A 123,017-nucleotide genomic window follows, 5' to 3' on the forward strand; every position below is an offset into this window, starting at 1 on the left:
ACGTGATTGGTATATTTTAAAGCAACCCCCCTGGTGAGGAGGAAATAGACCAGTTGCTGGGGCAACTGAACTGACGTGAGCCATGTGTCATGTGAATGGAAAATTTTGAAGCAATCCAAATAATGGGGGGAAATGGTATAACTGGGTTCTTTTGGCAAGTGTGATTGAGCCCTCAGTTGAGGATGTAGAAGTGCAACATAGTTTATTAACACCAGATAAGTCTCTGATAAGAGCCCCATTCTTCTTAACTGATGTCCTTCTGATGGAATGCACTACAATTTCCATCACACACATGGTTACAAGCCCAAATGTGTTTCAAGCACAGATCTCGTTATCTTCACCCCGGACTGGCCCCTGGCTCACATGTGTTGAACTATCACTCCCATCATTTCTTACCAATGTAAATCTGGGTCATGTTGGCTGAGACAGTGAGAGCTGGGATCCCATATATCTGAAAAACATTACTTTGCAAACAGCCAACCTATAGCAAGTCCATAGGTGACTCCTGAGACTTTATGACATCACCTCATTCCTTTTTTGGGGGGGGGGTCTTAGTCCACAGAAGAGCAGGCAAAATCCCATTGCACTTTGGATTCTTTTGATTCCTTAGGCTTTGATCATCCTGTTGGGTCCCATGAATAAACTGCACAATTTATACAGGGGAAACGGTAAGCCTTCCTTCAATACACATTGATATCATAAGCAAAGAAGGAAATGCAGGGCTGCTGGTATGAAGCTGGAGTTTGAGCAACAGTATCCTTTTAACAGTAGGTAGAAGAGGCACAGGATGGTGTCTATAAAGGCAGGTTAGTGTGAAGAGTCAGGTTACTGTGTACATCTTCACAGGTCAGAAAGAAGTCCCAGCACAGTGTAACAAGACTTCAGTTACATTAATTAAATTTGTCACTTTCACAGCAACACGACTCAAGGGAAAATGCTATTATAATATATTCCTTTGTCGGCAACCCTTGCACTCAATCCGTTTGTGCATATTCTCTGGCCTTCTAAACCTCTGCACACCTTTGTCATAAAATAATCCATGGCAATCAAGTCCAAATTGGGCAGCAAAAAATTACAGAAGATCTTGTGAACTGAGATGACTATGAATATTTGATCAATGCAAATCCAAGTGCATTTAGGGCAAAAATATAAAAAAATGGCTATTCATTAATAATAAACCCCATTTGTAAATGTGGTCTTTCTGTCATGTCATACTTTTTTTCTGATGGAGGACTTTAAGCATTGGAAAACAAAGTTGCTATTTTCACTTGGGCAAAGAACTGCAATAGCAGTCCAAAAGGAATGCCATGTTAAAATGCAATGTTGCCTAACAGCTAAAATATCCTTTCTCTGTACAGTAGTAGCTTTTTTCAACCTAGTACTCTTTAAATGTGAACAATAACCACAGAATCATTCAACTAGACATTTACTCCCAAGGTCAACCCTAAACCTCACTTTTAATGTGACTAAAGAAGAGGGAAGTGCCAGGTTATTTCAGGGCAGAGGCCACTAAGGCAAAACAGATCTTCATGAGAAAAATATGTGTCTAAGAATAATCTGCAATAGCAACGTTGCTGATTCCTAGAGGTCTGATGCAGCAGTTAACTGGAGCTGCAATAAAAAGATAACATTTCAGCTACAAGTGTCAGACAAATAGATTTACAACAATCACATGTAATTTCAGCCAAACTAGATGTGTCTTACATAACTCTTTGTAATGTAAATAGCAGTATAAGAAGAGTCTGAGTGGTCTTGGGATGAGGCATGGCTTGCAGTACAAGTGAATATTGGGTGAAACACATTAGAAACCACACAACACCAGTCTTGAGCAAATCAGACTGGCCTCCAGTTGATTTCTGTGCTCCATTTCTGTACTGATTTTGAGTTAGGAATTCCCAATGGCTTGAAGGTGGGACATCTGAAAGGCAACCCAGGGTCGGAGCAACTCAACAGAGGCTCTGTTGGGTATCCTACCCTCTCAAGAGGCAGGTTTGGTGGTTGCAGGAAACATGGCTTTCTCTGTAGCAGAACTCCAGTTGTGGATCCTCATAATCGCCAAAGGCACATTAGATTAGTTCCATCTCTGTTTAGCTTCTGACCAAGGATGGAGCTAAAACTATATTGATCCAAACAGCCTCTAAATGGTGTTTCTTGTTTTTTTGGTTGTTTTTTTTTTTAATGAACAGAACAGAAAAAGCCTGGCGTTTAAGAAAATGTTTGGAATTGGTTTGGGACAATGTTTTTAATCTGTTTTTTAAATGTTCTAACCTTGTTTTTTAACCATTTTAATCCTTTGTAAATTGCTATGAGGAATCATGATGGAGGTAAAAAGGTCACAAACAAATGTTATAAACAAACATTGTACCATGTGGGGCATGGAAAAAAGCTTCCTCAAAGAATGTGAAAATATTTGGGCATCTTCTGAGCAACAACAATACCTGTTGCTGATCCTTCCATTCCTGAATCATCACTGTGAGTTGGTATGAACCCCATTATACTGCTGAAAATTACCATCTATCCATAATCTCTGGATAATGAGAATTTTGCAAGATCTTGGAAATCAGGAGGATTGTTTGGAAAAAAAAAATGAAGGCTGTATTTTAACAATATATCCCTTCCAGAATCTGGAGATGTTTTAAACTACAACATCCAGTTGTAGCCCCTGCCTTCTAAAAGTAACTTGTTCAAACTTTGGATCTTTCCAAATACTCCTCTGGAACACTTGACAAGCCTAAGTAGTTATTGAGGTCAACACATTGGGGCATCATTAATGAGCACAGTATGAATATGGAAAAACCATCTGATTTTGATGTTTGAAAAGAGCTTTAAATAACAGACACATCTGTTAATGTGTCATTAATTTAGCAGCAATTAATGAACAGTAAAAAAAAAAGTTAGCAATTTTGGGTTTAATTTAGATATAAGGATGAGTTTATTTCATAGTAGATTTGTGGGTTTTTTAATTTTATTTTAGCCAAGATACTGGAACATGACAAGATATGGTGAGTTGTAATATTAAAGGTACATGGGTATTGGACATAGCAGATGCTGAAAATATGAAACTGAGATTCAGAAATAATGATATGTTAAAAAATATGGGATTATTGAGCAGAGAGAATGAATAGTAACTGTGATCCTTCCAATGTTTACTGAGTGCAGCTCCCATAATCCTCCTTGCTGGTTATGTTGACTAGGACTGATCTAAGGTGTAGGCCAAAACGTGGAAAAGGCCGCAGATGCTTATCCCTGATTTCCACCACAGACTTTGTTTCAGAGACTTACGTTTCTGTGGAATGCCCAGAAATGCCCACTACAACATGGTACGAGAGAAAGGAAGAACAAGAAAGTACACAGAAACACATACATTCTTACACACCTGGACATCTCTTCCCATCATCCGAAAGTCAAGAAATATACAACATAATTTCCTCAGAAATGCAATAGCCATCTTCATGTAGATGTATTCAGCTGGGAGGGCTGAGGGGTAAGTCAAAATTGGAGAATGTAAAGTCTTAGCTTGCTGATATACTTTGGCACTTTGCAAAGGAATGAACTCTCAAGACACCGAGCAGATAAGCAGATATTGACAAAGGCTGGGTATTCAAGAATATAGTAGTTTTCTTTCAGAGAATTCTATTCATGACTCACAAAAAGCAGTTCTAGTTATTTCAAAGCTGAAGACCAACCATCTGTGAGGTTTTTGATCCAGTGAGTGTGCTGATATCTGGGTTATTCAAAGATTGTAAAGTCAATTTACTCCAAAATACCTCTTTACGCAATCATCTGCCTTTATGTACCAGTCTCTGAATACATCTCATTGTCTGATTTGTTTTGCTATTTGTTTGTTATTTATTGAATTATTTTTCTTCTGCTGTTTATTAAGAAATCCTAGTAGCATACAAAGTAAAGAATATAGACAACATCAATAAAATAGAAAATATGATAAGCTAATCACAGCTAAATCAGCAGCAAAACCTATTCCAGTATATAACAGCAAGGTAAGCTGAAGGCAACACTGATCACCACAAATCTTCCAAAAAAGAAAAATATGCAGTCCCTTCTGAAGAGACGGTGGGGAGGAAACTTTCTGCACTGCTCTCTGGCCTAAACTGAAGGATAAGGTTAACATGTCATTAGAAGATTTGCTGCCTTAAAAAACATAAGACGTGTGTTTATTTGTCCTGAGGATGCCTCAGTCTGCATGGACTCCATTTGCAAGACTGCTTCTTCTTTGAAGGCATTGTATGCCCAGAAGGTAAAGAGCACAAAATATATCTTTTTCTTAATGCGTAATCTGGCCCTAAGAAGAAAGTTCCAAAATATCAAGGCACAGTAGAAAACTGGGGAATGAGGTTTTGAACCCAGATTAAATTTGTCCAAATCCAGTCCTCTTGCACCCATTTGAAACTGATTCATCCCCATGCCATATTGCCAAGAAGTCCTGTCTTGTAGCATGGCTACCTGCCCTTGCCATAATGTTTAACAAACGTGATCCTGTGCACGTTTATGTAGAAGTACATTTTCTGTGTTCATCAGTGCTTACTCCCATGGTGTACCTAGGATTGGGGTCAGTGGCCTGTGAGTTGGCCCATACCCACACAGCTGCAGTGTTATGCAGGTATATATGTGTCCATCCACAGGTCGGCATGTCAGCATCAAAGCAACTGGACACAGAAGGCATCCATTTCCCCAAGACAGCCTGCAACAGAATGTGCCCGAAACACCCTCAAACGTCTCAAGGAACAATGTCTTTCTTGTTCTGGACTGCTTTCGCAGGCTGTGCCTCATGATGGGACAAGCAAGAAGCCTTGATCCATTGTCATGAAACGTGGATGGCAAAGATGGCAGGTGGTAGTTCTCTCTCCAGATGCAATGCATTATTTACTGAAAGAAGCAGAAGAGCTCAGACTGCTTCAAGGCTTGGAATATCCTAGACGAACACATATTGTTCATGTCCGGCAACATGGCACTGTGGGGGTCTGCCCTTGAACCTCATGCCCCCTTCACACAAGGGCCCCTGTCCATCTATGGCTGGATGTTTATATTATGGGTGTATGTTTGTTTTCCTTACATCTGGAAGCCTTCTTAGGTGTAATGTGAGAATTTTTGTTTTAAATAGTCTGTGAGTCCCCCCCCCATTTTTTAAAGGAAAACATCACCTTGGCAACCAGCCATCTCTCTCTCTCTCTTTCTCTCTCTTTTCACTTCCCTATTGGAGTCTCTAAGGAAAGGTTTCACAAATCATTTTATTTTATACATTCTTCCTCACCACCAACTCCTGTGTGAAAGTACAGAAGGTTCTAGAATGTTACCAAAGGCAAAGAATGAAATATACAGTTTCAGACTCAGGTTACTGAAAATGAGCTCCTTTATTTGCCCCAGTGGCCAAAGGGTGATGATGTGAAGCTATTCACAGGTGCCATTAATTGGAAAAAGTACAGTATTTAAATCACAACAGACCAATAGAATAAGATCCACAAAATGAAGAGACTGTATAAAAGAAATCAAAGGAAAACCAATGAATTTCTAACATAATACAATGCAATGGTGAAATGAAATGTGTAAAACAGAACAATTCCTTACCTTCACCACTAAAATTCAGTTCTGTGTTGGCAGATGACAAGTTGGGAGAAAAAGTGCATTGCACCACCTTTACTCCCTAAATGTATGTATATCACCCCTTTGTCCTGTGGCACATGACGTGATCATAGCATCTTATATGCTATGATATAAAACCAACAGCAATAACTCTTAGAAAACCTGATGGCACCAACTAATCCCAGAGAGGATGAAGGAAAAGAGGGGAGGGAACACTCTGGGACTGGCTATGTAGGCAACTATCCAGACTTGTAGCCTGATCATTCTGTTCCATTGTCTTCCAGCTTGGCCAAAGCCTTGTCGTTACAGGAGTCCTATACTTATACGTATTTTCAACCCCCTCCCCGTTATTCCATTGTGCAAAAGTCCAGGCTGGAAGGAATCGTCAGCCCTTTTCACCAACAGGAAACAGTCGACTGTGCTGTTTTTGAAACAAACCGAAGATTTGCTTGATGCCATTCCATAAGCAAACCATGCCTCAGGTTGCTAGTCCACTCCATAGGCTATGTATCTGTAGGCCGGTCCAATCACATGCCCTGGTTAACCATTACTTTCAGTCTTGGGGGGGATTCGTTTCTTTTAAAGAAGAGCGACTAGAAACAGATGTTATGAGACTTGCTAGGACTCACTTGCAAACATTCTAGGCTGGTCTCTCTTTTTTTGGCCAACATTTAAGGACACAGACAGTATGGGGAAAAAGTCCTGGTGACATCAAATAAAACAAAAGCATGACATGATGGTGTGGGGAATCCTATTTTCCCTTCTTACTTAGGTACTTCTTGCAGGGACAGTACCTACCAGGGCAAATGAACTGTGCAACACAAGGGTATTAACATCATATCTTTTGTTTCATTCAGCATTACTGGAAGGAGAGACAACAAGAGCTGTGGGCACAGCTTTGGCTTGGAAAGTTATGCCTGACGGCTTTGGAGGAAAGGGGCAAACACTGTGCTGTGTGCAGATGTGAGATTATTCTCAAGGCTAATCATAAGAGAGTAGCTGCAACCTGATAAACCTGGGTTTATACCATTTTATAAATTCTCCAGTAACTTTTATACTTCCTGATGCTGTCATCAGCCATATAGCTACTTAGCAATTTCTCACTTAAACGACTAATTGTTGTATTCTCAATGATGTGACATCATCATCATTACCACCACCTACACTGCCAGCATTCATGAGATGCTTTACAAAGAGGTCTGATGCCAGTCCTAAGGAACTTGCAATCTAAATGTTCAGGGTGAGCCCAAAACATTTGCCGTCTCTACTGAAGCATGCATGTGAGCACACACGCACTCTTACAGAGCTTGACTGTAATGTCACTTCAACATTGGCTGCCTACTTTACTTGAGGGCTGCACATAGCAGGACACCCTCTGTGCATATAGCTCTGACCCCATCCCACCCCCAGTGCCGTTACCGTCCATGCCACAGCATCTTCTACTCAGCCTAATGAGAGGACTGGCCGTATCAATGTTGTCAACAACTGAAGTCAACAGAATGGGGGGGGGGGGCAGAAAGCAAAGAAGGGAGGGGGCAAGGCAGCAGGTATATGTCATAAGGGGTGACATAAGGGCAACAAGGAAACAATGGAATTATACTCAAAGACTATTTATAATTGGGGATAAAGGGGTGGGAAACTTACAACCCTCCAGTTGTGATTGGACTGGGGCTCCCGTCAATCTTAAGCAGCATAGTCAGGGATGAAAAGTGATGGTACTTACTGTAACGGCCTCCTTCTACCTCACAAAGGAGGGTCGCTACGTCACTCCACTGTTACTCTTCTGGTAGTCTGCCACCAACCATTCCCTGCAATAAGTATCTTCAGGCCGGAATGGATTTCAAACAAAATAACTAAAGTTTATTGATTGGTACATTAAGATTGGTATAACAAATAAATCAGGTAATCACATAAAGAAAGGCTCTAGCTCACACAGACTCATATCTCCAAACAATCTGATCACTATCTCATCTCAACACTCACAGATCCTGATCTGACCCTCACACACATACACACCCCTATATATCCCAGCTCCTCCCCCTGATGTCCCGCCTTCCGACCACCATTGGATGTTAACACTCCAGCCTAAACCTTGAAGGACAGGTGACATCATAGCTGTTTGTAACACTTACAATGCTGAATGTGCTGATGACACACAACTCTATCTCTCCATTACCACCTCTGCAGCGGATGCAGTCCAGATGCTGCAGTGTTGCCTGGCTGCAGTCCTGGAACGGACCTGGGCTAACAGGCTCAAACCGAACCCAGACAAAACATATTTTGAGGCTAAGTTAGGAGGATGTTCTTCTGGACTCGGCTCTTTCTTGGGAGTTCCAGATTGCAGCTGTGTGCAGACCAACCTTTAACCAGCTTAGGCTAGTCACCCAACTTCACCCTTATCTAGACAAGGACTCCCCCGGGACTTTGGTGCAGGCCGTAGTCATCTCTTGGATTGGCTATTGCAATGCTCTCTATGTGGGGCTCCCCTTGAACCTGATCTGGAGTCTTCAGTGGGTCCAGAATGTGGCAGCCAGGCTATTGGTTGGTGCAAGTAAATTTGACCACATCACTCCGGTTCTAGCTCGCCTCCACTGGTTGCCCATGGCATCTCAGATCAGGCTCAAGGTTTTGACACTCATGTACAAAGCCCTCCACAGTTTGTGCCAGTGTTACTTGTCTCTTTAATGTCATCTGCCTGACCCACAAGATAGGGTAGAGCAAATGCTTCAATTGGCGTCACAAACAAAGACGGGTTCTCACTCCAGGTTCTATCTTGTAGAGCAAGAATAAGCCCAGTTGAGGGACAATGCAGTTTGGTTTCCTGAATGCACTGTGCTCTGATAGTATTTTTTTCCACTTCAACCTCTGCTTCTGGGCTTGATTCAGCGTTGAGATCCGGCACAGCAGAAACAAAGAGCCCCACACTTCCTGAAGTAGCCTGCCGCGTTTCTCTTCTGGGCACAGAGAACACAATCCCGCTTCCATCAGGCCACTTGCTTACCTGCATGAAATCCTTTGCTGCTCGTGGCTACAAAGCTAGTGTTTACAGCCAGACACTTATTCTGTGCTTGTTCTGTAAGCAGGCTTGATGCAGCCGAGCCTACTGATGCTGCAGTAATACTTGTCAGTAAGGTCTTTGAAGAGGGAACAGAGAAAGAAATCTCAATGAATTTAGCCATTCCTGATCCTTAAAAAGTATTAGTTCCAACACTATATTCTGAGGGATTTGCTGGTACCAGATGTGGCAAATGTGATTGCCTCTGGCTTGTAAATCTCCAACAAGATAGGACCACTGATGGCTATTTCTCATGATGAGGGTGATATGGAGCCTTCATGTTCAGAAGAGATATGTCATTGACTTCCAGATGTTGAAAGGCATCCCAGGGGTATGGGTTGTGGTGTGACCACCTTCATAGGCTGTTTGTGGGTTTCTCAAAGCATCTCTTACTGTTAGATAAAAGCACGCTGAACTAAACCGGCCCTTTGGGATTATCCAACAGTTTTTCTTACTAGGTCCCTATAGTCTAGTAAAATGAAAGCTAATATACTGGCTACATTTTCTGGTTATTCTATTTCTTTTTTCACTTTTTTTTTGGGGGGGGGGGTGTTCCATAAATGGGAAAGGTGATGAATTGAACATAAAAAGTACAAGCTGTGACAGTTATTATTTATTTAATAAACTATCCTGAGCATCAACACTATGGAGTAAAAAACATCTGCCATTAGGAAGCCATAATGCAATTTCAAGGAAATGTCAGGAAAGATTCTTTGCTTGCTTGCTTTTCTTTTCTTATTTCTTTTTCTTTTTGCAGGGGTGTGTGTGTGTTCTAGCCATTCCAGTGCCAAACTTTATGCACTCTGTCTATTTATTTTTATGCTGTCGGCATTCACATGCACTGTTGACATTTCATCTGTTTGCATATCATTAATGCATTTACAGGGATGTATTTACATTGTTAGAAAGGAATTGTTGCACCAAAAATAAATATTTAAAAGAACTGAGGCTTAAACCAATTTTATTTACAAGCACACACCCACACACCCACTACTACCACCATCATCCCACCACCATCATCAGGATATATGCATAGGAACACACATGTCTGTCTGCTGAATCTAAGGCTTTATTGAGTTTCCTTTGCTGCCTTGGGCGGACTTTGCCACCCTCCTTCTCCCCAGTCTGATCAACCCTGAAACAGATATTAAGTGATCAAAAATTGACTGGGGGAAACTATTTTATCATTTTAAATGTCTGTCATTTAACTTATTCTCATTACAGATATGCCTCAGGCACCCAGTGAATATCAGAAGGCTCACAGTCATATTCCATAGCAAGTAAGACATATTGCCCTGTTACTAAGCTGCTAAGTGGCCTCTTTGCATTTTACTACAAAGCATAAGCAATGGCCTTCTCTGTGTTTACATAATGGAGGCAGAAGAATGTCAGTGAACTTCTGGTAGCCAGGCAGTTCACTTGCCCAGTTGGTTTCTATGAATCGTCCAAACCTTGCCTCATATCACTAAATTAAAATGTTGCAGATATTTGGGACACACAACTCTATCTCTCCTTACCACCTAAATCTAAGGAAGCTGTCAGAAATGAACCGAATAAGAGTAAATAAACTGAAAATTAATCCAACCAAAACAGAGGTGCTCCTGGTCAGTTGAAAGGTAGATCAGGGGACAGGGATGCAGCCTGTGCTGGATGTGGTAACACTCCCTGTAAAAACCCAGGTGTGCAGCCTGGGGATTCTCCTGAATTCATCTCTGAGCCTGAATGCCCAAGTTTCAGCTGTGGTCAGGAGAGCATTTGCACAGTTAAAAGTATGGCAGCAGCTCTGCCCATTCCTGGGGATGTTTGATTTGGCCACTGTGACCAATGCCTTAGTTACATCCTATCTGGATTACTGTAATGCTCTCTATGGGGCTGCCTATGGAGAGTGTCCAACATGCAGCAGCCTGATTGCTGACTGGGAGTGATAACAAGGACCACAAAACTGCCCTGTTACAGCAGATACATTGGCTGCTGATCTGTTTCTGGGCAGAATTCCAAGTGATGGTTCTAACCTATAAAGCTCTAAAAGGCTTTGGTCGTTTATGAACCTGCTCAATTGTTAAGATAATCTAGAGAGGCCTTTCTCTCTATCCCACCACCTTCACAGGTGCAATTGTTTAGGGACACAGGAGAAGACCTTCTCTGTTGCTGCTCCCAGACTCTGAAACTCTCTCCCACAGGAAGCTAGGCTGGCACCATCATTGCTGTCCTTCTGCAAGCAAGCAAAGACCTTTCTCTTCAGACAAACTTTCCCTGAGTGAATGGATGCCATGTGGCATTCTAAAAATAGATTGTTGTATCTTGAATGTGTTTTGGTGTTGCTTACATTGATCCTTTTAATACTGTATACTCACTGTTATTAACTTAAATACTGCCTTTGTAAAAAGATACCGTGGGTGCTTTTTAAAGGGAAAGGCAGGTTTTAGATAGATAGATAGATAGATAGATAGATAGATAGATAGATAGATAGATAGATAGATAGATAGATAGATAGATAGATAGATAGATAGATAGATAGATAGATAGATAGATAGATAGATAGATAGATAGATAGATAGATAGATAGATAGATAGATAGATAGATAGATAGATAGATAGATAGATAGATAGATATGCATATAAATTGTAACAGAGATGACCTATAGATTCAGTTCCACAATTTACTGTTGTTGCTGAAACTTGTTGAGCACAGGGAAGGGATGAGAATTAAGCAACTTAAATACCTAATTTTTCAAGGCAATTGTGCAAGGGAAAATGGTAGAACAATGCAAACTGGACAAATCTAGTTGTCCAAATTGAATGACACAATCACACTTTATTATAGAAGGGGAAAGGCTCCAAGTTTTTAAACTGTGTAGTTGGATGTAAAATCCTATTGCACAGCTACTCCTGCAGAAGGCAAATTGTGCAACTTAAAATGGCCTCTCACCAGCTTGGATTTTTGGGTGCATGCCAATCCACCAGACTAGCATGTACCCAAGACTCCAAGCAGATACTCACTAATTAGCAAAAAGAAGACACTGCAAGTCGTGCTGCTTGCCTTCTGCAAATGTAACTAAGCAACAGAATTTTAGCCAAAATGTGCAGCTGGAAAAAAAAGTGCAATCAGAAAACTGGGGGAAATTAGGACCATATGTTTATAAGATCTGAAATGTCTGGCAGTGTCAGGACTGCATGTAATACAAAGTATACAATGGTGAAATGTGCTTAGTATCTGTATTTAAAGCAGATTGCCCAAACCATAATAAAGCAACTACTTATTTTGATTTTTTAAATTTGTTTTATATTGAGCTAGAAAATCATATTTGAAAAAAGAAAGGAAAAAGAAAAGCAGAAACATGATTCAAAAAGATATATGAACACATCGTCGTCGTTTAGTCGTTTAGTCGTGTCCGACTCTTCGTGACCCCATGGACCAGAGCACGCCAGGCCCTCCTATCTTCTACTGCCTCCCGGAGTTGTGTCAAATTCATGTTGGTTGCTTCGCAGACACTGTCCAGCCATCTCATCCTCGGTCGTCCCCTTCTCCTCTTGCCATCACACTTTCCCAACATCAGGGTCTTTTCCAGGGAGTCTTTTCTTCTCATTAGATGGCCAAAGTACTGGAGCCTCAACTTCAAGATCTGTCCTTCCAGTGAGCACTCGGGGTTGATTTCCTTTAGAATTGATAGGTTTGTTCTCCTTGCAGTCCAGGGGATTCTCAAGAGTCTCCTCCAGCACCACAATTCAAAGGCATCAATTCTTCGGCGGTCTGCTTTCTTTATGGTCCAGCTCTCACTTCCATACATCACGACAGGAAAAACCATAGCTTTGACTATTCGGACTTTTGTTGGCAAGGTGATGTCTCTGCTTTTTAAGATGCTGTCAAGATTTGTCATCGCTTTCCTCCCAAGAAGCAGGCGCCTTTTAATTTCGTGGCTGCTGTCTCCATCTGCAGTGATCATGGAGCCCAGGAAAATAAAATCTGTCACTGCCTCCATATCTTCCCCTTCTATTTCCCAGGAGGTGATGGGACCAGTGGCCATGATCTTAGTTTTTTTGATGTTGAGTTTCAGACCGTTTTTTGCACTCTCCTCTTTCACCCTCATTACAAGGTTCTTTAATTCCTCCTCACTTTCTGCCATCAGAGTGGTGTCATCTGCATATCGGAGGTTGTTGATGTTTCTTCCGGCAATCTTAATTCCGGCTTGGGATTCCTCCAGTCCAGCCTTCCGCATGATGTATTCTGCATATAAGTTGAATAAGCTGGGGGACAATATACAGCCCTGTCGTACTCCTTTCCCAATTTTGAACCAATCAGTTGTTCCATAGCCAGTTCTAACTGTTGCTTCCTGTCCCACATATACGTTTCTCAAGAGATAGATAAGGTGGTCAGGCACTCCCATTTCTTTAAGAACTTGCCATAGTCTGTTGTGGTCCACACAGTCAAAGGCTTTTGCATAGTCGATGAAGCAGAAGTAGATATTTTTCTGGAACTCTCTGGCTTTCTCCATAATCCAGCGCAAGTTAGCAATTTGGTCTCGAGTGCCTCTGCCTCTTCGGAATCCAGCTTGTACTTCTGGGAGTTCTCGGTCTACATACTGCTGAAGCCTACCCTGGAGGATTTTGAGCATAACCTTGCTAGCGTGTGAAATGAGTGCAATTGTGCGGTAGTTGGAGCATTCTTTGGCACTGCCTTTCTTTGGGATTGGGATGTAGACTGATCTTTTCCAATCCTCTGGCCACTGTTGGGTTTTCCAAACTTGCTGGCATATTGAATGTAGCACCTTAACAGCATCATCTTTCAAGATTTTAAATAGTTCAACTGGAATGCCATCACCTCCACTGGCCTTGTTGTTAGCCAGGCTTTCTAAGGCCCACTTGACTTCACTCTCCAGGATGTCTGGCTCAAGGTCAGAAGCTGCATTGTCTGGGTTGTCCAGGATAGCCACATCTTTCTGATATAATTCCTCTGTGTATTCTTGCCACCTCTTCTTGATGTCTTCTGCTTCTGTTAGGTCCCTCCCATTTTTGTCCTTTATCATGTCCATCTTTGCGCGAAATGTTCCTCTAATATCTCCAATTTTCCTGAACAGATCTCTGGTTTTTCCTTTTCTGTTATTTTCCTCTATTTCTTTGCACTGTTCATTTAAGAAGGCCCTCTTGTCTCTCCTTGCTATTCTTTGGAAGTCTGCATTCAACTTTCTGTAACTTTCCCTATCTCCCTTGCATTTTGCTTCCCTTCTCCTCTCTGCTATTTCTAAGGCCTCGTTGGACAGCCATTTTGCTTTCTTGCATTTCCTTTTCTTTGGGATGGTTTTTGTTGCTGCCTCCTGGACAATGTTACGAGCCTCTATCCAAAGTTCTTCAGGCACTCTGTCCACCAAATCTAATTCCTTAAATCTGTTCTTTACTTCCACTGTGTACTCATAGGGGATTTGGTTTAGATTATACCTAAGTGGCCCAGTGGTTTTTCCTACTCTCTTCAGTCTAAGCTTGAATTTTGCTATGAGAAGCTGATGATCAGAGCCGCAGTCAGCTCCAGGTCTTGTTTTTGCTGACTGTATAGAGCTTCTCCATCTTTGGCTGCAGAGAATATAATCAATCTGATTTCGATATATATTGGAAATGCCATGATTATAAAAGGGGAACATTTATGCATAAAGCTATATATATAATATATATGTATAATAGCGCCAGCAGTTTACCAACATAGTCAAAAGTCAACAAAAGATGGTTAAACATACCATTATAAATCCATACAAAGTCTAAATGTTTGAAGGGTAATGAGGCTCTCAATCCACTGAGCAAAGAATGGTAGGCATTTATCCTTCCAATGCTGTGATATTAGTATTTTAGACACAGAGAATCCATTTCCACAGGCCACAAGACAATTAATTCAAAAGCATGTGTGAGTGTGTACAGTTCAAAGGAGTTTCCAAAATGAAGTGAATTTGTTGAATAACCTCAACCCAAAAGAGAACTACTGTTGGCATTACCAAGTCCTATGTTTGAAAGACATTTGAAGAAAATTATAGTGACAATAATCGTCCAAAGTAGTCAGACCTTTATTAAGCAGTTGTTGTGGTCTCCAGTCCAGATGGGGTAAAAATCTGTGATGCAAAAGGCCTAATTTAACATATGTAGGCATGGGGGTTGTCCACTGATTAGGTAAAAATGAGATACCCAATTGGTTGATGGGGGTTTTTCGGGTTCTTTGGCTGTGTTCTGAAGATACCCGATTCATCATTGCATTTGTTCCTATCCCTAGTATATTATGTTTAGTGACCAACACTATTCATATATTAGTATTACTGCCTTTTTCTTTCTTTCTATATTTGGATTCATTAAGCACTTCCAGTACTGGAGGCGTCTCAGCCCTTAGGGTGGCAGGGCCTGACCTGGGTGCCAATGTATGCTGTTATTGGACATATAGCCATTCTGCAGCAGATTGTATCTAACATTTAATCCAGCGAATGGAAGAAGCTCTTAATCTGTATCAAGCAACTGATTCAAAGTAAAATTTGCCTGATCAATCCAAAGCTTCTACATGAAAGCCATCTTCCCAAATTTCAGATCGGGGCTTCCCTACCATGTTAATTTGGTATGGGGAGATGGATCAAAATGAAGTTGCCATGTCATTGCACACTAGCATTCCCTAACTGGTTCTGGAGGAGGAATGAAACCTGCCTGAGCATAAATTGTCCCCACTACCCAACATTTAGAAAAAGGCCTCAAGCAAGAAGATTCCAATACAATCCAGATGGGAAATGTGTTCCAGATGTAGAATGTCAGCTCTTAGCACAGGTCCACAGATAGGTTTTATGATAGAGACTAAGATCTGAAGAGTGAAAGCCACCTTTAAGAGATTAAAGCTGCATCCTGCTCCAGGAGATCTGAGCTGAAGAGGAAGCCTGTGTGTGGATTTCTAAAGCAAATGATATAATTTCTGCAAATATGTACAAAGTAAATAAAGAGATGGCTGGACTGTGTCTGCGAAGCAACCAACATGAATTTGACACAACTACGGGAGGCAGTGGAAGACAGGAGGGCCTGGCGTGCTCTGGTCCATGGGGTCACAAAGAGTCGGACACGACTAAACGACTAAACAACAACAACAACAAAAACCTTGAAATATATATTATCCAAGCATTAATATTCATCTTATGCATATTGACCTTATCACAAAAAGTCAAATTTAGTGATACTCATCTGTCCAAATTCAAAGACATTTTAGTAATTAATCTATTCAAGTTAAGCTCAATCATCTGTGAAAACAGTTTTCTTGGGAATTAGTTTCCTAATATAAGAATGGCATCTGGGCACAACCAGGATTGCCCATCAGCAAACATGTCGTGTGATGTATTTTCTCCCAAAAGCATTAATTCAGATATTTACCAGTAAATCAAACAGCTAGACAAATTTCTAAACGTATTGACCACCCTCATTCATGCCAAAATAGAATACTAGAGTTCAACAACAAATAGTAAGAATACCTCCCTAGAGTTTAAACTCTAGAGAATCATGTATGAAGCAATGAATCTGGGTACTTTTCCTAACAAGGAATCATACATAAACCAAAGAACATGAAGAAAGGAGATATCCCTGTCTAGTGGTTCATCTATGAGCATATGATGGAGGAGGAGTAGAATACCAAGGGTCAGTGGTACAAAAAATTGAGGAAAACTAAATTTAGCCAATGTAATGAGGAGTAATCATTATACTTATTCTTGGCTGGAACCCATTCTTCTTCACCTTCATTTTCAGAAAAGTAACACTGTTTCTCATGCCTGTCTCACACCCGGTGTTCTGTTTTTTGCAACCAATGCAAAATGGCTTCTATGGGTTCCCAGCTGGCCAGTGCTGGCAACACTGTAAGTGGCACATGCAAAGAAACAAGTTTTCAGACCCTTGTTTTTCTTCTAAGTGCAGCACTTGTACTTAGGAGTCTCTTAGTGTTTGGTGCCTCATACACCGGTGATGTTTGTAGTGCTGTTCTTTAGATGGGTGACTGTGTGAAGAATTTAACCTTTTCTCCCAAAGTCATGATGCACAATCTCTCAACGCCCAAGGTTTCTTCATATCCTATGCACAGAGATCTGTGAGATTCAAGTCACTGCCTTTATACATTAAGCACCTTCTTGAGAGCTCCATCTAGGGAGAATATTTAACAACCTTGATATATAATGGCCACTGGTGCTAAGCTTTGCTTCAAGAAAGTTGCTGAAAGACTCAATCTCTTCAACGCAAAGAGCCTTCACATCTTGGGTATTACTCACACATTCATAACACTCTTTACATTGCCTTGGCTTTTTTGCAATGAGAGTCTTTCACTCCTTTCCGTTGCTTTGTTTCATTCTGGCTCTCTTCAGTGCTCTTGTGTGGAGCCCCATTCACCCACTAAGCCAAGGTTTCTGTTCAAGAGCACTGATTTCAGCGTGTCTAGAAAGGAGATAGCCAGCAGAAACTACATCTTTCAGATAACCCATGGTAATCTGTGGGTTGTCTGCAAACGGGTGTGAAACCATCTGTTCTATGCATCCTGTTTCAATGTAGTTCCTCAAATGCACATGACTGGCCAGTATTGGGAGGCCCCTCTGCCATTACTGACAGCACCAGGGTTGGGGCAGCATCCCACCTGCCTGACACGTGATGAAAACAGAGCCACTGGAGCTGGCAAGAACCATGTCACCAGGTGATGAGTGCTGAAGTAGCCAGGAAGCTTCCCGGCAATGACAGTGTTCTTTCATGAGGGACAGCTCTTGTGGTGGTGGCTTCTGCTGTGTGTCAAATGGAAGAGGGCTCTGCTGTCCCAAGCCTGGCTGGCTGGCACAGGGAAGTCCCGGGCGCAGTTTTTAAAGATACAACGGGACAGTTTTTAAACTGCAGCAGGGCTTGGATTGCGTGCAGCAACAGCAGTCACTATGGATTCTGTTCGCATTTTCCCAAATGCGTAGTTACAACCTGTATCTTCTAGAAGTTGTTTCAGACAGCTGCTGTCCACAAAAAGGGCATCTGCCAGAAAAGCCACGGGTTTCCAGTTTTTATTTGTGAAAAGGCAAGCAAAGAATCCCTTGCTACTGACTTCCTTTGATCACTCTAAGTGCGTAATGAAACCATGCCAGGATCAGAGAGAAGCATCCATAAGAGAGGAATACTCTCTCCAGCTGACCTCAAAGATGGTTAGGAGCAACAGCAAGTAAAGCTCTTTCAGTTCTCCTGTACCTCACCTGATACATGGGGAAAGGAGGAGGTTGAACTCAGCTTCTGAAAAACATGGCTTACTTTACTTACAAGGCCACATACATCCTTCTAGGCCAAGTTGGGCCCATGAGCAGTGCACCAGATCTTGGTGAATGATATATTTCTTGAACAAGTGCCTACAACATAATTTCCTCCCTGATGTTATTTGGTACCTCATCAGTCACAATGGACAAGGCTCTTCCGAAAATGCACCAGGTTGCAGTTTCTCCAGTCATACCCTTGCAACCCTGTCTATTTACCTATCATAGTGCAATGACTGGACTAGTGCATCATCATGCAACTTTTTCCAGAGCATCACTTTCATTAGCTAGTTTTAAAAAAAAAAGGCTTCACACTCCTTCTGAAGGCAGTGAGAATGGAAACTCATCACAACCTGGCAATTCATAAAATGGTTCTGAAAACAGAACACGGCCAAGAAGCCCGAAAAACCCACAACAACCATTAGATCCCGGCCGTGAAAGCCTTCGCGAATACAAATTCATAAAATGAATTGGTGCTGCAAAATAGATAAAAACAGCTGATTCCTATAAAGAAACTACAACAGACGCAAGGCAAAATTCAGAAACTAAAGGCATTTTGCTGGGAATGAGAGCGGACATATGGGAATGGACATTCATGCAGTTTAAAAGTCTGCTTTTAAAATGACTGGTAAATACCTGCTAAATAAAAATTCCTTTTTTTCACCCATATAGTTAGAAAAAGGCACATTCTTAACTATTTTCAGTTTTCCTTCTAAATGCAAATATGAACAGGTTAAATCCAGTTGTTACTCCTTACTTGATTTAATGGGTCTGTTTTAATTGGATCTAACAATTCAATTTAGCCTCTAGCTGTAGAAGGATAAGTAACAATGCAATGCTACATGTCTATTCCAAAATAGGTCCAATTGAGTCTAGTGTGGTTTGCACACTACCAAGTAGATACAGGATTACAGCAATAATGATCAACTCCAATTTTTTGATGCTAGAACAATTTCTCTTTAGTTTTGTTATCCTTTTCAATTTTTCCACACCTTCAATGATTATCTTTATTGGCATTCTCACATTTAATATTAACTCTTGTCCCCCCCGCCCTCTTCCAGTTGATCTCCTCAGAATTAGAGGAAAGATTGGGGCTGAATCCTATGCAAAAGGAAGTCCGTCTAATTTCCCTGGCAAGCAAGGACCAGATCCTTATCCTGTGTAATTTGTGGTTTTAACAATCTGCAGCTAATTTTCTTTGGAGCCCCTCCACTACAAACCATAAATGCTGCTTTGAATTATAAAGAATCTATTTTCATGGGTGTTCCACTAATTTCATAAACCTTCCAATCTGAAGGACTGCAAATTGAAACATCTTTTTTAGATCAGTTCTCTTGTTCAGTGAAACACAGACTTACTTTCAAACATAATTTCCAACACAGAGACAAGAACAGGAATTAAAAAGCGTCAGGCTGAGGCATATTCATTGTATTTGTCAAACCCACATCTTGATGAGCCATGAATTTTTTTAAAGGGGATAATTGGATAAATCTGCCTGTTCACAACATATGGAGATACATTTCAGCAGATAACATGGGCCCCTTAACTAAGGCAAAATTCAATACAAATTCTTAGATGGAAGATGTAGATAAAGACTAGTTCTTTGTGAACACTACATATGTGTATAAGTGTGTGTAAACATACATATACATACACACATACAGCTATATATGCATGCGCACACAGGAATTCTGTATTTTCCATCACTTGGTATGTTAACAGGTCCATGCTGTGTTTGTGCTTGTGTCAGTCTCTCTCTCTCTCTCTCTGTGCACGTGTGTGCATGTGCGCATGCACACATGTGCACACATGTGTACATAAGCATGTGTGCATTCCCACCCTGGTTGCCTCCCCCCCTATAAGACTCACAGCCTCTAAAATTAGCTAGGTCATATATTTTCAGGAAAAGGAACGCTAAGCCATTTTGCGGTGAGCCTAAATCTCTGCTTGTACAAGACAATTATCTTGCATATTATTGTAGCAAACATAGCAAGATGGTATCATGTTTGATTGATGTGGATTTTCTGAAGGAGCATGTTCAGAAAGATTTGCTACAGCCATTTGTATTTCTTTCTTACTAGAAATGGTTATCTTTAGCTGGGTTAATACATTCCTATGTACCTTTAATAATGGGTGGAAGCATGCTGGATTTTCTCAAGATGCAGACTGACATTGAGGAACGTGTATCACTGGTTACTTTGAGGAATAAAATAGTAACCACACAGACCCTGATTATGGGTGAATACACTAAAAACGTCTTCCCCCACACATACTGCATCCTGAGAGAACTGTTCCTGTTCTAGAGTCAGAGAGGATATGTGGGTGAAGTCATTAGATAGCAAAACAGGGAATGGTTTTGACTGTGCAGTCTGCTGACCAGACATGACCACAAATAAAGAACAACATGAAACTAAATTAACACCTATTACAACAATTTGCCAGTCAAAAGAACTGCCAATCAATATGACTGACAGCCGGAAGCACAATTCGTCCAAGAAATTATCTTGAAATCTGTTTGTGTGGTTCAAAACCTCTTCAATATGTCGCCAGAGGCAGAAATCCTTTTGAAAATGAGTGACAGTGTCTGACAGAGAGAAGCAATGGGTACTCCGCTGCTTTCTAAAGAATAGAGCATCAAGAGGAAGAACAAGCAGAAATGAACCGTTCCTTTTGACAGCTTGTTTCCAACAGCTCCTCTTGGAGAAGCACTAAAATGGCACCTAGCGCAGTGGAAGACCCTCCGTCAATGTCAGGAAACACTGCAAGCCCCTCTTAGGACATCAAAGTTCAGTCATTTGCTCAGATTCTCTCTGGTGAGAACAATCTACACAAACTGAGAGAGGAAGGAAAAGTGGAAGGGAGGGAGGGAGGGTGATTGGGAGAGACGGAGGGTGTCTGTCTGTCTGTCTGTCTGTCTGTCTGTCTGCCTCTCTCTCTCTCTCTCTCTCTCTCTCTCTCTGTGTGTGTGTGTGTGTGTGTGTGTGTGTGTGTGTGTGTGTGTGTGTTGTCTGGCTGAAAGAGATTGCATGTCCTAGAGGGATTTCAGACAATGAGGAAGCCATAAAACCATCCTGTGTCCAATTCAAGGCCTACAGAATCTGTGACCACGGTTCAAGATGGCTCTAGCAGCTTCTATCATAGATAGAAAGATTATTCATTCATTCATTCATTCATTTATACCTTTATCCTACCCATCTAGTGGCAGAGCCACTACTCTGGCCAACAAACAAATCATAATCGGAAAAATGTTTCCAAAGAAGCAGCTGTATTAACCTGTGTCAACCTGTTGCTAAGATAAAAGGAAAAAGCACTTTAATGGACACTTTAAAGTCTCCCAAATTCGTTTCAATATGAGCTTTTGTGGATCACAATCCACTTGTCTCCTACTGGATTTTGCAAGTGATGTGGACGTTTAACATGGGCTAAGCTAGACTGAAAACGGAAGGAAACACCTACTTCCATGTTAATGATTTGACTCTAATTAGACTCCAAATGGTTCTGCCTAGCAGTTAGACTAAATTTTAACTGCAATTCCCGGATGGAGCCTTGCCAGGTTTTGAATTGCTCCATTCTCTAGCCAAATAGGAGGAATTCCACAGTTTTCAAAGAAGACAACAGGTCAAAGGAGGGGGCAGGGCAAATGCAAACCACCTGGTAATTCCTTGTTTGAGCATCTGGGGGTGGTGATATCCAGCCAACAGTTACCTGGGGTGTAGTTTGAAAACCACACCTCCAGTGCAGCCTGTTTTTTTTTTTTATCTTGTTTCTAAGAAGCAGATCTGGCACCAATATTTGCCATGAATTTTTGAGACACTCATGTATAATTTTTGCACATATTGGTGCATTGCCTGAAGAAGTGGACATGATCCACGAAAGCTTGCTGATTGTTTAGGTTTTTTTATTTCATTTTTTTAGTGGTCTAATAAAAGTATCGCCTACTCCTGCATGTGTATGATCCTACTCGTTGGTTTTATCCTCATCACTATCTTGTAGGTTTTATGGAATGAGAGAATGCCAGTGACTTTTAGTGATAGGAAACCTGTAAATATAGAAGCAGAGCCTATTGAAAGCAGGAAGACTCCTAGAGCACAGCAAGAGTCTTACACCCTCAAGAAGACTCACAACTCAAACTTATGTCTCTACAAGATGGTCATGCAGTTAATTCAAGATTTTCACCTTGGCCTTCCAAGTCCTAGGTTCAGCTCTCTGGCCATGACCTCACACTAGCTGTCTATACATACCCTTACCTGGGAGTAAGGCTCACTAAATTCAGTGAAACTTTACTTCTGTTGTGGGCTGTACTCTAAGCAATTTTTTAAAATCCCAAGGGAAAAGTGAAAAATGTACATCTCTGTCAATTACAATGAATTGACTCATTACCAAGGTTTTTCCTAACATCCCAGAATTAACTAACAAACTTAATAGGTGAGTAAGAGAAACAAGTATTTTCAGCTATAGTTACTGGGCTTAATTTGCACATTCACACCGAGTCGACATTTTCTCTAAAATCTGTGACAGAATGAAAGAAGCTGTTGCTTTGCCGAATCTAATCTACTCTTTTGTTGCTCCTTTTTAAGAAGCCTTCCTGCTTGCAGAAGGGTCTGTTTGCATATTTGTCAATAAAATATTGCAAAGGCGCCATAAATCAGCAATGTTCTGTCATCTCAAAAACAAAACAAAACAAAGCAAAAACCACAAAATCCCAAAACTCTTTCTGCTGTTCTTGAATTTATTATAGCTCTAAGATGTGTTCCCTCCAGAGTGTATTTGTATTCTTCTCTAAATAAGATTTAATATAGTGGAGATATGCAGAACTTTTCGTTTATCTGTTAATAACTTGAACAAATAGAATAAAGATGGCTACCAAAAATTAAAGGAAAAAAGAGTTGCTGCTAGAGATGGGTATGAACCGTCAAATTGGTGGCTTGTGCCAATCTCTAGTTGTGGCATTTTAAAGACAAATTGATTTATGTTAGTGTGAGCTTTCGTGGCTAACAATCTACTTCCTCAAACATCTGGAGCATAACAATTGGCCACAGATTTATATACACAGAAGGCACAAACCTGTGGCCTAACTATTGTGCCCCCATGGAAATAAATCCGAAGTAAAACTTTTGTTATACATTCTTGCATGGATTGGCCCAACTACTACACTGAAAACTGATGCTATGAGAAAATTTGCTTGCATGCCAATTTTATTTTAAAGCAATAAAGGAGAAGGTTGCCTTCAGATCTTAAAATCTCTGTCCAATGTAACTGCCGTGTATTTATTTGGGAAAAGTGCTTTTTGTAACCAGAATGATTAATGGATTTTTCATATGCTATAAAAAGTATAAGTATTGATGCATTCTAAATATAAATTTGATTAATGTATTTATAACGAGGAAGCAGAAATCTGTTTGAAAAACTGGAGGGCAAGTTTTTATTTAAAGCTCACACACACACACACACACACACACACACACACACACACACACACACAAACATTTATTGTCCATTTTATGTATTCTGCAAATATATAATTGTATTTCTAATTTTATGTGTATAATTATATGTCGTTAATTCTCTGCATGTTTTGGCTTCCAGGCAATGTAGAGATGTAATGAATAAACAATTAAATACTATGAATGTGTTAAGAAAATATACATCTTTGTGTGAGTTATCTAGATGCTAATGCTTCCGAATAAAACAGTTTCCACTCAAATATCAAGAGATAAATGTTAAAGTTATAGAAATGCTCTGCAGTTATTATCTCAATCTCTATTTCAGTCTGTAAAACAAATTGCATATTTTTCTATGTATGCAGAGTTTTTTTTTTAATTCATAACTAAAGACCACCCTGAAATCATGTAGTCAACCTAGGCTTTATATGTTGTAAGTAATGTGGAAGACAATTTGGAGATTGTTCATTCACAGGGTCACAATATGTCGATGGCAAATTGATGGCACATAATGACAACAGTTTGGATGGATGTGAGCAGTCAGAGGTCTCGCTTTTTTCTGTCCCTCTGCAGGACAAGAAACCTGTGGTGATTGCCTATAGAAGATGTCACCCATATATTTTCTCATTGTCTCTTGTTTCCTTGGCCCATTGCCCACGGCTAATAAATGTATCTGTATAACCAAAACAAGCAACACAGTCTATGGTCTCTGTTCTTCCCTAATAACACTGCCCCTTCACAGATTGCTATCTTGTTGTGGCGAGGGGACTTGAGTAATTCAGAGAAGTTATGGGCTAGGCCATGCAGGGACACTCAAGACGGACAGGACATAGTGGAGAGTTCTGACTAAACACGATCCACCTGGAGCAGGAACTGCCAAGCCACTCCAATATCTTTGCCAAGACAACTCCATGGACAGAAACAAAAGATATGACGCTGGAAGATGAGTCCAAGGTCGGAAGGCGTCCAACATGCTACTGAGGAAGAGTGGAGGACAAAGACAAGTAGCTCCAGAGTTAATGAAGTGGTTGGGCCAAAGCTGAAAGGACACTCAGCTGCGGACGTGACTGGAAGTGAAAGGAAAGTCTGATGCTGCAAAGAAAAATACTGCATAGGAACCTGGAATGTAAGATCTATGAACCTTGGTAAGCTGGATGTGGTCAAACAGGGGATGGCTAGAATAAATGGGAAAACTCAATTCAGACGATTATCATATCTACTATTGCGGGCAAGAGTCCTGTAGAAGAAATGGAGTAGCCCTCATAGTCAACAAAACCTGTACTGGGATACAATCTCAAAAATGAAAGAATGATTTCAGTATGAATCCAAGGCAGACTTTTCAACATCAGAGTAATCAAAGTTTATGCACCAACCACTGATGCTGAAGAGGCTGAAATTGACCATTTCTATGAAGGCTTACAATACGTTCTAGAACTGACAACAAAAAACGATGTTCTTGTCATTATAGGGGACTGGAATGCTAAAGTAGGGAATCAAGAGATAAAAGGAACAACACGTACGTTTGGCCTCGGAGTTCAAAACGAAGCAGGGCAAAGGTCTCCACTCTTTTGTAAAATGTTGGTTTGGTCCATGCTTGCAAATATTTCTCAGAAACTGGGCTGATTTGGAAAAGGTTTTTGAGGACAGATAATTACAGACCACTGCTATAGTCAAAGCAGGCATCTTGGTGCTAGTTTTATCTCCTCAGAAGAACAGAATAGAGCATATGTTTTCCTATAGAGTAGTGCCTTCACTATTCATAAGTCATCAAGTCAAAGCATCCCACTAACCATGAATGATAACTTACCACTTCTATTATTTGTTCAATGTCTGGAATGATCAAAATTGTGCCTTCACAGACCTCCCACCCACTCCTTCTTTGTAGGCCTAAATATATGGCTGATGAGGAGATGTTTTTGCTTTGCAGGGTCCCAAGCTGTGGAGGCCTTCTATCAGAGAAGAAAGATTTGCTGGAGAAGTACATCCCGATCATTTAGAGACAAGTGAATCATCCTAACACCATAAAGAACAGAGTTGTGGAAGGATTCAGCAGTAACATTCCTTGTGCCTCAAAGCATAGTTACCAGGACTCTTACATCATAGCATACAAACAAGGCCTTCTTCATCAAACAGAAAATATTTGAGGGCCACTCTGACTTTGTCTCCAGTTGTGGCCAACTCTGACAGCTTGTGAGCAATTTTTTAAAAAATAGAACACAGGATCTTAGTTGAGTGCTTGACACACCAAATAAAACTATGACCTCAGGCTATATTCCTCACATTTATCTAGTTATACGAACAGAAGAAACAGGTAAGGCAGGTAAAGGTGTGGGCAGAGAGAGAGAGAGGGAGAGGGACGGAGAGAGAAGGATATAAACAAGGCAATACGTATTTATAGCAGCTGTCTAAGAAACAACTGCTCCCAAATTGAAGTTTATTCTTGTGTAGGTCCATTAGTAAGAAACTGAAACACCCCATGAGACAGGCGCCATTATTCCTTCAGGCACAAGCTGAGATAGAGACTACTGTATGGTCATTTGTTATCTACAAAGAGATGGACTTAAACAAAGTAAGAAAAAAAATCACGCAGCTCTTTTATGCCATGCAGCCTGAGGTGTCGTAAGCCTTCATCTTTGTGCAGCTTCTAAAAATAGCTACGGTAGTTTGACTCTTTTTTTAAAAAAAATAATAAGAAAAGATAGAAATTACATCACCCGTTCTCACAGGAAGCAGTTTGAAATGGGAATTATTCAAAATGTATTTGCATTGCCTTCAAGCTGAGGGTCACAAATCACAAGAGCAGTTCTCCAAATTCTTACCCTTTGACCACTGCGGCTCAAGGCTTATACCAGTGGTCAAATGGTAAGGATTTCATATAAAGGAAGTGAGCCCCTAACTTACACAGCAAATCAAAACCATTTTTCAGGGGAATCCTGTTCTTTCTTCTTTCAGTCAACTTGAGACTTTAGCGGTCACATTTTCAAGAACTATTTGGCTACATTTCTGTAGGGCAGGAATGTTTTGAGTTTAAAATGAGAACCGAAAATGCTTATATAAACACATGCCTTCACTGGGAGGCGATCAAAGGAAGGTGCCTCCATGTTGATGTTAGCTTTAAAGTCCTTCCAGTCTCACCTGTTCAGAGCTGATACCAGCGGTAGCATATAAATATATATTTGAGCAGAGCCCAGAAAAGCTACTTTTGGGGACTCTACCTCCCAGAATCCCCAACCAACATGATCAATGTGAAGAGGAGTAGCCATACTGCCTGGGAAATACAGGGGGTTGTTGTGCCAAATTACAATACAAATAACATTCCCAAGCTCTGTCTCTCTGTCTACATAAAAGGCCACCAAATTATTCCTATGCACGTTTCTGTTGCAGAGTTTTCCATTTCTGGTAAAATCCCTTTTGCTGTGCAATAGAATCTCAGAGATCCAGAATAGCTAAAAGTTCCCCAGATTGTTCACCCCTTTCTCATGAACTGGCACATACAGTCTCAATACATTAAAATTGTTAAGGACAGGTAAGAAGTAAAATGGAAGTTGACAGAAAGGTAAGAAGCAAAGCAAAAGTTGGGTGAAAGGTGATCATTAAGAAGACAAAAGTAATGACTACACAATATCAACATAACTTTAAGGTGCACAATGAAGAAATGGAAATTGTAAAAGATTTTGTGCACCTTGGTTCAATCATCAATCCCAATGGAGATTGCATCCCAGAAATCGGAACACTGAGACTTGGAAGGCCAGCAATGAAGGAATTAGAAATATAAGTAGAAGACAAGACTTGCTGGAAAATAAAATAATGCTTAGAAAAGTGGGAGGCAGCAGGAGAAGAGGAAGACCGAATGTGAGATAGATGGACTCCATAAAGGAAGTCACAGGCTTAGTTTTGCAAGAGCTGAGTAGGGCTGTTAATGATAGGAATCTTGGAGGTCACTTATTCATAGAGTAGTCATAAGCTGCAGGTGTCTTGACAGCATGTAAATACAACAAGAACAGTAGTTAGGATCTGTAGTCCTTGTCTTTGAAGCAATGGGCTGCAATCCACACATGCTCACACGGAAGCACATCTGACAGTCTTTAAAGTGCTACAATTTTTAGCTCTTCCCGCACACACTAAGGCAAATTTAACATGGCTACTTTGAAATTTCCATGGGGTGAGTGGGTGGGGAATGGGGGGGGGGTAGAGGGTGTCTATTGGTATAGCCAATACAACAACACTTGTGCAATCAGAAAAGCCATAATGACAATTACAGCTGTCCATATGTAACAAATAACGTACTGTATGTTCCTTTTTAAAAAATTCCGGGTTTCAGCTCTGAATTGCCCATTCAAGACTACTGTACCATGTTTCCACGAAAATAAGACAGGGAGTTATTTTAATTTTTGCTCCAAAAAACACATTAGGGCTTATTTTCAGGGGATACTGTTGTTTTTTTATATATACAACAATCTACATTTATGCAAATACAGTCATATCATCTTCTTCTGGTTGCTGCACAATGGTGGAGGGCAGGGTTTCACTTAACTGGAGCTTATTTTTGGGGTAGGGCTTATATTATGAGCATCCTGAAAAATCATACTAGGGCTTATTTTCAGGGTAGGTCCTATTTTTGGGGAAACAGGGTATCAAACTCCCAAATGCACTGAATCACAACAACAAGTCTAATATTTGTGAAAAATTGGAAAAATGACAAGCAAGTCAACCTTGAAGATTGGTATAAAGAAATGCAGAGTTTAGCGATAAATGATAGGCTAACATGTGAAATAAAAGTAAGAAGGAGAATGACAAAATATAATTTTAAAGAGATATGGAATCCATATTTGAACTATGTTTTTGTAAAAGGGAGAGGTCATAAGCCAGCAGAAGAATTAATGTATTTTTGGAGTGGACTGGGGTGAAAAGAGATTAAAAGGAAATATTTTGTTATCTGGTCTCCAGGGTGATGGTGGCAGAGGGGGAAAATTTTTTGTATTATTGCACAGTATGTATATACACACATTTCATGTTAGTATTGTTCTTATTTTTTTCTTTAATTGATTAAAAATATTATTTTTAAAAAGGCTTGGTTTTCAGTCCCCTGATCATCCTTGTTGCCCTTCTCTGCACTTATTCCAGTTCGTTGGCATCCTTCTTAAAGTGTGGTGTCTATTGCTAGACACAGTACTCAAGATGAGGCCTAACTAGTGCCAAATAGAGGAGAATGAGTACTTCACGGGATTTAGAAGATTTCTGCTAATGCAGCCAAAAATAGTATTCGCCTTTTTTGCAGCTGCATCGCATTGTTCATACGTAGCTTATGATCTACAACAATTCTAAGATTCTTCTTGCTGGTAGTATTACTGAGCCAATTGCCCTCCATCTTGTAACTGTGCATCAGGTTTCTATTTCCTAAGTGCAGAATTTTGCACTTCTCTCTGTTGAATTTCATTCTGTTGTTGTCAGCCCAGTGCTCCACCCTATCAAGATCTTTTTGAATTTTGTTTCTGTCTTCTAGGGTATTAGCCATTGCACCCAATTGTGTGTTAGTCTCAAATTTGATATGCATTCCCCGCACTCCCTCATACAAGTTATTCATAAAAATGTTGAAGAGCACCAGGTCCAGAACTGAGCCTTGTGGTATCCCACTTGTTACCTCCTGACAGTTTGAGAAGGAGCCATTGATAAGCCCTCTCTGAGTACGATTCTGTAACCAACGGTGTATCCACCTGGTAGGTGTTCCCGTCAGCCCACACGTAGTTAGCTTGCTAATCCGAATATCACGGGGCACTTGGTCAAAGACCTTGCTGAAGTCAAGCTATGCAGTATTATATCTACAGCTTTCCCACTGCTTACCAGGGAGGTTACAAAATCAGAAACTGAGATAACATTAGTCTGGCAGGATCTGTTCTTGACAAATCCTTGTTAGCTTCTAGTTATTACCGCTTTGTTCTAAAGGTGCTTGCAGAGTAGCCACTTCATAATCTGCTCCAGAATTTTCCCGGGAAAAAGATGTAGGTGGGCCCATTCCCATCCTCTCATTTGCTTCGTATTGCCTACCAAACATCCAGTAGAGACCAGTGATCATGCTAACCATTACACTTTACTGTTCCTTGGCATCTTTTTACCCCAGGTCTTTGTTCAACAAGGGTGAGAAAATCATGTTGTTCCCTGTGCCTGAGACACTGCAGACCATGGGGAAGACCTTGGCCAAAGCCAACAATATTTAGGACAAATATGCACACAGCTGTTCCTCTCTGGGGCAGCCAACTTTCTTCATCTACTCCACTCTTATCAATGGCTCCTTCTGCAAGCACCTTTATGTTTGCCAGCTGTCAGACAGCCACACTCAGTCTGAGGTTAGAGCAACGGGAGAGCGACCCTGCTCTTGTTGTGCAGCTTCCATGTGAGCCCTGCCAGGTAACGAAGGGCATCCATCAGTCCTATTTACTTGCCTTTCTTTCAGGATCTACTATCAACAGTGACAGTCAAGAGAATACTCCTCCCCACCCACCCCCCACAATGTTGCAGCTTTGTCTCTAGGGGGTGATGAAAGATGTTCAGTCTTCCATTCAGTGTAACAATGTTCTATTCCCATACACATGACTAGGTACAGGAAACAGCATTTCTCAGCGTGAGAAAACGCTAATTTGGGTGCTAGTTTAATGTGGGCTTTCTGTCTTATTGTTAGATCGCTCAGCACAAAGGGCTAAATGGATTGCTTAAGGGGATTATCAGCAGCATCGCACCACATATTGTTAACTGATTCATTGACACGTTTTTTACATGGCCAGTCCTACCATTAGGCGGAGTGAGGCAACCACTTCAGGGGGACCAATGCAGCAGCAATGCAACAGTAGGAGCCTCTTGTCCGAAGTTTTCAAGCCATCCCGCTCTGTGGGAGGGAAGAGCAATGGGGTGGGCGGGGGGGGGGGGTTACATCCCAAGAAACACTTCTTAAACTAGTTAGTTGCTCTCAACTGTCAGAGAGGAAACTTGTCAGTTAGTGAGAAAGAGTCAACTATCAATCCATTCTGCTTCTGTGCATCAAAGAGGGCCGCACTAAGCAGCAAAATATCCTGGGCTGATGCTGAATTTTTACATCATTAAACTTTGCTTGTGCTTTAAATTCCAGTGGTCAACCTGGGTGGTCCTCTCATCCCACCATCCAAATTTGGCAGCAACTTGCAATTCCAGATTTAGGCTGAAAACGGGGGGGGGGGGGGGGGAATAATTAAAACAAGGAAGTCCGCAAGAGACTTGTTGCAAAGGGCTTCTAGCATCTTTGGCAGCACAGTTTGCCAATGAATGTTAGTGGTGCAAATGAAGGCCTGGAGGCAATAAAAGCAGCCGTGGGGCAGCAAGTGGCCCACAGGTTGCGCGTTGCTCATCATGGCTTTAAATAAACTGCTAAGTGATGAACTGGCTGCGTAATAAGATTGTTTGTAGTAATTTTATTACATCTTAGAAAGATGGTGCTATGACACCTTTAAAGGCTTGCTCTTCTGTAGAGGAGGTCAGCACTCTTTCGGTTTAGGACACTCCTTTGCTGCATGTGGCAAATTGCCTCATCATGCAAGGGACGGCGCTTGCTCCAAGCCCTTTACACTGTTCAGCCCCAGTGCATCACCTGCAATGAGCACGACCTGTTGCACACGAGACAGCACATGATGTGCAAAACAACCGAACCCTTCCTTCCTTCCTTCTTTCCTTCCTTTTGGGGGGAGGGTGTTTTTTGCTGTCATTGAGTCCCATTCCCAGTGTCCACAGCACCAAAATAAGCACTGGTTTCCTGTCCAGAAAAGTCTCCTGCAGAGACGGATTCTTTGCTGACTAGCATCACAGAACTGGCTCCCCTGTTTTATTTTGCTGCAGAGGGGGAAAAATCTGTTATTCAGACGCACATCCCTTTGACAGACATCCATTTGAGGTATACCTGCGTAAGCAAACCGCAGCCACTGTGTAAATCCCTGGGTGCTCCTGGAGCACAATTACGAACAAAATGCCTTTTCTTTTTGAGCACTGTGAACTGTGCTTATGGGCAGGCCCTGGTTTAAGAGCAAAGCAAGAGCATGATTTAGTAATTGGTTCATCAGCATTTTCCAGGTACAATCCCATCTCTGACCATCAATTGTAAAACTTAATGTGGGGCCCCAGGTGATCTCTGCCGCTGTGCATGCTTTGATTTCTCACTTTGTAATATGCGGCGAACACTGGTTCACCTTGTGGGCTTTCTGTAATCATCAGCGAAGGGTATGTTTCCAACATTTCTCTTCCTTCCTGTGAATGCTAACTTCCCATTACAAATCTACAACTAAGTCCCAAGCCTATAAGCAGGCACAGGGAAAGCAGTGAGTTTAGGTATCAGTGCATCAGTGCTGGATTGGAAGGCCCATCCGCCCTAAGCCACCATAGCCAGGGCAAGGGAACGCTGAGACTTGCAGCACACAAGGGGCGACGACCCTTTGTCCACTTCTGCCTCATAGCCACAGTTAGGGTTACAAATTACAGCAGCATACCAAAGCCTGAGGATGGTACCGTGGGCAGATGAGAGGAGAGGAGAACTCTAGACTACAGTGGACCCTCTACTTACGGAATTAATCCGTATTGGAATGGTGGCTGCAGGTCGAAAAGTCTGTAGGTCGAGTCTCCATTGACCAACAATGCATTGAAAACCGATTAATCCCGTAACTGGCCGTTTTTGTTCCATTTTTGTTCCATTTTGGTTTTTTTCTGCTCTGTAGGTCGATTCTCAGGCTGCAAGTCAAACCTAAATTTTGCAGCCAGAGAAGTCTGTAACTCAAAAAGTCTGTAAGTCAAGCCATCTGTAAGTCAAGGGTCCACTGTAACAAGGAAGCACTCCCCCCCCCTTGTGTAACACGCTGTGGTGCTGTGTATACATTTTAAACGAGTACTGCAAACACAAACTTTGCAGAAATGTTTTCTTTCTTCAACAAACAATGACGTCGATATAACAAAATTGGAGTCTACAATTCGTACACCTCGAGTTTTTTCCACCGGCACCAAAGCAGGAATTGCTTGAAGAAGCAAGGAAGGGTAAAGGTGTCTCTTTGAAGCCAAATGAGAACAAAGCCTTAAATATATTTATCCACTGAGCTTGGAGATCCCCAAGAAGATCCACAACATAAAGGAAACAGCTCCAAGTTTATAGTCTTTAATGCCCTAAAATAAAAGGTGAATGCAAAAAATATATAAGATCCCTAAATGTATTCATCCTTCTAGTGCCCTTCTTGTGTGAACATAGTGAAATTCTACTATCTAAACCAAGGTAGGCAGGGCTTTATCATCCTCCAGGGGAACAGCAGCTCCTGTTTCTCCCGCTCTTTCTCAACTCAAATCATGAATCACAGCCCCTTCCTAAGATTACCCCACCCATTGCACTGAACCAAAGAGTTGGTTACAAAAAATTATCAGATTGTTTTATTGATATGTTGTTTTTTCTAGGATAAGTGCTGTTCTGCGGTATCAATTATGTCTGTGTGTCACATTGTGAAGGTACGGCTTTAGATCAGGGTTGGACAGCTCCACCATTTCCCCATTAAGCCTCTCCACTGGCTATGCTAGCTGGGGCTGATGGGAGTTGCAATGCAACCGAATTTGGAAGGCCACAGTTGTCCAACCTTGCATTAAACCCCCACTCCAGTGTCCCTTTAGTCTCTATAGGGAAGATTGTCCACCAGCAGGACTAGATTATCTGTCCTTCCTCCCCTTCATCTTGTCACATGTCTTTTCCACCTTTTATATGTATGCGCAAGGAATATATTATGCCACCGGCAAGCGATTCCTCCGCCCCCTTTGTATCTCAGTTTCTCCTTTTTAATGATGAGGGCCTTAGTCGTGATGGAAAGGTAACTAAACTAGACAGGGCTGTTCACCAGAATGCTGTGATGGAATGGAAGGTCACAAGGCAGCTTTGCTAAAAGATAGTCTCTTACAAAAGAGTTATGCTAAATAGCATGGGAATCCTGAAATATGGCCTAAGAAGACGACGTCATGGCCTTTCCGCTCTTGAGCCAAGACAGATCGACCAGAAATATGATGTGGATCTTGCTCGCTTGCCTTATTGCTGGGAGGTCTTTTTTTTTAATCCCCTCAACCTGGAAAAGGTGGGCCGGCCAGGAGACTAGCATCGTTTTTTCCCCACAAGCAGTGGGAGGGGCTTAAAGTTTCCGGGTGACGTCAGTTGGCAGTGGCCCCGCCCTTCCTGGGCGGGCCCTTGTCCGTTTCATCCTTTGTAACTTTCCCACTTGGAACTCCAACTGAGATGCTCAACTTGCGAGGAGGAGCCGCGGAGCAGCGAGCGCTCTGGGCTCCCTCGTCAGCCGGCGGGATATCCTGCAGCGGACTCGGAGGCGACGCCCGGCCGTGACCCCGGGACCAGCCCGGAGGGGCAACTGAGGAGTCCTCCGGAATCCCCGCTCGGGAGCGCGCCAGGGCCGGACTTTCTTTGGGGGGGCGGGGTGGGGTGGAAAGGCGAGAAGCGTCGCTGGCCGGAGACCCCCGACGAGCTCGAGAGGGAAGCGGTGGCCGTCCCTCCCTCCCTCCCTCCGCCTCACTGCGATCCCCTTCCAGCGGCCGGAGCGGATTGGCAGGTCAGTCCTGGCGGGCCGCGGGAAGCAGCCCCTGGCTTGGCGCAGAGGGGACGGGAGGGGAGGGAAGGGGAAGGGAAGGGGCCTGCGGGAGCCTCTCCCCGCGGCGGCGGCGGGAGCTGGGCAGCGGGGACTGAGCTCGGCGAACTTGGGGCAGAGGCGACCCCGTGTGTGGACAAGGCTTGCCTTCGGGCAGTAGCAGCCTGGGGGGGCGGGAGCCTTTGCCGAGCGTGGCTTCGCCGCTGCGGTCCAACCTGTGGGCTCGCGGGGCTGCGCGTCTGTTCACCTGTCCTCCGGCGCAGTTCTGGGGGGGGGGCGGCCAGCGGTGCGTCGCCACACTCCCACTTCGAGAAAGTGACTCGGAACTCGGCTTCGCCTCCATCCAGACCGAACGTCCATCCATCCATCCCTCCATCGCTCTCATTCACTCCTAGTTCAGTGGTTTTGCGGAGCCACTGGTTGGGAGATCGAGTCTCCGCTGTGGCTCCTTGACAAGAGCCGGACTCGATGATCCAGGGGGTCCCTTCTAGTTCCGCAGTTCTAACCTGATGCTTATTTATTGTTGTTGTTGTTGTCTGCGCGCGGAGGACGAGGAGGGATCTTGCTTAAGGCGGGGGGGGCAGACGCTGTGCCTGGTGAGGGACGCGGAGGCAAAGAGCGCAGGGTGTAGGTTGGTGTGCAAAGAAAGGCCGCCGGATCGGACGCACGTGCCGGCGGATGTGCGCACCCGCTTCTGCTGCAGAAAGAAAAGGAGCCGGGCTCCTTCGGGGCAACGTGCGCGCGTCCCCCCCACCACCGTCGTGCGCTACGGTCGGGAGGGATGAAGAGTAGCCTCTTCTCGAGAGCGGGGGATCCAGCCGCAGCGCGGCCGCAAACGCGCGCCCAGGCTCCCGGCGCCTTCTGCTGGAGCAAGAAAAAAGGCCGGCGAACGGAAGGGGGACGGGGTCCGGGTCCCTGGTCCGCGCCTCGCCCCCTTCCCGGGGCAGCTTCGGAGGGGATGAACTTCCCATGTTTGGGCCCGGAGCGAGGAAACCTTGTGGGGGTGGGCATGGCCATTGGAGCCGCCTCGGGCTCGGGTGCTGGGCAGGCGCCTCCAACCCTCCCCCTCCACACCCCTCGGGTGGGGGGGCTGTCCTTTTCCGCGCAGCCCCTGCTCGCCTCTTCCCGGGCCACGTGAACCGTGTGCATCCCTGATCGCTGGCGCGCGGCTGCCAAGGATCGTGGCCGAGCTGCGGATGGGACGTTGCGCTCCCGCTCAACCGCAGCCGGGGGCCGCTGGGCCCGGGCCGCCCGGGGGGGGGGAGACCTGTGAGCGCTCCCAGTCTGCTGCCTCGCCGCCGCCTCCCTCCGTCCCTCCCCGCCCCACGATCCACCACCACCATCCCCATCCCCAAGATCTCACCCCCTGCCGCTTGGCATGCTTTCCTATCCTGCCCCGCCCCCCCCTCCCCGCTCAGGGCTCCAACTCGCACTCTGGCGCTCATTACCATGACAACAAGGAATGTCACAACTCCTGATGCTGTCTTAATTGCGGGTTCCGACGGGGAGGTGGGGGTTGGGGAAGAGGACTTTCACGCTTCGATTCCGAGCCAGGCGAAAGTAGGGGCGGCATTGCCACGGAACAGCGCGGCGGGGGAGCAGTGTGTGTGTGTGTGTGTGTGTGTGTGTGTGTGTGTGTGTGTGTGTGTGTGTGTGTGTGTGTGTGTGTTGGCAGGCAGAATCACAAGTTTCCTGCCACGTTTTGGCGCCTGGGGAGGAATGCGATCGCCCGCCCCCCCCCTTGTCTTATCCATGCATGTGGCCGTGGGCGTCGGAACCTCTACCTGCCCTTTTTCTCGTCTGGGCGACGGGCCTGCGCTTCTCCTGGCCCGGATCCCGAGGGTGGAAGTGCGCAGCGGCCCGGGACTCGCCGCGGTTCGGAGAGAAGCGCCCGCAAGGGGCAGCTCGAACCGCCCGAGTTCCTGTGCCAGGAGATCAACTCGGGCCCTGAGAGCGACCGCTTTGCAAAGGAGCTGAAATGTCTCCACGTCGGTCGATCCTTTTAAAGCGCCTAAAAGTTCCGCAGGGGAGGGGAGCTTTCGGTTTGAAGGCCCGGGCTTTTTGACTAGGGCGTGCGAGTGTGGATCAAGATGCCAAGCTGTTTCCAAGTGGAAACGGCCAGCAGTTTTGTACAGTCTTCGTAAATGGACGGTGGCTAAGGAAAAGAAAAATATCCCTGTTTGTTTGTTTTTTTGACATGCTCGAGATCACATCTGCATTGAGTTAAATATTATTTGCATTTGGGCATTGGTGAAAAACCCAGCATTTGCTTAATAAACATTCAAAAAAAGACTTTAATTGGCTCTGAGGCCTCCAGCCTATTTTGGCTCTTCTAGGACCCGTTGTCACACCGCAGCAGTCATTTCTTGCTTCAGTGTAAATATCTTGCTGTGAAACAGTGTTGGGCTGGAGGAAGGGAATGACCCCCAAGCCCCTTAATGGATGCATGTAGAAGAAGGGGCCAGTTCTTTCCCTGAAACAGAGAACGCCTCCACCTCAAACTGGAGAAGGGGGAGTATTTCCTGTTTCCTGTCTCTGTTTCTAATTGGGCTTTGCCATCCCCTTAACCTCTTTTGATGATGGAGAAGGAAAGAAGTCCATCTCTGTGCCCGGCCTGCATGTCATTCAAAGTGGAAATATTGTGCTCTTCCCATTATCCCTGTTTGGTTGGCCCCTGTTGTTTGGAGCTGATCGGCACTGTCCTCTGGCAATATCCAGAGGGGCCATTCCCTGTCAGCAGCCGATGTTGGGCGACACAGGGTGTGGGTTCACCTGAGCACCAGCCCTCTGAATCACAACAGCTGCACATGGCAAAGGCGGCTGTCAGTTATCAGCAGAGCTGTGATCCAATTAAAACAAATTAGTTGACTGATCATTTGCTTTTTAATTAGCAGATTAATCAGTTCAATCTGAATGCCTGTTACCAAAACATTGTAATTGGCAGGACCTTTTTGCTGTCACTTCCAGTCTAATTAGCGAAACATCTTCTTAAAAGGAAAGGCCATTTTTAATATTCCTTTTGTACTACCTGTTGGAGCTACATGCTGATTAAAATTTATCCTCCATGAGTACAACCAGCTTCTCAATTCTTCCTTTGGTCTCCTTATGCCTTGACACTTGGTAATGGCTTCTGTTCTACAGTAGTTCCAGAAAACTCAAGAATACAGTCAGATCCTCTCCCCACCCCCCCAATCAATTCTCCAAAGAGCACTTTGGCCCTGCTGGTTGTCAACTGACCAGAGAAATATTTTGGATTTATTGCTTCTAGAGCTAAATTGAACAAAGAGTTACTGCAGTTATCTGAAAACAAAAAGCCTTAAGTCCAAAATATAACCTTTATAGTAAGCACATAAGACATGTAATAGATCACCTGTTGAGGCAAGGATGAGAACATGTTGAAGTTTATTGTATCTTTTTGCACAAGGCTTTATAGCCAGTTGTTCTGGCTAGTGCTTTGTGAGAGGTAATGCTCAAAATATCTGGAGGGCTAAAGATCCCCCTTCCTCAACTGGACTGAGTTTAGAAATGCCAACACTTTTGCACGGCAATAGCAAGAGTTATTTTTGCTTTTGAAGGCATAAGATAAAATGTGTTGCCCAGCCCTTGCTCCACGCTGCAGTTCATTGCAGAGGATTCTGTCCAGGGAGACTGTGCAGTTTCACTGAGAATCAGTCCCAATTATTCCCCCCTCCCCACTACCAAGAGATGCAAGACCTTGAGAGATCTATTTAAATTTTACAGGAAAGATACACTAGCAGGAGACCATTCTTGCTCCCAAATCATTTCCAGAAAATGCTAGGGATATAGTGAAAGCGTTGATGTGGTCTACAAACGTGGTTTTTCTCTCTAGCTGTTTGCAGCAAGACGAAAGGTTACAGGGACCTACCACCCCAGCCTTTTTCTTTGAACTTGCATCTCGTGTAGCCTCCATTGTTAGCTAGTTAGTAGGTACCACCTCGGTGGGAAGGTAAACGGCATTCTATGTCTAGTCACACTGGCCACGTGACCACAGAGGATTGTCTGCGGACAAACGCTTGCTCTATGGGTTGGAAACGGAGATGAGCGCCTCCACCTAGAGTCAGACATGAGTGGGCAAATTGTCAAGGGGAACCTTTACCTTTACCTTTAACTAGTAGCACATACATCCCGTCTTTCCTTCGAGAGCTTATGGCTCTCCTTCTCCCTGGTTTATCATCATGAGGAGCCTGTAAGATAGATCAGGCTGACCAAGAGAGTAGACACTGATGAAATTTCAGAGTTCCTTGGGAACTAGAACCTCTGGTCTCCCTCAATCCAGTCTTTCGACCACTATGCCACCACTGGCTCTCTAAAAATCTCAGTCATAGAATTGGCACCACAGTTCTTTGACTTCACATTCTTGTATGCCCATTCCCCCGTGCTTCCTGGTATATTTTTGTGATACAGAATAGTTTATTCACATTTTCTCCTAATTTTTAGGACAAAGAAGGGCATCTCAGAATTCATGAGAGGGTAAAGGTAAAGGTTCCCCTTGACATTTAGTCCAGTCATGTCCGACTCTAGGGCACAGTGCTCATCCCCGTTTCCAAGCCGTAGAGCAAGCAGTTGTCTGTAGACAGTTTCCGTGGTCACGTGGCCAGCACGACTAGACACAGAATGCCGTTACCTTCCCACTGAGGTGGTACCTATTTATCTACTCGCATTTTTACATGCTTTCAAACTGCTAGATTGGCAGGAGCTGGGACAAGCGACGGGCGCTCACTCCGTCGCGTGGATTCGATCTTACGATGGCAGGTCTTCTGACCTTGCAGCACAGAGGCTTTATTCATTCATTCATTCATTCATTCATTGGATTTTTATCCCGCCCATCTTTAACCTGCAATGCCACCACATCCCTAATTCATGAGAGTGTGTACAGTGTGTTAAAAAATGCTCCTATTCAGGCTTGGAGATAGTTACTTTTTGAAATACACATTCCAGAATCCCCAGCTAGAATGACCACCGTGCTGGCCAGGGTGTGGGTGGAGGGTCTGGTAATTCTGGTACTTTCCTAAGCTCTGATTCCTGTTCATATATTAGTGCAGAAATTACAGATTAGGCTAGTTCTCTTAAAAATGTAGACCAAGACCATGGATAGTTCTAATCATGGGTGGCATTCATGTGGACAGGTTATGCTGTTGACACAGTGCAAGAAGCAGCCATGGAACCCTTTGTATGCCCAACAATCTCTCTTGCTGCAAAACAGAAGGGAAGTACAGACTTGTTGTTCTGTGTGTGTTTGGTTTGAAATCCAAATTCAACCCTTCAAATCTTGACATATTCTTTCATGGCAATGGGGTGTTCTGCACCAAAGCCCTTCAGAGTGGCCTTCAGAGTTCCTCCTGCAGTTGGGAAAGAAATCCAGGCTGGAGGCATGAAAGAGCCCTTTCCAGACCACTGGAAGTGGTCTGAAGTAGAAATGGCTACTTCTGGCACATATGCTCATCCCATATTTTTGCCTGTAGGAGACAGGTTTTTAAGGCTCTTGGTACAGTTTCAAAATACATTTGACCAAGAACTAGAGCAGATGAAAATGCATGGATGACGTATGGATGGTGCAGAAAGCAATGCCTCTCTGTGCTCCCTTCAAGCTTGTTGCTCTCCTTACAGCCTCTGTGTGATTCTGGGCATTGCAGTTAGGGGGGGGGGGAGAGAAAGAGAGAGAGCGCAGTTTGTGTCTGTTTTGGAAAGAAGCTGTATGGGGACTGCATCCTCGTTGTGTCCCTGTTGATGATGAGAGGTGTCCCAGTGGAGGGAAGCATTTGGTCTGTGTGTCTCCTTATTCACCTAAGAGAGCTGTGGTCTCATGAAAGCAGCTGCCTCCTCTACTGATGAAGATCACAGCCACACTCTCTTGTGGATAGCTAGTTGCTGAGGCCGGTTCATGCCCTTTCTTCTGGCGATAGGGGTCTTTGTGCCAGAATGAGCCAGACACATTCTCTGGCAGCTGCCGTGCTCTCAGCCTCTACTTACCAACCTGCTAATTAAAACAAATTTAGAGAAATAATTTTAAATGGTTTACAAGTGTATATAGTATATTTATATATTGGAATACACTGTTCCAATATATAAATATTGTGATGCCCTCCAGCTAATATATATAAAAAATAGCTGCCTGTGATCTTTTTTGGTATAGAAGCATAAAAGACCAGAAGAGCCAAAGTAAACTCCATGGGCTAGGAGGCAGTGAGACAATACATGCAGTGGTAGCATCTGTTCTTTTCCAGTGATACTGCAAGGATATCCAGCAGTTGCAGAAAAGGTGCTTTTGCTTCATGCTGGCTCAAAGTCTGCCCAGCTGGGATTCTCTGTTTCATTAGCTTGCATGGACATTTTCCTGTTATTTTCATGCCCTTCCATGTCTGATCTCCAGGTCAGCACTTACTTCATTAAGAAACATTTTAGCTTTGAAGCTGTTCTTCTCTCTGAAAATGTAGGGCCAGGAACTAGAGATGTGTTACAGCTGAGCAAAGTTTGTACTTAACAGCAGTCCTACCAGGAGACAAGCCGAGACAGCTGGAATTGCAGATTTATAGGTTATTGTTTATAGGTTTACTAACATAGCTTTGTTTATATTGGCTTTGTTGTCATGGAAGTCATTTGGATTTTCTGCTAGGCAGAAGAAGGCTGGGTCTTCTCTCTGCATGTCACGTTTCAAGCCATCTTGTATATGGGCATTTCATTGTCATCTCATAGACAAAGAGTAATAATCATTTGATAGCTGGGTGGCATTTTAAAGATTGTGCTGTCCAATATCCTCCAACCTGTATATATCGTATGTTTTGATTGCGGCTCCCATCAACCCCAGCTGACATGGCCAGTGACCATGGGACCTCAAGGCCAAGATAACTGAAGGGCACCAAGTTTGGGGAAGACTAATTAAATCCTACTCTATACAAGCCCCTTATAACTATAGCCATTGCAGTGGGGTGCTTGCAATCTGTGTAATCATTCTTTCTACCTCAACTTCGGTGGATGTCATGCCCTCCAGCTGGACTGACTACAACTGCTATCATGCTGCTTTGTAATTATAGGTATTATAGTCCAACACATTTGCAAGGCACCAGCCTGGGGAAGACTGGGTTACATCAAAGACTCTGGTATGCTGTAGAAGAGTGTGTATTCAACCCTCACCTTATTACAAAAAATCTACTCTATATAAGACTAAAAGGGTAGCCATATTGTTCACTACAACAGGAACAACTACGGTGTTCTAAATACTAACAGATAAAGTATGATTAAACAGCCTGGCATTATGGTGTCATTAGCTGAAACAGGAATTCACACATTGAAAGAATAATTCAAATTTGATTATCTTCCCATGGATTCCAGGACACAGGTCAGAGTGGTTTAATGATTTGAGGCAGGAAATGTATAATAGACTAGCAAAAAAAAAACCCCAACCCACTCCGAAGTCTTGTAGCATTTTTAAGATTAACAGCTTTACATTAGTATGAGCTTTCATGAATTACAATATACCTCTTCAGACACATGAAGTACAATAATTAGGCCACAGGTTTATATGTGTATTTATAGCATACATGGTTGTGGAGGTGGAGACAGTGTGAAATGAGATATAGAAGTTGGCAGTTGCATTATGAGCATTGGTGACAGAATTTCAAAGTGTTGAGTGCATAGACATCCTGGCAAAATGCTGAGTAATTAGCTAATATGTATGGCAGCTAATACATAGGGTTTTGTCTTCAAAGTGCTGAAGCACGACAACAGGAATATTCTATTTTATTGCTCAATTTTGTCTTGTAAAAAACTGCTGTTCTGTGGCATGTACCACACTTGTTTGGAACAGCTGTTCAATAGTAGGTTTGAAAGAACTGGCTGAAATTTTTGGTTCAATACAGCTAGTTAAAGAGGTTCAAGGGAAGTAATACTTGCCAGTGTAATGCTTTTTTATTTTTTAAAGAAAAAGAATCTAGCCAAAAATGGCTTCTGTTTCTCTCTCAGGAAAAGATAACTGATCAGTGGGACTGAAGATCAAACGTGTTATCCAGCATATGATCTTCAGGAAAATATTCCTCTTAAGAACCACTTCATGAGTTGCTCGCCCATTAAATTTGATCAAAGACAACATATTGGCATAATGAGTGATACAGATGTTCGCAAAATCTACATTCTTCTAAGAAATCTTTGATAAGTGAACAGGAAGGAAACAGGAGCCACCAGCATATAATAGGTCCATAACTTTTTTCTGGTCCATAACGATTTAACCCTTTTTGTCCAAGATTTTAGAGAGAGCAGATTCATCAGTTTATATTCCAAAGTGTTTCTTGACCAGCTGGTATACTCAACTGGTTCTTTGAAAATGGAAATCTGTTTTCTTTTCGGTCTTTCATGTTCAGTCTCTACTCTTTCCAAACTCATCTATTCTCTTGAGGTATAATCATGGCCAAAAATATTGGCACCCTTACAATTCTGTCAGAAAATGCAACCCTTCTTTCAGAAAATTGTTGCAGTTGCAAATGTTTTGGTACTCACATGTTCATTTCTTTGGTTTGCGTTGGAACAACACAAACAAACAGATAAGAAAAGTCAAATCTGATACAATCCCACACAGAAACCAAAAAATGCACTGGCCAAAATTATTGGCACCCTTAACCAAATATTTGGTAGCACCCCCTTTGGAAAAAAAAACTGAAATCAGTTGCTCCCTGTAACCATGAATTAGTTTCTTACACTCTCTACTGGAATTTTGGACTGCTCTTCTTTTGCACACTGCTCCAGGGCCTTGAGATATGAAGGATGCCTTCTCCCAACTGCTGTTTTGAGATCTCTCCACAGGTGTTCTATGGCAGCAGCCCCCAACTGTTTTGGGACCGTGGACTGGTTGGGGATGCAAGCTCCGTGCGTGGTGGGGCAGGCCCCCGTTCACACCCCTCCACAAGCACAGCACGGCCACCGTGTGTGCATGCGGGGGGGGCTGAGATCCATGTCCACGGCCAAGTTCCAGGAAGCCCACGGACTATGGGATTCAGATTTGGGCTCCTTGCTGGCCATTTCAGAACTCTCCAGTGCTTTGTTTGTAACCATTTCTGAGTGCTTTTTGAAGTGTGTTTCGGGTTATTGTCCTGCTGGAAGACCAGTGACCTCTGGTGGAGACACAGCTTTCTGACACTGGCCACTACGTTGTGCCCCAGAATTCTTTGGTGATCATCCGATGATTTCATGATACCATTCACACAGTCAAGGCATCCAGTGCCAGAAGCAGCAAAGCAACCCCAAAACATCTTTGAACCTCCGCCATGTTTGACTGTAGGGACTGTGTTCTTTTCTTTGAATGCCTCAGTTCTTTTTCTGTAAACAATGCCATGATGTCCTTGACTAAAAAGCTCTACTTTTGTCTCATCTGTCCACAGTACCAGAAGGATTGTGGTTTTGTCACATAAGTTTTGGCATACTTCAGTCTTGCTTTTTTATGCCTTTCTGTCAGCAATAGTGTCCTCCTGGGTCTCCTTCCATAGTGTCCCTTTTCATTCAGATGGTGGTGGACAGTGCAAGCTGACACTGTTGTATCCTGTGTCTGCAGTTCAGCTTGAATTTGTTTGGAAGTTAATCTGGGTTCTGTATCCAGCATTTGAACAACCCTTCGTTGTAATTTTCCAGTAATTTTTCAGTAATTTTGCTCTTCCGTTCACGCCCAGGGAGGTTAGCTACAATGCCATGGGCAGTAAACCTCTTGATGATATCGCACACAGTGACACATTAAGATCTCTGTAGATGGACTTGTAGCCTTGAAATTGCCAATGTTTTTCCAGAATTGTTTCTCTCTTATCCATAGACAACTCTTTATACTTCATTCTTTTCTCCATGCTCAGTGTCATACACAACACAAAGGTTGCATCAACTTTTCTCCATCTGGTTACAAGTGTGATTACTATATTGCCCACACCTCTTACTTGTGACATGTGTGTCTAAATGCAAATTAAAGGGGCATCACATGCTTGAAAAACAATTATTTCTTACAATTCAGACAGGATGCCAATCATTTTGGCCAGTGTTTTTGGGTTTCTGAGTAGGATTGTATCAGATTTGACTTTTCTTCTCGGTTTGTTTGTGTTGTTCCAGTGCAACCGAAAGAAATGAACCTGTGAGTACCAAAACATTTGCAACTGCAACAGTTTTCTGAGAGAAGGGTTGCATTTTTGACAGAATTGCAAGGGTGCCAGTATTCTTCACCATGACTGTATTTGATGCAGGAGGAAGGATTCTAGTTTGCCCACTTTGCTATTATCCGTTGTTATTGGATTTGGCAATGAGTTGCCATGTTTTTATCCAGTGTTCCTTGTCTATTCTGAAGCCTCAGTTTCAAATTACCTCAGAGCCAGTGGTGGTTGTCCTTCTTCAGTCATGATGATCATCACTAGGTGACCTAGGACTAGTCACCACCATGTCCATAGAACCATATTACATATTGATACCAATTTAACTCAGAGCTTGGAAAAATCTATTTTGGGGTCCATATCTCCCCCTAATGTTTGAGGCAGTATGGCCAGTGGGGGCTGCTGTCTTTTAAAAAGTAACCTTTCCATCTCTGAGTTAAACTGTTACAGTGTTTTCTAAATGAACTGGGAAATTGTAGGTTGAGTGAGGAGTTGCAAATTCTATATGTCATCCCAGGGTCCTTGAAGGGAAAAGGAAGACATTTGTTCTTCCCTAGACTCCCTTCCTCTGACAATAAAACTTTTTCTCAGAGGCACTTTTAGAGAACTTCTGTTTGCCATTTCCATGCTCCTTAATAGAAGTTTACAGGGTTTCAAGACACCACCAGCTCCTATTTATAACCCTCATTTTTTTCACCACTTCTTCCAATTTTTTTAATACACACAACACGGACCTAAGAAGAGAAATACAGAAGGACTGCACTATGTCTTTTGACTAGTACCATCAAGAGCCATTCATCTGGAAACATCTCAGGGCACAAACTCAAGCAGGACAGCTCATGGAAGGTTAGGATTAAATGTTGCAATCCCCTCATGAAGTTTTTGGCATTCTTACATGATGTCTTTGCTCACTGGCAATAAGTATTATGTGTAGGTGGTGTGTTATGTCTCCCACTTCCCACCACAGGAATGCTATGAGAGAGTGGTGCACAATCCTACTCTTGCAGTAGGTGCAATATTTACATTATGTTCATGTGGGATGCTGCGTAGGAGGAAATTATTTGTCTGCTAGGGCAGACAAATGATGTAAGAGATAGCAGGAGAGCAGGCCATCTCTTAATGCCCAGAGTGGCCAGTCTTGCAGGTATAGTCTAGCCATTTTTTGTCAAAGCCCTGGCATGAGAGGAGTAACTCACTAGTCTACCCAACTGAATAGTCATAATACTTGAGGGCAGACACTATGGAAACCACTGGCAAGATGTCTGTTTCAATACTGTCTGTGTCTAATAGGATATATTTCCACAGTGCAGTGAAAAATACATACATATACACATTATGTTCAGTAATAAGGGAGGGGAAATGAAAACCATTGCACAAGACTTATCTAGAGCACATGTCATGTGGGAGCATTTCATATCACTTTCCACACCAGTGCTAAATTTTGTGCGCATAACATTTAGACCCGGTTGAATACATATGAATGTATTCAGAACTGAAGAAAAATGAGCAGATGACTTTTCTTTTGAAAAACTGATTGATCGGTTGGTTGGTTGGTTGGTTTTGCTCTGTTGCCAAACTGTTAGGAATCAGCGCCACTTCCTAACCAGCTGTTCCTGGGTCCATCTTTTTCCCTGATCCTTCTATCATGGTAGTGATGATGGTGACAGTAAGGAAAGAAAGCGTAGAGAGGATTCTCCCAGAAACCATGAGAACCAAGGGGAATTATCTCCTCTTTATGCTGATGCCCTAGCATTTTAGAGTATGGGGATGATATGACACACACACACCACCACCAGCAATGGTGACTCTTAACCACTGTATAAAAGCAAGCTTAGATTTGCATGTTGCCCTCTGCTCATTCAATGGCTAGGCACAACTGAGAAAAGCTCTTGTCTATGGTGTCAGCATAAGTTGAGCTAGCACTTCCTAAAGCAGAGTTCCATGTTCCTTCTGTAGGCAATCCCCTGTACCCACATTTGCCCTGATGACTCTAGATATTTCTGCTACTTTATCTCAGCTTGTTCCTGCGGTGCAAAGCCCAGGAGAAGAGTAACTGAATGCGGAAGTTGCAGGAAGAAGAAACCTCTGATTTATACAACAGCATTTTTTCTGCTTTCTTTAATGCTTCCCAGGCTTTGACTTAATTTTTTTTTCTTGGTGTTGTTCAGACTGATGTTAGCTATGCCATTAGATTCAGTACAGGTAGTTCTTCAGGGGGTTGTGTATGTTCATCTGTCTCCATTCCCATTTTTCTCTGATCTCTCAAGCAAAACATAGTTCATGTACCACTCTCTTGGGTTCTGTGGGCCTAACATTTTAAATGAATATTGCAAACACAATTAAAGGTTTGTAAGGATTTCCATTACTCAAACAGGCACCAAACAGCAGCAGTATAAACACATCCAGGACTGGATAATACATCTTGATATTCTTGCACCAACTAGGCAGTAGTGAAAGAGTTGCCTGAAGAAATGGCCATCAAAATCTCTTTACCCCTACTCTCCAGGAATCAGTTCTGAGACCTTGTCATATATAGTCCAGTGCACAAAGGCTAGTTGTTCCGCCAAGATACATTTTTCGGGGAGTTGTAGTTCAAAGACATATGGGGACCCAAGGTTAGGAAACACTGCCATTGAGTCTCTACTGATACTGGACCTGGTTGTCCTTTTCCTCTAAACAATATGCTAAATTTATTGTTTGTGCACACAGATGCAATATACTCAATGTATGCCTTCCAGCGACCACTTTCTTTGGCTGCAAATGCCCATTTGTTTCACCAGCTGGGCTGATTAGGACCTTAATACAGTATTTGGCGGAATGCCTGCTCCCACCTAGATCTACTTGAATCACCCGCACAAGCCAGGAGGTGAGGCTGAGGAGCCTAACGCTGAGGGAGGCCCGAAAGGAAAGAACACGAAATCGGGCCTTCTCGGCGGTGGCTCCTCGCCTCTGGAATAACCTTCCTCCAGCGATTCATGCGGCCCCTACACTGGGCATATTTAAGAGTCAACTAAAAACATGGTTATATGTTCAGGCCTTCCCTCCTGTCAATACTTAATTTCCTTTTTCTTTCCATTTATTATTTGTTTTATTATATGTGGTGTTGTTTATCTGAAAAAATTTTATGTTTCACTGTATACTTTTTATGGAAGCTGCTCAGAGTGGTTGATTTGACCAGATGAGCGGGATATAAATCAAATAGATAGATAGATAGATAGATAGATAGATAGATAGATAGATAGATAGATAGATAGATAGATAGATAGATAGATAGATAGATAGATAGATAGATAGATAGATAGATAGATAGATAGATAGATAGATAGATAGATAGATAGATAGATAGATAGATAGATAAGTAAATACGGTGGAAGTTGCAATCCAGATTAAGAATTTTTCCTAGCTCTGTTTTTTGTTTTTTGTTTTGGTTTCTCATGGAAACCGGGGGGGAAACTTCATGGAAAAGAGGCAAAATTGGAAAGGAGGTGGAGGTGCTTGAGGAGACAGTCCCAGGGTAAGGGGTAGCAGGAGTCAGAGAAAGGGCAGCATGGAGAAAGGGGCAATGGAGACCTTGGACAGCTGAGACTGCTACTGCTCCAGAGACTAGGATGGAAAAAGGGATGTGTCAGAACACGTCCAAGAGCTGAGGGGAAGGAAAAATTTGTGGTGGATCCATGGAGGAGAAAACTAGGAAGTTGCATAGTTGAATCATATTCTTCACCAGATTTCCACCCCATCACTACCATTCAAGGTCTTCTCTTACAAACATGTAGACCAAATTTCTGTCACCACTGTTAACTTTTATTGCATTGTCCTTCAGTTTATCGGAGTCTTGGCAAAGCTGAGGCACAGCATCCCCAGTACAAGAGCCTTAGCTATGTCTACTGAAGGGCTGCGGCTTCTCACACTGATAGCAAAATTGCACAAGCTGTGACTTCTTTTTCAGCCATTTTTCATCTCTCAAAATGAAGGCAAAGGATTTTGGTTTTTTAAAGAAAGGTTTCTAAGTAGTGGCAGCCAATCATTAGCACATCACTACCAGCAGTGCGACCAGTGATGGGTGGGTGGGTGGGTGACTGAAGCAGCAGATCCCAAGCTTCTAAAGAAAATCAGAGAAAAATAGAGAGCAAGTGCTAACAGACCAATGTAACTTTACTGTAAGCCATCGTTTCAAGGAGAGTGGACCGATATTTGTTTTGAGTAGCCAACTTTATTTCTAATTAGAGTCCTTGTCACCCACTATTTTTAGGTTTACAAATCCATAATGTGTACTCATTGTTTATTGACACTTTCCTTAATCCCTCAATAATTCATTCTAAATAAGGTTCTTTCCTCTGCTTAAGAATATTAGAAATATCCTGCTGGGTTGAACTGATGCCCATCTAGTCCAGCATTGCTTTATAAGACCAACAACCACTGGCACTCCATCAGAAATTGCCTGTTGGCCCCTCCAATGATATTTTTGGGCCCCACTGGTTCTAGGGTATAGATGTTAAAGCCTAAATATAGCTGCGGAAGTGTTTACATAGAACTAGAATCTTCTGGCTGTGAACATTCTTAGCTCTGCGTCATTTCTCTCATAATCAGCTATTCCTCCCACTTTCCCACAATTGTCCTTCCAACTCACTTGTTAAGCCATGTTTCCAATACGATGGTAATGAGCTGAGAAGTACCACTGCTGGTGGGGCAGGGGATGTACTTATACTGTTTTCCCTGACCCTCGTATGAATGTACAGGTTTTCTGTACAGAAAGTGACAGAAATATGTTGTGGTTCTGCAGCCCTCCCATCATCCCCGGAAACCACACCCAATGGCCAGGCATGACGGAACCTAGAGTCGTACAACATCTGGGGAATCTCTGCAGTAATTCTACGGTGTTCCAGTTCGTTTCTAATCAGTTTTGACCCTTTGACTAAGCTGTCCTTCCAGCTGCTCTTCATGCTTTCATTTTCAGTCTTTGCCAAAAGGAGTAATTAGTATGCCACTCATGGAATTATAGCATAATGGAAGGGGGTCTATAAGGCAATCTTGAAAGAGAGTTGTTGGCCCCACCTGCTTTTTTATTTGTAAAGAATCCAGACTGCATGGGCTGAAATATTGATCCTCAAAGTGCATTCAAAAAGAAAAAGGAGTGCCCCTTATTACACAGGTTTACCATCAAGAGCCTTCCAAAGTAGAAACATTGTTGCAGGTTTCATCAGGGAAGGCTAGACCAATGAAAGACCATGGAAATGAAGCTAAAAAACAGGGTTTCTTTAAAGAGTAAAACAAAACAAAACAAAATCCAGGTTTGCTTTAAAGAAAGAAATGGAGTGAGTCCTCTAGAAAGGGACATTTTGCCATGTATCTAAAAGGAATTAGCATTCCATTTTGTAAGGCAAATTCAAAGTGTTGTTGTGGGTTTTTCGGGCTCTTTGGCCATGTTCTGAAGGTTCTTCCTAACGGTTCACCAGTCTCTGTGGCCGGCATCTTCAGAGGACAGGAGTCATTTCCTAGCAAATGATCTTTTCTGGTCAATTCTCTATATATGCATGGTAGGATAGCTTCAGTTTACTCATTTTTGCTCTAGTTAGAGTTCAGGCTTGACTGGATTGAGCACCCACTTTTCCTTCCTTCTTCCTTCATTCCTTGTGGTATCTGTAAAGCTCTCCTACAACACCACGTTTCAAATGAGCTGATTTTTGTCCCTGTCTTTCTTTACTATCTTTCTGACACATATTATGGATGATTTCGATCTTGGTTTCCAGTGACATACTTTGCTAAATCCCAGCTCTCCCTTTTTTAATACATCGAAAGACAAGGGAAAATCTTTTGGAAAACATGCACACAAAATGCTTGTAGATCTTTTGATCCAATATAGCTTTTCTTCGTCAGGTTGTCTACTTTATAGGAACATAGCTTTCTCGTCTGCATACTGTGGAATGGGCCTGGCAGCATGTTTACCTGAGAGGTTTATGTGTATGTTTCCCCATTATGTGTACTATCAAAATATTTTGGCATAGAGGGACTATAGCCACATCCCAGCTGTTCTGTCCTCTCCCAGTAACTATAGTGCAGATCATGTATTCATCTTCTGGATAATTTTATATGAGGGACGTTTCTTCTGAAATTTGTATGTAGTGTATGTATACTTAAGCTTCTGTTCTAAAAAGCCAGGAAATTTAGTTCTTCAAACAACCTTTGCTTTATAAATGTGGCATATTGTGTTTTTTTTAAATCCACAATTCAAAATGCCAAGAAATACCAGTTACACTTGTCAAAAAAACAGCCCTGACAATTACTTGTGTTTGAGTGAGTAGTGGTTAACTGCTTTTTAAAAAAAGCGTTGGCTTCTGGGATATTTTCCCTTGCTTTGTGTCACTTTGTGAATGGTAGTGAGCACAAGAGGGTATCATGTAAACCATCTTGACTGTTTGTGTAGTCAACATTCACACTGTCCTTTGCTATGGAGAGCTTGCCATCCTTTCTCCAGCTGGCAATGCAGGCATGATATCAGCAATATTGGACCATTTCCTGGCATTTTGAATCATGGGTACAGAAGCATAGTATCCCACATTCATAAAACAGACTTTTTTTGAAGAATTGAATTTTCTCTTGAATGGCCCCAGTGCTCGCCACCTCCTGAGGCAATTGGTTCCATTGTCATGCTGCTCTAACAGTTAGGAAGTTTTTCCTGATATTCAACCAAAATCTGGCTTCCTGTAATTTGAACCCATTCTTAGGTATGCTGGACTCTAGGATGATCCAGAACTGATCCTGGCCCTCCAATACAAAGACTGATTGTATGTCAGTCTGTCAAGTATTTGAACGGTGCTATCATATTTCCACTCGGCCTTCTTTCCTCAAGTCTAAACATGCAGGGCTTGGTTTCCAGTCCCCTGATCATCCTTGTTGCTCCAGTTGCCGCCTTCTGGACTTGTTCATGTATAGTGTCATACTTACCTTCAAGTACTTAATGAAGATATTAATAAGGCGGCAGCATAACCCACATCTGTAGTAAGATTCTTTTTCTTCAGTCTGATGTATCATTGGCAATCATGTAACCTGAAAGGCTATCCTTGCAGGCAGTTCTGTGCTCAGTAGAAGCAGGAAGCACTAACCACACAGCAGAAACTAGCATGATCAAGGAAACCTTATGCTGCTTCTAGAGGCACTATCCAAACCAGCACAATGCACTTTGGACATAGGCACAACATGGTAGTAAAATGTGGGTATATGACACTGCCTAGATCCTACTCAGCTGCTGATTTTATAATCACAGGGAGATAAAAGCTGCAAATTCCTTGCCAAGATTTATTCCCAATAATCCACTTGTGATAGTTGTGGTTTAAGGCTGCATTGTCTTGTAACAGTTCAAAGTGGGTTTCTTGTCTCTATCTGCAGTCAGTAGGGTGAATGCATTAAATTTGCAGGGCAGCAATGGTCAAGGATCAGTGTCTACCTTCAGCCCAAAAATCAATAAGGTGCTTACTCATATCTGATCATCTGATCCCTGATTAGGTCTCCATGGGAGAGCCAAAAACAGCAGGGTGTGAAAAGCAGTCCTTTACTGAATGATATCTTAGCGCTGTATTGCAGCCATTTGCTTTTGGTACTCAGGGTGCTGACATTTCATTGAGGTCCTGGGAATGAAACGTGGAACGTGTATTGTGGCTGGAGCAAAAGAAAGAGAGAAATTCCACTGGTTGTCTGTATCTGGTTACTAATTTCAATGTCTGCTCATTGTAGGTTTTACCTGCAGACCACTGTACAGTATTGTGGGAGCTAGCAGGAGAAGAATCTGCGTGGTATTCTGTATCTGCTTACTGAAAACCTAGGGTCACTTCATACATCATTTTTTGAGATTTATAAATAAGATGTTTTCTAGGTATACTCAGAGCTGTGAATACAAGCTGTCAGCCTGCCAGAATTAGCTGTTGTGTATAGTTGGCATAAATCCTGGGTTTGCAGCTGCATGCCATGTGTACCGTGGCCATCTCAGTAGCTTATTCAGGCAGTCAAGAACCAGGAAGAGTAATCTATGTATGGAGAGTGACCCTGGAGAGTGAGGGGCTATCATGTCCTCTCCTGGTATGTTAATCCAAAGTGGGTAGTTGAATTTACTAGCAATCATTGAAGGACTGCTTCAGCATGATGGCAAATCAACTTGCCTTAAACCTGTCTTCAGTCTTCAAATATTCACATACATGCATTCAGAGAAAAATTCAGTACCTGCTTCCCTTAAGGTAGAGAATGTGATGGTCTTCCCATGATGTATCACTTCCTTGTTATTCCTATGCAGAACCTTCTAACTCTGGACATTTCACTGTGATTTCTTTCAAATTTTGAAAGGCCTTGGAGGAAATATAGGATCTATCCCAAATACAGAGGAACAAAGCTTCCTATCTAAGGTGTATGCCTCATTCCCCCTCACCACAGAAAAGATGGTTTCAACATTAAAAGTGTTTAGGATCACTTATGTATGTGCCGTGTGACCTCAGTCAGTGAAAAGTTAGCCATGGCTGAATTCTGTAAAAAATATTAATGGAATTTACGAGAGTTGAGTCAGGTGTGGGCCTTTGCTTTCAGGGCTAAGTCTGTGCAACTGACTTTTTCTCTATAGTCTTAGAACTGTCATGTTGTAAAGTATTTTCGAAGATCATCTAGTCCAGCCCTTGCTTGTGCAAGAAATTCACAGCTAAAGTTTCAGTGACCAATGGAAGGAGACATCTAATAAACTCGTAGGTTTCTCATTTCTCACTGGATTTTTGCACTTCTTTAGAGTGCAGCTTGCTTTTTTTTGCTACTAAATGCCTGACCAATGTTCTGTGTCCACTCACGTCAGGTTCTCTCTGCTGAAAATGCCACAACCTTTGCTTGCTACTGATTTCCCACATCTATGTTCGGTGCCACTTTCTACCCTGGCTGTGTTCCCAGCTCCCATATAACCATACAAGCTGTCTTGCTTTTTCCCTTTGGAAGAATTCTAGCATCCTGCACCATAATGAGGCGGCTCCCTGGAACGAACAGACTGCAGCTTCGTATTTCTTCCTCCTCCTGTTCTTCAAATTCACAACGTTAGTACTCAAGGTTTTTCAAAATCCCCAGCTATCTCAAAGAATTGTTCCAGGCCAGCCTCTCCTGACTTTCCAGCTGTGTTGGGCTACAACTCCCCCCATCAATGTGGGTGGTAGAAGTTGTGATCCAAGAGATTCAGAGTATGCCAGTCTATGCAAAGCCCTCCAGCCCACCAGTGAAACCTCTGGTGAAGTCCAGATGAACTTCCTCCCCTGTTTAATTGTTGTGTTTTGTCCATGGCAGTTCAGTCTGTAGAAATGAAAAGGTCAGTTACAAATATTGCAGCAGAACAGGGAGGACTAGATATGAAAAGGATGGACAGGGCTCCTGACCTAAGAATAGTTATATGGGAAAGGGAATCTTAACATATGCAACTTAGCATGCAAGAGGGAGAAAAGCAACTGAGATGTCCTCAGTTGCACACCTAATTATAACCTAGGAGGCCTACCACCAACTTAGCGTCTGCCCAGCCTCCTGTAGAATAGGAAGCAAAAAAGAAATGGTAAAAAATTGTTCATTTCCAGCCAAAAGAGGCTAAATCAGACATATTCTACATAATGTAGAATACAGTGTTCCTTAAGAAATTTCATGATAACCTTCTCTATTTCTTGTGAACTCTGTACCAGAAAATGCACTCATTCCAGGATGTTTGTACAATGTCTTCTTGCCCTTCCATGAGATCACCTTTTTCTTCAGGCCCATTGCAGTTATCTTCCAAAGAGCAAGCCCTGCTATTGCTTCATATCACCTGGCATTAAATTTTCTTGACCTCACAGTGGCAGCTTTAGAGCTGTCTGTCCTCCTTGTACTGTATACTACTGGTGTGCATCTGCCTGAATGGTCAAGCGGACATGCGAGTGGATCAGCGATGCTCTGTCTCCCTTGTGTCGTTCAGCAACCTTGGCACAGAACCTTAGATACTTCAGGGTTTCTTTCTGACCTCCGGGCTCCCTGCAGTACACTGTCCTAAGTCAAATCCTTGAAGTTGGCAGTGGAACCACGATATGGAAATGGGATGGTTATTTTGAGAGCAATAGAAACTATAATGCAGGACACCCAAGTTCTTCTTTAAGAGAGTTATAGAACATAATGTGCTTTCTTATAAATTCTAATTTAAGAATTAGCATATGGTACTAAGTTGTGTGAACTCATCAGGCAGGAGATACATGAATACTGCAAGCAGACAGACAGTTTTCTCTATGTACTACATCGCTAGTTCCAATCTATTGTATAGAAGCATCAGCTGTAGTCCATGCCTCTTCCAAAATCCTAGCATATACAGTATACAAGATTTCCATGCATAGGCTACACCTTGCAAAAACTAGAGCTCTCTGCATTGGTTTCTAGTTCTCATGATGAATGCCTGTGGAAACACTTCTTCGGGATGCTGAGGATGTGCAGATCATGTTTGATGGAAGCAAAGTTTTCTTCAGCTACCTGGTTATACAGTATTGGAAGATCTGCACTGCTCTCTGTTTAATGACTGACACGTTTCATAGGTGCCCTGTATGCACTCTTCACCATATCCAATCTGAATCTGAGATTAGATATTAAGAACTGATACTGGTGTTGTGATGTAGAGCAACCATTCTCAGCAGAAGCCCTATGGCCCCCTGGGGGGCCCTAGCACATTTGAAGGGGGACACAAAAGGGAAACAATTTGTACACCACCTTATAAGGTTTGTACTGCGACTTATACAATCCTGATTCTGCCTATATTTCTTTCGTATCATGTTTATGGCTGTGACTTGGGGGGGGGGGATTGAGAATGCGCGATGTAGAGTATCACTGTATGATCTAAATAGAAGAGTATGCTAAATCTCTTTCGTATGTCAGGGACTAAAGCTAGAAGATTTCCATTCTAGGAAATGATTTTAACAATGGTAAAAGGACCCTTTCTGAGCTTTCAATTTAATGTTGCTATGTCTGGCATGTTACTCATTGATTTCCCCCCCCCCCAACAAACAAAGCATGTGTCTAAAATTGCCTGTGGCCAATGAAATAATACATTCTCATCTTAATTAACAGGATTGTAAGCATTTACTATAATAATATGTTCCTTTACAAATGAGGGTAAAAACTGTGTAAACCAACTAAGAAAGGAATCAGCACCAAGTTTCTGTATGTACAGCAAAATTGTGAGGCAAGGCCAACTTACCGTAGACTGCACCACCTCATACTGTACAAAAAGACCTGTGTGTATGAATACTTCCCTGCCATTCCTGGAGTCCACTTTACCTGTAGAAAACCAGGGTGTCTGGGAGCAAAAGCTTCAGACTGATGTTCTCCCCAGCATACTGTTATTCTGTCTGGAAGGAGCTTGTTCCCCACAGACTATCATTTTAACAGGGTAACTCCCCCCCCTCACCTGCAGACAGATGGGATATAGTCAGGGAAAGCTTGAAGTCTTCCAGATGTAGATAAATAATTACTGTTGTCATCCCTCAACATTAGCTAACTTGGCTGGGGTTGATGGGAATTATCATATTTGGAGGGTCACAGGGATCACAATCCTGCTTTTTTTCCTCCCTCTGCTGCATTAATCTGTGGACCCTGGATCCTATTGAATATAGTATGTTAATTAAGGGGAAATTGTTCTGACCCCCTACTACCTCATTTACTCCTGGAAGGTAACGAGCAGGCTTTTGTCCTGTATCCCTGGCAAAGAGGCGTTCTCTTTCACACAAGATAGCAGGCTACAGCTGAACTGCTAGCGGAGGATTATCTGCAGTCCCAGCAAATCATGATCGGCAAGTAAGCCACCAAGAGTATGAGCAACCAGTTTCAGCACCTTGGACAGAGCATTGTCAGGGCCCGTAACCATGCTGAGGATTAACAAGCCCTTCCTTAGCCAGAGAGAAGGGAGATGTAAGAAGCCAACTTACGCTGAGACAATAAGTCCTTGTCAGCCAGTATTGTTAACTCTGACACTTAGCAGTTCTCCACGGCTTCAGGAATTTCTTTTCCTTGCTCTGCATAGATGTCTCTGGTATTAGCTGGTGATCTGACGTCCAAGTACCAAACATGTTCAATCCTCCTTAGTTTCTGAAATCAGACAACGTTGGATGTATTAAGCATTGTGTGATTGTGTTGAATCAAGCCATTGGTCCTTTTAATACATTATTATCTACAGTGGGCTGACTCTGCTGCAGGGAGGTGTGCTTTCTTGGTCTCAATTGACAAAAGGAGATTGATGCTGTTCTCTGTTTGTGAGACATGTCCTCTAGATAAACTGGTATATTTCCTGGAGTCTCTGTTGCCACATTTGTGATTGGTGTGGCATTCCCAAAAGGGGCAACAGGGGCTCTAGGAAATATACCAGTGTATATGGAGGACACTTTCCAGTTGATCGGGAAACTGCAGAAAATGGGGGTTCCTTTCTACATGTGATCCACCTGAGAAATTGTTTCTTAAGAGGTTCTCCCTCATTTAGATGTCCCAATTATTCCTCTTATGCTATAACCTAGGAAGGATTTATACCAGGTTGCAAAGTTATTTTCTCTCTGCCTCACTGCAGCTCTTCTGTAGCAGTAGGAATGTCTCATCCAGTCCATCCAGGCCTGCAATCACAAAAGCAACTTATACAGTGAAGAAGGGAGAAGCCTACTTGCCACTTGTAACCCTCACTCTTGCAACCGCCCCTCAAACTGATCAATGGCTGTTAATCAGAATGGCTATATGGAATTATCAGGCTCAGGGGTTCAAAGGAAACACACTAGAGGATCTGTTGGCTTGGGGAAAGCTTCCCAAGTAGATTGGTGACCCTGTGGCAGGATTCTCAAAAGGATCTGCTTGGCCACTGTGGGTAACCGGATACTGAACTGGATCTGAGTAAAGGGCCATTGAGCAGGGCTCTTGTGTTCAAACTGTGGGAGCTGCTGTTATTGTCGAAGAGGGTTAATGTAGCAGACAATATGAAGTCACAACAACTCCTCTCTGTCTAGTAAAGAGAGGGCACAACCCCTAGAGCTTGGAAGGATGGTCCCATTGCTGCATCCCTAACACTCCCCAAAATAATTATCTTTATTTTATCTTTGTTTTCATTCTGGAAGACTCTATAGTATTGTTATGGCATGTCCTCTCAAGATGTTAGATTGAAGACTGGCCTTTCCCCCCCAATCAACGTACACCAAACAGACACCGCATATTTACACACATATATGTTCATACTTGGGTGCATAAAGTGACATAGCCTTCTTCCTTCCTTAAGACTTTTGATGCTTGGCACATTCTCTGCTGTCACAGCAAATTTTGCTACTTGATAAGTTGTGGCTTCATCACTACCCACAGGCAGCATACACGGCTGAGCCAAGAGGGAGGGGTCCATCACACAAAGATGTGAAAATGCTAGCAAAGAATTGGCGTCTGGCATGCTCATATAAAGGGCAACTTAATAAATAATGGAAAGCATCTTCAGCTTCCCTATATTCATAGATGCACAGCTTTTGATAGAGTGAGATGTTACCTTATCTCCTTTCCAAAATGGCTTTTTTTTTTCAAAACTGCAAATGACAAGAAGTCATTTCCAGTTTTGAAGAAAATCCCCCAGGTTTGGGGTACCACACCTTGTGGTTTTTTGGGGGGAGTTGGGATATTTTTGCGCCTGCGGGGCCACACTTTGCCCATCCTTGCTCTAACAGGAGCATGGTGCAATACAATGGAAGAAGGAAGTACATGCCGATCAGGAGACTGGCCGACTCTGTTGACTGCTGGAACATACTGAGAACATAAGCAAAATCCTCTTAGGCCATCCCAAAAGATTGTCCAACATTTGGTCATACACTGGCCAACCAGTGGAAGCCCACAAGCAGGGCACAAGTGCAATAAGACACACACACCCAACCCAGGTACTGGCATACATATGTAGTGTATGCCTCCGTATTTTGAATATCCAGGGATTGTGCTAAAATAGGACTCCATCTGCTAGTCTGGGAGGATGGGCTGTTTGGTGAAAATCCTCTGCAGGGAGTCAGTGTAAGGGCCATTTGCCATGGTTCCCAGGTCAGTCTGTCAGATGGAAGAACTGCTTCTGGCTCCCTTGTCTCCATTATTAGGCCCATAAACAAGCAGAGCATTTCATTAAGGGGATGCTAATGGCAGCACACACAGTCTGAACTTCCTGTGCAACAGGCCCTTGGGGACGCATAACCACAGGCTACAGTGCAGGAATGCTCTGGCATTTGTCAAGGCCCCAGGGCTGATTCAGTTGAACCAACACTTTTCTCACCCTCACACACAATTCCAGGGGACTTGTAACGTGAAAGAAATAAGGCTGGAAGCAGATACAGTTCTAACACAGACTGAAAATGGCCAGAGAAAGGTGTGCGCTTGTGGCATTTTCATGCCAACTTTCCTCAGATGACCTCACCTTTGCATACCTGGTTCTCTTCACGTTAATCCTCACAGCAAACTCATGAAGTAAGTTAGATGGAGAGACAGCGACTGGCCCAAGGCCACTGTGACTGATTACCCATTGTGGGTTTGAATCTCCGTCTTTGCCATAATACATTGGCTCCTGCTATGGTTCACAATACATTTGGATTTGTCTTTAGTCCAGCAGGTTTTTGAAACAATGCTAGGACCTGCAAAACCTGTTGACTAGAGGGGAAAAGGGGAAGATGATGCCTTCCATAAAGAGCAAAGGGTCTTTCCAAAGGCCTTCTGCCCTCAGGGGATGTGGAGGGATGATGATATAGGTGGATCACTGTACTCCACTTTAAAAGTCACCCCCTATTTTCCCATTTCTCAAAGACTACTAAACTCCTGATTACAGCAGGGCGAGGTATACATCGGTCAGTGCTTGAACTGTGCTACACATCCTCTTTCTACCATTTAGTGAGAATATACTCTTTGAGCTAACAGGAAATTATAGTTACACTGAAAAAGGGATCAGACTCTCCCTCACTGTGTTCACAATTATAATGCAGAGGTTATTCAGATGGACCATTACTCTGGTAAAGAAGGTACCCCTTCCAGTGCCAGGCATTTCAGTAGTTTCCCCACCATCCAGATGACACAAGGTCTGATTTGATAGATCAATGCCTTTCCCCCTGCTTCCGTACCTTTTTGTTCTTCCTCGAAGGGTAGTTTCTTTTGGTTCCAGGATTTGTTCCTCCAGTGGTTTCTACAGAAAGTTCATTTTCATGTCAGAGTCTATCCATCAGAAGCTGTTAATGAGTTTTTAAAATGTAAACAAAAATGTTCCAGAGACAAAGCTGTAAGTGGGGATATGGATTTATAAGGAGTTTTTCTCTTTTTTTAATTAAATTTTTATTCAGCAAACATCCAACCTAAACAACATAAACCTAACACCACAATAAAATACAATTAGATAGTACACCAGGGCCACCTTCACCCTGAGGGCTAGCATTAATAACATTTTAAAAATTCATTCAATCCAATTTCTCTCCAAAACTTCATTGTTTCTTCCTTAGCATATACCTCTTCCCTCTCCAAAATACATATTCCAAAAATTCACTCCATATTTTCTTAAAAACATTATTTTTTGATAGACCTCTTATTTTCCTATCACATGTCAATTTATAATTAATTGTCATATCCCATAATTCTCTATACCATTCCTCTAAATTAATTTGGTTATCATTTTTCCAATTTCTTGCAAAAATTAACCTTGTTGCCATAACCATTATTACAATTAAATCCTTATTTTCTTTCAACAATTGATCGTTCTTAACCATATTCAATAAAGCCATTGATGGGGACATTTGAATATTCAATCCAGTTATTTCCCTTATTTCTTTAAAGATTTGCGTCCTTTCTTTCTTCCTTTCTTCACGTCCCCTTCTCTTTTTTACACCAAGGATTTTTTTTCCCTTGGTGAAGCAATATTCAAAGATGTGGCTTCACAGTGCAGTGAAGATGTGAATAGTGGTGAGCCCTGGTTTGCAGCACAAACTGTGACTAGCCATGCTTATTCGGGGCAGAGTTGTTGCCCATTTGGTAGTTATTGGGAAAAGGAACTAATTACAAATGAATTGTTCTATGCAACTGGCTATTGCTGAGCTCTGAGAATAATGTATATTCTCAATATACTTGCCTGCCTTAATAAAGAAAGGCATCATTAAATATGTTAACATCACAATCACTGTGTATGCGCAGAATCTGAAATACTCATCATATTGTAGGTATGTGCCTTGTCCCTCTAGGTACAATATTGTTTGAAATAGCAACGGCAGCCATGAGACACAGAATAAATGCCAATACATTCTTGTCTATAGTCCCCTAGAGAGCATTGAATTGGCACAAGAGATTTGCTGCATTATACCTCTAGGAAATGAAGCTATGGTCCAGAAATCCCCCAGTCAGCTGAAGAATAAGGGTCTCATATAACCTTAAAGACTCCCTGGAAAAGACCCTGATGTTAGGAAAGTGTGAAGGCAAGAGGAAAAGGGGACGACAGAAGATGAGATGGTGGGACAGTGTCATCGAAACTACCAACATGAATTAGACCAAACTCCGGGAGGCAGTGGAAGGCAGGAGGGCCTGGCGTCCTCTGGTCCATGGGGTCATTAAGAGTCAGATAGGACTTAACGACTAAATAACAAACAATAACCTTAGCAATCCCCTCTGAGGTTGCTGGTTTCTCACTAAACATTGGCAGCTGTGGGATTTGCAAGGATGACCAAGAAGACTTAATCTCTCATCGGAATCAACATGACTGTTTCATTACCACTATAAGCAGTCTGAAATAACAATTAAATTAGGAGATTTAGGAATATTCTACTAAAAATTCCATCATCAGATCCATCTTAACCATTCATGTCCTTTCCAGTCCTTCTCGTATGCATTCCTTTGTTATATCCCCAAGAAAATTATTGCCAGGAATATTGTTGTGTGGGAGTCTAGCACAAAACTTAGAAAGTTCACCATCTAGCAAATCCAGGGCAAAACTGGTAAACGTAAAAGTCATTCATTGACATACATGTGATGCTCAAAATCAACATAAATTTAAACATGGTAACTGAACTCTTATTCTGATGTAGTTGGAGATTAAACAATGTTGTTTCAGGGTGTAATTTTGATTAAGTTTGTCACCCTGGTTCAGAACAGTTTGTTAAATCATAGAATTCATTTATCAATTAAAGATATATAAACTTGTGCAGGTTTATTACAGTTATTTTGAATGAAACAAGTACTGTAGTGTGCTTTTTAAAGCAATGTCTGTATAAGTCACAGCAGGTATTGTTTTAACATTTTATACTCAGTGAGAGACGGAAGGTGGAATGCCTCGAGCGTGGTGTGTGCTACCTGCTGTTTTATAAGTACTTAATTTTTATCATTTTCTTTCAGATTTGTCCAGGGAATCAGTGGAGAATATTTCTGGCAGGTTACATCCTTGAAAGCAGGTCTGTGGGCCTCCCGATGTTTTTGGATGAAAATTCCCATTACCCATCACCACAGATGATGTGAGCTAGGATTGCTGGGAGTTATAGTCTGACACTGTCAGTTCCCCAGCACTGAATTAAAGCTCAGAGCCATAGTTAAAAGAATCCTGGATTTTGCTACAGGTAGCCCTGCTCAGGCATTTGCCTCCACATGTTCTCAGAACACATGGAGGAAGGGACAGAGCCTTGCCTGAGACATCTCCAGTTCTGCAAACTGCAGCCTAAGCAGAAGGTGTGGATGGGGGGTTATATATTTGGCTTGGAATGGCCCTAGATTCCTCCAGGTGGTTGGGAGCCCTGACAATGCAGATTCCTGATCCCACTATGAAACATTCAAAGGACTATATAAAAACCAAAAGCATGCAGAGAGTCCCCATGCATAGCATCCTCTCAGTGCATGAAGGCCTAAAGATTCAGGCAGTGAGAACAGGACATGCCACAGGTGCACAAACAGCCTAGCGATTTCTCCATCTATTCCAAGGACATGTGATGGGCAGTTCTTGGGCATCTGAAGAACAGTTTTTTAAAAAATGACTATTGCTGTTCCATATGGATTCCAAACTGCCATTTCCCCATCTGGCAACTATTTATTTATTTATTTTTGTTCAATTTTGTATTGATTAATTTATACTTTGTCCTGTTATTGTACTCTCTAGTTTTATATTCTGTTTTTTATAATATGTAAACCGTATATATATAAACCGTGTTTATATATACACACAGTTTATATATATATGGTTTACATGGCATAAAAAAGTGAATATAAAACTAGACAAAAATGCAAAAATAAAACAATAAAAAATTAAACAAATAAAAATAATACCAGGGAACATTAGCATGAGAAAAGGAAAAACATGGTGGGGTTGAACAATAACTGTTAAATCAAGATAAAGTCTCTTCAGGATGCAAAGCCATTGTGGATGGGTTCTTTTCTAGTTTTGTATTTGAGTTCCCAGTTCTTCAAAAATTGCAGTCCAGAAACCCAGATCTCAGACCTATAGATTTTACCCCCCAATGGAAGAGGGATTTTGAGTGATTTACCGCTCCGTTGGTTTCTCCAGCCTTTCTGTGTCCTTTTGTTTATTTGTAACTGAATAGAAACTGGCTGTGGTGCTTCCTGCAAGTCATAGTTCTTTGGAGGACACCTGTATAGAATCTAATGGGCAAGGAGATGATGAGGCTGGCTCTATGGGAGTTCATCTCACTCTGTAGCCCCCTGCTGTAATGGCTGCTCTAAAAAAACATCAACTACATGAGTTGTAGAGGTGGTTGTATTCTGGCTGTGACTGCAGATGGCACAGTCCTCTGTCCTATTTTGAAGTGAAAAACAGGCATTTTTGCATTAATTTTATTTTTTTATTATTATTTGAAAAATACTTTCCCACTCTTGCACTGCATCACTTAAGCAGTATGCCACTTCTTAAAAATTAATTTTAAAAAAGAAGGAAAAAATAAGAAATGCAAGGCTGAGACATGGCATTCCATACCTCCTTTCTTTGTACAGTATATATAAAAACCCAGCATTAATGCCCACCCATAAGCAAATGGAAGCAGGCTGTTTCCCAACCGGCTGACAACTATAGCAAAAGAGAAGACGGGGTGGGGAGTGAGAAGAAGAGGGGCACACTCTGACCAAACCTATCAAAACAGAACAATCTAAAACTGACATGCTGTTAACTAGATGGCAGCTACAGAAGCTGCAGGAGCCAATTCCATGTGAACAGAGGGAGTGGTCTAACCAAGCCCTGTCATTCCAAACTGTTTCAAAGCAATAAATACTAGATCACCTCCTGTCACTCCCTAGATTGTACCTAACCCCTAGTTGCAGCCACCCTCAAATCTCCATAAGAACCCTTTAGTCAGCTGGGATATGCCACTCCTGCTGATGTCATCATTGCTTCACACATGGAGGTGTCAACAGGAATTCAACCAAAAAAATCCGTCAAAGTGATACAGAGTACAAACTGAATTGCTTTAAAAAGATAAGCTAATCTGTGCTGTCCTGCAAACATCAAACCTGGCAAGAAGATAATGCTCGCTAAGCAAACTAAGCAAAGCACCTGACTTGACTTCATACTGCTTTGTATACCAGATAGCCTCTAGAATATGTTCCTCTCACTAAGTTTACACAGAAGTGAATTTCCCTGAATCCTGGAAGCATGGTTTATTACTCCAAGTGTGTATGACAGGATTGATGTATTCTTAAACAACAACTTACCTTTCTCCCCTGAATGTTTAGGGATTGACAGCTGGAGATCTGTGATTTGTGGATTCCTTTTAATTAAATTTCAATAATGGATAGAAGAGAAAATAAAGGAAGGAGTAGGGAGAGACAAGGAAGAAATGCAAAATACGAAAAGGTCCTTCCACACCATCTTGGGAAAAGTACAGGGGAAGCTTGGAAATGGAAATAGCTCCCAAAGGTAGACAAGGGTTCTGCTTTACTTAGGCTGCCCACAAAGGATTCCCTCTTGAATAATACCTATTCAGGCATTATACAAGCTGGTAAAGGAGAACATACTTAAAAGGAGCACCTAGCCTGCCCAATCCGTTGTGTTCTTCCTAGCTTCAGTGCAGGTCTGAAGAGAAGGGTCCTGCCCATGTGTAGGCGGTACACTCTTCTTCATGTTTACAGACTATATGCAAGCAGGACTCTCCCTCTTCAGGCCAGAAGCTGAAACCAAGAACAATGTGATGGTGGAGGGAGCAGGGCTGGGTACTCCCTTCTAAGCATGTTGCCTGGATAGGGCTTTGGTTGCTTCCTGGTTCAATTTACATATCTTGTCATCCTGTTTGATCCTCACTTGCTGCAAAACATCTTATCCAGAAAGATGGGCAAGAGAGGCAGTCACACAAAAATTATCCACTCTTGAGATCCTGCTTCCTTCCCCTTCATAAAAAGCAGGTAAAGCAGTTTACAGGGGGAAAGAGATAATTTGATATTGTACAAGAGGATCACAAATCACTCTGAAAGATAAATATGTTCAATTCCTATTTAAAAGAGACCTTGGGTAATCTGGCATTTCTGAACCATTCTATTAACCTAAACTATCTTAGTTGTGTAAATTTTCTAATTTCTTGGTTTTGCTATGCAGTACAGTATATAGAAAAAGTCTCTCTTATGGCCACAGAATTAGAAGCTGATTCAGGAAAAAAAGCTAGCCACTTCCTGAACTTTGCGCTTTGAAGACAATCACACCTGACCTGTTAGGCAGTGAAAGATTCTTGCTATGACCAGGATGTTTATGTAATTAGCCCCCACAAAGTTCATTATTGGTGTTAATAATGCTATCAACACTTCAGATTTTCATTTTCTGTGCCTGTATCCCTCTTTGCTGGGTCGTCCACCCCCACAAGCTATACTTGTATATAAACATGTGGCTAAATATATCGCCCCATGTGTCTGAGGAAGTAGATTGTACCCATGAAAGCTCACACTGAAACAAATGTGTTAGCCTTCAAAGTGCCACAATTCTTCTCTTTTTATTTTTGTTATACATGTTGAAAACAGACTGGTCCACTGCCTCCTAGAAAACATCTCTCAGTGTGCATGTGGGTAAAAACGGTGTTCCTGAAGCAAGACATATTCTGGAGATAAAGATGTTTATCAGGCAGCACCAAGCACCATCTTAGAGGGCTGCCTTTTATGTGTCAGGGAAGGCAGAAGGCATCTAAAATGGTGCTGCTTGTTTATTTGAAATCCTGTCTGATTAACTTGACACACCTGCTAAAAGTTAGTTGGTGGAATTATTAGAATAACCTTGCAGTCCTCTCATTCCTAGGACAGGGTTGCGGGAGGACAGATCAGATGCCCCCACTCTTGAGGTTGGAGACAGAGGAAGAAACCGGTCTTGAATTTCTTATCTCTGCCTCCATTTATCTTCTTTACAGCCCTACCACCTCTGATATCAGAGCTTTTACATCAAAGACTAATAAATGGCTGGATGAGGAACCATGGCATGGGTGGAGCAGCGGGAACTTGGGAAATGCAATGTCCCCTCCAATGCCACAGAAGTTTGGTTTTGTCTTCTGGAAAAAATGGGAAGGAAAAGAATTACTTATGCCAGTGGTCCCCAACCTTGGGCCTACAGATGTTCTTAGACTACAACTCCCAGAAGCCTTCACCACCACCTCTGCTGGCCAGGATTTCTGGGAATTGAAGTCCAAGAACATCTGGAGCCCCATGGTTGGGGACCACTGACTTAAGCCACTCCTGCTGCCTTATTTCCACCTTCCTGCCATAATCCTTCACAGGGTTTAAGAAATGTTGGAGGATTCTGACCTTGGAGCACTTGGATCTGACCGGAACATTTTTCTCAACATGTTGCAGCTTTCCTGCCATGTTCATTTGCTTAGAGCTGTGGCCCCAGGGCCTAACCCTAACGAGATAAGATGACTGAGGACCGTCTGAGTTGAGACTGCACCAACTGAAGCTGTGCTGATTCCAAACCTTTCCCAGCCTAAGGATATTAGGAAACTATCCTCACCTTGGCTAACTGTGAGCTTGTACACTGGCTGTGTCCCTGGTTTGCGGAAGATTTGTATCTGGTGCTACTCAGCTCCTCCCTCCCTCTTCTCTGTATCCCTTTTCTGGCTCTTCTGCTGCCTGATCTTAGCTAGCAGAGGAACTGTGCCAGCAGATCTGTGAGAGCAGCCAGCGTGAGATGGTTCTGATGGCATAAAGGCAATTGTGTGGACACAAGACATGTCTGCCCATTCAAAGGCTGCTAAAGTTCGCATATCTTTGGGTTAGGATTACGTTGTCAATTGCATTTTTGGAATCTCAAATCTAATTTACCATGTGACTCAATCCCAATTGGAAACAAGAAAGATAAAATGGATGTAATCCACAAGTCTCTGTTCTATTTGTGCAGAAATAACAGGTTGAAAAAAGTTATCATCAAAGGGGCTATTTGTTTGTTTGTTTATTTGTTTATTTATTTATTTAATTTATATGCCCCCCACACTACCCAAAGGTCTCTGGGCGGCTTACAGCATGTGCACTTAAAATATTTATACGCCTCCTTTCAGTACCCAGCATAGGTTATACTATACAGTAAGAGAGCAATGCACCTTAACTCTTTTTTAAAAAAATAAAGAATAGTTGTGATTAGCTCTCACCCACACATATACCAGGGCAATTGTCTTATTCTGGCAGCTTAACCTTTTACTGTGATTGGCTTAATATAGTTTAAATCACTGTACTTCAGTCAACAATAATTCTAGAATCAATCTACAGGCCATCATATCTCTGCTGTCTGCTACAATTTAATTTTAGATTAAACCTGTAAAGACTATACTTGGTGTCTTGTGATTTGTGCCTAATTGGTTCATTCAGACGTACCTTAACAGTAGCCTAACAGAAAATACTGTTTTTTATAAAAAGGAAAAACTTTAGTTTTTGTTATTCCATGTGTCACCATCAATGTTCATGCACTCTTGCTTGACATAGCAAAGGGGTAAGAGACGTGGAGATCATGGGGTGGGTGGGAAGGTGTGGATATGTATGTTAGAAATCATACATTCCTTGCTTTTCTCCTCCAGCCTCTTTTGTACTGCAAAAAAATGTATGCTAGTTATGTTCCCATGCTCTCTAGCTCTTGATATTTGCTGGATGAGTCATATTGGATGACAAATACACCAGCAGCATCTCTTAACCCTGCTTTTCAATCATGCTTCCTTTGTGCAAAACACAGAGTCACAGCTGCAGTAAAATGATTTGCACTCTATAAGTCAGTCGTAGATGAAGCCCTTCCCTGAAACATCATGGGTCCGAGGCAGGACACTCACCAAAATAAAGTTACTGTATCCAACCATGTGCCCTGTCCACAATTTTCTTCTAGGGAAGCACAAAGATAAATGGCTACAATGAATGATACTGGGTTTTTCCCCTACTAAATAAAATTAACACCAAACTGTTTCATATTCATTTTCCCGGATTCCATAAGATGCTGTATTGATCTGCATTTTTTAGTAAGACACCTTTTTGTAGTTAAGCAATAGATTGAAATAAGCTTCCCCAACCTGGTGTTCCTCAGATGTTTGGAACTCCAACAGCCAGTTGGAACTGACAGAAGCTGCAGTCCAACAGTATCTGGAGGGTGCCCCATCTGGATTACAGTCGGTAATGCTGGACCCATGAAGTTGGCCAGAGAAGAAATTCTGTGATAACTCTGTGTTCCATGCTAGACTAGCAACGACATATTTATTTTAAAATGTGCCAGACTGCATAATCTCCAAGATATATATATGTGAAAGATAGACAGCGCAGAAACATCTGGATTGCACTTGTGAACCAGGACAGATCCGGAGCTAATCTCAAATGGGACTGTGTTCCATTGTACACGAATCAGGTCACACTCTTTGATTCAAGAGGGTAAATAGACAGTGACCACACTACTGGTGTAAGAGAAAAGAACAATAAGAAAATGGATGGTAGTGCACAGGAACACTAAGGCCCCTGTGTAGCTGTGAATCTCAAGCAATTCACTTCAGGGCGGATTGATTTAAATCAACATGATTTAAATTGCCAAGAAAATAAACGCATCATAAATTACTGGGTTTGAATAAAGTTTTTTTCCTGTATGTCTTCATACATTTCTTGAACAGCAAGGCAAATATGGTACGAAAATATGCATGTTCACAACCCATTTTGCAATATTTAGGAGGCGTATCTTCAGATATATTGTCATTCTCATTGTTTTCTCCCAGTAAAGAGACTTAATTAGAATATTTCATTCTTGTAGTTAATCCCTGCATCAACTTATATTGCTTACACTTGACACATTTCCTGTTTTATTTTTACTTGTGCAAGGGTGTTTTTTTTTTCCAAAATATTCCCAGACAGACTATTTCTCACCCAGCCATCAGAACCCATGACTCATTGCTGGCAGAGTGTGGCAGTCCTTCTGTTCTCCTTTCAGTGCCAGCGTTATGTTCTCCCACCAACTGAGGGAGGGGAGGTGCAGCCCCCTACTCTCTGCTGCCCCCACCCCATGCCCGCACCAAGGCTTGACAGTAATATTCACAGAGGGAGACAAGGGAAGAGAGAAAGGGCTGAACGTGGCACAAACAGTAGTAGTAGGTGATTTTGAGTCGCCATTAGCTGCTTGGTCACTTCACAGCCTGGGTGTTGCATAGCAGCTGTTTTCCAAAGGCCTGGGTATTTGAGGAAAAGGCAGTGTGGGAAGCCATCTCTTCCGTACTGCCTTTTCCTTGAAGATTCAGGCCTGAGGTAAACAGGTACTTGCTCAGCAACCACTGGTGTCTCCGAACAACCTATTGCCACAGTTGCTGCCACCCCAGCCATCCTCTTCTTCCGCACCCTCCCTCCCTTGTAAGTGTTTGTCTGATGGTGTGGGGTGATGGGTCTGCTTATCCCCTCAAAACACCGTGGCTACCTGAGGTAGCTGCCTCCCTCCAAGTAACGTCTAGGCCAGCCTGGCCTCCTTTCCTGTATTGTCTCTCTACCTCAACTACACCCCATGTCCTGCTCGGCCACAATCCCACCTCAGGCTGCTGTAAAACAAAAGCCCAGAATTTGAAGTAAAAACTGGTTCACTATCATTTACATTTTTTAAAAAAAATGATTACTTTATTCATTAATTTTTATCCACCTTGGTCCACTCTATGAACGACTGGAGACTAAGACGAAGATTATCCACACACGTATATTTCTGATCACCATGTATGGGTTTGAAAACTGGAGCATAAAAAAAGCTGACGGGGAAAAAAATTGAAGACAGGACATTCATAGGATCACCATGACTTGGTGGTGACTTGACAGCACATAGAGACCACAAAATAAGGATGTTACTTGCTTTTGTATCGTGTAAGGACCAAACAGCTCTGTTTGTTCTTCTAAGTGCAGTGCTGGCCGTATTAGTTTAGCACTGAAATGGAAAGGTCAGCAGTCATTCCCTCCCAAAACATACCATAATTGTGCATGCCTTGAAAGACTCTCTCTTCGACTGCACACCCCCTCTTCCCTTTCTCCTTCCTCTCTGCCCCCGCCACATTAATAGTTAATGATACACTAAATTCATTTCATCTTCAAAGTCCCCTGTAAACATTAGTTAATTAATCCTCACAGCTTGTCTGTGAGTCACTATTATTCTTGCATGTATTTTGAGTGTCTGCCTGGTTTGCTGTCCACTCAGAGCCTTCTTTGCAGTCCAGCTTCCCAGGGGCTCTCTGTGGGTTATCTCCTTCACAGGTAGATTTGCTGCCAGTGCTGGTTGTCATCTTCTACCAGCATTTCTTCATTTATGTCCCTTACTCCAATTTCTCTGCTGTGGCTGGAGCTTAAAGCTCCTTCTCTTAAGTCTACAGTCCCCGCTCTTTGTACTCACACCCATAGACACATCTGAAAGAGACCAAAGAAAAGGGAAATAAATATTTCCTGGAGTGTTAATGAGCTCTCTGTGGGATTTGAACTCGAGACCCATCGGTATTCCAATTTGGATCTCTATGACTTCAGCTTAAAGAGTAACTCCATTAACAGACTTCAATCACTCCACTCCTTAAGTAACAAATTGTTTGATTCCTTTTTATGCTTGTCTCATCATACATCACATCCCTGTGGCTTCATTGCCTACTCCTCCAGTATTTTAAGCAAACTGACTCCATTGATATAATGATAATTCCTACTTTATTCCCTTCTTGGCTGGGCTCATACTGATCTAGGTAGGGCTAGTTCATTTTCCAAGGGAACTTCACCTTCTGGGTTGGCCAGTACTTTTACTGGGCCACTAAATATTTACAAACCAGCTCAGCTTGTGAATAATCTAGATCTCTTTATCATGCGAAGATGGTTCCAAAATGTAGGATTTAGGCAAACAGTCCAAAAATTGTGCAAGATGTGATGCCTGTTGTCATTGAAACCAGACTGCTTGACCAGGCAAGGTGGCAGATTCAGATTCCATCCGAGGCGGAGTGTCAGTTGTAGATCAGTCTACAATGTCTCCTTTCTCCACAAACAAATAGTATCTAGCTTGGGTGAATGGTGCTTAATATAAAAATGTTAAAACTGAACTTTTAAACTGCTAATGTTTAAGTATTCGGACTTCATGATGTGTTTACTTTAAACATCTCCTCCTTGGTGCCATATTTGATATTTCATCTTCTGCCCTAGTCTGCTCATGGAGTAAGAGTCTAAAATAACACATTACGCTTAATCCTGATGCTTGAAGATGCTACATCCGAGCACACTGAATCGAGACCCTACCTAATTTTTGAAGGCTTCTCTCACCCAACTATAATGCTAATGCTGTGGAACATAAAAGACAAATTTATTTATTTATTTATTTATTTTTATTTGATTTGTATCCCACCCATCTGGTCTATGCGACCTGTCTGAGCGGCTTCCAATATAATACAAACAATTAATTTAAAAAAACACATAGTTACATAAATCTACAAATGAAAATATGGAAACCAAGAAAATAGAGTAAAAAATTAATGCAGTAGAAATGAGAAGAGAGAATCAAGTATTGACTGGAGGGAAGGCCTGAATAAACATCCATGTTTTACTTGGCTTTTAATGAACTGTATTGCTCCCCCCCATGACTAGTCTGCACACTTTTCAGATGTTAAATTAAAGGCAGATTAGAGATATTTATTATTATTATTATTATTATTATTATTATTATTATTATTATTATTATTATTATTATTATTATTATCAGCAGCAGCAGCAGCAGCAGCAGCAGCAGCATCATCATCATCATCATCATCATCATCATCATCCCACATCGTAACACACAAACAGCCACACAATCTGCAGTCTGGTATTCACTTTTGGTATCGTGTGTCTGTGTGTGTCACATTTTCCCCCCTTTCTTCTTTCATAGCACAAGTCATCATCCAATTTTATTCATACAATGTCAGTTGATCTGAAAGATGATGGATGGTTCACAGATTCCCAGTAAACATCACAAATCTGGATTCCCCCACTCAAATCCAACATTCCTTGGATAGCAGTAATAATCTCTCTGTGCTGCAAGTCCTCCATTTAACCCATGCTTTAGAAATGAAACATGGGAAGTCAAACATGTGACTTGTTCTATCAGTGGTTAGAAGGACGTTGTATAGATTAGGAGCATAATGTGTATGGTAGTTGTTTTGACAAATGAATATAAGCTGTACTCAGGTGGCACGATATTAAATCAACATGGATGGATTTTATATAATTAAAAAAAACTCAAAAACCAAAAAGAAAATGAAATGAAAGCAGTTGGCAAGGAACAGATTGTTGAGCATTATGCTCATGCACACATACACACACTTTTGTTTTTACAGATCCAGTATGTCCAGGAGTTGGACTAGTTGTGTGCATACATTTCTGGTGTGACTGGTGTAGGGATCTCCTCAGTGGTGCCATGAATCATAAACAGGTGCTGCCTTGTATAGCTAGAAGAGTTTGGAAAAAAAAACATGCTCACCCATTTGAAATATACTTGGAAAGATGCATGTGAAGCTGCATTAAGTCCATGGAAGAATAATATATGCTGCCTCTTCCTCTCCGTTGTGCTACACTATTCAAATTATTTCTTTCCTGCTTCCTCCCTACCTTTAAGAGTGAAATTGACTAAAAGCAGAAGCTCCCTATGATCTGACCTAGTTAATTTCAAAATTCCACTGAATCTCATAGGGAAGCAGCTGTAATCTGGAATTAGGATAGGCATTAACAGAGTTTTTCCTCACTCAGCGAGCCTCCCCTCAACTATGCTTGTTTAGCTACCACTGATGCGTGAGGACAAATACCACTAAGGGGAGTGTCATTCCCATTGCTGCTCTGGAATGATCATATGTAGCCTAGAAAAGTTACTTTTCCAAGCTGCACCATTCACTTTCATTGGGTTAAGCCAGATGGGCAGCGCTCTGGATGGCAAATACTGTAGTTTGCAAGAGCCCACACATACCCTCACAGAAGAAAAGGCTCCTTCTGGCCATTTCAAAAACACTTCACCTAACTGCTCTTTTCCTTTGTCATCGTTCTTTGCTGGTGCAGTTAAAATTCATCTATGCAAATAGCTTACCACAAGAATCTTCCTCCACATGTCTCTTTCAAGGGATTGCCCATGTGACTGCCTCAACATATGAATCGTGGTAGTGGCTGGGTATAAGCAATAGTCTACCTTATTGATTTGGTTTTTTTTCTAAAAGGGTGTTTAAAAACTGGGTGGGGCTTACATTCATCAGATACGGCTTCTCACAAAGACGTTTAAAAAAATAAAAATAACCTACTAATCTTTAAATGTACATTTGATCTAATGATGCTGTCTTTCCCTCATGCTTCAACTTTGACATCTTCTCCTCACTTTGCCCCTTCCCTTTGACATCTCACTTGGGGTCACAAAGATAAACAGGTAAAAAAACCTCCCAGGGAGGAAGGAAACTGGACTGGACCGGAGACAAATCTTTTAGCTTTGTATCAAACCTTTTGCCTCTGTGATGATGAAAGAGGAGCAGTGCTTTCATGCCTTCCTTGTAGGCTCCCAGAGATTTCTGGTTCTGAAATATGCAGATTGGTTGTGTGCATAAGATGCTGGGCAAAGGGACTCTAAATATTTTGAACTATAGCCCCCTCCAAATCCTGATTAGGAGTTGCTGGAGTTGAAATCTAAAATATCTGGAGGACTCTCAAGTTGGCAGCTCCTGCACTATACAGACCTTTGCTCTGAGTCTACATGGTGTTTAGCTCCCAATTCCAAGTCTTGGTTCATCAGACTAGGCTATGAATGCACACAGTGCAAACCGGTGAAATTCTTCATCTGAATACTTAAAACGTATTGTTTTTCACAGAGCCAGTTCACCAGAAAAAAAAATATTTTACCATATTGGCAGTAGATAGTAAATATTTTTCTATTATTAGACAAACATTAGCATAATGTAAGCTTCTGCCAAGACAATGAATAGTGATGAACTGCTGACAAATTGTTTTTGGCTTATACGCACTGGCCCTTCCACATTATAAGCTATCAAAATAAAAATGAGATGACTCAAGGGTTTCAGCTCAGTTTGTCTATCCATCAATTTTCTGAAAATTGCAATTAAACAACACGAATTTAGACTGTACCCCTACTTGGACTGAACCCCTCTTTCCCCCCCCCCAGAAGAGCTTAGAAATATTACTAGGGATATGTTGTACTGAAATTTTTATATATTTCTTTCATTTCGGGTTCTTTCAAGGGTGACTTTTCCCATTTTTGTATTTTTCTTACAACCGTCCTTTTGTCTGTTCACCTGGTCTCTTCTAAGCATTGCCTCTTCTTTGGGTCCTGACAAAAGAAGAAAGCCACGGATGCCTTTGAACGTTTATTGTACAGAAGGCTGACACAGATGTGACATGTTACAATACAGCAAAAGGAAACATGCAGAGTTTGTATCCTGACATGCTGGGGAGCCAACCCGAGGCCGTTTCTGCATGATCCTTTGAAACCTCCTGCCGCCATGAGGATGGGCCCTTCTTCCCATGACCCAGGCAGCCCAAATGGTTTAATACCCTTAAGCTGGCTGATTTTGTGGACCAAGATGGACGTAGGTCCAGAGCACATGCAGTAGGCACTAGTCCTCCAAGTATCCTGCCCCTTTTCTCAGGCAGCACAATATGAAATGCATTCCTAATAGGGCCAAATACTATCTTAGCCACACCCATCTCCAATTGTTAAAAATGTAGCATAAAACTGTAGCATATCAAGAGGCATAGCTAAGAATAAATGTATATTAAGAAATGATAGTGCAGACTGGTCACAGTAGACTCTTGACGCCTCAACCACATAATTCCTTAGATCTGTATTTTGTAGGCTTCTCACCATCCAAACATCTCTCCTGGACCACACTGTGCCTACGTGATGGTGCCAGAGAACTAGAGGTGGCCCAACTCTTTCACGGCCATTCTTCTATATACCTGTGCAGCATCTTCTTCCTCATGCCCCCTTCAGTCTTCTGGAAAAGGCATTGTTCCATATCACAGCTTTGGTAGAAGAGAGAACAGTAAAGGAACAACGGCCTTCTCGGCAATTGTGCTCATGTTCTGGGAAGTGCTCCCCGTTAATGGCTGAAGTCCAATTGAAGAAAACCACACATGTGACACCACAATCTCCCTGTTTCTCAGACTCCTCATTGTGTAGTCCCAAGAAGACTGATCACATGATGGACAGCCCAGGAAACAGGTAGCTTTTCTTGCACAATTGACCTTACACAATGGCATGGTGCAATAGGATTCTGGCCGATGCGGTTATTCTGCTGCAAATATCCCCATAATTTCCCATGGTAAATTAAAGAGCTCTGCTTTTCAGTGAGTTCTAGAAAATACAGTTCTATGATGAGCGCTCAAGATCTCTGGCAGAGTGCTTGGCATCCTCACTGAAGTCTAATCCCCGAAATTCTTAGGAGAAACTCATGAGAGTTAAACTGGTATAAAGCTGATGCAGGTTTGTGGTGTTAAAATCCCCAAGAATACCCTTGCTTGGTCAAAGAAGTAGGTCATCCAGCCCAGTCGAATGTCTTTCGCAGTAGCCAATTGCATGTGATTTTAATGGGGGAAGGAGAGAATGTAGGAATAGGGCACACTACAGATTCTGTCCTCTCTTGATCCCTGCATTTCACAAACTTTGCTGGCTTTCTTTTGAATCAGCCGGTACTGTTGGCCATTCCCTTGCATCTTCCTTCCCAGGAAGTGAATATCACGGACTTGCTTTTTATGGCGTTTTGGAGACAAGGGGATGGCTTGAAACCATTTTAAATGTGCATTTCCATCATGTGAAAAATAGTAATTGACTTTTTTAATATTCTCTTTCAGCAAAGCAGTCCTGTTCTATATAAACCTCTAAACAACACCTTTGTCTTATTTATTTATTTATTTATTTATTTATTTATTTATTTATTTATTTATTTATTTATTTATTTATTTATTTATTTATTTATTTTCTGGGACATCATATTTATTAACTGTTTTCAAACACTTTCAGAATCACTTCTTACACCAGGGGCTTCCAGTAAAGCTTTGTATTGTGCATTTGTCCTGCTTCATTTACTGGCTATTGGTCCAAAGTGGTGGAACCAGACTTTGTATGCATTCTGTGTTTTGCCACTGTTTCTTTTGTTGGTGCTTTCTTAGCACAGAACACCTTTCAAGGGGATAGAAACAGAATAGTTCTTTTTTTGTCTTTAAGTTGATAATGAGGGTCCCAGCCATTTGCTGGAATGGCCCATTCTTTACTTTTATGATGGCCCCAGTTTAACGGACCCTCTCCTGTCATTTCTGTATTTCTTTCTCAATTAGTTCCTTGCTAATTTTAGAACTTGGTCAAGTGAAAAGCCGTTGGGGTTAGTTTTTTCTTTTCTTTTCTTGTGCCTCACTTTGCATTTACCAACATTTAATTTTATCTGCCATTTCATTGCCCTTCTGCCTGACACTGTGAGATCCCTCTGTAAATCCTCACAGTGCTTTAGGCTTAACTGTGTTGAATAATTTAGTGTCATTTGAAAATTCAGTCCCTTCACTGTTCATTCTTTTTTCCAGGTCATTAATGACAAGACTGTAAAGAACAAGTAGCAGACTAATTTGGGGGCAACCTCTTAATCTTCTTTTCTGACATGAAGAATTGACTCTGACACCCTCTTTGCTGCCTTTTAAAGAACTGTTCTTATCCAGAAAACAATGTCATTGCGTATGATGCCGTAACTTCTTCATTACCTGATATGATTTGATTCGGTGTAGTCACAACCATTTTTGCATAAATGACTTAGGGCCACCCAAATACAACATGGGAAATCCATTCATAGCTACTGAAGCTTCGGGGTCCTTCTGGGGGAGGTTTTTATCATGCCCTTGCCTTTTCCCAGCTTTTAATATCAGCACACCGCCAAAGACAGCTGATGTCTGTTGATTTCAGAACCTAAGAAGGGACAGGCCCAGTTATTACTTGGATGGAAGAGCCGCCACGTAGTGTCAGGGATCCCAGCACAGGATGCCTCGTGCCTCGAACTTGGAAGAGCCCTTGCTTGACAATACCGGGCAAAATGGACTAACAGTGTGGCCCAGTATATCGCTGTGTACCTTTATACAGAGGTTTCCATTGAGATTGCCTCCTGTTTTCAACCATGAAATACTTTATCAGAATTTCTTTAATCCTTTTTCTTCTCTGTTATGGAAAAGAAGATGACATGACTGCATAATTTTTAAAAATGGGATGTGCTAGAACAGATCTGTTGGGAATGTTCTTTTTCCTTGTCCAAAAATTATCCCTATCAAAGGAGATTGGGATTGGATCTGAAGCTGTGGTAGCCAATGAGGAAAGAGCGGACAGGCATGACACAGGTGTGCAGGAAGGTCTTTCCATCGCCTATAAATAGTAGTTTGAAGGTTTGAGACACATTGGAGAAATAGCACAGGGGTGGTTATTGTTACACACCATAAAGTCACCTCCAATGTATGGCGACGCTATGAATGAAAGATCTCCAAAAGGTCCTTTCTTCAACAGCCCTGATCAGCTCTTGTAAACCCAAGACTGTGGTTTCCTTTAGGACGCCAATCCATGTCATATTTGGTCTTCCTCTTCTCCTGATGCCTTCAACCCTTTCTAGCATTATTGTCTTTTCCAGAGAGTCTTGCCTTCTCATGATGAGTCCAAAGTATGAAAGCTTTAATTTTTTTTTTCATTTTTTGCTTGAGTTCATCTAGAAACCATTTGTTTGTTTTTTTGGTGGCCCAACATACCCGCAAAGCTCTACTCCAGCACAATAGTTCAAACAAATCAGGGTTTTTTCCTGTCAGCTTCCTTCACTGTCCATCTTTCACACCTATACATAGTGATTGGGAATACAATCCTGTGGATGGTCTTGCTCTTGTTTCCAGTGGCACAGCCTTACACTAGATTATATTTTCTAATTCCTAGATCGCTGCCCTTCTGAATCTCCGTCTTCTGATTTCTTGCCTCCAGTCTCCATTTAGATTTGAGTTTCTTGTTTCTTTCTTTCTTTCCTTTTTATTATTATTATTAACAGACACACATTACACTACACAATCCCAACTTGAAGAGATTGAAAAACAGTAATTAAAAAAATGGAGGGAAACCAAATAAGACACAATTTTATACTCAAGACTTCAAAATTATAATACTGTGCCCTACCACCATTGGAGATAAAAAAACAATTCTCTCTCCTTCAAGGATTCCAGTTCCCCCACCAAAGTTGTAACTTTTTTTTGCAATGGTGTACTTCTCTTTCCCTTTAGTAATACATGATCAATAAAATCTACCCAAATATCTGCAAAAGTATATCTTTTTAACAATCCTTTCTTTGCTTTCTCTATTTGAATTTGGAATTGAACTAAGGCATATGAAATACTTAGAAATTTCAGTTTCTTCACTATCAACACTATAGTTGTCTAGTTCTTCTGTAGTCATGATTTTTGTCTTCTTCACCTTCAACTGCAATTCTGCTTTGACCCTTTCTTCTTTCACTTTTATCAGAAGTTGTTTCAAGTCATTTCTGCTTTCTGCCAGTAAGATGGTCTCAGAGAGGTAATGGATGAAAAACAAAGAGACCCTCTCTCCAAGCTGCAGCCATGAACAAATTCCCATCTCCCGGACACCTGCTTTGGACACCAAAGGGATATCAAGAGCTCCAGTCAAAGAATTCCTGCTGTCCTCAATATTCTATATCCAGAATTTGGAAACTTGCTTATAAAAACAAGTTACCTTTTCAGTTCTAAGTCTCCCCACCAAGTACTATATACTTATCATTACAGTTGTATTCTTTAAAAAATAATTGTTTGTGTTTCTTAAATTATAAGGATCTAAAATGGTTGCTTTTAAAAATCCCATCACCATATTAGAACTGTGGGTTTGGTGCTCCAAACTGTCCTATGCAGTCAGAGGGCACAAACCCCATAACTAGAATAGTAATTAAAAGCGGTCATAATTACTCTACAAAAGGAATGAACTTTTTTCTTGTTTCATTAAAATCGTGATATAACTTAGTTCTATCTTTGCAATATAACAAAAGAGGATCAACTGCTAATTTGTAATTAGTTTCTTCCAAACTCTAGCGATAATTAGTTAAATTCGTTGAACTGCTGTTAAGTGCAATTATATAAATTATAGTGGCACATTGCTGCTAGTTAATGAATTCCCACTTATATCCCTGGTCTCACGCCAACTCACACAATTTATGATGAGGTATACAAACGATGAATTGTTAAATAGAAAAAAACTGGTAGTTTCAGATTATGTCATTGCCCTTAAAACTAGTGTAGGAGCCTGGCCTCTGATTCTATTTAACTTGTTATATAATTTTATGTACAGAATATTGTTTTTGGAGTTCTTAATTAAGTCATAGTCCATTTTATGATGGTTTTTCTTCCTTCCACTGCAGACTGAAAACAATCATCATCACCATCATTGTTTGGTCCTTGTAAATTGTGATGAGATAAAAATTAAGTATCACCCTGAAGCCCAGGATACACAGACAGTCTTTCTCCCTCGCAGTCTAATTAGCCCAACAAATTAAGCACATTGGTGAAGCACTGTCCCACTTGGCACACCAGCGCTGTTCTCTTTGCCAGTCCCAGAACACGCAGCTGGCCCCAAAGATCTGGTGTGTGGCAAGTTGATCCCTTCTGACTTATGAGCTGTGATCCCTATGAACTGCTAGCATGCTTTCTTTACCTCAGATTTATTCTGCTGGCGGCACAACACTGGGGTGGGGTTGTATCAAGTGGCAACGGATTGTGTATTTTAATCATTTTGTCCTCATTTCTACAGAGATATGATGTGTCTTTGTTTTTATTTCCTACAATTATTATCTGCTTGTTCATCTTCTCTTGATGAGGCAGATATCAAAAGATCAGAAGCCGTACACAAAACGTTTCTGTGTTGAATTCAAAGGGGACAGACCTCTGTAATTACCTCTGATACCATTGAGCTACTTCATCAGCGGAGAGGTACGTACTGTAGATCCTTTGGGATGGGGACAGGATGCAAAAGCCAAGCACAATAAAGCACAGACGGGGAACTCTTTTTGGCCTGATGGAGAGGCAGGATTAACACCTGGGGTGCTTCCTGGGGATTGTATGCCACCAGTGGCTGAGTCCAGAGTCCAAACTGGGCCCGGCCACCTTTCTTACTTGCGGTCTTAAGCGCCCTCGTTTACTCTTGCCAGCTCACTGTTTAACAGCTGATCCACAAAAGATGTGTGAACAGAACAAAACTAAACCACACTCAAATAACAAAAGTTTAAATTCAAGGTCCCTTTGAAGGAATGGACAACCATACAAAAAAGTCCGCATTCCGACTCCGTGCATATGTATGCTTGTTAGTAGGGAAGGTAGGATACAGATAAATATTTCAGAAGCTGGAGCTTCACATCTTTTGCAGAATGCTGGCTTTTTATTGCATTGCTTATTTTTTTGCGGACGGATGATGCCAGCGTGGGGCCCAGAATTGTCAGTACTGAATATGCATTCTTTATCTGTTGCTTCAAGGGTGATAAATGTTTTATTATTTGGGGTGTTCATCCTCCATCACCACCTCTGCAACTTTTTTTTAAAGCTTGTTATTCTCTGCGTTCCAGATTAAACATTTGAAAAGCTTCTGCCAACTTCACAGATACTGGCCTGGTGTGTGTAGATTACTATACAGTATTTTTACACCCACAAATATACATTTATCCCTGGAACAATATGCCTCTCTGTGCACACCTTCTGCTACTACAGAGGTAGCAGCATCATGTTCTAGAAACACTGTTTCTGACTGCTGTCTCCAGTCCAGTCAGTGAAGCTAGATGTCTCTTGTGTTCCTCTGGAAAATGATTCTGCCCAACCTTTGTGTCTCTCCCCTCACAGCCCCCAGTCCTCAAAGCGTGGTCCCAGATGGCAATTATTTGCCTTTATACCCTAGCCAGGCAGCACAAATGACACACACATACACAAACACACACACCCCAGCAGCCAAGGCTGTTGCTGTTGCTACACAGCTTTCCAACAAGGCCAATGATTTGCATTGCAACGCCCTCTAGTGGCCAAGAACTTCCTTCATTCCTGAAGCTGCCCTTCTGAAGACTAAACTAGACACTGTGGGTGGTTCTGCCTTACTTTCCCTAGACATTTAAAAAAAAAAAAAGCAAACACAAAATGCAGTTGTGTGATGCTGCCACATTTTGCACTGTGGAGGTGGAACTGTTTGGTTCTTTCCCCTTTGGCTATGGAATTTGCTTGTTCAAAATCTTAATTCACCCATCTGTTTTCCTTTTACATACATACTTACATAAATACATATGTTGCTTTATAACTGATCAGGCCGTATGCAGCAGCATAAATTAAACCAGTCTTTTCCTTTTATCTTTTTTTCCCCCTCACTAGATAAAGAAAGGTGACAGGGGTTGGGAAATAGCAATTTTAGGCAATTTTAGACAAGCAGGAAAAACCTTAAAGTGTTCCTTCCCCACAGATTGATGCTGTGCTTCAGATGGCAGCCTCCGATGGCTAACATTTGATGTTATTCAGGGGGCGGAGGGAGTCGCCAGGAAATCCTACCACACAAGTGCATGTAACATGGCCTGTCATCCTAGGAGATCATTATCTGGTTGGCAAGAGCGGTGAGTCTTTCAACGTGACTTGTGTGAGTCACTGTGAACTGTACAGATCACCTCTGCTTCCATTTGTTGTTCCTTCTGTTTCCATGTTACTGGCAACAGAATCATAAAACAGCAGAGCTAGAAGGGACCCTGAGAGTTACTGAAGCCAACCTCCTAACCAAGAAGGAAATTCACAGCTAAAATGCCTCTGACTGATGGCCCTCCAACCTCTGTTTAAAAAAAGCTGGTATGAAGGAGAATCTGCTGCTTTCTGAGATTCTCCCTTCCCGAACAGTTCTTATAGTCAGGAAGTTCTTCCTCACATTTAGTCAAAATCTCCTTTCTTGTAATCTGAACCTATTACATTGGAACCTACCCTCTGGAACGGCAAAAATCCAAGTTGTTGTTGTTGTTTGGGCTTGTATATCGCTGCATGATGCTAAATGCGGTTTACAACACCATTATGCAAGCAACTTTCCCCCGTGCCTCCAAGCTGGGAACTCATTTTACCTACATTCCCTATGGCAACCCTTCAAATATTAAAATTGCTAACATATCATTTCTCAGTCTTCTCTTCTTGCTAAACATGCCCAGCTCCTTGAGCTGTTCTTATGAGGGTTTGGTTTCCAGACCTTTTACTGTTTGGTTTGCCCCCATCTGGACATGTTCCAGCTTCTTAATATTCTTCCAAGAGCTGGGCACAATTTACTATAGCTGCTAGTATAGCAGGATAGAATTGTATGATTACTCCCCTTGTTATGGACATTATGTATCTGTTGATGCAGCTTAAAATTGCTTCAGTTTCTTTGCCTCCACAATACACTGACTCTTGTTTAGCTTGTGATCTACCAAGACCCATAGATACTTTTCACCTATACTCCTGCCAAGCCAGCTGTCATTCATCCTATATTTGTGCTTCTGATTTTTCCTGCTGAGAAACTATCATTAGATCCTCACTTAAGTATAGTAAGGTTGTTGTCGTTACATACTGTAATGTTGCCCCTGACGTATGGTTACTCCATGAATAAGTAATGTGCCAAATGTCCTATCTTCAACAGTCCTTCTCAACTATTGCAAACTCAAGCTTGTGGCTTCTTTTAAGGAGTCAAACCATCTAGTATTTGGTCTTCCTCTTTTTCTGTTGCCTTCCATCTTTCCCAGCTTTGTTGACTTTTCCAGAAAATTCTGTATTCTCATGATGTGCCCAAAGTAGGACACCCTCAATTTCAACATGTTTGCCTCCAGATATAGTTCAGGCTTGGTTTAACTTAGGACTCAATTGTTTGTTTTTCTGACAATCCAGGGTATCCACAAAGCTCTCCTCCAGCACCACATTTCAAATGAATTAATCATTTTCCCATCAGCTTCCTTTATTCACATATGTTGACCAGAAATACAAGAGTGTGAATGATCTTGGTCTTTGTCTGCAGTGACACATTCTTACATTTGATGATAGTAAGGTAGTTTAACAAAAAAAAAATTAAACACAACAAATAATAAAATGTGGAAGCGGCAACTGTTCTCATCAAAGAACCACAAAAACCAGTGGCTATACAGGAAAAACAAAACAAAATAAAAAAGAAACAGAAAGAAAATGCAGGCTGAAATCTGTAGTAACAAACTCAATAATCTTCAAAATCCTAGTCTTCACCATTTCTTAAAATGAGGTGAGTAAAAGAACCACCCACAGCTTTTAAAGGAAGAGATTGTTCCAAAGCCTTTGTGCCACAAACAGAAAAGTCACCATTCCCACCCCCATAATGACTGGACAGACATTAGTCATTGGTGGGGTGTATAAAAACATGTGAAAATGTTTACTATCCTTGCAACAACCCTGTAAGACAAGTCACTATCAGTTCTTCAAGGTTGGAGGTGGGGAGGGGAATTTGACTGACCCGACAAATCCAGCCAGTCTTTAGGCAAGAAGGAAATCTGCATCCTCATTCTTTCTACTTAAGTTCAATACTATTTTACTGTTATGTATCATCTCTATTTCATCCCCCCAAGTGGTGCTTCATAAGGTCATGAGGATAAACAAAGCACAGCAGCAAAGGGTTCCCTCACTGATGTAGAAGTATGTGAAACCACACTTCTGGAAATGATGATCCTCTGCCATGTGTTTTCCCTGCTTCCTATATAATGTAGGTGAACAAAGGAGATTTAAAATTTCTTCCATTTTGCAGTAGGGCACAGTTTGTATGGGTGTATGTCTCGCTCCAATATGAGAAACAAGGGTCAAGAATCCACATTTTCCAACTGCTTATGTTTTTGCTTGTGGTCATGGCACAGCAGGAAAGGAAGGTCAGTACCTGCTTGGAAACTTGACCCTCTTTTCCCATCGAAAGCATTCTTTAGTAATCCCAGACACGTGGGATTCTCTGCTTTGGTAAAGAAGCCATCACTACTCTGTTATACCCAACAGGAATACCTAATGGTCTTAAGTAGGAAGAACAGAACCTCCATCCCCTATTTATAGCATGTGCGGGGGGGGGATAATGTTTGTCCCTCCAAATGTTTTGGACTTCTGCAGAAGCCCTGGCCAGCATGACCAATGGTAATGGATTATGCGAGGTGTAGTCCAAAACATCTGGAGGGCCACAGGTTCCTCATCCATGCTTTAGCATTTTTACATTTGCTGTTGCCTGCCCCCTCCATCACGGAGTGACATTTGCTCTGCCATCACTTCTTGCAGTGCGACAGTTCTCCAGATAATCTACATTGTTTCTAGAATTGTATGTTCCGATCTCCAGTTAGGCACTATTTCCAAAGGACACTTTGTCAACAGTGTAGGAAATGGCTGTTACATATGTAGGTCATCCTTTTTAGGGTGCAAAAGGCAACATAATCTGAAAGACAGTGTGACATGTCAGAGGAGACGAGAGTGAGGGTGGAGCTTTTGAAGTGCTTGAGAGGACATCAGTCACCAGTACAGGTGATTGAGAGTCTTCAACTGGAGATCCTGTGGACTGTCATATAACTGTTAATCTACGACATGCCCACCATATCCCTCTCTTCTTTTCTGGACCAGTTCTGGCAAACATCAGAAGTTTGAATGCTGTATTCTTAGATTTTTCAGCCCAGAAGAGCGTTAGATTTGTTTTGCTTGGCTGAAGGTTTAAAATTGAATTTTTCAGTACTCCTTAAGCCACTGGGAAGGCTGGAAAAGGTTTGCTTTTATTTTATTCCTTTGAAGGATCATGAGATTCTGGCATACTTTCAGAACAGAGCCTTTTGAAAAAAAAGGAGAAAAAAAGAAACACAACTAAATGTGGAAATCTTTGATTTCCAACAGATAGCAGCATGAGTGTGCCATTTCTGTTCTGAGTTTATTGCACAGCAGTTCAGTGTACTTGTTGCTAATTATACTTGCTGGAAATGTGTTAATGATACACCTGTCACTATCACTGGGTGACAACTGAGAGGCAATGAGTTGCTGGATGAGTCATCCCAGCTTTGACCCAGGAATGCCATCCTATAGTGTCTTGTCTTGTCTTGTCTTGTCTTGTCTTGTCTTGTCTTGTCTTGTCTTGTCTTGTCTTGTCTTTCTTTCTTTCTTTCTTTCTTTCTTTCTTTCTTTCTTTCTTTCTTTTTCTTTTCCTTCCTTCCTTCCTTCCTTCCTTCCTTCCTTCCTTCCTTCCTTCCTTCCTTCCTTCCTTCCTTCCTTCCTTCCTTCCTTCCTTCCTTCCTTCCTTCCTTCCTTCCTTCCTTCCTTCCTTCCTTTTTCTAGATCTCCTACACTTGCATCCAAGAAATGGTCTCCCATACCACAGAGCAGGAGGCAGCAGCATAGCAACTGTCTGCTTCCTGCTATCCCAATGCAAAACTACTGCTTGGTGCAGAGCAGGCATTTCTGCTAAAACAGGAAGACTGAAGATTAGTTTTGAGACTTATTGGCAGTCAAAGAACTGGAGTCCCCAAAGAGTGAGTCAAAGGAGGAAGGGTGTGCCCAGAAAATGGCAAATTAATATATTTTTAAAATGTTTAGAAAAATTTGGAGGAAGAGGGGGAGGGAGGGGGAAGCTGCTGGAGCTCTGGCAGGTAAGCCAATTTCAGCTGGTGCTGAGGCAAGTAAGCCAGCAACTCTGACCATTGCCCAGGGAGAGGTACCTAGAGATGAATCAGCTCCTCTGATAAAGTCCCAGTAGCAGTTGGTCTCCTTCAGATCGAAGGCAATTCCCATCAACTCCAATCAGTATAGCAATTGTGTCCCAACATGAAAGCATGCCATGCCTAAACAACAAGGCACCAAGGGTGACATCTCTTGCCTGTCCATGGGCAGGCAAGAGATGTCACTGCTATTCAGGAGCTCAGAGAGAACCCAGGAGAGCTGGAAGTGGCAGAAACTGGGAGAATAGGACCGAGATCACATTGCAATGCTCCTGATTGAAAGTGTGTGGGGGGGAAGCTTTTGCAGGGCTTTCCATTTTTGTTCTATTTTCTCTTTCCTGGCCTAGACGTGCAACTGACGCCTCCACATTCTTCTCCCACATCTCTCAGCAAAAGGGATCTCAGCTGCTGGAGGGTCCCCAGATGATGGCAAGCCAAGAATTTGTTAGGATGGTGATAAGCTCAAAAGGTGCAGAAGGCAGAAAGAGAACCAGGTGGCCTTATCAGAGAGACTGGGAAGCCCCGGGAGCTCAGGTTTAAACTTGCAAAAGATCAGAGTGCTACTTTTAGCCTGGGAGATCATGATGTGCTTTCCCCACTATTGGACATAATATTGTCTAACTTTGCCAAACTAGGAGGATCTGTAACTCAGAATGAACGTCCATTGTGTCTTGTGAGGGTTCCAAACAGAATACCCTCAGTCTCTTGACTACAGCTGACATTGTTTATGTGCAGTACATATTTATATCATAATGATGTGCTTACTTGTGTGGTGGTCACATTCAGAGATCGGGGCTCAGCTGTGTTTGTATTCCATAGTGGGGATGTTTTAGCTAGAAATGGTATATCAGTCTGCAGGTTCTTTTAACAACCTGGCTCCTCTTCTAGATATTTGTTGGCACCTCTGTATGTATGTTCCAATGAAAATCCTGCCACAGAGGCTGGCAGCCTTAAAAATTTAATTGATTTAGATGAGCCCAAAGAAGCGTGTCCCTTTTATACAAATCCCACCAGCCATTAGCAGAATTTTTTTAAAAACAACCTGAAAAGGCTCAAAAGTCAAAATTGGCAAAGGAAAGAAACCTTCAATAATGAGGACAAAGTGCTTTTAGCTTTTCCTTTTGTGCCTTGCCCTCAAAAGCACAGGAAAAATTGGGACAACAAGGTTTTAGATACTAAGTGTTCCTTCAATAAATATTCTGTTGGGTCAGAGTGAAGCTACAGGCAGCCAACAAGCTGATTCGGAAGAGGGCAAACTGGGTCTTCAAGACCAGTGGGGTTACCGGGAGTGTCACTGAAAAAAATGCTGCAGGCCGAGTGATGTCAGCAGGGGCAGAGCCCACAAAACAATGACATTTAATGCTTTGAGGAAGTCTCCGTGCCGTTCAGGGTGCAGAGGACCATACTGGGATTTATAAATTGGCAACCGAACCGGCAGTAAGCTAATTTGTTGGGCCCCTTATTAAGTATAACAGCACAAAGAACTCCAAAAAGAGTTCTCCTAAGGGCAAAAACATGGTAGTTGGAAACATATCCATAAGATTAGTGCTATCTTGTCCCAGGATCTATCAGGAGAGGAGCTTTAGAACGTACAGTGATAATTGGACTGCATATCTATCTCAATGTGTAGTGATACTGATCCTGAACCTGGCTATGTCAAAGGACAAGCCATATCAACCAGGATTTACAATGTGGGCTAAAACAGCATAGAGGATAGAGGATAAAGTTAGACATGTAAGAAGTCTAGCCGTTTTAGCTAAGGGGAAGCTGGAATGGAGGCGAGAACTCATTGCCAACATGCTCTGTTTTTAATTTCCTAATAGTAAAGTTTACTGCGTGTGACATGGTGATCACTGATAAGTATGGAAATTTATAAATCTCCAGCATCTGCCCAAGAAAATCATTTCATCAGCATCAGCATCACTGTGTATCATCAAGTCAATTCTGACTTATAGCAACTCTTTTCAGGGTTTTCTAAGTAAAGAATACTCAGAAATGGTTCACTATTCCCTTTTTTTAGGGTGCCCTGAGATTGTGCACCTTGCCCAACAGGCGGTCTGTTCTGAGATGCACAATGGAAAATTGAACTCCTAGCCATACCTAAACCACTGAATTATCCAGCCAGCTTCCCAGGAATATATCCCAGACATATACTGTACCTCTGTTGTTGGAGGAATTGAGTATGAGGTTTCCAAGAACTTGCTTATGTTACTGAACAATTTTAATGCCAGAATGGGTTCATCACTGTAAAAAAATCAATAGCAGTGTGGTATCCTCCAGAGACAATAAAGTGAATAATGTTGATATAAATCTATTTAGGATTATATGTATGTTTGGACTGCCAATAATAGCTTGTTGTGATCCTAATAGAATATGCCTTTTTACTTATTTTTCAGCATAATCTGGTAATGCTCTTGATTATATTGATTCTTTCAAAAGAGAAGCTTATGTCTTTCTTTGGTATAAATTAACTTGATGAAAGATATTGATCTCCATCCCAAAAGTTAACAGTGGAATCTAATCTAACACAGTCTAGAGAGAATATGGAATTTCATCAGGAAAAACAGACTTTGTTTTGAAAGTGTATCAGGACATATGTGATCCTCTTGAGACCCCTTTTAATAGCTGGGTCATATCCAAATCAAATAAAGCCTCTGGGGTATGATAAAAACTGTAGGGTAATGAGAAGGAAGTGGAGAAGACAGGTATGACAAGGACATGTTTCATCTGCTCATGGGGAATAGTGTTAATAAGCAGCTAAAGTCTTGTCTGTTAAAACTTAGACACGTCTATATAAAATTGATTACAGCTAAGAAATCACAGTTCCGGATGAAATTTTGGACTGATCTTTAGTTGGCAGTAACAAGAACAAATTCAGCCCAGTCCTAGCATTTGGATTCTGGCAGCCTTTTCTGCTGGATGGATAGCTCAGTGTTTTAGGTCTCTAGTTGTAGAGCCAGAGGCTGGGAGTTCAATCCCTCCTGTGAGTGTGGCTTTGGACAAGCCAAGCAGTCCCAGGAATGCCCCTAGAAGAAGGGAATGGGGAACCACTTCTGAGTATTCTCTACCTAGAAAACCCTGGAAAGGATCGCCATGAACTAGAACTAACTTGACAGTGTGTGGTTATTATTAGGCTTAGATAAGTGAAATATAGTATCCCTATACCAGTCTCTACACAGGAAATTTTTAGAAAAAGTAAATTCAGCATAGACTGGGCTATATTTTTGCTCCCTTACTTTTAATTTTGTGTACAAATGATAATATTGTCCTCATGCATAACCAGAATTTTCATATGCCCCACGTTCTCTTTAGATCTCTAAACATATTCTTCCGTCTGGACAATATGATCTTTCTTTCGACAACTCAAGTGGGTCTGAGAAGAATCTATGGGCAAATGATACTAGAAACATATATATATATATATATATATAGAGAGAGAGAGAGAGAGAGAGAGAGAGAGAGAGAGAGAGGAGGGAGGGAGGGAGGGAGGGAGGGAGGAGCACGTACAGAAAGAGCTGCACTTTTATCCCCAAGATCTGCTGAATGGTTAGCAGGTGCAAAATATTAGTCTTAAAAATATCTGTCATATAATGGAACATCAGAGAGCTTCTACTAAATTACATTTTGGGCAAATGGAATCCACGATTCACTGAATGAGACTTTACAGCGTACCACTTCAAAATAGAGTTGTGTGTTTGTTGATACTCAGCTGTGGAGGATTTGGTACATTATATTCTCGAATGTCAGTTATATACTGACATCTGATATCATTATCCAGAGCCCTTCTTAAAGACAGTGAAATATTGGAAAGTGAAAGAGAAATTGGTTTTCCTACTCCAAGGGAGACTATGAGGGTTGTGCTGTTTGCAGTAAAGAGTGCCAGATAAAGGAAGACGTGTGTGGATTTTTTCCTGGTAAACCAATCATGGAGACTTGAAGATACAGGGATCAATAAAATCCATTTAAGTCATTTATCAACTTTTATCTTGTTTTAATTTAGTAACGTTAAGATGACATGTTAAGAAATTTTCATTTCTTTCAATGAAATACATGTATTACTTTAATTATTAATTTCTGCATTTTAATCTCAGTTGTTACTTTTATATTTCATAAGATTTTAATTGTTTTGTACTTGGCTTCTGTGGCCTGTTATGATCTTTTGGCAATGCAATATATTTTATTGATATATTTTAAACAGGTTTTAATATTTTAATGCAGTAGTTATGTACTGTAAGGTTTCCTATAATGGGCTCTTCTTAACTAAATGTTATGCAATATTTTGACAATTTTAAGATTGAAAAAGCTGCCCTGTGCCTGTGGTGGCCACATTTTTCAAAAATTCATTTTTCAAAAAACTGGCATCAAAAAAGAGTGCAGAAGGCTCCTGAAAACAGCAAAATGATCCCTACCCTCCCAGAGAACGTGGGGGACACCTTGAACAAAAATAAAGTTAATTCTTCATATACAGTACAGTATAATATTTGGACTCAGCAGACTGTGGCCCCATGATTGCCCACAGGCATATACTGTCTGTTCTTGTGCTAGAAAAACATTCCCACCTCACAGGCTCCTTCAAAGTATAAGAAAACCAAATGTGCAATGTAACTTCTTGTAAATTATCTCCATGATGAAATAGAGTTTATGAAAATATGAAATCCTGTTTGTTGGACTCTTCTATGCATGTGAACTTGGGAAACTGACTTCATAGGCAGAGGTCAGTGTGGAAAGAGGCAATTTACACCTTCAACTCATCTCCTGATATTGAACACTTCAAAGGAAAGATTGAGCAAAGAAGCAGATACTTCCATGCTTATCTTTATTAGAGGACATACCAAAGTTGCCCCAAAAGGACACTAATGCCTTATGACAGAGGTTCTCACATTCTTTACAGCTTCTACTAAAAACCTGCACATCAAAGACATTATCATCATGTTTAGCACCCACTGGCTTTCTCACCAACCAACCACAACCTTGGTGCCATGCATAAATATTTGCCATATTGTATCTCCTCTTATGTCTGATGAAGTGAACTTGCCCACAAAAGCTCACATTAAAGAATATAAAAGTTAGTCTTTAAAGTGCCGCCACGTTTTTGTCTTTTAAAAAATTCTTTATTTTTATTTTGTTTTCACCTATAATGCTTGTATAGACTAACACAGCTGCCTCTTCTATAACTTCTACAACCAATGCCTTATCTGTAACCCTGGCTTGAAAGGTTTCAGTCCAAGGCTTTCCCAGAGAGTTATGTAGGTTGGGGTTGATGGGAGTAGCATCAGGTCAGGAAGCTGCCTTTTGTCCTGATAAAACACAAAAGGAACTTAAGATGTGTTGGCAGCAGGTCCATAATGGCTTATTCACTTGCATAAAAAGGGAGTAAGGAAGCTAGTTTGGCAGCTGATATGTCTCTGAGGAGGAGGAGGAGGATGCCTTGCTTCCCTGCTGCCCAAAAGGATTCAGCCTATATCTTCAAAAGGATGTGCATCCATTATGATGCTGTGTGTACGCCAGAAATATGTGATATTTCCACTCAGGTGTGAGTATAGATAGGGTAGATTAGCTTTTATTTATTTATTTTATTTGATTGTGTTTTCTTCCTGAATGCTGTGAGTCTGTGACCACATTTGTCCTATAATTTGAAGAACCATATCTTTTTTTAATAAATATTTTATTGTATTTTTCCTACTTTTCTATCCGTTGCAACCAGAGTGATTTATTACAATATGTTCCGTTCATTTCATCTTGTCTTATACTCTCTAACATAATATTAATCTAATCTATTCTATTTAAATCAGTGTAAATTTCATCCAGGTATAAAGAGGGTCTCATTTATTATTATCCAGTCTATCATTTAGTGTATCTGTCAAAATATCTATTTCTGCTAGTTCCAAAATCTTCTCATTAAATTCCTTCTTTCTCGGCACCTTTGTAATCTTCCACTTACTGGCATATACAATTCTAGCTGCAGTTATCAGGTTTAAGGTCAAGTAAGTCTTGTTTTTTTTTTTTCAAGTGTAGCTGGTAATATATTCAATAAGAAAATTTCTGGTGTCAAAACAATTTAACCCCTAAAATTTTCTCTATCATTTCATGAATCATTTTCCAAAAGTCCTTGGCCCTACAAGAACCATATCTTGTAACTGTTTGGAACTTTTATTCCTTTTGTCCTGTTGAATGTTCTTTCTTTCTTTTTCTTTTTAAATAAAATACAAAAATCCTTTCAAGCAGCTATCTGGATTTCTGACTCAGAGGGTTAACACTACTAAAAGCAAGTCCTTGCCTCAACCAATGACTGGGATATTTTATAGTGTTTGTGCGTGGGAGTGGTGGCAGCTACCTTGAAAGGTTGGCACACTCATTCTCAAGGCGTAGCCTTGGGAATTTGTTTGTGTGTGTGTGTGTCTGTGTGTGTGTGTGTTATTTTTCATATTCAGTTTTTTATTCTTTTCAATAGGGATAGGGATATGGGGAAGGGAATTTAAGGTTGTGGGGGGTAGTTATGGATAGAGAAAGGGTAAAATTCCAGAGATCATACATTTACATCAGCTTGTACATTTATACTACAAAGAAAGATTTTTAAAAACCAGCAGATTTTCCCAGTATTACTATAGTTACTAATCTGTCTATTCCCTAATTGGACCTTCACATTCTTCTTTAATCTATGCTTCCCAAGCTATCTTTCAAGTCTAATTATGGAAATATTACTTCTATTTCCTCCAACTCCGTGACTTCCCATGTCTTTTTTGTCAGCTCTTCTGATTCTAGGATATCTGTTTTCTTCTATTATTTTCCATCTCATAATTTAACTGTAGAGATTACATACAGTATCAAACATTTCATTGCTCTAACTAACATCTCAAGTATACTATTCAATAAAAAGAACAAATACAGTTTAAAAGTTGAAGGTAAAGGTAAAGGTTCCCCTTGACATTTTTAGTCCAGTCGTGTCCAACTCTAGGGGGCGGTGCGTATCCTGTTTTTCAAGCCGTAGAGCCAGCGCTTGTCTGAAGACAGTTTCCGTTGCCACATGGCCAGCATGACTAGGGAGCGCCATTTTACCTTCCCACCAAGGTGGTACCTATTTATCTACTCGCATTTACATGCTTTCGAACTGCTAGGTTGGTGAGGAGCTGGGACAAAGCGACGGGAGCTCACTCCGTCGCGCGGATTCGATCTTATGACTCCTGGTCTTCTGACCCTGCAGCACAGGCTTCTACAGTTTAGCCCACAGTGCCACCACGTCCCTTTCATACACCTACAGTATTTCCCTATATATCCATCAAGCATAATAAAAGTGTTTTTTTTATATTTCCCATACAATTTTAAAGCATTTTATAACTTTTTTTAAAAAATCGTTGTTGACATTGTATACCATCAGTAACTCATATATCATCTATAAAGCATCTTATCTATATTTTCTTTAGTAGTTACTGATTTTTGGACAATATTCTTCTACGATTTAATACCAGTTTTATCCTCCAATCCTTAGCCACTTGATTTTTCACTTTCTTGTTTTATTCATTTAGTCCATCTTTATTGTTGTGATTTTCTTTCTTCCTCCTGGATCTTCTTGTTTCTATAGTGTGCTTTCCTTTGAAGGTTTTTGCTTGCTCTTCTTCTCTAATCGAGTTTCTTTCTGCTTCAGATCCTAATAGTCCACTTGATTTCTCTTCTTCTCGTTTCTCATCTGGTTTTTTCCTCCTTTTCTGCCAAGCCATTTCTTCTTTGTTTTCATAAAGGCTTCTGCCTTCATTGTTGAATTAATATAATACCTCTGTTCCTGGAATTCAAAGAGGACACCTTCAGGCAGCAACCACTTATACATAATTGAGTTTGTTCTCAAGAAGGATATCAGCTCCACATATTTTCTTTTCTGCCTTATTTGCCACCAAATATGTTTCAATATCTTAATTTCTTTATCTTTTCTATAAAGTCCCTTGTCTTGTCTATTTCTTAGGACTTTATCTCAAAAGATCTTTCTTGTAAATTTAACATGAATTTCTCTGGGGAGATTTTTATTCCTGGTGGATGCTGTATTAATTCTTAAAACTGTATCTATATTTTGTTGAACATCCTCTGGTCACATCTCCATGAGAGATGCTAGATAAGTAGTAAGAATTTGCACTGTATCTTCTTTTTGTTCTGGTAGATTCTGGAATCTAAGTATGGCATTGGCTATTTCCATTTGCAAATTTAACAGAGTGATTTCATCTTGCTTGCTTTCCCTTTTTAGCTCTCCCAACTCTGTATTCAAAATCTTCAGTCTTCCTCCTGTTCTTTTTGATGTCTCATCTATTCTATTTGTTTTTTATTTTCCATAATTTGATTTTTAATATCAGTCATTTGCATCCCTAAATCTTTCATTTGTACACATCGCTAAGCCATCCCTCCTTGTAATTGCTGTAAACCTGTTGATAGCATCTCTTGAATATTCTGTTGCCAGTCTTTAAATGAGGTCCCTATATCCACTGAGATTCTGTTCCTGTTCCGGTGAACCTCTCTGAGTTCTTTCTTTTCCACCTTTTCTATCTTTAGTCACCATATTGATTTCCCTCTCCCGCTTCTTCTTTATTTAAATAAATAAGGTATGCTATTTGGCTGTTCTGTCAGCTGCTATTTTCTTTCTTTTTCTTTAAGGAGTGTTGTTTGAGTCTTCCGTCAGCAGATGTTGGTGTAACCTTACTTTCTTTTCTCAGTCTTATTTACATGTCCGATCCAAGAGGGGGTGGAGCTTCCACTCCAAGTAGAAAGTTGTCACAGTCACCTAGTCACAGCAATAAAAATTTAAGGGCTCTGCAATGCTTTGAAGTAAATAGGATTTGATAATAATGTTTTAGAAAGTCATGGGAGCAAGGCTTTTATCTTAGATTTATCACCTTTCATGACAAGGTAATTTTTTCCCACTTCTCCCTTTTTCTTTTGTCTCCTCTTCTTCTCCCAGTCCGAGCTGTGGGGGGAGGGGCTCACTTCTATCGTGACAGTAAGATTTTTTAAAAGGTAACGTCCATTTGCCGACTCTTTATATCTATCTCATTTTTGCATAGTTATTTGGGTCCATGGAGATTTTCCTTACAGGCACAAATATTTTAACTTACTCAGAGTCTCTGGCTGAGATATGTCCAACATCCTTTTGCACTCTCTCACTCTCTGCTTGGGGTGTTCCCAGCTGTTTGCCAAGATGGCTTCCTCCTCGGTTTGTGCACCTGATCAGATGCGAATTTGGAGGGGGAACCAGCCTTCGCCGATCCCATTCCCCTCTTTTGTCATCTGTGCTGCTCCAGATGCTGCTTTTCCTAGTGGATTGTTCTTCCCCCCCCCCCATTTGTAGGGGCAGAACCAAGGGATCCCAGTTAGTTTCAGAAGCTTGCCTGAAACCCGACTTGTCCTCGCCGCAATGAAACTCCATCCCCCTCTTTTTATGTGTGTTAGCTCCAGTCAGGCATCCACAGATTTTGCCACATCTGACTCCCCCTGGGCACTCTCACCCCAGAATAAGCAAGAGTGTAGCTGAGTGACTTTGAGGAAGGGGACTTGACTGGGGAATTGTGATATGCACAAATGTGTATGTATACAGATAGTGGGCTAAAACAGCCACTAACAGAGTTTCACCATATTTACATATGTGTCTCCTAATTGAATGTGCAAATATTATTAGACTCAATGAATACTTAGTTTGTATGGCTTCTTACATGAGAAATAAGCTCGTTTAATTAGAGATCTCAGTCTTTCATGACAAACACTTTGTGTAAACAGCTCACAGGTTTCCAATCATGTTTATTGTTAAAATAGTCCAAACTTTCAGTGTCAATATCCTGCACCATCTTCATCAGGGAAGGCAAGATGTTAACTCAAACAAGGTAAACGTAAAGTTAAAGGTTCCCCTTGACATTTAGTCCAGTCGTGTCCAACTCTAGGGGGTGGTGCTCATCCCCGTTTCCAAGGCATAGAGCCAGCGTTTGCCCATAGACAGTTTCCATGGTCACCTGGCCAGCGCGACTAGACACAGAACGCCGTTACCTTCCCATCAAGGTGGTACCTATTTATCTACTCGCATTTTTCACATGCTTGCGAACTGCTAGGTTGGCAGGAGCTGGGACAAGCGACAGGAGCTCACTTCATTGTGTGGATTCGATCTTAGGACTGCTGGTCTTCCAACTTTGCAGCACAGAGGCTTCTGTGGTTTAACCCGCAGTGCCACACATCCTCCAGATACAATCAAAACCAGCTGGGTCAACATTCAGACCAAACCCGCGAGACATTAACATTAAAGAGTCAGTCCCCTCCATTGGCCAGCATTACACAGTATAAGGGCAACCTGCAAAGTCTATCCAGTTTACAAAACAAAAGCTTCCAGCAAGCACTGAAAGTAACACCACTATCTCTGTTGATGGAATGTGGCTCAGGTTTTATCAAGAGAGCCTGAATAATAATTCTATCCCAAAATTGGCTGGTTCAGGCCAATATTTGTACTCTATTCCATTGGGGCTGATGACCATGTCTGAAACAATGCTCATCCAGTCCAGATTTTTCAAGCTGTTGTAATCTAATATATCGTTAATGTTCTGATATTCTCTCTGTAACAGATCTTCCAGTCTGAATATCAGAACATTCACAAAGAATGCTGAAACTCTTGATTTGTGACGATGTTGTGCCCGTCTGTCCTTGCCTTCCTTCACCCTCCTCTAGGCCTTCTAATGGGCCCAGAGCACAGTATTCATTTCAGCCCCTCCCCATTTGCTCCCTTGTGTCAGAGTCATTTTTTCCTCTCAGCTTCCCCACCCCCACCCCCCAGGCTTGTCATAAGTGGACCTTTGTGTCCCTCCTGCCCCAACTTGGAACAACTTGGAATTTCTTCCTTCCCCTTGAGTAAGGAATACTACCAGTTTGGGAGTGAGCGATTGCCCCTTTTGCTGCACCCCAGAAAAACAATGCCCTGCTCAGTGGTACAGTTTTGAGTGGACCTTCCTAGATACCTGATCAAGATGCCATTAGGTTCAGAAAATTTCTGGATCTCAGGAATCTTAATTTCAATCTTGTTATGCTTGTATTTGTCAGAAACAAGATTGGCAATGCCGTTTGGATGTGTTACCCTGGGAGACAAGAAGGACTATAACCAGCCATCTGAGGTGACTGACAGATATGATCTGGGACAGGTCATCAAAACGTAAGTGTTTTGCTAGTCCCTCCTCTTTCCTTACATTTTGTGAAGGGGAAAAGGAAAAGTCTGCTTACAGTAGGGTTGGGAAACCTGTGGCTTATCACCTGTTTTTAAACTCCAACCCAGTTCAAGCCTGCATGGCCAAGATTCAGGGAACATGGGAACTGTGGTGTAGCAACATCTGGAGGGCTACGATTTCAACCATGACCTATAAATTTATTAATTGTGAATTAATGTAGAATGTAGTGTAACAATCAATATGGGAGGTATAGGGAAACCCTAATACCCAGATATGGCAAGGATGCCCAGTATAGTGTAGCACAGTGGTCCCCAACCTTGGGTCTCCAGATGTTCTTGGACTACAACTCCCAGAAACATTCACCACCACCTCTGCCAGTCAGGATTTCTGGGAGTTGAAGTCCAAGAACATCTGGAGACCCAAGGTTGGGGATCACTGGTGTAGTGCATAGAGTAATGGGCTTCAGAGACCAGGGTTCTAATCTGCACACATCCATCAAAACTTGTGAGGGGGGGAACGGAACTAATCTTTCTTTTTTATTCATATCAAAGCATTGTACAATTTAAAATTAGGGGTCTATATGAAATATTGGTAAAATTAAAAACAAGTTAAAATGTTAAGATAATTAGATTATTTTTGACCAGAAGTGGGCTACTTCAATAGTGTTTATCTGGGCCATTTGCTAAATCTTCTTTCGTACATGTGGTAGGGCGTAAATTACATGCACGTAAGGGCTTCATTTATTGAATTTCTCCACACTCCACAGAGGGACATATAACAAGGCAATAGCAAGGAGATGGGAAGTTTCCCCCTCTAAAAATCACTGAAGAAAACAACGGAAAGAAGTGGTAACACTTTAACCAACCCAGCAGTTTCTCATGTACTAGCAAAAGCCTGGTTCAAGCAAGTTCCCCCTCTTATTCCCACTGTGCTTAAACTTAACAAGAATCAGCAGAGAAGGAATTTATGATACAAATCAGGAGTAGGGAACCATCGGTTCTCCAGATGTTGCTAGACCACAGTTGCCATCATTTCCTATTACTGGTGGACTTCAGCAGCCAACAGCCAACATGGTCAGGGATAAGAAATTATGGGACACTCATCCAGAAATATCAGAGGTCCAGAGTTTCTTTCTCTCTGATATAAATGGATGTTTGCACCTCTTTTTGGAGAGTGAGTTGACTCTCTTCGGGTCTGTATTATGGGGCTGGGCTGCTTTAGCCATGGGATGCGATCTGCTTCCAGTTGATGGTGGCTGTTCTTTTCCTAGAGAGGAGTTCTGTGAGATATTCCGTGCCAAGGAAAAATCGACAGGGAAGCTCTATACATGCAAGAAGTTTCTGAAAAGAGATGGCCGCAAAGTGCGGAAGGCAGCCAAGAATGAGATCATCATCCTGAAGATGTGAGTTTTGAATGTCTGCACATAACAATCCCTTGGCCTGGGGTGGGGAACAAGGGGACCCGAAAGGTTGCTAGAATTGCAACTCATATTATCCTTCACCACTCAAGAGGCTGACTAGGACTGATGGGCAGCACAATCCAATAACATCTGGTGGCCTAGAGGCTGCCCTGCCCAGCTCAGCCCAGCCCAATCCTAGCCTCTGCTTCTTGACCTGCTGCCTGTTCTCATTGGTGCAGTACAACGTTAGAGGGTCCAAAGTAACCAACAGCAAACAAAAATGAAGTAAAAGGAGTACTGATGAACAGAGACAAAATAACACAGAAAGAGGGAGCTGTTCTCTCTGAAAAACACATTACACCGGGTGATTTCTGGCTTGCCAGGTGCCAAACCAGTTGTGAGGCACCGACATGATATGTGGAAACATCACCTTGGATACAACTTTTTCTTGGTGACATGTTGTGTTTCAGGACTAGGGATACATCCCATGCAGCCCCTTCCGGGCACTTTGAATACCAGAGAAGAGAAAATTGGTACGACTGGTTTCTTTGATGTGTGGAACATTTGATTTCTGCTTTGATAGCATTAAATTGCCAACACTTCAGAGAGTTCTGATTAATTACTTTCCTGCATGGAATACCGGTGCAACACTCTCATCAATTATTTGGCTACAGTCACCAATTTGCCCATGACAATTTGATTGGCAAGTAAATGCTGAGTTACACATTGCTTTTTTTCAGTGAATAGCTGTAGAGGCAAGGCAGATCAGAATGATGGGACAATGGAGCAGGAGGAGACTTAAGGGATGGGAAATCTGTGGCCCTCTAAATGTTTGCCTCCAGTTCCTGTGATCCTCAATTAGCTTCACTGGTTGTGAGGCAGAATGGGAGCTCTGATACAAAATTGAACTATATCTGAAGATCTAAAGAGTCTCCACCCTGCTTTAACCCATTGTACTTCACCAGCAGTCCCAGTTGGTACTAGGCTCCTCTACAACTCTTATTTGCAGTGGGAGGAAAGTTTCCATCGATACAAGTGAGATTTTCCTTCTCACTGTGGGTAGCTGGGCATAGAAGGCTCAGTACTGCAACTATAGGTAGGTTCTGGAATTGAAGCTCCTTGGCCTGGTCATCAGCCCTGTGCACTGCCATGAAAAACATGAGTCTCCAGGATGAAAGCCATGAATAATATCGTATCTAATTTGGCCCTTAGAAAGAACATCTGGAGAATAAGAACAGGCTACCACTGAAAACTCACCAGAAGAAACGTGGCCTAGAAATGAAATGGACAAACACATAAAAAGCTAGATTTCTCCTCTGTGCTGATTGGAACGTTGCTCATTCATACTGATGGCTAACATGAGCAACACATCCATAGCCCTGAAGTGAAGCAGACCAAACATCATTCTGTGGTTTTGTGCATTGTTCATGGTAGAGGATTTGAGGCAGAGTTTGCGAATAAAGGTTAACATAAGGAAATAGGCAGCTTAGTCCTTCACTTCATCCCTTGGCTTACCTGAAATGTGGTAGGTTGAGACTCCTCTGCATATGGAGAGTCTCTACCTGAGCCACACTCCCATTTTCTAGCCCATGGCCAGAAAAGGGGCATACCTCACGCCACCAGTGTGGAATAAGACATCCCCTCTGTTCAGATCACACAGCATTGGTTTGTGTGTATTTGTCCAGAAGAGAATTTTATTTTTATATGAGCATTTTTCTCCTTAGACATAAAAATTACAGAAGACTTACAGGTATGGGAATACTCTAGGACTCTGTGTTACTGATTTTTTTTAGCGGTGCTGCTTTATGGCAGGATGCTTCTTGCTGGTACTACTAAGGTCAAGCAAATGAGGGAAGATCTTCCTGAAACCTTAGGGAAATGAAGTTTCAGGCAGGGTACTGTGTGTTAAATGGGGTTGATTCAGAGTTTTGCTATGCTCTGATTTGCCTTGGGAAAACATCACCCAGGACTATTGTGTTATCAGTGCTACATTTCACGCAGGATGTTGACAAGTTAAAAAGGATTTTTGAAAGAGCTGTGAGATTATGAAAGCTAGTCCTATGTAGAAGCGCTGAAGGAACTTGGCATGCTGAGTCCCAAGAGGGGACTGAATGTTTGCCAGCTAGGCAGCAGTTTCTAGAGAAGGCCATTTGTTCTATCTATCAAGGGAGGATAGAATATGGACTGCTCTCTTGAAACATGACTAAAGCCAGTATTGTGAACTCCAATTACAGGAGAGTGCCTTGTCCTGCCACCCACCTCCATTCCTCGTTGTTGTGTTCTTCAGGCTTTTAGAGCTCAGTCTAAAGAGGAAATGTCCCTGCTCACGCATACGCTCTACGCACAAACAAAATCCCAAATTTTTCCAGGACTCTTGTTAACATGTAGAGACTACACAACAAGCTCTCTTCTTAAGATTTAGTGCTAAATGTGTGGCGGACGCGATGGCTAGCTAGACTGGGGCTCGGCACTGCCCTTTGCATGCACTCAGAGCACCAGCTTTAGTTACACCTCATGAGGGATGATCAGGAGGTAGATTTACCTTAGGAATGACTTAACCTATAGAAGCAGTAAAAGAATGGAAAACCCACAGTAACAGCACCGCCCTTGGCAGTTTTCAGAAAAAGTTTGGGCAAAAATACTTTATGGAAGGGATGAGAACTTCGTGGCCCTCAACATTTTATTGGACGGCAATTCTGATCCTGCTTCCCTGTTTGCTAGGTGGCCTCAAAATCATGGGAGATGCAGTCCAGCAATGTCAGGACAGGGGCCCATGGGTCCTGCTACAGGATCTGGTCTGAAAGAAAACAGCAGACAGGATAAGCCATTATACATCTCCCGGCCTCTACTTTGTCTCTTCCTTTCCTTTACCTGCAGGGTGAAACACCCCAACATTCTCCAGCTGGTGGATGTGTATGTTACCCGGAAAGAGTACTTCCTTTTCCTGGAGCTGTAAGTATATTGTCTCCAGACATCCCAAGATATCACACAGATGATGGTTCTTCCATGTGGATAAGCATGCTTGGCTGTAAACCATCTCTTTTGCCACCTCACAGCATGCTTTCCTAAACACTTAGGAGAAGCACCTTTGATTTTCATGAACCATCAGGACAGAAAGAGCATAAAGGTTTCTTTTTGCATTGTCTCCACATGATCCATAAACAAGTAGTTCATTTGAGGGGAGAACTATTGGTCAGTGGTAGAGCTCCTGGTTTTCCTCAAGTTCAGTCTCCAGCAAATCTTGGTAGGACCAGGAAGGATTCGTCTCCAAAATTCCCAAGGTGTGCCACCAGTTAGCATAGGTCAGGAGAAGGCAAAATGTGGCCTGCAGACGCCCCATGTATCCAGACACCCACAATGAAGCAAACTGAGAAGCCAATGGAGAGGCACCTTTGGGAAATGGCCAACGTGGCTATTTTCATAACTGATCTTTTTCAGCACCAGGGGTGGGGAGGGGGAGTTGGAGACTTGTTGGAGTGGAACAGCTGTCCTCAGGTCCAGTGGAGGACAAAAAAATGGCACCTAGAACCTGTGAAGATGACCCATTGGTAGATAATAACGGCCTAGATCAGTGGCGGCGAACCATTTCGGACCCGAGTGCCCAAACTGAAAGAAACAAAAAACAGTGGGTGGCGGAGGAACCGGAAGTGGCGGCGGAAGGAGGAAACTCGGGCATGGAGGTGCCTCGAGACCCCACTCCAGATCTGCCACCAGTGCCAGCTGCTCCAGATCCTGCCGCCAGCACTGCGGCTGCAGCTGCCTCCTGAGGTTTGCCTGCAAGGGGGGGGAGTAGTGATCCGGCGACTTACGGCTCACGTGCCCCGCAGAAAGGGCTCTGCGTGCCAGCTGTGGCACACATGCCATAGGTTCGCCATCACTGGCCTAGATGGACTAATGGTCTAACTCAGTAAAAGTTTACTGCAAACCACGCGGGGCCATTTCAAAACTTATTGTGAAGACGGCATGACGTCTCTTGCCTGCAATCCCACATATAAAAACTAAGCAGGCTGAACCTTGCCTCAACACTGGCAGTGGGACCACATCTTCCTCCACACAGGAAGGTCACAGAATATCTAAAGAGGGGCATTGGGTGGGATATATGGCCTGTACAGCCATAACCTCAAACAGTTCACCTCCTTAATTTAAACTCACTCTGCCTAAGGATTCCTGTTGCCTTGGCAGTGATCTCAACAGTATGAAACAAAATACTTTTCTGCTGTCTGAGCATGCCAGTGCTTCTGTTGCATGACGGTGCTGTGAGCAATAGTATGCCCTCCTCATTCCTTATTGCCCTTTGTCCCTTCTCTCATCTGCAGTGCCACTGGCCGAGAAGTATTTGATTGGATCTTGGATCAGGGTTACTACTCTGAGCGGGACACCAGTAATGTGATCAGGCAGGTGCTGGAGGCTGTTGCTTACCTGCATTCCCTCAAGATTGTGCATAGGAACCTTAAGGCAAGTTCATCAATGTTCCACAAGCCTGCTTCCGTCACTTCCTACCCATCCCACCTTCATTTGTTCCTGCTGTTATTTTAAAAACAAACATAGCAAACTCAACACTTTTCTGCCACTCTCTTTCTCATTGCTTCCTACAGATTAGTCAGAAGGTTGCATCCTTTCTATATAAAATGGAGAAAGAGGGAGAGGGAAGGAGGGAGTCACTCATGTCATATATGATGAGTCTTGGTCCTCTCAGAAGCATGCCATGCCTCTGTGGGTAGTGGGGAACTATGGCCCTTTCCAGCCCTTTTACCAAAGGAATTAGGGGTGTTCTCGTTTTTTTCTTTCTTTCTTTCATCCATCTCTTCCCTACCATGTTCCTGCAGCTAGAGAATTTAGTGTATTACAATCGGCTGAAGAACTCCAAGATTGTGATCAGTGATTTTCATCTGGCCAAGCTGGAAAATGGGCTCATCAAGGAACCCTGTGGGACCCCTGAATATCTGGGTAAGAGATGGTATAATTCGCAAGAACACCAAGGAAGCCTATGCTGTGGCCCCGCTCCCTGCCCCCCACCCCCACCCCCGCAAGCATCTGCCACTGAGGTAGCTGCCTCACTTGCCTAATAGCCAGCCCGGCCCTGATCAAGGTGATTATAACGAAAAGATGCACTGGGAAGGTGGGGAGGCCAAAACTTTTATCTATAGATGTTAACAAAGTGACAAACAGAAGAAGACCCCTGTTGAATCAGACTGAAGGCCTATCTGGTCCAGCATCACAGGGGCCACCTATATATTCTTGAGAAGCCCCACAAACAGGACATGAGGGCAATTTTCTTCTCCTGTTCTCATTCCCTGGCATCTGGTACAATCAACTATCTGCCTGCTTGCTTCTTGCTTCTATAGAAAATTAGTATGCCAGGGACATAAATTATTATCTAGTCCTTTTCTAAACATGATAGTTCTCTATTTTCAAGGACATTTAATAGAAATAAACAGTAAATTCTGATGCCTACATCCTAAATCGGCATAGTCCTTATATGGCTGCACCATGCAATATTTCTAAATGTTATGTTTACCTCTGACTAAAACAAAGTTTTGGAAACCACAAGTCCCTCAGAGATGGTGATGATATGCTTAGGGAAGCAAAGGCATGACTTTGGAAAAGAACTCACTCTGCTTCTTTCCCTGCAGCTCCCGAGGTGGTAGGACGCCAGCGATATGGCCGGCCTGTTGACTGCTGGGCTATTGGTGTGATCATGTATATTCTGTAAGTAAGGAGGGAGAAGATGTTGGGCTGCTTAGCCTGATGTTGACGGGGGGTTGGAAGGGACGACGGCTATGAAAAATGAAAGACAGCAGAGATGGGGAGAATGATGCCTGGAGAAAAAGAACTGGAAAATAGTTACAGAACAGTCACGGACAACCTGTGACCTTCTAGAAATTGTGGAATTGCAATTCCCCATCAGCCCTAACCACCATAGCCAGTGGTGGCTGATGCTGGGACTTGCAATCCAAACGACATCCTGAGAGCTCCAGGTTGCTCGTCCCCATTGTAAAAGGACGAGCATAAGACTATGGAACTGCCAAAGGGAGAGGATGACACATGATTAAGAGGGTTCATAAAGAAACGAAACCACAAGTCTGCCCTTTTTTTTTACCTTTAATCTCCTTCCTGTAGCTGATGTTCCCCTTCTATCTCTCTACTACAGCTTGTCTGGGAACCCACCCTTCTACGAGGAAATGGATGAAGATGACTATGAGAATCATGACAAGAACCTCTTCCGTAAGATTTTGGCCGGTGACTACGAGTTCGATCCTCCCTATTGGGATGATATCTCCCAGGCAGGTGAGGCTTCATGGAAAGTAGAGTGGCAGGAGTGGAGTACTATGTAGCTTATTGAAGATAAAAAAAAAACCCTCGCATTGCGAAGGGCAAAGCATAGAATCATAGCATAACAGAGTTGGAAGGGGCCTGTAAGGCCGTTGAATGCAACCCCCCGCTCAATGCAGGGATCCAAATCAAGCAGATCTGACAGATGTTTGTCCAATTTTCTCTTGAATTCTGCATTGGTGTTTGCCGTATCCAGCTGACAGGAGTCCCACATATCAGTTGTCCTGCAGTTGTCAGTTCTTCTTCAGTCCCGTTCCCCAGGCCACAATGGTCATGGATACAACATGCTCAACAGCTGGTGACAATGTAAGGCCATTGCCTTACCCGTTACACTCCCTAGGACCTGCGCCTCACTGAGAGCCATTGTGGCTATAACACAGTGTGTGTAACACTCCCCTGGTTTTTTAAAAGTCATCGCAGGCAACTTCCAATTGAATTGGAAGAATAATGGTGAGTGAGACATGAACCCTTTCGCAACTGGCCATATTTTCTATCATTCCAAATGGTGCACTCCACAAATGTTTTTTTCCACCATTGGAGAAAAAGATAAAATGCTTTTAATTCATTGGTGGAAATATGCTCCTTGTTCGCATTTGCCCCCTTTTGAATGGGTGGGAGGAACCATTGGGGGGGGAGTTAAGTAGCCCCTTTCCCTGACATTCTTTCAGTCAGAATTGCAGATTCCAAAGGGTATGTTTCATTTCAAGACAAAGTGTTGGAAGACAGTTATACATGGCCCCCTATGCAGTATCTCCTTTGTCTGATCCCAGGCTACCACAATTACATTGCCCTGTCATCTTGTCCTCCTGTCCACACAACAGAGCCATAGCACCATCCACTCTAACCCTTATCCCTTCCTGGGACATTGTCAAGTAGTCTTTGTGTTTTTGTCTCATTAGCCAAGGACCTGGTGGCTCGCCTGATGGAGGTGGACCAGGAGCAGAGGATTACAGCGGAAGAGGCTATTTCTCATGAGTGGTAAGTGCTCCAAAGCTGCCCCTCGGAAAGTGGGAGCATACAGTGGGGTCTTGACTTAAGAACGGCTTGAGTTAAGAACATTTTGACTTAAGAACCACTCTCATAGGAAAATATTGACTTGACTTACATACTTAGATTTGAGTTAAGAACTGAAAAAAAACCACGTGGGAGGCAGGGAAAGTGCAAAATGTGAACTTTCAGTTAACTGTTGGCCAGTGAAAAGGGTGCCTGTCTGCTTCCTCACTCCTCCCAGCATTTAGAGAGTGGATTGGGAGTCTTCAGACTGCCTGGTACTGTACTGCCTGGACTGTATTTTCCCTGCCTTCCCTGAACCTTTCTTGACCTAAGAAAAAAAGAAACAAAATGGTCGAAGGCGGAATAGCAGCTTCCCATTAGTTTCTATGGACGGAAAAGAGCAGATACGGATCAAATGGTTTTCAATGCATTCCTATGGGAAATGCAGATTTGACCTGAGAACTTTTTGACTTGAGAACCGCCTTCCAATACGGATTAAGTTCTCAAGTCAAGACCCCACTGTAGAACCATGGTGGAGTGGAAAGATCTGTAGAGAAAGGGAAGATGAGTTTTGCCCAGAGTATGAAAGCCACTTTGGGGGCAGGCCAACAACGTCTGGCTAGTGTTGGAATTCATCATCCTGGCTAATGGATTTTTGAGAGTTGTAATCCAGAAAACTAACTTTCCCAGGCATTGTTCTATCATATAATATGGCCTTTCAATGTCAGGGAAAAGGCAGAGAACATCCTAGGTATAAAATAAATGTTTTATTTGTGGCTACTCCCAGACTACAAAATTTCCTTCTCCAAGGCAACCAAGGTGGCCCCTTTGTTGTCTTTGTTCACGTACAAATATCTGTTTATTCAAGTTCTTTGGCAAGAAGGCTGTGTGCTGTAAAAGATATTTTCAACTGGTTGGGTATGGTTGTTACAGCCATCATAGATATATTTTATTTTTGTTTCTTTTAATAAATTTCCTATATGTTTTGTTAATGCTTCTTTTAGTTCAGTGACTGGAATCCTGTTGTGTAGCGAAGTAAGTCAGGGCTAGATTAGGCCGATTTAATCAATCGAACTTAAGGAGGACCTGACTCAATGGGCCTACTCCAGTTGCAACTTACAATGCTAGGCAACAGGATTTCCGCAATTATATTGTTATCTGCCTTGAGTCTCCTGTTTCTTGGGCAAAATCAATGAAATAAATAAATGGAGTGAAGCTGATGAAAGGATGTCTAATAAGATATTCCACTTTATAGTATTCAAAACATGGATTGGTGTGAGTTGATGAAGGAGCACCGCAGTCATTGCTGCACACAGTATTCCTCTTTAGACTCCAATGACCAAGGCAAGAAAGTTAGATGAATTAAAAGTTATTGCTGAGTGGCAGTCTTATCATATTTTCTGTCTCCAGGATTTCTGGCAATGCAGCTTCAGACAAGAACATAAAGGATGGTGTATGTGCTCAGATTGAGAAGAACTTTGCCAGGGCAAAATGGAAGGTAAGTTGGTGCTGACAAGCATTTTCTCTTGCATTTGAGTAGGTCTCAGATAGCCTCAAAACTGGAGAAGACACATCCTACACATTGCCACTGCCTTTCAGAATCTGTCTACATCAAAGGATGTTGGTTTAATTCCTGTCATTTCAGGGCAGCTGGAAGGACTCCAGGCCAATAAAAATGGCTTTCCATGATTCCCACCTGATTTAAGCAAATAAGTTGTAAATACATTCCAGGTGGTAATTGCTAAATAAAAATATATTATAAGGTACCCTTTCCTTTAGATAAACAGATTTGTTTTACTAGATTTTAAGATTTTCAGGAAGTCATACTATGAAAAAGAGTAACAGAGTTAAAAGTAATTTATTCGTTAGAATAGATGCCCTTCCCTAAAATAAGGTTCAGAAGATACCCAATTTTATAGATACTGGATAGAATTTTCTGAAATATTTGGTTGTTTCACAAATGCTTTGGGAAATTCTAAATTCTTTTTAGATCCTTAAAAATCTTTCACTCAAATATTGGGAAGACAATAATATTTCAGAAAATGTTAATGTTGTATGTTTTGGCTGCAATCCGGTATACATTTACATGAGAGAGAAGCCCATACAACTCAAAGGGATTTATTGGATGAAATCCTGTCGCCATATGTTACACCATGTAAGGCTTATGACATCCATAGCCACAGTGATTTTTTTAAGGAATAAAACATTTCCAATTTCTCCCTGAAAGCTGCCAAAGTTCCCATGGAATCTCTTTCATCATCAGGAAGCCATTGGCCACAGGACAGCGGGAGTCTTTAATTATGGAATATTGCCTCTGCCAGGATAACTTTACTAGTGGCAGCAATATTTGTTAATTAAAGACCTGCCTATATCCCATAGCCACAAAGGCTATAATAGGAGTTCTGTGGGAGCCTCTGAAGGCAGAATATCAGGGAAGAAATTATAAATGTTTTTTTTCTGAAAAATTACCATGGTTGAGGTCATCAGCCCTATGCAGTGTAACTTATACAACACAATTTCAGCCACTGTGTCAGTCATGAGTGTCAGCTTTGATTAAAATCCTAATTAAGTGTATCTAACCCTTAATCAAAGTTGTTTCTTTCTGGGTTATTCAGAATGGCACCTTTACCGAAAGGCTGAAATGCAAAGATATGTAAAATAAACAGCTAACTTGTAAACTGACTACAAAAAATCTTGAGTTGGTTGACAGCCTTAAACTGCAGGTTTAAAAAAACTGATAAGCTTTCATAACAAACATCAGATTTCATTCATACAATATAATTCATCCCCGTGGGATGAAATGCAAGTCACAAGGCATTTTGCAAGCCTACTTATTTCTTATTTGATGCCTTAGCCTTCGGGATCCATTATAGGCAGCATCTTCATCTTAGATGTTTGCCTGCAGCCACAGGCACTGAAAAGCATACTTTGAAATCAAGCAGAGAACCTCCAAAGCAAACACTCCTAGGTTATTCCAGTATTTTTAAGCTTAAAAATGTATATGGTTTTTGAAATGACAGTAGCAAGTTATAAAGGCAGGCAGGGAGGGGTGCAAAGGAAGTATCATTCTTAAGCTTTGTCCTTATAACAAAAGGTTGAGAGGACTTTAAACCGCTCTCCTACCAAGTAGCTGCCACTTTCCTTTCACCAACATGCAGAAGGCTGTCCGAGTGACCACGATGATGAAGAGACTCCGTGCCCCCGATCACACAAATGCAGCAAAGCCCAGCACTCCCGCGGCCACCACGACAGAGGGTGCTGCCCCGACAGAGACCCCTGGTGCCCCACAAGCTAAAGCGGAAGCAGACGGCCTTGTTCCACCAGCGACGGAAGCAGCCCCGGGAACAACCACCGCCACGGCCGCGCCACCTCCTGCAGCAGCCAGCCCGGAAGAAACAACACCGCCGGCTACCACCAGCACAGCGGAAACTCCGGCAACGACGTCAGCGGCCCCAGCGACGTGCAATGGGGAAAACGTCACCGCTCCCAGTGCCACCCCAGAGTCCTGGAATGAGGAGACTGGCTGAGTCAGCAAGGAGCAGGGCAAGGGCAGGGTTGTACCTCTCTTCGTTGTCTCTCTCTTTGTAAATAGTCACTGGCATGGTACCTTCCCCGAGTGTCCTGGCTTCCCAGACAAACCCCTCTGCGTCTGGCTGTCAGTTAGTCTGGCTCTGTGTGTGTCCAGCTAGGTGCCAGCAGAGTTCCTGTTTTTTAATGTAACAGAGTCCAGAGTGACCCGGATGGGCTCCAACAGATGGCTGGGCCGCCACAATCCATTGCATGAAATTCTGTTTCTCTCTCCCTTTCCTCTTTCTCCTTCCCTTTCCTTCCATTGTGTTCCTTTTCTTTGTCTCCTTTGGTGATTTTTTTTCCCTAGCTGCCTCTAAAACATTTATTTTCCTTTATTTATGTCATGTATTTCTTCCAAACTGTATTTCTGGCAAACTAATCTTCCCAACCTTTGGTCATTTTTTCACTTGGCCTCCAGAATTTTTTGGGCTCCCTGGAACTCCCTGGTTGGGAGAAACTGGAGCAACCAGATTAGACACAGTTGCCGTACTAATTCGCTGACCCCACTGGCTAGACCACAGAGCTTCAGTGAAAGAATAAAGATTAGGCTGCTTGAAAGATATAGGAATCTACACACTGCTAGAATGGATCTCCTAAATTAGACATACCTATAGAGCAAGGATGGGGAACATGTAAGCCCTCCAGATGTTGTTGGACAGCAACTCCCATTGTCCTTCACCTACAACTATGCTGGCTTTAGATTACTGGAATTGTAAATGTCAGTATAGGAATGTTATACTGCAACAATACTGGAAGGGGCACATATTTGCACATTATGCTGTACACAATGCATGTGGAATTCATATGTTCAGCTGCTGGTGAGATCTTCTGTTCCTCCATGTCCACCATCAGATTGTGGATGAACTATGTCAATACAAATTCATGTGCATATATGTGACTTTCCATAGAAATTTCAAAATATTGAGACATTTGGGATATAGTTATCCATGTATTTGAGTGGATACAATTGTCTATTGAGCTAGCAGAAAATGCTAAATGAGAAAGTACACCATAAGCAAAAATTTGAAAGGAGGGTTAAATTAAAGGCAGAATAGAGATATTATTATTATTATTATTATTATTATTATTATTATTATTATTATTATTATTATTATTATTATTATTATTATTATTATTATTATTATTATTATTATTATTATTATTATTATTATTATACTTGCCAAATTATCCCACGCCCCCTCCAGAACTGTAATAGGTTATCAGATGAAGTGTCAGTTGATTACAATATTAAGAAAAATCTTCCTTACCCTAAAAGGTATGCTGTATTCCAAAGGCAGTATTCTAATATAATAATAATGTGACATATGGCAACCCTTTACAGGATTTCCTAGGTGGACACTACTCAGAGGTGGCTTAATGGACCCTTCTTCTTGAGTCATCCAGGCAGGCTCTTCTAAGACACACAAAGGGGAATTGAACTCACAACCTCTGGCTTTGCAGCCAGATACCTAAACCACTGAACCAGCCAGCCAGTTTGTGTAATAAATACTGTATTTTTCATTACTTCCATTTTTCATTACTTCCATTCCTCAGATATATAACAGACATTTAGAAATGTTTCTACAGCCAGGGATATTGTGAAGATAAATTTTTATTTTACACACAAGGAAATGTAATACTTCTAAACTTCTTATTGGACTTTATGGGCATGCTCTGAAAAGTTCTATAGCCACATATGAATTGGCAATTTTCCAAATTTCTTACTAGTGAGAGATGGTCATCCTTATTGTAAACAAAGATGAGATCAGACAATCATGGGTTGTGTCACAGTATATGTAATAAGAGTGTGGCAGCATAATTCTGACCTTGTTTATTAAGAACTGAATCCCACCAGGTTCAATAGCACTTTTTGTTGTTTAGTTAAGTCATGTCTAACTCTTTGTGACCCCATGGACCAGAGCACGCCAGGCCCTCCTGTCTTCCACTGCCTCCCAGAATTTGGTCAAATTCATGTTGGTTGCTTCGATGACACTGTCCAACCATCTCATCCTCTGGCATCCCCTTCTCCTCTTGCCTTCATACTTTCCCAACATCAGGGGCTTTTCCAGGGAGTCTTCTCATGGCCAAAGTATTGGAGCCTCAGCTACACGATCTGTCCTTCCAGTGAGCACTCAGGGTTCATTTCCTTCAAAATGGATAGGTTTGTTCTCCTTGCAGTCCAGGGGACTCTTAAGAGTCTCCTCCAGCACCACAATTCAAAAGCATCAATTCTTTTGCGGTCAGCCTTCTTTATGGTCCAGCTCTCACTTCCATACATCACTACTGGAAAAACTATAGCTTTGACTATGTGGACCTTTGTCGGCAAGGTGATGTCTCTGCTTTTTAAGATGCTGTCTAGGTTTGTCATTGCTTTCCTCCCAAGAAGCAGGCATCTTTTAATTTTGTGGCTGATGTCTCCATCTGCAGTGATCATGGAGCCCAAGAAGGTAAAATCGTCACTGCCTCCATATCTTCCCCTTCTATTTGCCAGGAGGTCATGGACCAGTGGCCATGATCTTAGTTTGTTTGATGTTGAGCTTCAGACAATTTTTGCACTTTCCTCTTTCACCCTCATTAAGAAGTTCTTTAATTCCTCTTCACTTTCTGCCATCAGAGTGGTATCATCTACATATCTGAGGTTGTTGATTCCAGCAATCTTAATAATTGTTCCGGCAATCTTAATTCTGGCTTGGGATTCATCCAGTTCAGCCTTTCGCATGATATATTCTGCATAAAAGTGAAATAAGCAGGGAGACAATATACAGCATTGTCATACTCCTTTCCCAATTTTGAACCAATCAGTTGTTCCATATCCAGTTCTAACTGTTGCTTCCTGTCTCACGTATAGATTTCTCAGGAGATAGATAAGGTTGTCAGGCATTCGCATTTCTTTAAGAACTTGCCATAGTTTGCTGTGATCCACATAGTCAAACGCTTTTGCGTAGTCAATGAAGCAGAAGTACATGTTTATCTGGAACATTCTAGCTTTCTCCATAATCCAGCGCACGTTAGCAATTTGGTCTCGAGTTCCTCTGCCCCTTCGAAATCCAGCTTCTACTTCTGGGAGTTCTCAGTCCACATACTGCTGAAGCCTACATTCTAGGATTTTGAGCATAATCTTGCTAGCATGTGAAATGAGTTCAATTATATGGTAGTTGGAGCATTCTTTGGCACTGCCCTTTTTTGGAATTGGGATGTAGACTGATCTTTTCCAGACCTCTGGCCACTGCTGAGTTTTCCATACCTGCTGGCGTAGTGTAGCACTTTAACAGTGTCATATTTTAAGATTTTAAATAGTTCGACTGAAATGCCATCACCTCCATTGGCCTTGTTGTTAGCCATGCTTTCTAAGGCCCCATTGACTTCACTCTCCAGGAGTCTGGCTCAAGGTCAGCAACCACACTATCTGGGTTGTCCGGGACATCCAGATCTTTCTGGTATAATTCGTCTGTGTATTCTTGCCACCTCTTCTTGATGTCTTCTGCTTCTATGAGGTCCCTGTCATTTTTGTCCTTTATCATGTGCATCTTTGCACAAAATGTTCCTTTAATATTTCCAATTTTCTTGAACAGATCTCTGGTTTTTCCCTTTCTATTATTTTCCTCTGCCTTTTTTTTTTTTTTTTTTTTTTTGCACTGTTCATTTAAAATGGCCCTCTTGTCTCTCCTTGCTATTCTTTGGGAGTCTGCATTCCATTTTCTGTAACTTCCCCTATCTCCCTTGCATTTTGTTTCCCTTCTCCTCTCTGCTATTTGTAAGGCCTCGTTGGACTGCCACTTCGCCTCTTGCATTTCCTTTTCTTTGGGATGGTTTTTGTTGCTGCTTCCTGTGTACAATGTTACGAGCCTCTGTCCAAAGTTCTTCAGGCACTCTGTCCACCAAATCTAGTTCCTCAAATCTGTTCTTCACTTCCACTGTGTATTCATAAGGGATGTGGTTTAGATTATACCTGACTAACCCAGTGGTTTTTCCTACTTTCTTCAGTTTAAGCTTGAATTTGATGATCAGAGCCACAATCAGCTCCAGGTCTTGTTTTTGCTGACTGTATAGAGCTTCTCCATCCAATAGCGCTTACTCTCAACTAAATAAGCACATTGACAAATGTATGGCAGACATGTGGGAAATTCAAGTCAATGCCAAGAATCTGAAAAGTTGCCAAGAAAAACTATGATCAGAGGGAGAATTGGGGCAGGCATGCTATTACCCAGCTGGGGTGTCCAAATTAAGTATGTTTTTACAGCTGAAAGAGAAAAGGCTGAACAAGACAGAGGAGAGAAACAGTAAGCAAGGAAAGGGCTAAACACCCCAACCTGACCTACTATTTTCTCTTCAAATCGTGCACTCCTCTCTGCTGGTCTTCAACTGCTTAAAAACCCCAGGTGCTGCCAATTAGAGTTCCAGTTTCAGTCAGGTTCCTATGGATTAATAATATGATAATATTGAGCATGTTAAAACACTTCATGTCATTGGACTACAGCTATGCTTCAGTGCAATTGGTGAGAAAGACCCTGTGCCATATTTATTTCTGGCAGAAGGACTTCATTTAGTAATTATGAGAAGATCTGAACAGTTATATGATCTTCCAAAAGCTTTTTCTTCTGTATACAGATTGGGCCTATATGTAGAAAATCCAGTCCTGCTCTACATATATGAGCAATCCAGTCCAGCCCTGCTTATTTGACAGTCCCATACTGCTTCTGCTGCCTTCATCTGTTTGTGAAAGACAAACCAAATAAACATGGTGTACACATTCAAATTTTCATGCACACAGGCCTGTTTGGGTGAGGTCATCCCCAAAGAGATATTGAAGGTAGGTGCAATACACCAACTCCACACATGCCCAGACTGGGTCTTTTTAATACCACCCATACTCAGCCTTGGTGGAGGAGGCAAGACATGAGAGAAGGTGGACAGGTTTTCATGTGACTTTTTGATTGCATGTTCCTCAAGTGGCCTGTCAAGCAATAGGGAGTATTTAGGACAGAAGAAATTTACTTTTGTTTTTTGTTTTTTGAGTTTTTCCTGCTCATACATGTAGCAGCTATATCAAAACATTCAATTGTGGGCTTTGTTTTGCTTTTTATTACCACTCACATCGCCAAAACCATCCAAGAAGCCACTCATATGAGCAATTTGTTGCATGGAACACCTTCTCTATGGTTTGGCTTCAAACATTTACTTGCTCCTGATTACCTGTGTGAAGTGATTTTATTCACAAGCTGCCCTTGATTTTTTCCCCGTTCTCTCTTAGAAAGCGGAGAATTATTTTTTAAGTATACTACCTTGGGATCTACACACACAAGTTTTTGGGAGCCAGAGGCTACACAAGGAAAATAAATATTTTCCTGCATATTATACTGTACTCAAATTTAAAATTCCAGAATTATTATTCAGCATGCTGCAATCTCCTCTTGTACAGTTTTGTAACAAATGAAAAAGAGGCCCACAGGGAGAAGCAGGGGTTGATGACCTAGAAGGAACTGTTGCAGGCAGAAAAAGTGTGGCTGGTTTCCGTTTATTCAGCTTTCTAGCTGTCATCACCCACCCTAGTAGTCAACAACTAGAAACATTTGTTCCTGCTTCAAGTTGGTTCCTGAGCCCTCTCTCTGTGGGTGTATTTTCCAAAGGAGCATGTGAGCCCCATTTATGAGTGTTGATGTGAAGAGCTGAAAGGGTTCCTCTCAACGGTAAAACAAGCTTTCGCTCTGGACAGAGAAATACTGTGCGATGGATTGATTTAATATTCATGAGATTAATGCACCAGATCCAGTATGGTTTGTGCAATACAGGTGCATGACAAACAGAAAACAGTCTATGATTTGTTAGTGTGCTTACACGCCACACTTCCGAAGTCTATATATTTGTGTCTTGCATTGAAGCTACACTTTGTATTTGTGTGTTTTATGTACAGCATTGTATGGTAGCCCTACAGGTACGGTATGTTGTTGCCCCTTAGAAGCACAGCATGAGACAAACACCAGACTCTTGTGATATCTGCCGTTTCTTCTAAGGCAGCCTCTGTGGGCTGGGTTTTTAAAAGAGCTGCTGCGGTGTTGATCACAATACTTTTGGTCTTTCACCGAAGTACTGTAACCAAATTGGACTTGGGAGTTCTAGCTCTAGCCCATCCTGGTTTAATGATAACAAAAATTAGTACTAAGAATGGCACCTAAGCAGAGATTCTCATAATTTGTCCCCCAGGTGGCCATTTTGAAGATCAAAATGGTGAACTTGGATGTTTATTTCAGCTGCTGGAAAAATGTGATAGACCTGCTTTAAGAAGGCTAAAAGACGTTTCTTTTAGTTTCTGTCAGATGTTTTCCACATGATATTTTTCCAATATAATTTTGCAGTTATCCCTGAAGATTTATAATCACGCTAGAAGCAAGCTGGATTTTAGGATTTAAAATTTTATGTACTGTACCTATTTTTGATTTATTGTACCTTTTCCTTTTAAAAAAATCATTATTTTTAAAAAGCATGACAGAATAGTATAAAAAGGAACCATACCGTGGTTTAGATAGTACCTAGGCTGCCACAGTACAGATTCCTGAGCATTGTGTTGTGTCCATTCAGGCATTAGATTACTGATTAACAATTCTACATGTCTACTCAGAAGCCTTCTTGGGTTTAGTAGGATTTACCATGTGGGTATAAGATGGCAGCTTTAGTTTCTCAGGCTACAGTCCTACAGTCTGACAGCAAACTCTGATATCAGTGGAATTTATTTCTGAGTGGGCATACAGTACAAGATTGCCCTGCCAACTTTTAAATTTTGGCTTGAGTTTTGTTCTACATGGAAATCATTGCCTTGGGACAAACTGATCTTAGCAGGAAACTATTGTCTAGCGTGTGCTAGGGGCCCTGGTTCAAATAGAAGCACATCGGTTTTCTGCATCCCTCATTCATTCCAAAATGGAATGTATAACACAAGTGGTCCGCATGGCTCAGAAATATGGGGAACTCTTCTTACAAGAGCTGTAAAATCCCACAGACACTGCTCAGCATCACTCACAGGGGTGACAGCTCACGGTAGCTTTATCTAAAGACAGGTATGATTCAAATTGCAATTTATTTTCCTGATAGAGGCCCACAGCCTTTTGACTTCACCTCCATATGCAGAAATCTAAGTGTGATGCTTTTCCCAACACTGCATCTTATTGCTAACAGGAGCTATAATCTTGTAAGGTTGTCTGTTAAGAGATCTTAAAGAAAGGGCTTCTCTCAGGAAAAAAAAAGGGTAGCAGTCCTCAGCATGAACCATAAACATCCTCTTTCCCCATCACTTGCTCTTATGATCCCAGGCTGTGCCCACACAAGGAATCCTGGCACTTATTGTCAACAACCCACCTGGTAGACCTCCCTGATGGGAGGCCTTCTCAGCCACTTGCCTGCTTCAGTTCCTGCCTCTAGCATTTCTGTTATTTTCTTCTTCTTCACAAGCAGCTGCATGTTTGTAAGTTTGAGTTCAGTCTATGGAGTTGTTTTATTTTGACTACAGCCTCCCAGAAATTCCTGTGTAATTGCCAAACTGTACCTCTGGTAAAATAAAGACCCTCCTAAGGATAAACGGAGCATATTTGCTCTTGCGTTGTGTGTTTTTATTTGCATCTCTATCATATTCACCACCTTCTTATGGCCTCCCTTTTTAAAATTACTCCCAGGGCTGTAAACAACATCGACTAATATATCTGAATTTATTAAGGGAGAGGAATGACCAATAGAGAGGCAGCTATACCATGGTTTTATACCTGTTTCCAAACCCACATAACTGTTCAAAGACTGCACCCTCTCGGGGACTCCTCTTATCCTCCATCTGTTTCTATCCGAAATGAGAACTATCGGTACTCCCAAAGTGCAAATGAATACATTTTTAGGAGACATCTCAACTATACAATCAGTAGCAACCATTCTAAAATCTTTTCTATTTATGCTGTTCAGCAGGCTTTCTGTTTCCATATTTAGATCCTGTTTTGTGGCATGGAAAGAGCAAGAAAATATAAATTCATTCCCCCACTCCAGCAATGCACATTTGGAAGATTCTTTGCTAGGAGGTTACAACTGGTAGGAGAAAAACTGCCTTTGAAATAAGGGATGATGGGAAAGTGGAAGAGGGAACGAGCTCATCAGGGAAACCCAAGGTAACTGGAAATCTTCCCCCTTTCTAATGCAAAAGACTTACGGTTTCTTTCTCTAAATGTCACCTTATCAATGAAGGTGGAAGCCACTTGTTTCACTTTCCTACCCCAAATGCTGGCCCACATAGCCCTGCCACTGGATTCAGAAGCAATGGCACCAAAATACGGTTGGCAACAATGTGTAAGCTCCCTTTCTGTTTTACCTTCCCACATTTTTTTAATACCTATTCTTTCTCTTCTCCATTTGGCCCAAATGCATGGGGACATATGTCAAGTTGTCAATTTCACCAGTCTTTTTAGTATGTTGTTTTTAAATTAACCAATGAATACCCATCTGTCTTCATCAGGCAAGGCTGCGCAAAATGCAGCAGCAGAGAAGACCAGATATTCTTTGAAGTCATGGGCAAGTATCAAGCTGGAGACATCTATGTGCACAACTAAAATTGTGCAAGCAGCTGCGCTATTTAGTGACTTGTCTCTTGACTTGCACAATCAGTTGTATAGCAAACACCATGCCGTATAGCATAACTACTCACAGAACACTAGTTATACATATGGAAATTCCCAACAGGAACTTGGACATGGTGCCTCCATGATGTCCTTAAACAAAATAATGGCCCAATGGTCCACAAACTTTCAAATGGGAAAACTGGAGAAGGCATGATTATTTTGTTTCCACCAAAAACGACTCCTAGGAATGCTTAGAGTAAGAAAAGCAGAAAATTCTGATCCTCCCATTTTGAAAACATAAGATCTAGCTTTTGAAATATAAAATCCATGTCTACATGATGATTTTTATGGAGAAAGTATGTTCTTTACTTGCTCTCCCATAGCATTAAGTACGTCTCAGAGTGGCTCCATTAAATTGCTTGTTGAGTCACAATCAAAGTGCTTCCTCATCACATACTGGATTTATGCAGTCCATTGCCAGAAGATTAATGGTGGTGACCAGCAGCTTAGATTTCCTCAACAACAAATTAGGCACATTCATTGTTAGTTATTGACAGACCATTAGCCTTTAGAACTAATGGAAATGTGTATTTAAATAAAATTGACTAAAGAACAGACAAGGATGGATAGCTGTTACTTTTGTGCCTTGCTCAGGGCTTCCCAGGAACATTTATTTCACCACTGCCGAATCCTTACTGAATCCTTACTTTGCTGGGCTTCTTTGCCTGATTAAAATTCTGTTGTTATTAATGACTAAAGACACGATTCTATACAAGGAATGTTGGTTAAAATGTGGACCAAGCACTCCCAAATCCATCCAAATGTATGACAGGTTGGAGGACAAAAATGTACTCAGAATACATCCATTTGTAGATAACACATTGGCAAAAATTATGTTGCTTAGTATAATAATCAAACTAGAGTACAGTACACCCATTGAAATAATGGGAATTTAATGAGTCAACTCCTCCAGAGGATCCATTGATTCAAATTAGCCCACATTGCTTTAGCACAATACGCTGTAGATAGAACAGGCCCATTTGAATCAATGGAACTTATGGAAGTGTAGACTCACCAAATTTCCATTGATTCAATGGGCCTACTCCAGTGTGATTATGCTAAGCCAGTGGTCCCCAAACTTGGGCCTCCAGATGTTCTGGGACTTCAACTCCCAGAAATCCTGGCCAGCAGAAGTGGTAGTGAAGGCTTTTGAGAGTTGTAGTCCAAGAACATCTGGAGGCCCAAGGTTGGGGACTACTGTGCTAAGCAACAGGATTTGGGTCATTAAATGCAAATAAGGCTTAAATGCAGTTGTAAATCTACAGTCCCAAGTGGCCTTCAATCAACTTTTTAAAAGCACCACAACTGCAAATATTCCTGTCTGTGACATCGAGACCAGAAAGCAGAGAGGCTGAAAAGCACTCAGTGGCACATGTTAAATATGTTCAAGATTCTATCAACAGACTAGGTCAATTGCTCAAGTGTGATTCCAACCCATCCTCTCATCTGGCTGTGTACAATTGTGCAAGAGGGTATGTATATTTCTGTGAAAAGCAATGCTTTTTTTTTACTCTGCAACATAACAAGCAGTTGGAAAGAAACCACTTGCACTGCCTGTATCCTCAGCATTTAAATGTCACCCAAAACATGTTTTCTTTTCCAAGTTTCACACCCAAAATGTCAAGTTTTACACGTCTTGTATGCAATTTGTGACAGTCTGACACAGCATTGAGCGAAGTACAAAACATGTCAGTTTTTGAATTCCCACTTAAACTGAGACTGGGCCCATAATATTATACTGCAATCCTTTGGGCAAGAAAAGTACACAATGCATTTCATTGTCAGAAATCCTGCCTATCCAAATATAAGATTTTCCAGGATTTCTGCCATGCATTGACATTGTTATCGGATTGGTCCTATCATGGTAAATAAACAGAGGTGAACACATAGTTCTCATGTTCTGAAAACAAGCAACATCTCCAACAGTCATGGAATTCATTAAGTGTGAGGTCTTGCCATTTTGAAGTGACCTGAGAGAAAAACAGGGCATCAAGATTCAATTAGATAAAAGCCAATATAGCCATCAAAATCTGTTGCAATAAACCTAGAAAAAAAGTGTTCCAAATCAGAAATACAGGGTAGGGAGATGCCTTAATGAGTGTTTAAAGGAGGTATAAGGGGAGGAATGGTAAACAATTATATTTCCTCAATAACATACATTGTAAGAATTCCTATATTTTATAGGAATTCTATAAAAAGAAACAAGGTAGTTCCAATCTTCAAAAAGGGAAAAAAAGAATTCAGGAAACTACAGACCAATCAGTTTGACATCAATATCTCCAAAAATCCTGGAAAAAAGTAATCAGGCAGCAGATTTAAGAGCACCTAGAAAATAACACGGTGATTACTAGAAGCCAGCATGGGTTTGTTAAGAACAGGTCATGCCAAACAAATCTTATTGCCTTCTTTGATAAAGTGACTAAATTAGCGGACCATGAAAACGCTGTGGATATAGTATACTTTAACTTCAGTAAGGCATTTGATAAGGTAGACCATAACTACTTCTGCATAAGATAGAAAAAAGTGGGATAGACAACATAACTATCAGATGGATTTGCAGCTGGCTGACCAACTGCACTCGACGTGTGGTCCTCAATGGAACCACATCTACATGGAGGGAAGTGTGCAGTAGGGTCCCTCGAGGTTCTGTCTTGGACCCAGTGATCTTCAACATCTTCATAAATGACCTGGATGAGTGGATTTATGCCAGCACAGTCCTAGGATCTACAGACCTGGATATGCCATCAGCTACTTATTAAGCCATCAGTAGTACCTCGCAAGACGATTACCCCTCAAAACGACAAATCCGCATGATGACGAGGTTTTGTGATCGCCATTTTGCTTTGCAAAATGGTAATTCCTATGGGGGAATTTCAGTGGACAACGATTTGGTCCGTGCTTCGCGGACAGTTTTTAAGCAAGACAACAATTCTTTTAGCTGATCGTCGGCTTCCCTAGGGGCGATCTTCGCAAAACGGATGTTTTCGGGACCGTTTTTTGCAAGACAGCTGTTTAAAACAGCTGATCGGCGCTTCGCAAAGTGGCTTCCCTATGGGCTATTTTCGCTGGACTACGATGAATTTTCCCCATTGGAATGCATTAAACGGGTTTCAATGCATTCCAATGGGGAAACGCTTTTCGCAAGACGATTTTTTCACAAGACAGCTATTTCAATGGCACAAATTAACATTTATTTATTTATTTTTTATTTATTGGACTTATATACCGCCCCATAGCGCTACAAGCACTCTCCGGGCGGTTTACAATTTTTAATTATACAGGCTACACATTGCCCCCCCCCAGCAAGCTGGGTACTCATTTTACCGACCTCGGAAGGATGGAAGGCTGAGTCAACCTTGAGCCGGCTACCTGGGATTTGAACCCCAGGTCGTGAGCACAGTTTTAGCTGCAGTACAGCGTTTTAACCACTGCGCCACGAGGCTCAAGCTATCTTAAGGACTGTATCTCTCTTTATGAGCCTGCTTGGGTGTTAAGATCACCAGGAGAGGCCTTCCTCTCAGTCCTGCCACTTTCGCAGGTGCATTTGATGGGGACATGGGAGGGGCCTTCTCTATTGCTGCTCCAGACTCAGGAACCCCCTCCCACGGGAGATCAGGCTGGCCCCGTTTTGCTGTCCTCCTGCAAGCAGGCAAAGACCTTTCTCTTTTGGGCAAGCTTTCCCTCAGAGACTGGCTCCTTGAGTGGGATTGTTAAATAAATTATTATGCCTTATTGCTTGCGGGGCACCACTGTACTCTCTTTGTGAGTCTAGAGAACATGGTAGCTGCTTTGCCAATTCGTTTAGTGCCTTCCCATATGCTTTGGTAAATATAGTTCTACAACAACATCTTGGAGATCTCAAAGAGGACAGTTCCCCAGCCATAGAGATAAACAGTAGGTCAAAACCTATTTGAAGGAGTAGGAACAAATACACTGAAGTTCCCTAATAAGTTTACTGCTCAAACTTTAATACTCTAACAAGCAATTAACCAAAATGTAGTAACAAACTGTAGCAGTTTATAGAAACAACAGTACAGAAAGAGAATTTGCAGCAGATTTTCCAGCTCCATTGGTTTCTGACTATTATGGCTATCATTTGTTTAAAATATCCCCATTTAAAAATATTTTCCTTAGAAAGGTGGCTTACATAATTAAAAGATAGTGTTTAAAGCTAAAAAAATAGCAAGTAAACAAAAACAAAAAACACACAATAACAGGGTAATCAGAAAAAACCCAGAATACATTGAAAGCAATAAGGCACAATAATTTATTTAACAATCCCACTCAAGGAGCCAGTTTCTGAGGGAAAGCTTGCCCAAAAGAGAAAGGTCTTTGCCTACTTGCAGGAGGACAGCAAAACGGGGCCAGCCTGATCACCCGTGGGAGGGGGTTCCTGAGTCTGGAGCAGCAATAGAGAAGGCCCCTCCCATGTCCCCATCAAATGCACCTGCGAAAGTGGCAGGACTGAGAGGAAGGCCTCTCCTGGTGATCTTAACACCCAAGCAGGCTCATAAAGAGAGATACAGTCCTTAAGATAGCTTGGACCCAAGTCACTTATCATGCATGGCTCCAATGGGAAAACTGCATGCCCAAAGAAAGGATTGATGGTCTTTGCCTCTGGCAATATGAATAGAGCCCCAACCCCACCCCACTATCACTTACTTGAGACCATGAGCCTATGACTACTTTCTTAGAAGAAGAGGGGTGTGACTGGGCAGACTACCTGAAGTCAAACCTAAGGAAACAACCTACCAGCAGGAGCAATCCTTTGTCTGACTTTTTGCAGTTATGTCGACAGTTATATTTTTTTCTCCTCACAAACAAGATGGGATAGCCACATGCAGCGACATTCTTCACACAAAACCTAGGCCAGCCTACTGTACCCCTAAGCTTTGATTATATCGAAAGTGGCAGACCTGTCTTCTGGTCCTGTAATTCCAATCTATATGCTCTTGCTCTGTAGTCACTGCTTTTGTCTTAAACTCTGAATTTAACACCTCTTCTCTCACACTCCCTTAACTTGACTTTGAATAGGCTCACAGGTGGCATAAGGCAAATATATAAAAACACAAGGTCAAGGTTCCCTGGTCACTAACCACTCAGCTTTGATTGTCCTGGTGTACATAAAGTCCAGGAGGATGAAATGTACTGATGGCTAAAGAAAATCTTCCTGCCCAGTTCCCTCTCATCTATATACTTGTATCTACAGGTTTACTATTCTCTGAATAAGCAGTGCTTCTAAGAAGTTACCAAAAATTCACAAGATTAAACGCTTTGACATTTATGTTGACCCTGGAGACCAGGAACACCAGTGTACCAACAAACACATCCAGTCCGAAGAGACAGCCAACCTTTTTACTCCAAAAGAACCGAACAATTATAAGAAGTTTATATTTTAGTAAAGATGACAAAATTTATAAAATATTAATAAGAGCAGAGGACCAACAAGATGCTCTTAAAGCCTTATAGAAATATGATTGATATGGGAGAGAAAATAAGTTACAAGGTGTTGAAGAATATATAGGATGAAAGAATACAGTATTAAAGTGTTTATCTATTCGGACACACATACTCAGAACAGATAAATATACTGTAATAACTATGACTGTAATGATTACAATATTGT

General features: G+C 41.9%; 1 protein-coding gene across 1 annotated transcript; it reads left to right on the plus strand.

Moving 5' to 3' along the window:
- The first annotated feature begins 33,620 nt into the window (after positions 1–33,620).
- On the plus strand, positions 33,621–109,383 carry CAMKV (CaM kinase like vesicle associated). Its single transcript, XM_072989860.2, has 11 exons — positions 33,621–33,955; positions 96,327–96,435; positions 97,719–97,850; positions 100,725–100,799; positions 102,164–102,306; positions 102,678–102,794; positions 103,481–103,556; positions 103,999–104,135; positions 105,080–105,158; positions 106,584–106,671; positions 108,332–109,383. The coding sequence occupies exons 2-11, from the start codon at positions 96,341–96,343 to the stop codon at positions 108,698–108,700; spliced, it is 1,311 nt and encodes a 436-aa protein (XP_072845961.2). The 5' UTR covers positions 33,621–33,955; positions 96,327–96,340; the 3' UTR covers positions 108,701–109,383.
- Positions 109,384–123,017: the final 13,634 nt, after the last annotated feature.

Source organism: Pogona vitticeps, chromosome 2 (assembly GCF_051106095.1).
Source record: "Pogona vitticeps strain Pit_001003342236 chromosome 2, PviZW2.1, whole genome shotgun sequence".
Taxonomy (NCBI): Eukaryota; Metazoa; Chordata; class Lepidosauria; order Squamata; family Agamidae; genus Pogona; species Pogona vitticeps.

Coding starts and splice junctions, on each gene's coding strand:
- CAMKV (XM_072989860.2), top strand. CDS start 96,341: ATGCCGTTTGGATGTGTTACCCTGGGAGACAAGAAGGACTATAACCAG. Junction 100,800..102,163: donor TACTTCCTTTTCCTGGAGCT/GTAAGTATATTG, acceptor TCTCATCTGCAG/TGCCACTGGCCGAGAAGTAT. Junction 104,136..105,079: donor GGATGATATCTCCCAGGCAG/GTGAGGCTTCAT, acceptor TTGTCTCATTAG/CCAAGGACCTGGTGGCTCGC.